The 120169-nt window shown below is 41.3% G+C and overlaps 4 protein-coding genes across 8 annotated transcripts; 3 read left to right on the plus strand and 1 right to left on the minus strand.

Annotated features, from left to right (window-relative positions):
- Positions 1-273: 273 nt before the first annotated feature.
- N4BP2 (NEDD4 binding protein 2) lies at positions 274-37946 on the plus strand. Of its 2 annotated transcripts, XM_066185640.1 has the most exons (20): positions 274-348; positions 4593-4707; positions 5002-5174; positions 5928-6015; positions 7928-8266; positions 10107-11337; positions 12196-12320; positions 13471-13559; positions 16289-16365; positions 18101-18256; positions 19538-21846; positions 23249-23334; positions 24041-24083; positions 25082-25317; positions 26727-26845; positions 28161-28299; positions 28402-28587; positions 30800-30968; positions 32818-32941; positions 33724-37946. In XM_066185640.1, the coding sequence occupies exons 5-20, from the start codon at positions 8050-8052 to the stop codon at positions 33767-33769; spliced, it is 5352 nt and encodes a 1783-aa protein (XP_066041737.1). In that variant the 5' UTR covers positions 274-348; positions 4593-4707; positions 5002-5174; positions 5928-6015; positions 7928-8049; the 3' UTR covers positions 33770-37946. The 2 variants fall into 2 exon arrangements, with proteins under 2 accessions (XP_066041737.1, XP_066041736.1); XM_066185639.1 differs by lacking the exon at positions 5928-6015.
- Positions 37947-46266: 8320 nt separating this feature from the next.
- RHOH (ras homolog family member H) lies at positions 46267-65285 on the plus strand. 3 transcript variants are annotated; one of them, XM_066185642.1, is made up of 4 exons: positions 46267-46549; positions 47604-47708; positions 58886-59165; positions 60452-65285. In XM_066185642.1, exon 4 carries the CDS (start codon positions 60672-60674, stop codon positions 61245-61247), a length of 576 nt encoding a protein of 191 aa, XP_066041739.1. In that variant the 5' UTR covers positions 46267-46549; positions 47604-47708; positions 58886-59165; positions 60452-60671; the 3' UTR covers positions 61248-65285. The 3 variants fall into 3 exon arrangements, with proteins under 3 accessions (XP_066041739.1, XP_066041738.1, XP_066041741.1); XM_066185641.1 differs by lacking the exon at positions 58886-59165; XM_066185644.1 differs by lacking the exons at positions 47604-47708; positions 58886-59165.
- A 13687-nt stretch (positions 65286-78972) lies between these two features.
- On the minus strand, positions 78973-81247 carry LOC136290575 (uncharacterized). The gene is made up of 2 exons (XM_066184947.1): positions 81051-81247; positions 78973-80567 (listed from the first exon to the last, which is right to left on the minus strand). The coding sequence occupies exons 1-2, from the start codon at positions 81232-81234 to the stop codon at positions 79693-79695; spliced, it is 1059 nt and encodes a 352-aa protein (XP_066041044.1). The 5' UTR covers positions 81235-81247; the 3' UTR covers positions 78973-79692.
- A 4209-nt stretch (positions 81248-85456) lies between these two features.
- CHRNA9 (cholinergic receptor nicotinic alpha 9 subunit) lies at positions 85457-102024 on the plus strand. Of its 2 annotated transcripts, none has more exons than XM_066184948.1 (5): positions 85457-85535; positions 97703-97848; positions 98679-98833; positions 99493-100025; positions 101335-102024. In XM_066184948.1, the coding sequence occupies exons 2-5, from the start codon at positions 97735-97737 to the stop codon at positions 101889-101891; spliced, it is 1359 nt and encodes a 452-aa protein (XP_066041045.1). In that variant the 5' UTR covers positions 85457-85535; positions 97703-97734; the 3' UTR covers positions 101892-102024. The 2 variants fall into 2 exon arrangements, with proteins under 2 accessions (XP_066041045.1, XP_066041047.1); XM_066184950.1 differs by lacking the exon at positions 85457-85535 and adding an exon at positions 94367-94444.
- Positions 102025-120169: the final 18145 nt, after the last annotated feature.

Here is a 120169-nt window from a genome sequence, read left to right on the forward strand (position 1 = left end):
GTGCTAGCTGTCGGCGATCCCGCGCCGCTCCTGACCTCACCCCCGTACCGCACCCAGCAGCGCGCGCGGCTCCCGCGGCGCAGCTCCGCCCTCCGTCCCACGCCGCTTTCCCAGCCGCCTTGCGGGGCGGAGCCGTCCTCAGCCGGCCGGGGCGGGACCGCGGGCCCGGGCGGGAGGGGGAAGGGGCGGGGGCGGGGCGGCCCCGCCTCCCGGGCTGCGCTTCCCCGGGCGGCCGGGGAACGGCGCTGTGTCCCCGCGGCGCAGGCCCCGCCCGAGCTTCCCCTTCCCGCGGCCGCGGCCCCGCGCCCGCCGCCGGCGGCAGCGAGCGAGCTGAGCTGGGCCGAGGAGGTAACGGCCGGCGGGGTCTGGCGGCGGGGCCGGGGAGGAGCTTCGCCCTCCCCCCGCTCCCCATAGGGCGCGGAGCTGTTCGCCGCGGTCTCCCGGGGGCGGGAAGCGGGCGGCCCCCGCGACGCGTCCCGTGTGGCGGCGGGCCCGGGGGGCCCGTCCGCGGCGTCACTGCAGAGGAGTTGCCTGCGGGTGGGAGGGGAGGCGGCGGGGCGGGGGCGGCGCAGCTTGACCGCCTGCCCGCCGCCGGGCCGTGGGCGCGGGTCGTTGCTGGCGAGGAGCGGCCGGCGCAGTGTAGTCGCGGGCGGGCCCCTCCGCCGCCGGGCCGGGGCCGCCGCTCGGGCCTGCTCTCCCCGGGCCTCCCTGTGGCCTCGGCGCTCCCCGCCGCTGTGGCGAACGCCGCGGTGCCGGCGGCCGGCCCCCTCCGCCTGCGGCGCCTCCTCGGCCGTCACCGAATTGCCGCCCGGCCTTCTACAGAAATCCTGACTCCCGCCCTGCCCGCGGCTGTGGCCGCTGAAGGAAGGGTCGGGACTAGCGAGTCGGTGGAACGGCTTCGGCCGCCTGCCCCGCAGCAAGCAGTGCGGAGTGCTCTTGAACTTCATCTCGCGAAGAATAGAGCCTGCGAGATAAATTCACCCCGTTCAAAATGAAATCAAAAGATTCTTAAGTACTCTCAGGGCTTGTTCGTTCTTAACAGTCAAGAACCGCTGAAACGTGTTGGTTGGTTGTGATCTCCGTAGCATAGTATCCCTCTGTGCTTTGGACAGGATTTGTTGATCAAGTACCCATAAGGTCACTGAGGCTTTGGAGGAGCCTGGCTTCAAATGCAAGAAAAAAAGTACATATTTACGATTACTTTTCTTAACTCCTGTACTGAAAGACTGAGGACACTGTGACTGTCGATACACTTAAATACTGTTTTATACAGTGCCTTGACAAAGTTTAATCTGCGTCTTAGTCTTGCAGGAGAACCTTACAGTGAAAACTTGAGAATAACTCCTATAGAACGTGAGCAAAAGAACTCCAAAAGGAGTAAAAGTTTTAGATAACCTGTCTCTAGTTGTGATTTGAGAGGCAGAGGCTGAAATACAAACGGAGAAAATTAGAGAAAGGCAGAAAAAGTAAAGTATGGTATACGTTTGTAAGGTTGAAAGTTTTAAGCCTCATTCTTCCCGGCACAGTCACCCTTGACTGAGACGGGGCTTGCTTGTGTCACATAGTTGCAGCACGGGTTTGCAGTTAGGGTTCCTATAGACTGTGTGATAATTCAACAGCATCAAAGCACATCTAAAAGTTCTGTCTTTTATTTTTCAATACACTTTTTCTTCCCTTGCTGTCTCTTTGTTTTTTGTTTTGTTTTAGCCATGGAGTTGCCCCCTGTTTCTTGTTGCCTTGTTTACACTTAAAAAAACCAAACAACTCTTCCTCTGTTGCATTAACATTAATGCATTTCATCTGGGGAACCCACTGATCTAGAGGGATTATAACAATGTTACACTGGGGGCTTTGAGGGGTGGTTTAGGTCTGACGTGTTGTGCAGTCTCTTGTCTTTCACTCCTAAATGTTACTGATCTGTAATCTATGGTAAGTGGCTGACAGTCAAATTATTATTTTAGGAATGTTTATAGAGCTAAATTCACATGCAGAAGAACTCCATTAAAATAATAATCCTTGAATTTTAAGAAGTTGCTGCCTTAGTTTTTCTCACAGAGGCTCTGCTACTATAAAAATGCCAGTAGGGCATTAATTAGCTGTCAGTTTTACTGCCTGTCAGAATTGAGTAAGGCTGAGTTTTGAATAGTCTCTGGAAGCATAGTGTGCGCAAGTTGCAGCTCTAGGACTGCTGGAATTCTCTTTCCTCTGTGATTTGTAGTGGGGAGTTGAAATAAAATCTTAAGCAGTAGTACTAATGTCAGGTGTGGAATTGCAGAAGCACCAACATTACCACGTTTCATCCTTGTTTCAGCCTGCATCATCGCTTCAGAGGCTGGGCATAGGTCACAGTAACACAGCTGGGCTGTGTGGAGTTTGTGCTGGGGACAGTCCAGATAGCCCATGAGCTCTGCATCCTGGAGGGTCTCCCCTCAAAGCCAGATTTGCCATGGGAATCCCTTTCTTCAGCATACTTTAGAGGGCTGTCAGCTCTATGGGAGAAGGACATAGGAGGGAAGCTGTAAAAGGGTCAAGTATCTCTAAACTCCTGTAGAGGTGGAAAGACATTTTGCAGATACTGTTTTCTGAAGAAAACCCCACAAACTCGAAAACAAAACCCCAAGCAACAACCTTCTCCACCTAAACAAGGAGAAATAAACTGGTTGTGTTTTTTTTTTTCTAGTTTGTCATGCTGCATATCTGCAGTCTTCATAACACTAGGGCCACGTGCACTTTTTTGCCAAAATCCAAGCACATAGCAAAAGGAAGGTGACTACAAAAGTAGTTCCTTTCAAGCAGACCTAGTGGTGGAGAACACACTGGTGGCTTTCCTCCTCCCACATTACTGCTTTAATCATGTACATCCAGCAGATTTGCCTGTCCAGTTCTGGGAGCTTTGTGGAAGAGCTCCAGCAGGAGCAGCTTTGTGGCTTGAAAGGAAACTGCATGATTTGGAGCTTCACAGCTTCTGTCACCTGTCAAACACTAGGTGACTGCCACTGCTGGTTGACTTCTCCTCATGACATGGCTTGTGCAGAAGAGCTTTTGAGTCCTTCCTAGCAAACAGGGCTCTGGTCTTCCTGCAGGTTGTGTTTGCTTCATAAGCATCATCTACTTCAGATGAGTTCATGCTAGTTTTGTACTCATGAACTGTGTGTGTAGTTGGATGAAGTTTTTGTTTTGTAATCAGAGAGATACTTATTTTTTGCAGCAGCTTCAAAAGAATCTGTCTGACCTGGGCCAGACTTAAAAATCACAAAAGTGGAAGAAAATCCTAGCAGAACAGATTGCGTAAAGCAAGTCAGTCAGGAATGAGACCTATTTGTCAGTGTCTTGGACTTTGACAGAACTTGATATGATAAAGGAGGACCTCTGTTAAAACTATTGAACAAGACCTTGGAACAACCAGTGGGAATAACACAGAGTGGAAGAAGGAAAGAGTAGAAAAGATCCTTGAGGTGTTTCCAGAAGCACTGTCTTTAGCTGAGTATAGATTTTCACATTCAGTAACGAAGTGGGCTGTTCCCTTGCTGACTGCTGGCAGAAATGGAAGAATGCAAAAGGCTCCCAAACAATCTCCTTTGCTACTCCTACACTTACTGGGAAAAATCTGGTGGAAGGCATTTCCTGGGCTTTCCTTTTCCTTTTCCTTTTCCGTTTCCTTTTCCTTTTCCTTTTCCTTTTCCTTTTCCTTTTCCTTTTCCTTTTCCTTTTCCTTTTCCTTTTCCTCTCCTTCTGGTTTTTAGAAGGAGGACCCAAACATCGTCCAAAAAAGAAAAGCTTCTTGTTTTATAAATGCTAGAAAGTAAAATGAATTGGTGTTGGTTTGATTTCATTGTCTGCTTCTCCTCTTGTGCTTGTATTTAAATACTTAATTGTTTTCCTGCATTCAGGAAACCTTAAAGTGCAGATGAACAAATTTGGAAGTAACCTTTTTTGAAAGGTTGTTTTTTAAAATCTTTGAATGGCTTTTCAACTTTTCCTAGTATAGTTTTTCTGAAGCCACTTTGTTGAGGTGAATAACTTTCTATGTCTGCAGTGTCCTTTGTTTTGTAAATTTGGATTCTCATTATCAAGTTCTTGCTTAAGTGAAGTGCTTTGTGTGTTTTGATAGCAGTTTTTAGTTCTTTGGAGCAGTGGAATGAGGTTGGATGTAAAATATGAGGTGGCTATCTAGATTTCTTGGGAAGAGTATTTAGGCCATCAGCTGGTCATGGTAGAGGAGTGTGACAGAATAATTGTTCCAAATTCTTTACCTGATTTAGGTGTGTATGTTCAGTTTGGTTTTGGTGGTTTTTAATGTGTTTGGGTTGTTGTTGTTGTTTATTCTTTATTTTATTTTGTTTGGTGGTCTTATTGCTGTTTGGGTTGTTTTTTAAGTATGCTTGGAAGCACAAGACTTGTGGGGAGTAAGCTCTAGGCTAATATATACACTGGAATTAAGTCAGACTTTGAGTAGACCTAACATCTTTAGTATGCACACAGTGGATTAGGAGTTGGCAGACACTTTGATGAACTGAAGTGCAGTTCTTTAGCATCAATAGAACTTTACAAGTAAGCTGTGTATGTAACATAATCTTATTTTGATGTGCCAGGTTTTATTTGCCTAAATTCCCACATGATGGAATGAATCTAGTCTTCACCAGCATGGATATGTAGACCTTTTCAAGATGGTTAAGAACTGTGGTGAAGAACCAAGTGGAATGACAAGTGAGGAAACTTACATTTTTTTCTAGCTAATTTTTCTGCTATGTTATTTCTTTACCTGATGTAAGTCACCTTTTTTAGATAAGAAATCATCTAAAAATTGAAATCAGGTAGATGTTCTTATCCTTAGGAAAAGGATAATTGAAGTTGAGCTCAGCTTGACATATTGGGTACTTAGTTAAGATATTAGCTGTGCTTAATCTACTCAAATCTATTAAGTGTATTGCTCAGTGTTAAAACTGCTTAAAGTGAGCAAAATACAAATTTTAATTTGTGCTGTGATTATTCCTTTGTCAGGAGGAAGCAGCCACTTCTGCTGACATCTGATTTGTATGTTAGAAAGTATGGTTTCCTGACAGAAGAGTGCGTTGTATTTTTTAACAGCACTTCTGTATTAAATGTGCCATCAGTGGTGGTTTTGGAAAGATGAGAAGGGACCCACTGTGGGGCAACTCAGTGGAGCTAAAGATGTAAGTTCTGTGCCTTTGCTATTTTATATGTGTTACAAACAGATTTTTTTTCCAATCCCAGCATGTAAGTATATATGTGCATGTGTTTATTTGGTTTCTTCTTTAAAAGCCAGAAGGTTTGCATGGACATTGTATGATAAATATTTGATATAGTTTGAAATTAAGAAATTTTTCAAAAACCCCAAAAGCAAACCAAACTAAAAAGCTGTCAACACCAGCACCCAGCCAAAACCAAACCAACCACTTTTATAAAAATGGAGTTAACTACCTGAAAGTATTCAGTGAAATTTAAAAATATATACAAATTGGGCTGCTTTGTTCATATTGTTTGACTCTTGCATTGTGTCAAGCCTGGAGACTTCCTCTGTCCTTAAAAAATTAAGAGAAGTAATACTGATAAATTATTTGCCATTTGAACTTGGTCACAGTTAAACCAGAAGGGTCTTATGCTGCTTAATGCTTTTAGTAAACATTCAGTAGTGGTTAGCATACTTCTGTGGTCTGTTTGCTTAAAAATAAGGCCATGTCATAACTTTGAAAAACTGTATTTACTGCTCATGGTTTCCTAATGCAATCGCTTGGATATAAAGAGTTTTTTGAATACTTTTGGTATCAACTGTAACTCAATTAAAAAGCAGTTTAGTATTTTCCTTCCTCTGTTCTGTGTGTTCTGCCTGCTCTTGAATACTACCTGTTTACTTCTTTTCTATAACTTGCAATCAGAGCATGTTTTTCAGCAGCATGTCCTTACAGGATTGATAATTTTAAGAGAGCTGGATTCAAACACTGACAACACTTGAATTGTTCTGCCTAAAGACTATTGCTGCACAGTAATGTCAAGGTACATGAATAACTTTCTCCCTTGCAGGATCTTTCCTTTGTCACTGAATCTCTTTTATTGTGGAACAAGCACATTTTTTAGCACTGTCAACGTTATTTAAGTTGGGACAACCTTTTCTACTGGCTAGAGGATGAATCAATTAGATACAGAAGTTTGAAAAACAAGATCTGCTGTAACTGTTTTTTTGATTGTTGAATACTTCTTCATGACAGTAAAGAACGATGTAAGGTTGGCTAATCAAAGAGGTGAACCAAAAAAGTGTGATGAAAAAAACGGCTGTAAATGTCCCAGCTCAGTCTGGCCAACTAGCATTTTTTCATTATGGTTTCTCCTTTATTTTTGGAAGGCTGCTTCTTCCTTTTCCTGTGTATTGTTTTCCTTCTCATGCATTTCAGATTTCCTTGACCTTGTTATTGTTTCAGACATCCATCTGGTTTGTCTGGGTAAAGTCCATGTACACATGATAGAAACACCTGGCATCATAGAGTTGTCTGTTTTGCATTTGTAAATTTCTATGACTTGAGAACATAACAGTCAGCATTCTGCTAAATGTTCAATCTCTTGGTTGTTGGAAGAGATTGATAGAGGATAATGGAGAAGTGATGTTTGAAACTGGCACTAATCTAGCATTGTCATTTGTGTGCTAGTGATCCAGGGAGGGAAGGACTAAGTGAAAATGGAAATGCTGCCATTGATTTATCTGCACACGTTGAATTGAGCACCACTGGCAAAATACCTCTTGTATATAAAAACAGATATTTTATAGTCTACTCAGTAATTGTTATTGGTAAATAGTGACTCTTTGCTGTAATTAACTTCAGATTTCTGAGCCTTACTAAGGTTTGCTAGTCTTCTGAATAATTACTTGTGAAAAAATAAAAATTAGTTTATTATGGTCATCACAAGAACTCAACAGAGCTTTGATACTGATACAAAGAAAAAAAGGGAGACCATGCCAATACTCCATGCTTGTATTTCAGTTAATAAGAGCTTTCCTTTTCTATACAAGATTAATGCAGTAATTGCAGTTATTATAGATGCTGTAATGTTTTAGCTAGATGCGTTCAAAGGCTTCATGGCATAAGTGTCGGGAGGTGGTCAGAAGCCTCTTCCTGCTTTATGGTTTATACAGTTTTAAAATACTTTCAACAATTAAAAAAAACCAAGAAAAACCAAACAAAAAAACAACAAACCAAACCAAAAAAAAGAACTCCACACAGGCTGAGACACTTCTGGATGTCACTTGGTTCAACCCAGCAATCAAATCAAGCTGGAATGCCTGAAGCATGTTACCCAAGACCTGAAACAGCCTGGTTCAAGCAGGGCTGATCTGTCAGGTTTTAAGAATATGTAGGGTTGCAGACTCCACAACCTCTCTGCCAGTGTTTGAACACTGAAGAACTTCAGTTTATTCTTAAAATGACATGGGTGGGGGAAGTCATGAGAGACTTTTGAAAGATTTGGTAACATCTGTTACATCTTCCAGTACTTTTATAAGAGGAGTAGTTTCTGAATGTTAACAGAATGTACATTTTCCATAATGTTAACTGGTCCTCAGTAGCAGAGGAATATTTGTGAACTGGCCGCCTGGCAGTGTAAACTTTATTTTTCTGAGTTTCTCTTTTAAGCTACATTTTATTTGTTCTCTCTTCCAGACGCAGATTCAGTGTCTAGTTAACTGGAAAATAAGGCTGCTCTAACTGTCAGCCATTTGAAAACAAGAAAGGCAGACATACAGAAAATGCTTTCCTGTATGCTTATGTATTTTTTTTGATCTTTTAGCTATTTAAATAGAAGACATGGAAATGTGATCGTGTATATTATATATTATTAAAATTTTTCTGGTTTTTTGTTTTTGTTTTTGTTTTGTTTTGGTTTTGTTTTTTTTTTTTTTTTTTAAATTTTATTCCAGGTCTGCAATTTCTATTTGGTCTACCCAGTTAGGAGAGCGTTTTATGTGATTTTTAAGCTTGGTGCTGTCAGCCCCATGTGAACAAACCAGAAGAAGAAGCACGCTGGGTTTTAGAAAGCAAAATGCCACGGAAGAGGAAAACTGGTGGGAGTCCTTCTCAGAAGAATGGCAATTATGACAGAACTGCTGTTGCTGTATCCCAGGGGGACCCAAGCCACTTAGTGGCACAAGCAATGCATTATGTCAATAAGGAAGAGCTCTTCAACAGCATGTCAGAGATGTTTTCTGACCTAGATCCTAGTGTGGTTTATATGGTTCTGTCTGAATGTGATTTTAAAGGTAAATAATATTCAGCTCACATTACAGTTTTGTTTCACATGCAGATAGCTCTTAACTAGTGCAACTCCAGGAAAGTTGGTGTGGGTGTTGCAATCATATTAATGAGTTTAACTTTTAATAAGTAGGTGAGTAATACTATTTTGAAATTTTACAATCATGTAAGATTCTTCAAGTTTAACAATGTTTCTGTGTGGCTGGTAAATGGAGTAGTGTGCTTCGTAAAAGGAGGTACTGTTTAGAGTGGATTGTTCTGTGACTCAGAGCAGGCACTGGTGGAGTTGTGAGGAGAATCTGGTTTTTCCAATTAGTTTCTGTGCCATATCTGCAAGATGCCTAAGCTGTTTCTGCAGGAGGGATATTTTATGTTCTAGATCACAATTTTTTGATTGTATGCCATATGTGATCCTGGCAGCATTTGCTTTTCCTTAAATACCTGAACTGAGCTTTTATTTATTTTGCATGTCATCTTGTCGTACCCACTGAGGATTAGTTTCTGCAGGATCAATTCTTTTTGCAGTGTTTAGTTCTCTGCAGCCTTGCTGGAACTAAAGTAAGGAGCTAGTTTTTTTCCCTGCCTTCTGCTGACCTACATACCCAACTCTCCTGGCAGGCTACTTTCATATTTATGCCCAGTCCCTCCCATTCTTTTGTGGTTTTGAAATTCCTCTATATGCAAGGTCATTTGGTTATGATAAAAGTACTGCATCAGGTGCTGGATAGCAATGTCTGAGGAGTTACTTGTCAGGGGAATAAGCCATATATGGAGCATTTTAATCAATTTGTATTCACATGATCAGATGTGATTAACTTAGATTATTGTAAGAATGTGTGCAAAGAAAGCAGATTTTGGCATTTTTTTATACGTATAAAAGCTAGGTAACCATTAAAAGGACTGTTTTATTACCTAAATTGTACAGATTTTTTAACTTAAGAACAACTGTGAGAGTGCTGTTACAGTTGTTGTTCATTTTAAAATTGAATTTGGTGGAATTACTGATTCATGCTTCAAACTCTTAATAATATTCACCTTTAAGATAATAACAGTTTTATCTAAAGCTTATTGGAGAATGCAGTAAACATGTAGAGTTCATAGCCTTGTACTGTTAACAGTAGTTTAAAAGTGGAAAGTTTAGCATATTTGCGTGCTAATAAGTTGTTTTCATACAGTAGAGAAGCTGGAAGGATGACAAAGATTTTGTTTAATGAGTGCAGACAGAATTGTACTTAAATAAGCTTGAAGTTTTTGCTACAGTGTCTTTCAGGAAAACAGAAGCTTAGCTTTAGGACTCAGATGATGTTTGTGCCTGCTTTTCATTTTGTTCATGTTGATCACTGGCACCCTCTACTCCATATAGTGGCTTTACAAAGAATTAATGCAGATACTGGATTTTTCAGGCTATATTAGATAGGACATTTTAAAATGGACTATAGTGGACACGCTTTGCATACTTTGATCTCTTTCATATTTTGTAGACTTTTTAGTTCATCTTACACTATTTCAGCTATATGAGATAGATTAGAAATAAGTATCCATTTAAACATCCAGCTCTGGTATTTTTTTCCAATTAAAATTAATAATTTTTAGACAGTATTTCCTTAGTAATTTTAAAGTTTATTAGGTTGTTACTTTTCAATATGTCTGTATTGAGTTCTTCCTTTATTTCTAATGAGAAATGGATCAAGGGAGTTTTAGAAGCCATGTTTAAAGCTGAATTGGTGAACTGTCTTTTGGTTGTTTCTTTAGTTGTAATAAATACTTCTTCAAGTAAAAAAATTGCATGCCTATCAGCTTGGGTTTCTTTAGTTGACCATGCTTTATTCTATTTATCTTACCCTACAGTAGAAAACGCTATGGATCATCTTCTAGAGCTGTCCACCCATGCCAGAGGAGCAGCATCTTCAAAAACCTTGGCTTTTGATTTAGCAGCATCATCATTACCTCTTGTTAATCAGCAAAGAGCTATGATAAATGAAAGAATGGGGGAAGGTACTGCAGCACATAGTTATTCTGGAGCAGCAGTAGAAAAAATCCTGTCGCCTGGAGTGCAGCTGACTGGAGAACTGGATTCCTTACTAGAAACTGCCTTTCAGAGTTACAGCTTGAGTGAGAAATTGCCTGATTCTGCAGATGACCAAATAGCACATGAGCACCCTGTGGAACACAATGGTTTTACCAAATTTCCCAGGTGGGAAGAATCTGATTCGGTTTGCAATGTCTTACTTTTTCCACAGCAGGCAGAGACAAATAATGAGGTTTTGGAAAACTTCTGCGGTTCCCAGCCACCAGTGAGTCAGCTGAACATCCAGACAAGCTCACCATCTGCATCAGACAGTTTTGCACAGATGCTGGAAGATTCTGATTTGTTGGAAATACATTTTCAACGTGATGTGGCTTCAGAGGTATATAAACTATCAAATGGAGAAATACTGTGTGAAAGTTCTGATCAGACACAAGATACTGTTTTGGATCAAAGTAGTGTGACTGCTGCTTCTTGTGAGTTCTTCCAAAGACCTGTGGAACATGGAGTAGCTGTTACTGAAGATCCTAAATCAAGGTGCCTGGAACAACACGAAGATGCAGTGACTGCCTTTAATAGCCAGCAGAACGCTTCTCTTCCAGAGGCGTGTATCTCTAATGAAACATCCGGTTTCAAAATACAAACACCTGCAGATACTCAGCAAATTCAGCAGGGTTATAACTTAAATTTTTCTACACCATCAGGTCAGTCTCAACAACAATGGAATCTCATGGCTCCCGTGTTTTATCCATCCAGTGGAAGTCACAGCTTTGTAATTCCTGTGGCTGCCAGTCCAGGACAATGGAGACACGTTTCTGACTGTAGAACTTCGGAAAAAGGACTTTTTCTTTCCTCCCCAGTGGTTTCAAATGCCTGGGATGGCAACCCTTCTCTGAAGGTATGGGGGAATCAAGATAAAAACTCAAAATTGAACCTCTCGCAAGCACAGCAACCACGTGTTTGTCACATGATGAGAAAAAAGATGCAACTTATAGGTCAAGTACTTGTTCTTCTCAGAGGTGTTCCAGGATCAGGAAAATCATATTTGGCAAGGTAGAACATTTATATTGTGAGCTTCTAAAAAAAATTGCTTAATCGTGTACAGGATTTGGCACAGGCAGAGACAATTTTCTGACACTTGTAAATAGTTGTGCATGAATTAAACCCTAATTGCCAGCTACACAGTACATGCAGTGTCATGGATAATAATAATAAGTGCTGAGAGCAGAGTTGCTTGCAGGTTCTTTCCTAGTGGAAACTGAAATAGGAATGATGAGCTTTAACTTCAATCACTGAACAGAGGAGTTTGTCAGCAGAGCATCATTGCTGTAGTGTTTGTTCTGCTGTGTTCTTTCAGTTCCAGCTTATTTGAAGTGTTTTCTTCCAATAACACTGATGGAAATATGCCAGCTCTTCACAGGCAGAAATTCCCCTTTCACTGTGCAACTTTTTTTTGATAAGTAGTGTATCTGAAGCTTCTTGGGGGGAATTTTTGATTTCTTTTCTTACTCTCTAAAAGCCTAGATTGAACTTAGAGTCGTTTTGGCTGACATCTGAAACATTTGATGCGATTAATACAGGATATTTGTCAGTGTGAAAGTATCTCACTACATGTTGATGGAAAAATACCTCCCTTGTTGTTTTGAAATGAGAGACTTGTAGGGAGACTGTATCAGCTCTCTCCCCTAGATAATCCTCAACCTTTGGAAAAAATAAAGGGGGGAAGTTATTATAGATTGTATTTGCTTGGAGGTTGATTTCTTTCTTTCTCCTCTTACCTACATTTGCTGCTTCCATTCCAAATAATTTTGGTTTTGTGCAAGAGACTAAAAAAAAGTATGTATGGTACTAGACATTGGAGCCTGGGAGAAGAAGGGGGAAAAAGCCTGTTTATTTCTTGATCTTTCACAGGAATTTGCTTGAGGATAACCCAAGTGGAATCATTCTTAGTACTGATGATTACTTTTACAAACATGGACAATACCATTATGATCCTGATTGCTTAGGGGAAGCACATGACTGGAACAGGAAACGAGGTGAGATATAAATAAAGGATTAGCTGTCTCATTTACAGTTCAGTGCTTCTGTGCTGTTTAAAAATCTGCCTGGCTTGTTACATGACAAGCATTTATCCTATCATAGAAGTATTTTTTAATATGTACGGAAAAAGAATATGAGCACAAAATCGGAAGTCATCTGTTCATTGTGTGTTTCACAATTAGAAATGCCAGTGTCTTTGTCAAGAGTATGTTTTGTCCTCAGATTTTATCATGGTATGTATTTTGAGTAGTGTCCCATTTCCAGAGTGGTTACTTACACCATCTCTCAGAAATACTTTGTCTGAGATGATCCATAATATGCTTATGCAGTAAGTAATGAGGATACAAATAATACACATCTTCCTGCTCTTTGTTATCTTTTTTCCTCTTGTACGTGAAATTGTCAAAATTAAACATTATAAGAGTGAGACAGAATAAATTATTTTTTCCCATTTTCATAATTGAGTGGGGGTTTTTTGACAGTGACCTTGTGCTAAACTCACCATAGAACAAATATTTTTAAGCTTTTACTTACTAAATTTGAACCATGATCCCCTTTCTGCTGTCAAATCTCTACCAATGGAGAAACAAATTAATGAATGTGGGATTCAACAAGAACTGTGATTGTTTAGACACACTGTAACATGGCTACAGAAACATGGTGCTGTGTCTCAAATTTAGTCGTTCTATACATTTCATTACTGTGTATTTAAATTACAATAATTCTTTCGGTTTTTCATATTTTATACAGTTTACAGAGTGGACTAATCTTAAGACTGTTATAAAGCCAAGAATTTTGTATGCAACAAAGAAGTCCACTTTAAGGTGATCATGTAGTTTTTTAGTTTAATTTACTGATTTATTAGTCATCTTGGTGCATTTTACATTTGCATTTTCATTTCTTGATTATCATAGATACGTTAATTCAAAAGCTGATGCCATATCTCAGTAGCTTTACACGTGAGGGGTTGGATTTCTGAAATAGAGGGCCTTGAAACAGATCAAGCTATGGCAAGAGTTCTTCACACAGTGGTTAATCATTATGGATTATCTATGTAAAAATATAACAAATTTAGAGAATGAGTATTAATATTATGTTCTCCCTATTGTAATGAAATTAACTGTTTTGTACATGTGTATTTTTCAGCCAAAGAAGCGTTTGAAAGGAGAATCTCTCCTATAATAATTGACAACACAAACATACAAGCATGGGAGATGAAGCCTTATGTTGCTTTGGTTAGTATTACAATTTGACCAATGTGAAAAGAGGTTATTGACTAGCATGGCAACAACATATGTTTTAAAATGGGAGTGTCTTTCTCAGTCTAGCTGCTATTCCACAAGGAAATCTGGAGCACAAAAAAAAAAGTGTTGCATGGATCATATTGCCCAGTGTCGTGTTGTGTTGTGTGACTCAGTGTCTCAGTGTCCTGTGGTATATGAGCATTAACCTGGCCTAGTTACCACAAGCCAAAGCCAAGTGCTTTTTTCGTGGGGCTAAATGCAAATGTTGTTGAAGAAACTGAATTTTGTTCCTCTTTTACGTGATCAGTAAAATTAGAAGCTACTTTAAAAATGTAATCAGCACTAATGAATGAGTGTTGTGTGATGCCCTGTAAAACTTGAAAACTCAGTTTCATCCTAAATATGACGTAGAGGCAGATACCAGTTGGAGGCTAGATTTACCAAAAATTGCTAGCTTGCTTGAAGTTACTTAATTTACTTAATACTTTTTGTTGAAGTGATTCCACCTTTTCACTTAATTGTTTCCAAATGGGCATTAGCACTTTTAGAGTCTAGAGCATATTTTGCTGTTGATCATTGACTGTATTGGTTGGTAGTTAGAACAGCATTATTTTATAAAATTGTTTCTGATTAACTGAAATAATATATTCCAAAAAAGGATTATAATGTAGATCTGGGATTTCTTCTTGCATGTTACAGAAACGCAGCAGAGAGTGTAGTACATATAGTTGACAGCTTTTGAGCAGATACCCTACATATGCTGTATGTGCTAATGGATTAATGAACAGTGAGACTTTAACACAGATAATTTTTGTTAATAAAATGTTTATTATCCTTGCCTTCATTAACAACTGTCAGATTAGCAGTTCTTTTGTAAGTAATGTCTTTCATTTTGCTGTATACTGAAATCAAGATCCAACAAGAGTTCTTCCAGAAGTGCAGTGTTTGGTGCAGTGATAAGAATTTTTTCTGAAAACAGGAGTGGGGAGAAACAGCCCAGTTCTTGCAGTGTTTCTCCTGATTAGAGTTTAGGTTTCTTTGCCATCATGATGAGGCTGAATTATATAGGAACCATTTACTTGCAACTTGGTCAAGTTGCCCATGTGGCAGGAAGGCTGTCCACAATAGCTGGGCTAATGTAACTGAATTGCTTGTTTTGGAGCTGGTTCACATCAGGTCAGCGTCAGCTCTGAAAGTAAGCTGTGCGTTTTCCTCTGTCTTGGAGAGGCTTTGTAGACATGAGCATGCTGTATCTGGAAAGAGGAGATGTTCTCCAGTATTGTCTCAGAGAAGACACATCACGGCATACATTTAGAGATATCACAGAATCACAGAATGTGCAGGTTGGAAGAGACCTTCAAGATCATCGAGTCCAACCCAGCCCTAACACCTCAACTAGATCATAGCATCAAGTGCCACATCCAGTCTTTTTTTAAACACGTCCAGGGATGGTGACTCCACCACCTTCCCAGGCAGACTATTCCAGTATTTAATCACTCTTTCCATGAAAAACTTCTTCTTAATATCCAATCTGTATTTCCCTTGACACAGCCTGAGACTGTGTCCTCTCCTTCTGTCAGTTGCTGCCTGGAGAAAGAGACCAACCCCCAGCTGTCTACAACCACCCTTCGGGAAGTTATAGAGAGTGATAAGGTCACCTCTGAGTCTCCTTTTCTCCAGGCTAAACAACCCCAGCTCCCTCAGTCGTTCTTCATATGGCTTGTTTTCCAAACCCTTCACAAGCCAGGATGCTGTTGGCCTTCTTGGCCACCTGGACACACTGTTGGCTCATGTTCAGCTGGCTGCTGACCAGAACCCCCAGGTCCCTTTCCTCCTGGGCACTGTCCAGCCACACCATCCCCACCCTATAATGCTGCAGGGGGTTATTGCGGCCAAAGTGCAGGACTCGGCACTCAGACTTATTAAAGTTCATCTTATTGGACTCTGCTCATCCATCCAACTGTTCCAGGTCTCTCTGCAGTGCCCTCCTCCCTTCCAACAGATCGACACATGCTCCCAGCTTAGTGTCGTCTGCAAATTTACTGATAAAAGATTCAATACCCTCATCCATGTCATCAGTGAAAATACTGAACAGAACTGACCCCAGCACAGACCCCTGAGGAACACCACAGGTGACTGGCTGCTAGCTGGATGCAGCACCATTGACCACCACTCTCTGAGCCCGGCCATCCACCCAGTAAAAGGTGCTCCTGTCCAAGCCCCGGGCTGCCGGCTTTTCCAGGAGTGTGCTGTGGGAGGTGGTGTCAAAAGCCTTGCTGAAGTCCAAATAAACAACATCCACAGCCCTTCCTGCATCCACCAGGAGGGTCACCTGGTCATAAAAGGCGACCAGGTTGGTCAAACACAACCTACCCTTCCTAAACCCATGCTGGCTGGGCCTGAGACCCTGGCCATCCTGTAGGTGCTGCATGATGGCACTCAGTATAAACTGCTCTATTATCTTGCCAGGTACTGAGGTCAGGCTGACCTCACATATATATATATATATAAAACACATATATATATGTGTGTTTTTAAACATCTCAGTTTATATAAATCGAAGTGCAACACTGAACAAAAGTGTTATTCTAAATGTTTAATAGGTATCAAAACCACAAAAAAACAGCTTTGAAGAAGCAAGCTATGCATATAGTGCGCTTTGTCAGAGAAATAAGAAATGGGTGATGTGGCTTGTTCTCTTTTCTATCTCTTTTATTCAGGCTCAGCAGTTCAAATACAAAGTAATGTTCCGAGAACCAGACACTTGGTGGAAGTTTAAACCAAAAGAACTTGAAAGGTAAGAATTTAAAGGACAATAACATACTAGACAGTATAAGCTATGATTTTGAAAAAGGTATCACTTAGTGCAATGGCTAGTGAAGTAGCAAGGTATCTGTCAAAATTTTTGTGATAAAAGGTAGCTTTTAAATTGTATTTTGTGAACTTTTGTATGTACGTATGTATTACAAGATCTTTCGTCACTTCAGTTACATGCAAAAGGTACTGTTAGCAATAGACACTGTGATGTTTTCATTATTAGAGTTCTTTGCATGTAAGGTATAGTGACTGTTTCTTTGGGTTACTGAGGGTGCAAAAATGATGTCAGGTTGGGGGTGTTTTTGCATCCTGGTCTGTTGCTTTAGTTGAAGTGTTTCTGCTGTCATTGAATTTAGGGCAGTCAGCACCTCGTGGCCTAAGAGGGACAAACCTCTGTGCACTGCCATTGTTGTTTGCCTCTTCTTTAGCAGGACTTAGGGCTGAAATCGACAAGACATAAATCCTATGGAAATAAATAATAAAACATAAGAAAACATAATGAGAAAATTGGCTAGATGCCAGGTTCAAATGTTATGATCACTGTCCAAAGTGAAGGCTTATGTCCCTGGGGAAGGGGGGGGGGGAATTGCAGCTCTTTAATGTCCTTTTTATGACTTGGATGCGGGGCAGAGTGCACTCTTAGCAAATTTGCAGGTGGTACAGAACTGAGCAAGAGTAGTTTATTCAGCCTTAAGCAGAGATCATTGAAGAAGAATCATATTTTTGTTTTCAGCTACCTTTTGGAAGGTTATAGAGAAGACTAAAAAGAATTGTGCAGGGATAGGACAAACCAAATGTCATCAAGTTGGAACTTTTGATTACATGAAAGAAAAAAGCCCAACATTTACTTTAAAGGTGGTTAGGTACTGAAAAGAGTTTGCCCAGAGTGTTTGTAGACTTTCAGTCATTTCAGATATTCAAAATCAGACAAAAAGCTCTCGGCAACCTGATGTAGTTGTACTTCTTCCTTCAGTAGGAGGCTGAAGTATGGGACTTCCAGAGGTCCCTTTTAATAGAAGTTATTTTGTGATTTTATAATATCTGTAGTCATCTGAACTTGCATGTTTAGCTTAAGATTGGTTGTTTTTAAGTGAGCTAAAGTAGATTATTTTCCTTCTTAAAATAAAAGTTAAGCCTTTTCTGCTGTATTTTCAAATTTTCTTTTACTATGCTTGGCAAGATTCACTTGTTCTAGATGGAACAGCAGCAGAACAGAGTGCTAGTCAGTGCTTAACAGAGTTAGTGAAAATTTCTGGCCAAAGGGTGTCTGGAATAATAGGTGAATAGGTTTTCTTCAAGGCTCAACGAGTTCTGAGTTAAGCAAAACCAAAGAAAGACGACTGAATTCAGAAGTCTTCTGCACCCAGTTTGATATCCTGCATTGCTGTCAGGATCTGATATAGTGTGTTTTCTGCAACTTATTGTAAGAAGATGCATTATTAGTACAGTTTTAGATTTTAGTATTATGCAAAACATCCAACTGCAGTACAGGGAGACCAGGTGGGGTGGAGAAGTGGAGCAGCCATTTGTCTGATGTGTCCTGTTTGCAATGCCCAGGTGCACTGATACAGAAAAATTGCTGTTCCGCAGCTTTTCATCTGGCTCCTGAAATTTTTGGTTAGTCTTGATGTAAATTTATTCTCTTTTGTCATTGTAATAACACAAATTTGAAATGTCTTTTTTTTTTTTTTGGTTTGGTTGTTTTCAATTCATAGGAGAAACATTCATGGTGTATCTAAAGAAAAGATCAAAAGAATGTTGGAACGGTATGAACGCTGCCTTACTGTTAGATCTATATTGGATTCTTCAGTTCCAGACAAATCAGAAATTGCTGGTTGGAGTGAAGATCCTTGTCAGGAGGAGAGCCAGAGGTTAGATTCTTCCACTAGCTTTGTAGCATCAAATAAAAGGCTAAAAATGTAGCCTTTTAGCTTCTTAGCAATGAAACCTGGGTAATAGTGTTGAACGGTGAATGCATTAAAAAAGACAGTTAAGTAACAAAAAAAATCCCTACATAGTTTTCTTAATTGTTAAGAATTTCAGGATTTTCAGAAATGAACAGTCAAGGGATCTAGTCAACTTTCCAATGCTTTTGAAAGCCTCCCATTATGGCTGTGTTACTTTTCAAGAAGACTATCTTGACTGACTTTCTCTTACCTTAGAAATATGTTGTTGGATGTATGCTATAGATACAAAGCACTTCAAATCTGTAAATTGTTTTTTAGAAGAATGTAGTCTTAAATAAGAGCCAAATTACAGTTTCCAAGTTTGTATGTTGATATTAGATTGTATCTTTGTGGTAGAAGGTGGATTCTTTGTGCAGTAGTAACAAGTTACCTACTTGCTCTTCAGTATACTCGACTTGGCTAGGTTTCCGTTGGTTGTATCCACAACAGTTGTGCGGTTGGCAGCCTGGATTGTGCTGTGTATTGCAGTGCACAGTGTCGTGGCTCAGGAATGGCATTCCCCAGTTCAGTGCCCCCACTGAGACTCCCAAACCATGCACTGTTCATTCACACCCCCTTCCTCTTCCCATTCCTGCTCCAGCAATGATGTGAGGTGGTATAGAATAACCTCTGTGTTCTGGCCAAAACTAGGACACATAAGAAATCAGATCTTATTTCAGTTATTATTTCACTTGAGTTTTGCATGTGTGATGCATTCAAAATGATAACAAATGTAATATAGTTGATTGTGAAAAATAGTTTGACAAGAAAAGGTGCATTCTCTCCTAGTTAATGTCTAGACTGTCTTTAGCATTAAGCCAACAGGAGAGAGCAACAGTCGTTAGATAAAAGAATATTTTACCAGACTTGCTGATCTGAATGAGGAAATGTCTGGCAGCAAAGTGCTTTGATACAAAACTGAATGCTGGAAATGGGATGGGGGTGAGATTGACTCCTGAGAAAGTGTTCTTGGCCCTGTGCTCTAGTAAGACGGGGGTAGTTACTGAAGAAGAGTTCATCTTTGCTTAGCTCCCTTTTTATTGAGGAGTGTTGGAGTTAGAGTTTAGTCATAAATTTGTTTTCCTCTCACTAGAAGTCTAACTAGGTTAAACTCTCTACTCTAGTTCTAACAGGAGTTAAAAATGTGGACAAACGCTTTAAGAAGATTTGAAATGGGTTTATATTTCATTCCAATTTGTCTTTCAGAAACAGAGAGGCACATTCTGATGTAAAGGAAGAAGAATGTTTTGCTTCTGAGGTGGAGCCTATTGAATTAGCTGAAGTTGATAAAGCTTCTCCTGGTATTTCTCTAACACTAGAAAGTAGTTGTGATCCTGAGCATTTTCAGAAAGAGGAAAAAGAAATGGAAAATAACTCAGTGGAACACAATTCTGAGAACAGCACTGTTCAAGATGACTTGGAAATTAATTTATCAGATTGCATCAAAAAAGAGCTGCCCTTGGAGAAGAAAGAAGAAAAGGGATTAAAAACAGAAAAATCCACTGAAGCAGAAATAGATGAGGTAGATGTGATCCCAGCTGAAGAGACTGTGAACTTACACACAGGTGGAGCTGAGGAACACAGTGATAACAACAGTCTCAAAGTTCAAACTGCAATTGAACAATTGGGCAAAATATGTATGGAACCAAAATCAACACAAACAAGTAACACAGTGGAACCAAGCAGTTTGGCTTTTGACACATCAGGAAAACCAGAACTACTAAACTTTCTAGGTGACTGGCCTGTGGAACAAACAATGGGACAGAGAGTCAAAAGATCTAGAAGACTAGAAAAATCTCCTCTGAAGAGTGATAAGGAAGGTGAAACTCGCAGTCAGCAGCATTCTGAGATAGGTAAAGAGCTAGTGAGCCTGCCTGAGACATATACTGTTGAGAAAGGATGTGAGGATGAACATCTGCCCTGTAGCTGTTACTCTCTTAGTTCAGATTCAGTTACACCAGAATTGCAAATGTTAGGATATTGGCCTGTCTCTGCCTCATTAGAACAGAGACAACAAAGGTCAAGGAGAATGAGAAAGACAAATCAGTGTGATGAAGATACAAATACTGAAGACAACACTAATATGAATGCTCTTGAAACTGTGCATGTGATTGACGGGTCACCTGTGAACACTGAAGAGCAACCAGATACAAGGAGTTTGCCTGTGCACCAAGAGGAAACAGTAGCTAGTGAAACAGTAAGTGGAGAAAAATCGCAGCAAAGTAAGAGAACAAGGAAACATCACAAATTAGCCCTCACTTTTACAAACAGCAGCTTGCCACATCCCAGAGAAGAGGACCACTTGTCTGAACTTAACGTGGCAGAAGAAAAACAGGACACAAACTTATGTAGGCAAAAAAGTAGCCATTCACAGACTGAATCACAGGACTTTGCTCTCCTGTGGAGATTAGAAAAGAAAATGCTTTTTCCTGAGACAATAAAAATATTGCATGGCAGGCTGGATGGCTTCAAACCCAAAGACATAGATAATGCCTCAGATTCTCAGGAAAAAATACCCTATAGAGTTACATATGATAAAAGTACTTTTGTGGAGGAAAGTGAGCTTATCAATATTGATGAGTCTGAAGAACTAGATACACTTTGTAAGCTCTTTGAGTCTGTTTCATTTGAAGCTCTGAAAGATCTGTATGAAAGATGTAACAAAGACATAGACTGGGCCACAGGTCTGCTGTTAGACTCCGATGAAAAGTTACGTAAAGCTGTTGATACTGAAAGCTTTCAGGTAAGTGAAGCTGAGCCAGTGGTCGCAGACCTTGATTTCAAGGCAAATACAAACTATGATGAGAATCTCAAAGACTGCAAACAAACCCCTGAAGTACTTGGGGCTGGTGATGTCATTGAGGCTTTAGAAGGCAAGAACTCACCACTCAGCATTGCAGAAAGTAGGGCTGCCAAGGCAGCTGTAACAAGTGCTGATGTGTCTGACTCATTTGTTGCTACCTCATTGGATAATTCAGTGGAACTGAAAAATTCTGTGCATTCAGCCCCTAGAACTGATACAAGCAACTCAGCAGCAGGTGTCATTGAGCTGTTCTTTTCAGGAAAGCAGGAAGAAGAGAGTGAGAGTCCTCTTGAAGAAACTGTAAATAAGCCATCAGTTGTAGAACTTAATGCAGGTTTGCCTCATGATCCTAACACGACTTCTACCAATTTGAAATCTGAATTAAACAGTGAAAGTGACAGTAACCCGTCAGAAGGCAATCCCGAAAGTTCCGAAGGGACTGGTTTGTTACTGGAAATGGATCATGCACCTCTGGTTCGTCCTAGGAGCAATAAAGAATTGGAGATGGATAAAGAAACTCAGGAGAATTCCAGGGAGATATGTGGTAAAGAAGAAATTGAAACTCCAAGCTGGGCTGCAGCTAAAGCCAAAAGACAAAGCCCTGTACCAGCATCACATGCAGCCTTCAGTATAGATTGCCTAGAGCTAACATTGCCTCCTGAACTGGCACTCCAGCTGAAAGAGATATTTGGACCTGTTGGCATTGATGCAGGTATGATGTAATTATATACATGTTTTTATGAAAAAAATCTATATAAAAGGTTAGGAAACCTTTCTTTGCCTGTGCTTTTTTCCCCTTCATGCTTGATTTTTAGGCAGTAGATTCTCCCACGATACAGGCAGTTGATGCTGTTAATGCAGAAATGAAACTGAACTAAGCATGGCATAAAATGTAAGTGCAGTAGTGCTACCTTCTGCCTTTGTCTTTTTATACATGCACGTACGTCAAAATAAAAAGAAAATGTATTGGCTTATTTGCATTCTGAGCAACAGGCCCTTGAGCTTATATTCAAACTCTGAAGAGATACTTAGATGGTAAGGAATATGCAAATTGTGGCTGATTAGGAAAGAAGAAAGCGGGGGGAAAAAAACTTCTTGGCATCAGTTAAGTTGGGGGACAACAAGACGGTTAAGGGAGATGAAGTGTGGCTTAAAAAGACTGAAAAGATGACAGCAGACCAGTCTGCTGGGAAATTATGGTTAAGGAAGCCATAAGCAGCTTGGACATGCATCTCAAAAGTTAAAGAGTGATAGAAAAAGGAAAAAAGAAAATAGGAATATACAGCTTGATGTTTTTCTCTCATTTTTCCCTACACTTTTCCCCTTTTTTTCCTCATTTCCGTCTTTCATGTTGAAGATTGTTTTATGTGAAACTCTGGATGCCTGATTTATTGGTGGGTTTGAGTGCTGGCTTCTTTGCCTTGCATGCTTACCTCCTTTAGAAAAAAAGAAGACGTTTGCTTTTTGTACTTTTTGTAGCAGAAACATGTTTTCTTGTGTCTGAAGTATGCCCAAAATTTTTATTTGACACATACATACTTCTTGCTTTTTTTATTTTTGGAAAGGTGAGAAACAGCCTTTTTAGGAAAAAGAGCTTTTATTATGATACCATGATAATTTCTGCTGTTTCCTTCAGAGTTTGGGGGGATGCTGGGAGTTTCTCTGAGTTTGTGTGTTGGAAAGGAGGGATGTGACTGCTGTTGGGCTGTGGTGGGTATGTTGTAGAGAAAAGCAGTTGCCATGTGGATTGCAATTGAATAGGGGGAATCGGTTTCATGGATGAAACTGTTGTTTTCAATTAACAGTGGCTTTGTAAAAGAAGGGTTTGCTAGAAAAACAGAAAGCAGGAGGAAAAACAGAAAGCAGGAGGTAGTCATATTTCAATAATATACAGTTAATGTTAACTTATTTCTTTCCTACCCTTTCAGAGTTTTTGAACATCCGAAAACAATTTCTGTGGAATGCTTTTTTGCTGTTTAGAAGTTTTTTTTCAGGCATGACAATTTATGTAGAATCTCCAAAGTTAAAATTAGTAAGTCTAGGATACTGTACTTTAATTGCTTTTAAGTTTTTATAGAATGCTTTTAATGAATATATTCTGTTTGTTCCACAAGGATCGCTAACTGTTGAGGATTGTGTGGTTCATATTGATCTGAATTTGGCAAAAGTGATTCATGAAAAATGGAAAGAATCTATTCTGGTCAGTAGATTTCTTGCTTATGATACAGTGTGGCATGCCTGTATTTTATCAAACCATTTGTCTCTAAATGTCTTGGTCTAAAGGTGTTATCTTTGCAAGAACAATGATAAAATGTACTAGTAGTTTGTAAAATGTGTGGAGTGTATCTGTATGTCATAATCATTGGAGCTATTGAAAGACGTTTTAAGGGATGCCATCAGTGCCTCATCATGAAAACAAGATTCTTAAAAAAGAAGGATCATAGTGCACAGTTTCACTACAAGATTGATTAAAGATGCCACTGGCCAAAAATCTTTATTGTTTTTTTTAACCTGTAAAAATAATTATTTAATGAGTTATTCTCTATACGAAACTCCACGTGCAATAATTGAGATTAGTTCTCTAACTTGTGTTCCTTCACAGTTCTGTGAAACTTGGAATGTCTTGGCAAAATTTTTGTTAGATTTATATAATTAAGGCTGTAAAGTCTTAGCAATGGGGCATGCTTCTCTTGAGATGTTTGATGTGTTTTTAGAAAGATAATTCTAGCTTATAAATCTCACTTTCTAATTATTTTTCCTAAATATATTTCTTTTAAAATACTCAATCTTTGAGAAATATTGTGAGACCTTATTTTGAAACTGTTTTAATTTGAAGCTAACACTTGCAAAGTTTTCGTGCAAAATTCATAACTTATAACATTCATGATTTTACTGTTTTTATTTAGAAGCGTCAGAGGAGAGATGAATCATCTAAGTTGTCTGCAGGAGGTATGTTGTGTATTTCTTTTAATTGTAAAAATACTTAATGTTCATGATAAAAGTATTTAATTATTTGAAACTTAAGGTTGCAAATACTCCATCTGTGGAAAAATGATGACTTTATTTATTAGGCTAAATTTTATTGCCTTTGGATCCATTTGCCAATCTCTTATGATGGCATGGAGGAGGGGGCAGAAGTTAATTATAGGCAGAATCACTAGTTCCAGATAAAGCCTATAATTCTGTGTCATTCAGAAAACTTAGAGAAGCTCTGGTTGAAGCAGACAGCTGTTTGGTAGGAATTCTCTGTGGCAAGAAAAGGAGCAGCCAGAGGATTACCAGTTGAGTAAGATTTCTGCAGGTGAGGAAGGGAGGTCAGGAATACAACATTCATATGCTGTTTGTCAGAGGTGATTTTAGCAGAAGATGGATGCCTTGTTCAAAAAATGTTAGCATCTCTCTCAATCCAGTTTTCATTCAGCTGCCAGAAGAAATGTCCCTCTATTGCAGAACCCCACTGCAGACTTGGATTGCAGCGTGGGTGCAAACTAGTGACCAAACAATGCTGTTGCCATTAACTTAACATTAACTTGTAGAAGCGTAAAATCAGATTGCTAAGCATCTGTCCTTAAGTTATAGAAGAAAGGCAGGTAAACATGTGAGTCAGTGATTCTTTTATAAAAGCAAACAACCCCCCACTTAATGCATGTGCAAGGTGGTTTACAGCTGCTAGATATGTCTTAGCACTTGAAAATATGGTGAGGAAGTCTGATGGTTTCCTTTTGTTTCACAAAATAGATAAAGATTATCAGACAGTCTTTGGAAAATGGAAGAAAAGAAGATGAAAGCAATGTGTTGGTTTCTGTTTTCACATTAATAATTTGTTTTATCAAAACTTGAACTGTATAGGTTGAAAAACTTGTCTTAATTATTCTGGCATTGCATTGTATATATAAGCTAAAAAGTGTTTTGTCACACTACTTTTACTGCTTTTAAATGTCCTGCAGTGATTCAGCGGATAGATACGGATGACTCAGAAGTGCTGTTATCTCAGAATGCAGACAGCAAAATACAGAAGAAAAAATCGAGCTCGGCTGCAGGCACATCTAATGATATACAGACTAAAACCCCAGCAACATCAGATGTTTTTCCATTTATGGATCACTGGAATGCTCAGATTCAGAAAGTTTCTCTCAGGCAAATAATTTCTGAAGAAATAGCGATGCAGGAGAGAGAGGACCTGGTATGGATAGCACCATTTTTATAATGTGGTTTAGATTCATTACTGTTAGCAAAATAGACTATGTGTTATTTGGTGACTCATTCCTGTGCTGCTGATTACAGCTTGAATTTGTGAGACATATGCATGCTAATTAGTATTGTTGATTACTGTGATACGGGAGTTTGCTTGAGGTAGATGGTTCTGTTTGAAAAATACAGTCTCATTTAGAATGTAATATTTTGATTGTTTCACAAATAGATCGTGCTGCATTTCACTATCCAGGTTAGCATTTGTTTGGTTGAATTGTTTTTTGATTGCTCAGCTAAAAACCAAAGATCACTGTGATCTTCCATGCTTTTTATTGTGACAGCAATATCAAAAAAAGTTCTTAGTTGGCTCCATGCCTTGTTAGTTTAGAAGTGTACTGAATTGGTTGTATTTTTTTTTTTTTGTTAGGAAAACTCACAACATTCATAACAGATGAGACATTAAAATAAGTACTTGAGATTAATCTCAAACAAGTTTCTGTAGCCACTTCTCAGAAAACAGTAACTTTTTAATAGATTTTCACTGGTTCTCTTCCACACGGAGTTCCCATACACTGCCTGTTTGGCTTGTGCCTGATAGTGCCCTCTACTGCCCCACCGCTGTTCAGAAAGGAGTTCTTATTTGTAATAGTCCCTGATAAACAGCTGTTCTAAAGTAGAGGAGCACTGAACTGGTGTAGAAAGCTGTATGAATTAGCCTGTACTTTGAAAATGGCTTGTGGATTCTTTCTTTGAACTGCATGTATATGCCCTGCTGATAACAACTACTGTCCACAGCTTTATTTTCAGTTTGGATTCATGGAGCTTGGCTTTGACCACTTTTTTTCCCTTTTTAAAAAAATCTGAATATTGGAAGGATCAGTCCAATTGGTTCTAGGCTATAATTATGTCATCTTCTCTGATGACTTCACAAGTAAGAATATTTATTATAGACACAGCTTCAGGTACATCAAACCAAAATTGTTTATGCTGCTTAATAATAAAGTATTATTTCAACCCAGGCCCTCAGTATAGAGAAAAGAGATGGACTTTGCACAAGCTTAGGACTGGACTAGATGGACTTGCAGGGAATAAATCCCAAAACTTAAATCCCTCCTAAAACCCCTCATTTTACTTTGTCCAAATTATGAGGGGGCTCCAGCTACATTACTTCCAAAGACTGCAGAGTACTGCAGTGGTGTATAATACAACTCAGCTGTCCTTACTTTATGCTGATCAGTGTGGCAGGCTGATATGGCACGTTGTCATTGCTGTGGGTGCATGCCAACCGAGTAGATACTTTTTAAATCATGACAAAGAATGGCAAAGTTGTATTGGCTCCACCTTTACTCTATTTTGTTCTAATCAAGAACTTGTAATATATTTCTTTTGTCTTCTGGGTAGAATCGCGTTCCTTCTACAGCTAGAAAAGACTGTGCTGCTAAACTAAAGGAGAAGCAACTTTTTGAGATGTTTCCAACTATTAATCAAAATTTCTTAATGGATGTCTTCAGGGACAATAAGTAAGATCTTTTTACTTCTTTGTAAAAAATGGTACTCCGTTGCAGTTGTAAATATTGAGAGTTAACATACTGCTGAAGAACGGCTTTTTCCAAAGTAGCGCTTTCTGTTAGTCTAAGTAAAGGCAAAACTAGCTGGTCTTAAAAGCAAAAAGGGTATAAAAACTCTCAGTTTAGACACATTTCTTCTTCGGGAGAAATAGACAGTTTCTTTCACTGGGAGAAGAATGTCTCTGGCTATTGAGTACTGACTGACTTTCAGTGGAACTGCGTATTTTCTCAAGAGCTGAGGTTTAAATCTAGTGGGAGAAATTAGTAGGTATGGTAATAGTAAATTCACAAGAAATGGCATCTGCCCAAGAGGAAAATACTACCATCACCTGGTGTTACCTGTGAGTACTTTCCTGGTTACTTCAGCTGCTCTGAAGGAATGAGTCATCTCTCTGTGTCTTCCTGCTGACATTCTCTCTTCTGCATTATGTTTCTGGGATATGTGTCTAACTTCTTAAATCCATGTTTCTGAGAAATGAACTTTTTTCTTTTTTCAAAAGAGACATCTTTTTTCATCCTTGGCCATTTGAATGTCTGTCTGTACATATGGGTTTGCATACCTTCTTGTCAGTCATGCTGCTTGTCCAGGTTGTTATAAAAATCTTTTCTGTTTAAAATACATCCTTCACCCATTTCTATAATTCAAACATTTCACCATCTCATTTTTCACACTCTAAATTGTTCTCATAGTGTTGCCTTTCCCAAAATCTGTCTTTACTTTTGATCAGTCTGCTCTCGTTAGCTTACTAAAGAGCAAGAATAAAGAAGAAAAAGGGCTTATTAGAAATCTGTTGGCAACTGATGTCTTAATTAAATTTGATAACAGAGTTTGACTAAAAATACAAGGATTTTCCCTCATTAGGGTTTCAGAAAACTGAGCTAGTTTTAAATTAGTTTGAACTATCTAACCCTGACCAGAGAAGATTTAAGGTGAACTATCTTACCCAGCCCAAAGAGCACAATTTATTAATATCTCTTTGATTAAGGTAGGATGCAATTTATTTCACTGTGTCATTTTCCCTTTAATGTTCAAGTGCCCCTCAGTTATATTTCAGTCAACCTAGACTGCATGTGTGTTGATGCCAGTAATGCCCTACAAGGAGTCTGCAAGCCTTTCTTTAGTAAGCTAGAATATTCCATTCCAGTGTTTATTTTCATTCTAATCTAGTTCTGTAACAATATCAAGGTTTGTTAGAGTGAATTTAGATAAATATAGCCGCTATTAATATATATTTGTAAAGTCACAGACTTTATTTATCCTTTACAGCTACTCTTTAGAACAAACTGAACAGTTTCTGAACTGTGTTCTGGAGGCAGATCCTGTAAAAACAGTTATAGCTCAAGAAAGTGTTCAGCAAAATGAAAGTGTTTCTTCCTACAGTGCTGCAAAGAACCGTGAGAAGAAGGTACTTACTTTTTTTTTTTTTTAATCATAGTTATAAACATAGCCGAAACTATGAAAACACCCTGCAATGCATCCGTAACTTCAACAATGCAAATTCTTACAGGCAAAAAAAAGTAAGGAAGAGGATGATCCTTTATGTGAAATGTTTCAAGACTTTGAGTATCCACAGTATGATGATTTAAGAGCAGAAGCGTTTTGTCACCAGCAAAAGAGACAGGAATGTTTGAAAAAGGCTGGGGAGGCCTATCGCATGGGTATGAAGCCTGTGGCAGCATTTTATGCGCATCAGGTAAACAATAATATTGTGCTTTTTCTCTGAACTTAGGGAGGTACTTAAACACCGAATTGGAAGTGATAGGGAAAATATCATGCCTACCAGAGCTGATGAATTTGGTCACTCTTCCCTGTGTGTTATATTGACAATCACAAGTAAATTCACTTCCACAAGTAATGATACTGGCACAGGAAGCTTACATAACCAAATTTGGTGTGAGAGCTGGTAACCTAGTGCTTAGTCACACATGCTCCTTTGTCTTAGATCTCTCTCATATCACATACTTGTAAACACCAAGATTTGTGTCCAAGTGGTCTGGCTAGGTTCACTGGAGTGTGACATGGACTGCAACAAACATAATTTTTTGAATCCTCTGTATATGTTGGTGCTGAACTGTTTTTAGACACATCTTCTGTACTTTATAGGAGTCAGACAGGTGTTAAGATGTCATCTTTTGCCACAGAATCTTGCTTGCTTCATCCTCCATAAATCTTGGGCAAGATTGCTGCCTGCTGTCTTCGCTTCTTCATTCTGACTATCTTTATGGCTACAGTCTGTCTTGGGTTGGGATAAATGAGGTGTGTATGTCATGCTTTTCACGATACATCTGGTTATGGAGTGTAGATCTGCTGCTGATCAGTCTTGCATGCTCTGGCCTTGGAGCACAGGCTCTTTGGTCTTGATTCAGGTACATTTCTTAGTATGTACCAATTTGAGTACTGCTGATCAGTGCTGTTGATCATACTCTTGGTTTTAAGACTCATCTCTTGTAATCAAAGTTCCTCTACATTGGTTTCTTGGTGCCTTCACAGGAGACCCCTCCCTTGACATCACACTTAAAAAATCTGTTACAAATATCTTCAAAGGCTGTAGTTTCCCCCTCATCTAATAGCATATAAAATTTGGTAAGAATTTACATTATAGAAGCATTTAATTCTAAACTTTGAATTGTATTATGACTGAACAAAACTGTAATAATAAATCACTTGAATTTGCTTATTCAAAAAGCTTTCATGTAAGTGGTATAACTCTAAATGTTTAGATTGTTACTGTGCATGTAGGAAATACTGATTATCAATCTTTATAATGAACCTTTTATGTTTTTTTATGAAGTTTTGAGACAAAGGTGTGCAGGATTTTAAATAGCGATGTAATTCCAAGTCCTGTCTTACTTCTGTTCTTATCCATAAGAACAAATGCAATCTATTGTAAATCTATTGAAATTTATTTATTATATACTTTCCTTAGGTAATAAAAAGGCAAACTAGCTACCTTTATTCATAAAAAATACTTTATGCTTAGTGACCTTTGTCTTGGGAATCCTTTGCAAGTGAGTTATAGAGCTGCTGTCTTGGGTCTGACACTAATGCACTTCAGATGATCCATTTTAAGAAAGTGTGAGACAGACTTTCGCTTTTGTTCTCTTGAGCCTTTGTCACTCCAATACCTGGAGTTAAATCTTCCATTCCTTTTCTGACTGTGCCTACAGATCTTCAAGGACATAATTTGTTGCTTTGATCTCTCAGCTGTTACCATTGCAAGGTTCATGGGAAGGAGTTAGTACTTGTACACTTTGTAAGATGACTAACTGTACTGCTCCTTGCCCTCATTCCAGGAGGGCAGCCAGTCGTAAAATATGTCAAAAGTATTAGGAGAGATAATAGGCATTATTATTATTATTATTATTATTATTATTATTATTATTATTATTATTATTATTATTATTATTATTAGTGTTTACCCTTGGCTTGTCTGAAATTTTGGGAATGCGTTTGGAAGAATTAATCTCAAATACAACAGTCAGCAGGCTTTTCCTAATCTGTTGGGCAGTTTCTCTGACACTGTTTCATTATAATTTTAGCAAAATACTTGCAGGAAATAAAAATCTATTGTTACGAAAGTAAATCTGCAACTCAGTATGGAGTGTAACTTTTTTGCTTGTGTAAAGACCTTATGATTTTGTGCCTTTTCTGCCTTTTTTTCCCCCTTGTAGGGCTTTTGTTATAATGTCTTTGTGCCAGCTTTGAGCAGTTTCTCACAGAAAGATTTCATTAAATCTTCTTGTGAGTAGGTCTCACTGAGCATCTTGCCAAAGTCCTGCTAGTATTACAGATTTTACTGGTTCAAACTTCAACTAAAAGCACCCTGCCACTGCTGTCATTTTGAAACCACTGACCAGTTTAAATTATTTCTCAGTGTGTAATAGTCACTGTGCTTATGAATAAAGGGTCGCCTTCATGAGCAGAAGATGAAAGAAGCTAATCATGCTGCTGCTATGCAAATCTTTGAGAGAGTAAATACTTCCTTGCTGCCTATGAATGTGTTGGATTTGCATGGTCTCCATGTGGATGAAGCTGTGAATCAGTTGTCCAGAGTGCTGCAGGAAAAAAGTGAAGGTAAGGTTTAGGTAATAATTCTTGCCCCCTAAAAGTTATTCTAATTTTCTATTAAGAAATCATGATATGTGGCAATATTGCAGGAAATGAATGTGCTTTAATAACACATATGTTAAAAACAACTAGGCTTTGTGTTGTCTTGTTTCAAAGAGTCTTGTTTTCATTTCACCCCAGTGGAATTGTTTTTCTTTCACATGACAATGATTCTTGTTGCTTTCTGTCTTGCCCCCCTCCCCCTGCTTCTTTGTAAATCTTCTTCTTCCTTCTGTTTTACCCTTTTTTTATTACCACATTGAATACTTGGTCTGTCCTTCCTGACATTTTTAACTGAGGTGATGATGATGCAAACATATGTGTCACCATTGCATTGCTTTGTCACAACTATGTTGCTTTTAGAATCGTAGAAGAAAAATCACCATGTTGGAATTCTAACCACAATGGTGATATTGTCTTCAACTTCTGCATGAAAGTGTGAGATTTGAGCTACCTTTCAGAAACTACTGTATCAGTTTGTTGGCAACATTGCTTGAGATCAGAATACTGTTGCTTTCAGAAATGTCATTTTATGCAGTTTTGCTTGAGAGCTCATTTTTTTCTCTTAGTGGAGAGTTCAAGTACTTTATTAGTGTCCATGCTGTAAAAAGATAAATTTTCTGCATTACTAGTTTACCCTCTAAATTTAAGCACACTGGGAATGCTTCTATAACAAACATTTCTTACACAAGGTACTGCTGCACAAACCTGATTTTTTGAATCAGCTACTCCACAGAGTATAAACAAAAGTGTTCAGTGGGGCTTTAGATAAAAATTGTCTTGCGATACGCATCAGAGATAATTAAATTCCATGATCTTGTGCAATTCCTGCAATGGCATTTGTGCAATTTAAACTGTAACCTAATCCTTTTTGGAGCTAAATTTTCAGAACTGTACTTAAATCAGGAATGCTGAAATTGATAGTAGGGCCTTTCTGTTTAGTCTATTTACCTAAATCTGAAAAAAAAAAAAAAAAGTAGTTAATTTCACTGTACATACATGGGAAGAGGATCAATACTGGGAACGTTTTTTGCTGGCAGAATTAACAGTAAATAAATATAAAACCTAAATAAAGTTATGGTGTGGGGGAGAGTAGTTGAAGAAACACATCATGTGAACTGATAATTCCAAACTGGCAAATCTTGACTAGTTGTGAGAAACCAGTTTAGTTTAGTTTATTTTTTTCCTCTTTTTCAAACTCTTCATCAATTTAGGTTGCTGTTATCTCTGTGAAGAGAGCAATTTCTTTGTTATCAGGGCTAAGTGCCCTAATAAAACTCATGGAATATGTTGATCTGTTGATTTCCATGCTCCAACATAGCAGAAGATAGTTTAAATGATGTGACATAAGTGTCAAAAGCTGGATTTATATTTTCTTTCTTCTTAATTTATTTATTCAATAAAACATTACTTCTTTATTAACATTAATTAAGGATTAAACATGAACAATACAGATACACCACTTAAAAATTCAGTGAATGACACCCACCTCTTTTAATTTTGCAGTTTAAATTTATATTACAGAATGTAAATTCCAGTTGAATATCAGATGAAGAAACAGTAAAGTTTCTATGAAATTGGAAGGATTTTGTGATGATCACAATATGCATGTTGCAAACAATCTAGATTTTAAAAGTTTGACTTTTTCAGAATGGGGGAAAAATTGCCATTTGTAGCTGAAATCCACATGTCAGCATGGGGAAAGACAGCTCTAAATGAGTAGTGAGAGTTTTCTGAAGAAGGCCTGGGAGGGTTATACTGAATGCCAAGGCTCTGCAGAGGAGAGCTTTAACCGTTACAATTCCTGCTGTTGCAGAGTACCAGCAGTCTGGTGGTAAACCATATCTCAGTGTTATCACGGGAAGAGGAAGCCATAGTCAGGGAGGAGTAGCTCGCATCAGACCAGCAGCTATCAGATACCTCACAAGCCACAACTTCAGGTGAGTTTAGATTTTTGTTACTGATAATTTTTTTTTCTTAGCCCACATTTAACTAACTGAAAATTGAAGTTTAGTTTTAGAATGCTGTTAAACTACTACACGGATTAGGGCAGGTCTGCTGTTTCAGATTAAATTAAATTGGTTGTTTCACAAATCCAATGTAGTTGTGTAGCACCTATTAAATGTTAGATTCTTTCCTCTGAGAAAGTTTCATTCCATATTTCCATTTAAGATTGCTAGCTTTACTGTGAAAAGTTGTTAATCCTGCTTTTTATTGGTTCCCAATACTTGCATTTGTGCTCATTTTATGAGGGATAGCAATTTAGTAAGTCTGGGCTGGCACTGGTGTGTTTGCTGCTTTTTATATATAGCAGTGTAGGAAGGTAAGCATAAAGGTGAGATTCAAAAACATCAGTAATTTCCCGTTTTCTTCTTGGCTTCTACAAAATAGAAGGACGAAAATCCATTTTTGAAAGAAGAGGGAATGAAAGAGGAACAGGAATGGAGGAATAGAATGAATACAATCAAGAATAATCAGGCAGCTTTTTCTCCTCTCAGATCTTCATCTTAGTTTCTGCTTTTTCCAGGTCTTTATATCTCCAGACACTGAAAAGTCCTCCTTCAGTGTCACATCCGAGGACTTAATGCTGATTCCCTGACTCTCACATGCACATGTACTTGACTGCGAACCTTTTTCATACTTTCTATATGTTTGATGAGAATTGAAAGTGACGGCATTGCAAGTAGTTTACATGTTGAAGCTTCTTTTTCTTGTTTCATAGGTTCACAGAAATAAAACCAGGCTGCCTGAAAGTCATGCTGAATTGAGGAGTTGCGGAAAGTGGAATAAAGAAACTGAGGTGTCAGATGACTGCCGGGTAGCAGAAAAAAACTCCCATGTTTTGAACAACTGCACTGGTATTTTGTAATCTGTTTTAAAGGATGATATTTTATTAGAACTAGTCTCAATTTACAGCAAGTGGATTTGTCAGTATGTTTCCAATAAATTTTTGTGTGGAATAGATCCTTTTTTGAATCTGCAAAAGGAAGATACTTTAAAGGATTTTAAGTCTCAGAAATGCAGATTAATAATTTTGCTGGGAAATATATTACATTTTTAAGGGAAGTTAAAGTGTAATTTTTAATATAACTGTCTTCTTAGCGTACCTAATCTGCCTTTTGACCCTTGCACATTTTGATTGCTGTGGCTTCTGTACCTCTAAAATGTATTATCTTGTACAGTGTTATTTTGTAATTCAGAACTTTGTGGTAAGCCCTTCAGAAGAGCAGAAGAGAGGCTGAAACTGGGCACTACTGGTATTTCAAATCCAGTTATATCTGGGTGCTGAGTATTTCCAGGTTTCTTCAAAAAATCTGGTGTCTTTTTATGGTTATGGTGGGTTTTTGGTGGTTATGTTATGATGGGTTGACCAGTTCTATTATCCTTACTTCATTCTAAACTTCTCCAAATATTGGAGGAAGTTGCATATGAATGGCCTGTGCATTAAGGCCAGCTTTGTGTTTGGTAATTGGGCAGATTTAGTGTTATCTCTTAAAGGGAAAAACACAATGGTGTTATTCAATCTCTTTTGGAGATCCACCTACTGGATTAAAATTGTTTTCTTGTTTTGCGGCTTTTTAAATGCAGCAAATGTGTTACTGTTTCCCTTTACAAGTGTCTAATAGTGATGTCTTCATTCTCTGTGTATTGTTTGGTGATTTCCTTGTAGAAAATATGATCATGAGACATTTTAAATGTATTTTTAACATCAAAGTGAATGCCAATATTGCAATAGTAATTGCCTAACTGGAAAATCTGGGAGTGCCAAAGTTACTCTGATTTTGGTGGTGTTGCATCAGCATCTAGAAATATCTGTGTAAAAAACCAAAACGATATGAAACAAACCCAAATGAAACCCTTCAAAAATTAAATATAAACGTCTGTACTTAGGCAAGTGTTTCCAGCAAACAATCAGAATATTTTTTTAATAGAAATATCTTCTAGAATGCACTGCTATTTTTATTTACATCTTTGCCTCCTGAAAGGCATATGAATTTTTGTTCTAAGGCTTTTTCAGAACAGGTGTGAGTTGTGTATTAGGAATAATACTAATGGATTAAGGATTAATGTGAGGAATTTTTAAGTTTTTAACCACTTTGCAGTAAATTTTATCCAGGAACTACATGCACACAGTATTTGTATATGAATCCATATGTGTGTGCAAGTTCTGCAATTTGTATGCGTGAGTACTAATAAACAAAGAACTTCTGTGAGAAAAGCTGTCCACAGAAATAGGTTTCACTTGAAATGTGTCTGTATAAGTTGCTGACAGGCTGAAAGACATGATATTTCCTGAATATATCTGTATTTACTCTAATACATACACAGTGAATATGATGTATGATAGACGTAAAAATGAGTTTTTCGTGCTTCAAGAGATACAGTAATCTTTTCCTGGTGATTTCAAGTGGAAGAACAGCTCAAGTAATACTTAATCAAAGGGACTCTTTCTATAATAATAGACTGCCATAATAAGTTTCATATTTTTGTGGGTAGTTAGTTCATCTGAATTGTGTCCTTTCTCTGTTTCCTTCTCTCTGCACTGCTCTGGGAATCAGTGGGTGAAATACAAAAGATCAGTGGTCCCCAAACTGCACTAACAGAACTATTTCTGCCACTGTATGATGTCCTGTGTGGTGAAGCCCCCACTCCATCCTCTGTGACAGTGCCTAAAATAGACTGAGATCCATCTAGGCACTTGGCCTCAAGACAGTAGTTCAGACTGTCACCTGTACAGGGTTGCAAATGCTAGAATTGTCTCAGTGGTGCCAAAATCTTTGTTTTGGACCAAGGAACTTCCTTCTGTTCCTGTATAGGTTTTCCTTAGTGCTGCTGTTTATAACAAATGGAGTTGCTGCTCTCTGGGACAGCTCTTTGCAGTATAGTCCCTGTTGGTTTGCCTGAGTGGCTGTTGTGCGTTGAGCTGCTTGGGTTCCCAAGCCTTACAGGGATGTGCTTGTGAACAAGGAAGTGCCAGCACTTCTGGTTGTTTTGGGAGGCAGCCTGCTTCACTCAGCATATTCACACCATTCCCGACATGGACGAAGACAGCTTAGATTTTAGTTCAAAAGACAAGCAGAAAAACTTGTCATCTTGCCCATCTGTTCATCATAATCTAGTTGACAACTTTACCCTGGAGATGAGAAACACAGCTTTTTGCCTTCTTCTGGCTTAGCAAGTGGATGGTGATGATTGCAGTTGACTCTCACTTCCCCAGAAAATGGCTCTGACCAATGTGCTCAGGAATATTTTTGAAGTCGCCACTTCCTGAGGAGCCTCTTTCAAAATTACCACTGCACGCTAAAAGTGCAAGCTTAAGGAGACAAAAGAGATTAAATAATTAAAAGTGCATAAACAGTCTCTGGAAGTGGGCTAGGGCTTTTCAGAAAGGAGCTGTTCCTGGTGAGCTTCAGTGTCCTTTCATATTATTTCTTCATCTCTTAGTTCTATTTGGATAAACACATTAAAAATGTTCAGGGTAAAATCAGCTCTACCCAGTGCTAGGAGAATTTTTCTCCAGTCTGTCAAAGTCAGCAGAGAAATACACAGCTCATGAACAGTTTGGAATTCTTTACTCTTTTCCTCTCTTCATTGGCCTTCATTGGGGTACAGGTTGAGGTTCACTAGCATACTCTGAATGCCTTGCCTGGTGTAGACTGGTCATTCACCTAGCGTCTGGACTATGATAGAGGTGATGGCTTAAAATCGTAACACTGGCAGAACCAATCTTTCCTCTCTTGAAAATAATGGCAAAGCCTCTATCAGCTTCAGCAACTCAAAATGAAGCATTGCAGAGAACTCAAAATGAGTTCTCTGAGACAGAGAAAATATGATGATGCCCTGAAGGATCTCAAGCACAAGCTTAAAAGTTGTGTTGAGCTGGATACAGAATAGGTCAGAAGATCAGTCAGTGCACAGAGTTAAAAATAAGTGGAGTTTTATCAGTAAGGATCTCCATGCTACTTGCCACTATTCCAGAGAAACAACACTGGAGTTCTTGTATTTTTCTGACTGATTTTATAATGTATTCTGGGATGAATTCTTTGAAATATAATAATTTCAAAATGGTATTTTAAAGTAGGTTACATTTCAGAAGTTCCAGCCTTTCTGATGTCTCTTGCAGTTACATCGGTGAGAATCCTGAGGTATTGTGTAAATTATGTATCATCTTATACTTAAAATAGCAGTATTGCCACCAGCACTCAGAAATAATGTGCAATTGTTAAAATACCTATTTTGTGTACCACTTTCTATTCTATTCTTTGACAGCATGTGATTGTGATGAATGGTAGCCTTTAATATGTGACTTTTTCTGTCTTTTACAAAACATTTTAATAGTTATCCCAAGTTTTAATTTAGGAAAATTATAAATTTTTAATATATGAAATTAATGTTCATGCTAACACTGATGAGTGATCTTTAGAGTAAAAAAAAAAAAAAAAGGCCAGAGATGCAATGAAGAAAGTTGTTTGAAGTAATGTGACTGTTGAAAAGTATTTCAGTTGATTGTGAAAGTAGTAGGGCAAAAATTTATTTTTAAAAATATTTCAGGATACCTTGACAATACTTAATGACTTTGGCTTTTGCTTTTAATATCATATGGTACATCCCCCATCAAAACCCAACCAAAGCCCAACTGTTCATACTATTTCAGCTAAATAAACTCTGCAAAGGATTAAATGACTAGATGTGAATATGCATGTGAAAACACCTAGTATTGCAGCTACCAATTGTAAAAGCTGTTAGGACCAGTACACTGGAAGATACAAATTTCTATTTTAAAATTAAAATAAAAATTGATTTTTTTTTATTTGTATAAAGTTGCACTTTTGCTGTTAACTATAATTTTGGTTTTTTACTGAAATAGTTTTGTAATTTGCATTTAGAATTTCTATATGAAAAGGAATTTACAAAATCTAGTTTAATAAAGGATTTTTGTCACAAGTATAGCCTTCTTGTCTTTCCTTGGAAAACTATGTTTCAGCTTGTATCAAATTTTTTCAAATAGTAGTCTTGGAGTTCTGCATGAAAGCCACTTGCTTGGCTTCAGGATACCATCTGTAGGGGGATGAAGCAACCATCTGCAGGGATAAAAAGGAACAGATTTGTGGCCTGAATTTCAGTGTTGCAAGTGTGAGCTGAATGCTCAAATTACTGAAAACGAGGGTCATGGTTTCAGATTTTTTTTCGCCCTGAAGTAGCTGAAGAGATGCTATTCCAGGCTAGTTAACTCGTGGGAGAGTGAGAGCAGTAGTGTATGCCAAGGGGAGGGGCAGTCTGACCACTGCAACAATGGGTTTGGGGGAGGGATGTGTTCTGGAGAGACCTCATTTACCAAGAGGTCAGCAGGGGCAGTGAGAGGCCGGATCCTGAGGGAGCACAATGCTGTACCGTGGTGGATACAGAGCTAGTAAGCCTGGCTTTTCCCAAGTCTGCCCCATTCCGGTCAGGTGCAGGTGTTTTCCTGTGTATTGTCCTGAAAGTGTGGAATGACACTGAGACCAAAGTGCTGGCTGGAGTCTAACCTATTTTATTAGGTAAGTTTGATGACAGCTTGCTGTGACCCAAGATGACTCCTGCAGAATCATTCCTATGGCTTCATTGTCTTGCAGCTTGGGTTGGCTGCAGAAACAAGTCAGACTTGTGCATTTCCACAGCAAAGCCCTAACTCATAAGCTGTTCAACAGAGCAGGGAAAACAGGTTTTGGGAATACATGAAAGCTTGGCAGATGCTGGTTTAAATGTGACGTGGCTGATCCTGAGCCATGGTTATTAGACCACAGCATTGGTAAATATCTTGTTGGTTGTGTGCTCCTTCCTTACAGGACTCCCTGCTCTGGCAGTGTGGCTGAAGATCCTGCTTGAACATTAGTCTCTCAAACTGTGATGTTTTAAAGTGAAGGTACTGCTGCTGGACTTGCCTTCTGTCTTGAGGCAGCTAAACTCCTACTCTTGCTAAAACAGTCCATCCTGACTCAGCTTCTGTTTCAGTTCATTCCCTTTTTTTCCTGAGTGCTGGGATTGTCTTGAGCGCCTCTATGCTTCCAGCTGGGAGTTTGCTCTTCAAAAGCACCCTGGGGATTTCTGAGTCGGTCTCCTTATTTAAATAAGAGTAATAGGATATTGTACTCTGCCCTTACTTAGGAAAATGATTTGAACTTTAGGACTGAAAACTGTAATGTGGTAAAATAAAAATACTGATTGAGACAAACCGTTTTTCAGCTCAAATTATTGAAGCATAATTAAATGTGTCTGCTGGTAGAATGTGTCAGGTAGCTTGACAATAGGTGGTGCCCTTGCCAATGGCATAGAGTGGTGGTGGCAGCAGTTCTTACTGTGCCCCTACCGGAGCAGAGTTGTTTCTCTGTATGACAGGTGCTAAAGGATGTTATTACACATCATGTGCTGTTCATTTTTTCCTCAGAGGGAGAATACTGTATTTGGAGTATTATTTTGGTGAATTTTTTTCTTCTTCACAGATGGGTGGGGTAGAGCTGGTTTTCAAGATATACTTGCTGCTCTGTGCTAGAGATGGGCAAGACAAGATCATTTTTGCATGCAGGTTTGAAGATGGTAGTGTTGAGGTTTCTCTATCAGCTACCCTGGGTTAGTTTTGTAGGTTGGATGCTTGGACAGATCAGTCCGTTTGGAGACTGACATAAAGGCATTGTGCTGTTTGGTGAAGTTTTGTGCCACTGTTGCTGGTGGCAATCTTCTTGAAAACCCTGATGGGGAAGAACCCCGTTTGATGTTGCTTGACTTTCTGCGTAATGAGGCCTGGCTGGGCTAGCAGTGGCTTCTCATTAGTTGCCACTATGTGGTATGCCACTGCATGGATCAGTGTTACTTTTGTATTGTCTTGAGAAGCAACACTCTCCTTCATAGACATCTGTGGCTAGTCATACACACTGACCAAAAGAGCAAACAGAGGAAATCCTCTACCAGTGCCACAGATTTAATCAGTTCAGTCAGTAAATGGAGAAATGGTTGCCCTGTGAAGCTGGTCTGTGGGAGCTCTCCATAAATAGTGTTTGCTCCATGTCACCTAACTCACAAGGCATTGCCTTGGATTCCTGCCTCTAAATCAGGGTAAAAGTAGGCTTCTTCACCTGTGTGCCCCTCTTGCATTTCCAGGTTATCTCTTTTTACTGTCTTGCAGTGCCATATAAACAGGTTTGTGCATTCATCAAGATAGCCATGCAAAGCAGCTACTTTGATAGGCTATAGACAGCAGAACGTCCTTGGAGGGATGATGCACTCTGGCTGGCAGGGGGGCCTCCCTTTGGGAGCAGGTCAGGGCACCTATGTCAGGCTCCTGTTCTGAGTCTTCTTTTGGGGTAACATCTCCATGTTTATGGACTAGAAAGGAGAAACTAGCTGGTGAAGCAAGAGAGCCTGAGACTGAGCAGTATAACTATCTCTATCTCCTTCTTCAAAGCAGGAGCAAGCGGGGAAAAGCACATTCAAAACAAAACCAGCTCCTGCCTTCAGATTTCTGAGTTTCCCAAGGGGAGACCCAATGGCCTCTCCCATAGCTGGGGCAGGAGGCCTGGTTTGTTTTCGTTCCTGACAAGACGAACGCACAGTCAGCAGCACCGGCGGGGCAGGGCAAGGCCGCGGGCGCGGGGCTGGAGCATGCCCTGGGGAGCAGAGAGCAGGGTGTCTGCTCCCTCCCTGGGTGCAAGGGCGGTGAGTGCTTGGAGACTCCCCCGCGCCCGGAGCCAGGAGCTGCCCGGAGCCGCCGGTCCTGCCCGGGGGCTGCGGGGACCGGGAACGGGGAGGAGCCTCAGGGCTGCTGAGGGAACAGGCTCCCTCCGCCACCTCTCTGCTGTGACACAGCGCAGCCCGGCGGCTCCTGGGCGCAGCCGAAGGAGGAGCCGGCGTTTCCCTCGGCGCTGCTTCCCGGCGCCAGCGTCTGCGCGGCCGGGCAGCCGCGCCGGGATCGCCCCGGCGGTTCTGAGCCCTGGGGCAGGCGGGGCAGCCTCAGGTAAGGGCTGGTTTCACAGAGGAAACAACTGGAGCCTCCTCCGCGCTTGCAGCAAAGTCACTGGCGTTAGTTTTGCATTAGATCCAGGTGGGGGAAGGAAGTGTGAATGTCAGAGGAACAGATGTGGGTTTCCACGTTCTGCCTTTGAAAAAAAAAAAAATTAGCCTCTTTAAAAACAAAATAAGCACACTTCTTATGTGTTATTTATATCTCTGGTGCTAGACATAAGCAACAATTAGCTTTATTTTATAATGATCATCTAGGACAGGAGAAGGGCTTGTAGGGCTAAATACTGTGGGTATCAAGAGTGTCATGGTTTACTTCCTGGGCACTGCACACACCATACCCTTTGAGGCAGACCAAAATCAGAGCTGAGCGAATCTGAGAACAAAACAGAAATTAGGCAGCGGAGAGAGGAGCAGCTTCTACCAGTGGGAGAGGTCTGCCCTTAGCCCCAGGTCTGCCTTCCCTGTGATTTGCCTGTGGCAAATGTCTTCCCAGAGTGCCAGCAAAAAAACACAACCAGGCAAAGGCAGAAAGAATCTTGTTCCTTCAATGGGGCAGATGGGTATTTTGGAAATAGTGCCTGATTTAGGGGAAGAAGATTCAATTAGTTCTTAGTCACTGGAACAGATTGCCAGGGAGGCTGTTGGACATCCCAACACTGGCATTGTTCAAAGCCGGGTTGGTTAAGGCCTGTAGCAACCTCCTGGGGGGTTGGAACTGGATGATTTTTAAGGTCCATTCCAACCCTTAAACATTCTATGATTATTATATGATGTGACTGCTTTTATGCTAGGCTGTCTCAGAATGAGAGACGGGGAAGTTAAGTAACCCCTAGTGCAGTTCCTAAGCTAGCTTCACTTTCAAGAAAGGGGATGTAGGTTTTCATGTTGCTCTGGAGGAAATCACTTCCCGTACATTGTCCACCAGTACCGCACTGATGTCACAGGAGGAATTGTGCTAGAAAGTTAGGACACCAGATTCTGTGTCTCAGATTCCACGAAAACATTAAGTATGTAAATGGTAGTTTTGTCACATAGCCCCTGTTGCTGACAACCTGATCTCGAGAGAACTATCCCAGAGAAATAGCTAATTAGTAACCTCTACACAGTAGGGAAACATGAAAGTAATAAAGAATAGGTCTGTAGCTGAGTGAGCAGAAAGCTGTGGTCTCAGAAGGTGAGGAAATCTCTGCCTGTCTTCCCTCAGAAGTGTTTGAGCTTAATGTATGGAGCTGCATCAGTCTTGAAAAGAGGCTGGACGAATGGAGATGACCGCACCCAAATCTTGGCGCCAAACCCAAGTTTGATCATTGTTTGCACAACTCAGGGTTTTCTGTTTTGGGCCTGAGAGGTCTGTGCTGCTCAGGCATGCCCAAGTCTTGAGTTGCCTTGTGCCTTGCACCAGTCTCAGCACTGCACACAGTAACTGGGCAGCTCAGGGCCAAATCCTGCAGAGCAGGAGTAGCTGGAGAGCTGCTCTGTGGCCACCTGAAGCATAGGGCAAGCCTGTCACTGAAGAGGAGTAGGCAGCGGCATGGGAAGGGGTTCTGGAGCTGGGTTGAGTTGAAAGTTGAACTTTGTAGCTCAGGAGGGAGGCAAGAGAGTCCACAGGGAGAGGGTGGCATTTCAAGCAGGTTCCTTCATTTAGGCTTCTCTGTCAGGCATGCTCCAGTCTGAGTATTCTGAAGGGCTTTGACTCACCCTCTGAAGCCTCTAGTCCTGCCCACACAATGTGTCAGGAACCTGCCTCATGCTAGATTTTGGGTTCTATTTCATCAGCACAGGCTTCAGTTTGTGCCACTCCACTACCAAACCTGAGGGGTATCTAACCCACAATGTTAGGTTGGTGAGGAACCAAAGCTTAAACTTGTTAAGGCATAGTAAATAATGTGTGAGAGTTTTACCAAGATCCATATAGGAAGTGCTTGTGAGACTGCGTTTTCATTTCCGCTTTCAGATTGAGTGCTCTCACAATGAGTAATGCAGAAGTTACTGTGCCTAGTCTGCTTTAGAGACTCCCTTATAATGCTCTCTGCCATGCTGTGAGGAAGCCTCCCTTTTGCTGAGGTATCTGTTCCTGGGGAGGCAATGACTTCACCCCCCAGTTGAAATGTGTCTGAGGGACCTATCTGTTTTCCCCTATACAGCCCAGGAACTCAGGGGAAAGCAAATAGGCACATCCCAGTTTTCCCAACACACAGCTGGCGTCTTGACCACATACATTTTTCCTGCCTCCCTTTGAAAATGATACCAAAAAAGAATTAGGCTCTTTTTTTCACAAAATAAGCATATTTCTTCTTGTGTTTTTGTTTATACATGTGGTGCAGTGGCTAGACATAAGCAACAATCACCTTTATTTTGTGTAATTTGATGATCATCTAGGACAGGAGAAAGGCTTGCAGGATTAAATACAGTGGATATCAAAGGTGTCATGGTTTACTTCCTGAGCATTGCACATACCACTCTCCGAGGCAGACCAAAATCAGAGCTGACTGAATCTAGGAACAAAAAGGAACTCAGCCAAGGGGGACAGGAAGAGCTTCCTTCCTTAATCTCAACCCCCTTCCTAACACCAGCAGCTTTCTTTTTTTCTCCAAGAGGGACGGAAAGCAGTGGATTAAGAAGAGATGTGACTTCATGGTAGAATAACCCATGTCAAGACCCTGGGTAATGTTATTTTGCATAATTTCTTGTAAACTGCAGTTACCTGTGGTTCAAGGCTTTATTTTTTGCTGTCAGCCTACTTCTCAATGCAAAAATAAATTGCAAGCCTTTGCTCCACCCCCATAAATATTTTCTGCAACGAGGTGTTTATTTCTGAAAGTCCCAGATAATGACTCATAATGACTTTTTTAAAAAGGAGAAGCAATGTATTTTTTAATGTATTAACTATTCTCACAAAACCAGATGTTCCCCATCACTGCACGGCATGAAGAGGTGAAAAGGAGCAGAAAAACTGCAGTAAGAGAGACAAAAAATCTCGCAAAAGCCAACCCAATAAACAACCAAGGATCAAGAGAAACAGGTCAGGTGTCGATTTTGCCTCTAACTTTGGAATTACCTACCTGTGCAGAGTGCATGGAGCTGAGGGTCTTTTGTTGGAGTTCCAGGTCTCTTGGAAGTGAAATAATGGATCAAATATGTGAAGCATGTATATTACTGAGAAAGGTCTCAAATAAATCAAATTCAGCTATTTTTGGGAAATTATTGGGTCAAGGTCATTCAGGAAAAGTAGCGGAGGGAAATGGGTGGAAATCAAAACATGTTAGAACATGTTTCTTACTCTACAGTTTTGTTTCTTTGCTGAGTTCACTCAGTTCAAAAGTTGTTTATGAAGTGTTTTACAGATGGATGCACTTTTTCCAAAATGCAAACTACTTAGCCAGATGGCTTCACATCTGGATTAATCTCAGCACAAAACAGAGAAGAGTAGTTGCGTTTTTAAGTATCTGCTTTCTGTAGCAGACCTAAAATTGGTGATGATCACCAAAGACATTTCTGTCAGTATTATTTGCAAACAGTATTTATTTCTCTACTTCTGAGAGTTCTGAATGTTTCTGATAAAAACATTTCAAAATGTTCAGGTGTCTGATTTGCTTTATCACAATTGCAATGGAAACTTACTGCCTGATTGCTTAGGCTGGTATTGGGAAACCCAAACCCAGTTAAAAACAGATGAATAGATGTTTAATGTGAAAATGAGGAAACACAAGTTCTCACATAAATCGGTGATGCGCTAAAGCCTCTTATTCAAAATCTTGTCTCAAACTAGAAGGAAGATTGAAGATTTTAAGAAGATAGGATTCCCAAAATGCCTTCTGTGAGCCTTCCTTACCTTCAGCACTGTTGATAATCAACTGAATTAATTTCTTTTTGTAGGGAAAAGAAACAAATTGATTCCCCAGACTAACCGTTCAGCACTGCTCTGTAAGCTTTGCATCAGCAGGTTTACAGCATGTTTTCATAGGCTATATTCTTTTTATATTTTTGGCAGTATGAACTGCCTTTCAATCTACACATAAGTTATCTTTTTGTTTCCTTTTTGGTTTATCTTGTAAATTATTCTGTTGGTTTTTAATGTTTCTTGGAAGAAGTATGACTTTATGTTGGAATGCATTGTACTGTCATAATGTTAATGTGGGCCAATTCATTAGCTGTCTTCAGAAGGTTTCCATCCTGCAAGGAACATAAAATGCATGGCATTGCGTCTGGATCAGGCAGTCCGTTGCTACTGTTTCATGACTAGAGATGGTCTTGAGATAACTTCACTGAGCCCAAAATACTTGCTGAAAAGGACTGAGTTTCCACCTCTGTGCCTCTGGGTTTCAAGGCTGCTTGGGAAGCCAGTGCTCATGCCTCTGCCTGAGACATTCCACTGCACTGGTCATCCGGGCCCCTCGCCTTCAGCTCAGGGGCAGCTCTCCTGCTGTGCCAGTGCACTTGGGCTGCTTCAGGAGAATGGGACGGGTGTGCCCTCCCTGCACTCTGATTGCCTGAATATACAAACTGGACAACCTCTTGTGCTGATGGCTCCTAAAGTATAGACCGTAAACACTTGAAATCCTGAAACTACCATCGCAGGTTTGCTTTCCGTGTTGTGGTAGGAGTTGTGGTGGCTGGAAGTGATGTAGATCTGGCCAGCTCGATTTGTCTATGCTGGGAAGTGTGGGAGTCTCAATGTCTGTGTGTCCACGTGCTCAGCCTTCTTTTGCTGGTAGAAGAGGGGACATACATGCTGATAAAATGATACTGCTGATCAATCCTGGCAAGTGCTTCAAAGGGATCCTCGCTGAATTACAACAAAACCGTGTACACCACTGTTGAATCAGCCCAAAGTGCCTGCCTTGGGTTTTTGCACAAAGTCAGCTAAACATGCATACTCTCCTCTGTAAAGGCAGGGCCGTATTCCAAGTGGCAGAAAAAATCCCAAGTGTCGTTCTGCTACCGGAGAGTGAATCACACGTAAACCATGCCGGGCAGTTGTTGATCTGCTCCTTTTCTCCTCGCACGTGTTGAGTGTTGAGCTGCTGGGCTGTGCCGTGCCATTAGCCCCTGTAGCAGGGAGGAGGCAGCTGTAGGAGCAGCAGAGTGCAAAGAAAAACCTTTCTGCAGCCTGGAGAGTTTGCCTCCCTCCCCCATCTTCAAGGTTTTTACATCTGCTCCCATAGTCACCAAAGAGAGAAAGATATACCTACCCACAACATACCCACAAGAGGCAGAGCTGTGAAGCTCTCACCAGGAAGCTGACTTATGCTAAACCTCTCCACTCCTTCTCATCACACTGCATCTGGGTCTGCTGTGGCTGCAGATGAACTAGACTCAGTTGCCAGAACTACTTCGTCCTGTACATGCAGGCCTCTCTGGTTACCTTTAGAGCTCTTGGATTTTTTGTCCTCTCAATTATATAATTGTTCTAATCTGCTATAAAAGAAGTCTATCTGAAGAAGCCAGGAACACAGAACGTCACTCTTCTTTTTTTCTTCCCTTGTCTCATCTAGGGTAGTTTACTTCCGTAACATTTATTTTCGACAGCCTCTTTCAGCTTCCTGCCTCTGGTGAGTTCATTGCATTTTCTTTTTTTTTTCTAGGAGTCTCAATGTAAATTGATATTCTGAATCAAATTCAATATATTTTGGTTTACTTTTGTTAATTACTTTTATTAATAAGTTTGTGAAATTGCTTCATATAATTGGTTTTACTTTTCTGTTAAATACCATCTGTTTAATGCTCGGTGTTGAGATACATAATTACACACCGGCTTAGATCTTGCATCTTCTGGATTTTCATTTGTTTCAGAGGTTTTTCACCTCAGCATGAAAAGACCTTATGTAAAGTAGAAATAGGGATCTGATGGGCTGTACCATGCCAGTTTCTTCCATGTTAACTGATATAATAAAAGAGAAAAAATGGGAGTTACTCTCAAGATGGTGGGTCTGATTCTGATGTTCTTTTCTGTTGTATGAACTATGAACCCAGGAGTGATAGACATGTATAAATCTGCAGTATTTCAAATGATGGTCTTCCTCCCCATTTGTGAAGTACATCATACTTATGAGAATACTCTTCTGCTTCATCTTAAATATTCCCAAATAAATTTAGGTGAAGATTTTATTGTGAGAATTTGAGAAACACATTCTTAGGACTGGAGCGAGATCCAAAGTATTTTTAATTTGACAACGTATTTGTGGCTGGCTCTGGCTCCAGCGGCTGCCTGGCCATGCTGGGTCTAACAGATGCCTGTGCCACCCTCTGAGATGGAAGATTCCCATCCAAATGGCCTCGTCTGTAACTCTGCATTCAGGTCACTCCCAACGGCTTCTTCCCTGCTTTCTGAGCCAACTGTGGCATGCTTATGATGTGGAGTCCCCTTACAGAGCAGTATGTGTGTATGTGCATGCGTGCACACCCATTTCCAGATTCTTCTCACAAAACCCGCGTCTTATGATACTCTAGTGGTGATGGAATGGCCTTGTCACATTTGCAATGAGATGCAGTTAATCGGAAAGGTGAATGAGGATAGAGCACACTGAGGCTGGAACCATCTCTCTGACACAAGTCCCCACAAAAAATCTGAATGTGGATTTAAGATTTTCTAACTTCTCATTTCAGCTGTGTTTCCACCTTTGGATGGGGCAGGAGTTGAACTGTGGAGTCTGTCAGAGGTCAGCTTTAACGTGGGATTTATCCTGAATAAAATACTTGCAGGAGAAAAAGGTAGGGTAAATGAGATAAATTAGTTGTTAACAGGTACATCCGTCAGCAGATTTTGGTATCTGTTGCTGGTGGAATAAGGTGGGATTATGCTTTATATTGTGCTGCTTCATATTCCACATTTTCAACTCCACCATTTAGATCAGTGTGTGGTGTGTTTGTGATTTTCCAGTAGGAGGGACCATATGTGTATACTTACTTGACTTTAGGGTTTGATGTAGTTTTGCTGAGACCAATATGAAGATCTGTCATACGAATGAAATCAAATCTACCAGAGAAAGTGGGTACAGACTTCATGTGAATACTCTGTTTGAGATTTGGGTAGTAACCATAGAGTCGAAAAGCCACATGTGCACTTGTGTCCTGCTAGTTTAGGGAGTAGGGCTTAGTGAGGCACAATACCAAGTTTAACATTCCCTAGATGAGGTGCTGCAAACCAGAAAAAAATGTAGATTTGTAGCTATAGAGAATTGGTGTTTTTGTAAGTAATCTGTACTTACTAAGTTCCAGAGCAAAGAATTAAATTTAAAAATGGGTTTGATTTTCATGTATAGCAAGATGCAAATTCATAGGCTATCAGCAGGGCAACATGGCTGTAAATTACTGTCATGTAATCCCATTTTAAGGTAATTTTACTGTGCCAAAGCAGTGTGAAATCATCTCATAGCAGAAGAGCATCAAGGCCTTAAAAAGCAGACACTGATGCTAAAGTCACATTGCTGCTAGCAGCTGCTAGTGCCAGTGATGTTAGGGAAGTAATCTCCTGTACAGTGAGGGGCAAGCCACACAAGTCCTCAAAGATGTCAGTGTGTGATATGCAGCACACCCAGAGCACACAGGAAATGGGCAGCCGGTGTGGTGGCGGTCTCGCAGACTGCGCCCGTTCTGTAGAGCAGTGGGTCTGTACCAGCGGAAGCTCCCGAGAAGCTTTTCTCCGTGGTGCTTTCTGATAACTAGCCAGAAGGACACGCAGGCAGGGAGAAGAAATTCTACTGTTTCTACTCTTACTTTGGCTGTGCACTCCTAGATGTATAGCAGCAGATGGGTTAGGCACTTTAATGTGAAAGATTTTCTGTGAAAATTTCCTCTTAACCCCCCATTTTCTTCATGAAATTTTGGTGCTGTGATTCTATAGTTTTCCATAAGAAACAGTAGAATATTACTGACTGCACCATTCAAGTGCATTTGATTGACCATAAAATTAAAAATTGCAGATTTTTCTAATCAAATAGTGCTTTTGATTATTGTTTGAAAAGAGATAAAATAAGTAACTGTAAAACTTGCATTTTTCAAAGTCTTGGTGTGACATTTCATACATCACACCACACAGCTTAACATCATTCCCAAATTAGGTTCTTGTGTTTTTGGCTAGTGGTGTGTGGTTTTATTAAGCAGTTTTCAAATATTTCCATGCTATGACAGAAGTTACAGCTGAAAAATATTTTGAGATAACTCCAGCATAGCAATTAAGAAAGGAAGATGGCTGCAGCTGTCTTAAACCCACTATTAGAGCATTACGGCCTTAAAATACTGGGCAGGATCACACAAACACAACAAAGCAATGTAACAACAAAATTTGTGGGCTGTAGCCTACCATTAGCTCTTCTCCACAAAACCGAGTCTCATATTTGCTTAGCAGGATTTAGTTGTCCTTCAGTTTTTATGTCAGTGAAGAACTGGAAAACCTTTCCAATCCACCAGAAGGATCAGTGTACTGTGGAAGGGGAGACTTTAGGAGCCTGCGAAATGTCTGTAGTGCAGCAGTGAGTGTGAGTACTGGAGGTCTTGGCTACAAACCTTGGTGTATCGGGTCTAATATGAGCAGCTGGCAAAGTGGCAGGGAGCAATAGTCCCAGCAGTCACAGTCTGTCACTGGGTGACAGGGTGGCTGGAGGATGGAGGGAACATGGTCTGAGCACTTACTGCGTGCGTGCATTCCTCACAGAGTGGGTACGGGAGTGGTTTGTGCCCTGCCTTGCTTGTGGCCGTGCCCTGTGTTTCTTGCAGACCCTTTATTGCTCCCCCCCTGCACAGCTGGCTGCTGCTGCGTCTGCACTGTGTTGCTTTTGCACGAACAATTGCATTTGGTCTTTGGTTACAGAAGCCAAGGAGAAGTATAAATTGCTAAGGGATGAGAGTGGGGCTGAACTTGGCATGCTTCTCTTTACCTGACAAAATGTATGAACCTGCTGGAAACCACACGAGGATTCTGCTATCAATTGGGGATTTCCCTATGGGGAGCCATGGTGACCTGTCACATAGGAAAGACCCAGCATGTACTGGAAAAGGAGCAAACCCTTCTCCTGGCAGAAGCTGGCACAGTGGGCTGTGGTTGCATGCTGTGCATGGTGCCGCTTCTCGCACACAAGTGTAAGTGTGGAGTACCAGTAACTGACACTTGCCAGCTTGAGGTTATTGTACCATCTGGTGATATGACTTCTTCTCATGAGTGACAGTGTGTTGCTTTTGAAGGTTAGACTGATTTATGTCAAAATATAGGTATGATTGGCTCTGCTAATTTAAAAGCATGAGACCAAGACCCCTGTGTCGCTAGGGGTGTCTTTTGGTTGTTTCCTGTGCCATGGTCATTGAAAGAATATTAAGCCTCTCAAACTTACAAGAAAACAGTTCTTTCCTTTCATTGATAGGCATGCCAGTGGACACACAGTCTTCAGCATGCCCCTTTTTTTTTTTTTTCCCATCAAATGACTGCACTTAAAAACTGGTAAAGACTTTGGAGTTCAAAGTTACGGAGCTACTGATATTCTCTAATATCTATTAATTAATCTATCTATTAATTATCTATCTAATTATCTGTGAGCTTTTGTTTTTCTCACTATAAAAATATACTATGAAACAGCTGTCATAAAAACCCTTCATGTAATTTCATTATTTTCCACCAATTTCAATGCAAGTTTTTAAATTCCCATCTCTTTCAGTGGAGTTTTAACTCTGGATGAAAAGCTGTCGGGTAAAATATCTTTGAGTTTGAATCAAGTCCGTCAGGATTCAAAAATAAAGCATGGGAAATGTTCTCATAATGTTCAAACATCTCTCTCCTAAAATATCTCTCTTTTCATATGTGTGATCATTTTCATTCAAAATATGTAAAAATCAAGAAAATCAAGGAAAACTTTCTATGCTTCCCACTCAAGAGCTCCGCATTAAGATTTACCGTAGCATGGGAATTTGCATGATCTTTAAACTGACTGAAAGCCAAATAGATGTCAGCTATAAATACATGAAATGGCTTCTCAAAATATTCAGCTGAAGAATGAGTGAGAAGGATTTATGTATTACTTTTGGTTGTAGAGTCTTTTCTCCGCTTAACCTATTCCTTATGACCCGCTGCTGTCTGCAGTATTATATGTTTTATATAAAGGTGGCAAGAGATCAAGGTTGTAATGGAATCAGAGAAAAGTAAAGAAAAACAGGCATTAAAATATATATTCTGCTCTGGCATATGGTTGGTGTAAGATATAAATCAATATAAAATCCGAGCTGCCAGGTATAACTTGTGCTAATTCCAGGAAAAAAAAAAAAAAGAAAAAGAAAGCATGTTCCTTTGAAATTGGGCTTTAATCGTAACTATGCATGGAACGTAGGCAGTTTGATGAAGGCAAGTATGCATGCCCATTTATTTTATCTAATTTTATCTGCTTCATTTGAGGAATTCTAGAGAGGCTACATGGTAGCCTCTACTTGTATTGTAGGTATGTATTATCTCTTATTTTATCCATGTGCTGGATATAGTGCATGAATACAAAGTCATGGAATAGATTGTGGAAGACAAGTCCTTTTTTAAAATTTATAAAACAAATAAAAAAGATAAAAGTCATAAATTGACAAATGCAGGACAAGTTATGATGATTGTATATTATATATCACGCCTGCTACTTGAAAAGTAATTGAAATTATTTCTACGAAAGCTCCTCAAATTTTTAACATTTTTATCTACATGTGTGCACACAAGATTTAAGAATGATATTAAAGATGGCAGTTTTCCGCTGTGTGAAATCTAGACTATGGTTTTAAACACTCTGATATGTACAGAGACAAGAAAAAGGTTTTTGTTGCTGGCAATCCTAAGGGGAAAAAGCTAAAATTATCAGGGAGTTTCTGTGTTATAAAATAAATAATCCAACCAAATTATTGTTGCTTCTTTTGCTAGTTTTGCTCATTAACATCAGGATTTTAATATTCATCACAGCTAAATGAAAGGGGACATGCAGTAAATATGAATTCTTCCTAAATAAAAACAAATCATTATGTTTTAGCAAGAGGTCATTACTGTGGATTGTTTGAACAACTGCAATATCATTATTTCTACTCAGAACACCTGTACATCTGACACTTTATTCTTATCACAAAATATGCAAAAATAGTCTTCCATGGAACACTGGCTAATTCTGTTCTAACTAACATTTTCCTCCTCCGCCTTTACCTCCCACTGAAATCAAACCTGTGCAAATGCACAACTTAATGAACATGGAGAACCTCCTTCTTCTCCTGCTGATATTAGGGGGAGAATATCTAGACTTGAGAATCTCCTTATTTTGTGCTAGACATTATATGAAGTCAGAGCAAAGTTAAACCCGAAGAGACTTCTGAAATTAAAGTTGGAGATCTTGCAAGAGATCCATTGAGGAAAATGGAGAAATGGTAGGGCAATTTTTAAAGACCTTTTAACAGTGAGGAGCATGTTACATCACCTGTATCATTCATATATTAGCTTTTAGCTATACTGTTAATTCGTAGCATTTAAAGGAGCCAGTCGAGAAGATCAAGTAGTGTGCAGACAAGGGAGAGGAGTGCAGTCCCACCGCAGGTTAGAGCTAAAACACACTGAAGCCTTCAAAACACACTGAATCCTTCTTCACTGCAATGAGCTTGGCACAGGCTCTGAAAGAGACCCTTTTGCCTGCAAATGAAAGTGTGTATATGGAGATGCTAGTTTGTTTTAACAATTTATCATGTTACACACCTGTGGGATTTAATGTAAACCCATGCATCTCCTTAACAGCAAGTCATTGTAACATATTGTAAAGATGTGTCTAATAAATGTAATGGCTGCATACACAGCAGAAATACAATAGTTTAGTATGAGTGACTATGTAATTTTACATGTAAAACTCTATCAATTAGATACCTGGGTTGTTGCAAATCTCCATTTAGCACAGCAGTAATCTCTGCTCATATGCATACAAATATGTACATACCTGTATGTAGACCGTGGTCATGTCAGTAATGCACGCGTTTGATGTAAAATATGTATGTAGGTTTTCAAATGATGGTAAGATGTCTTGCCCACAATATGTTGTTTCCTACAGCAATCTGTAGCAATGTCTTTTGCAGTGAATTAATATTAATGTGTCCATATATATATATGTATGTGTATATGGACATACACACACACACACATATACATATGGATGGGATTTTTTTGTACATGGATGTATTGGTTCGTTACTGAAATAGCTAAATTTTAAATATGCACTGATTTATTTACAATATTTTTGTGTATCTATATATGTGCATGTACAGTTCTGTGCATCCAGACTAGCAAATGCATCCATTTCTGAGAAATTACAAATGGTTATTTAAAACTTAACAAATGTTAGTTGTGTACGAAAGAGAAATGGATACTTCATGAGGGTTATGCCTGTGTCTGCAGATGATAAAAAAAAAGAACAAGCAGAAACAGGGGTAGGTTAGGCTCATTGGAAAGAAAACACAATAATTGTTGAAGGCTGTAAATGAAAGAGTACTTCAACACCCAAAGAATATTTCAACAGCCAAAAAAATTTGGGAAGATTTTGAAGAGTTAGCTCTGTAAAAAAAAAATCCTACAAAAACATGATGTAAATGCGTTTTTGATTTGTCTCAAGTTTCAAGAAATTGAAGTTGTTAAAAGAGGATGTGGCATGAAAAATTTAAAGTGGTTTGAGGCCCAAAGCTGCAAACATTTCCACATGTCAATAATTCTACACACCCAGTAGTCTGATTAAAGTAAATTACTTAAATATGATGTATTTTATATTATCAAGGCTTCAGTTTGGCTACAACGCAGTTCGACTTGCTGAAAATTTGCTTTTGACCTGCAAGTCATTCAGGGAGAAAAACTATTCATAGGTACATGTGATGGCACTGGAGTCAGCACGCAGCATTTTATCCATGTTCATCTGCAAGTGTATCTGTATCCCCATGGGGGGCCAGCAGCTGTTCTGTGTTAGTGGTGAATATATATGTACATATATATGTATGTATATGTGTGTGTGCAGAAACAGTGACTATTAGGGAAGGCAGACGGACAGATGGTTGATGAACTTCTGTGCTGGAACGTGCACACGTGTGACATTTGCACAGCAGGTGCTCCATGTACAGCTGTATCTGTAGTGAAACTCAGAAATTTCTGCTCTGTTTAAGCACACAGGAGAAAAACTAGCACAGAGAAGGGTGGGAAAGAGGTGACATACCCAGTATCCTGCAGAAGGAGAACGCTATGCTCACCTAACTTCAGGCATGACATGCTGCCTTATTTCTGGTGACTTTGAGGGTACTGGGTCCGACTGAGAATGGTTTATAAACTGGCCCTCTCTGAAGGGATTACTTTCCTACACTTGATTTATCCCGATTTTAATTTGGAGAGAACGTCTGCACTGAAAATGGATCCCTTTTGAAAATGACCCATAATACCATGAATGCCGTAATAGTTCATATTTTACCATGTCATGCCATAAACATGGAGAAAAAATACTTCAGACTAATGGCTTGACTCTTTAAGTGGGTGCTGAGCATTGCCAGATCTCATTGAGTTCTATTTAGAGATTTAGGATCTCGGATCATTACATGAGAGTCTTCCACGCCTTTTGTTAATTTTTGGAGTGGTTCTAATAATCTGTGCTTGTGTGTAATTTGTAAATTGCTGATTCAAGGTGTGATTAGCCTCAGAAAGAGGGTTCTTGAAGATAAACATTTCTTTTGCCTAATTCTATAATTAGAATGAGAGTTAAATAGTTTTTCTCAGCAACTATTGTAAATTGAATAGAGTTTTAGATGTGTCATGATCCGTTGCTTACATATATATTATCATAGGTACTATTACTAAAGAAACCAAATTGATTTTTTTTAATTTGAGATAGCTCGTTAAGCAGTTTTATATGTCCAAGCATGTGTGTAAATATGTATATTTTGTAATACAAAAAGCTTTCATCCCTTTACTGGCACTTCATATCTCATTTAATCTTGTAAATAACATTGGTCTGTGTTGGTTGTTGTTTTATATCAAGATTTCATGTTCTCAATATGAGAGAATTTCCTTTAAATCTGATAATTTGAGTTCCCCTTGCTAATAATAAAGTTAGCAAGATTACTGAATATTTGATCATAAATCTTTCTCTTCATTTGCAGTGGTTAAAACTGCCAGAGAAAGAAACTGAGGTATTTTCAGGTGTCTTGATCCAGAAGGGATTTTTTGCAAAGGCTTTGAAGAAAATGGTTCTCTACTTTCTCAAAATTTCATAAATTAGAAATTAAACCCAAAGATTAGTTTTGTATTTTTTTTTCAAAACAAAACACTAAACTTTGAAAACAGGAACAAGATTTCAGTTTTGTGAATAAGGGAGTGAAAGAAAAATTTCCAAGTTTTTATGTCTGCAATTTTTTTATTTTTCTTTTTTTTAAATTCTGGAAGGAGATTGTTTTTGAGATGACAAGACATCCTGGCCTTGAAAATAGGGGTTCATTGCATGTTGCTTGCTTTTCTAACTTTAGAAAGGCATTGAAGAAATTATTGTACTTAAGGATAAAATATCTGTATAAAAGCTGGCATCCAAGCTTCTAAGCATCCTTTCAATTCTTCAAAATATAAAAGCACCTTGAAAGATAATCTGGCAATTAATCCATCAGTATTATAAATATATCAGACAGCTGAATTATTCTGCCAATGAGTAACTTGCCATCTTGCTCTTGGGCCAAAGAATAGCGACAGCCCCTGTAGTAGCCAGCTTAGGAAGCGAATGAGTTGTGTGGAGATTTTTTGGTGCAGTAGTTTGGGGAAAAGATGCAGCACCTTGCAAAAGTACAGGCTGTGAGCCAGTTCTCCTTCATGGCAGTGGTAACACTGCTGAATGCCACTATGGAGCGCTGAGACACTCTGAGGTGGAGGGAGGCTGATTGGCAAGACAGGGCTGTAAATGAAAATTGTCTTAGAAGAGTTAAAAAACCTGGAGGCAGCTAATGCAGATGTCAGAGAATGAGGTTAATGAATGCGTGACAGGTGCAGCAAGGGGCCATTTGCCTGCAGACCAGCAGCAATCTCCAGACAGACTGCAGCTGATGAATTAGTTTTCAGGAGACCTGTGCTGTGGAAGCAGTCTAGAGTTTTGTATCTGAATGGAGCAACTACACCTCATCCACAGAGCTGAAAACCAGGTAGTGTGACCTTGACAACCTGGTGATCTAGCAGGGCATCCAGACTGGAGTCACAACAGCGCAGGGGCTACATCTTCTGGGTGCTGTCACAAACCAGGGAGCAGCATCTCTCGCTGGCCTGTCTTGATGTCTGCCAGCCTTCCTTCCCCTCCTCCCTCTCCTTCTGTTGCAGGAGTTGTTCCCAGGCCCTGTCCATGCCCTGCAGTGCCCACTGTGCCCATGGAGGTGAAGGTGTAAAGCTGCACACCGTTCTGGTCAGTGAGGGTAGTCTTTGTGCCTCCTTCCTCTCCTTGAGGGCACCTAACTAAGGGATGTGAGGAGGGTTCTTACATATCTGTGGTGCAACTGGAGGGAGAAGTGGTTACAACCAGCACACTGGAGAAGAACTGTAGGCACTGTTTTGCAGAACCCACCTCTGTGTGAGGTGGGACTTACAAGACTAGAGTAGATAGGCAAAGACAGCATGTACATTCAAGCGTTGCACAGCTAGTGGAAGTTTCTCCTGTGGTTTTAAACATTTTCTATTAGTATAAATATTTTAATTTCCTTGCCATGTCAAGTCTCTTCAAGAACTAGCATACACAGTGCTCAAACTAAAAAGTTAATCTGCTGTTATCCTGACATAAACAGGAACTCTGCTGAGATATAATTGAGGTAGAGAGTAGATAAAGGCAATAATAATAATCATGTTGACTGCTTTAGCTCTCTGAAGCATTTTGTGACTGTCTGATCTAAAAAGCTTGTTGTTTGCCTGAATGGTTTGTTTATGTATGAGCTATTTCCACTGAAATTCCAGCCTACCTGAGTGTGCACTATCAGTATCTAAGATAGGTTTTGAAATTAGAAGATCCTGACTGTTTTTATTTTCCCCTGTCATAAGATGCTGTCCATCCCCTGGTGATGTTTAGCCATACCAGGTCATGTTCACAATGATCTTAATAGATGCCAGAGATATTCTTGGCAAAAATGAAAATCCCATCTGGTTCAGTTGATAAACTTAGCTCTTTTGATACAGTAGTCCTGCTTTCCTTTCAGCAAATACCAGATTAGTTTTTCATGGGACGTATATTCATTTGAATCCTCTACCTGCAGAGAGCTTGGTGCTGCTGTGCTCTGCTTTTTGTCCTGTCCCATTGCGAGTTGGCAACCTCACTCACCTCTGTATCGTATTCAGCCATGATCAAGTGTGAGGCATTTTACCTGCATGAGATTGCTGAGGTGCAGGTCAGACACTGCCAAAGAGCAACTGCTGTAGGGCTTCTTGTGCTCATATCATCAGTGAAGTCCGAGGTCTCCGTAAGCACGCACGAGTGCCTGCATTCCAAACACAGAAGGAACAAAACCTGAAGTTTGCTAACGATCACTACGCAGCATGACCACACAAGAACACGACATGCATTCTTATACCTAATGATTTTATAAAAGGTCTTACCTTATTATTCAAATAAAATCTTCTGTTGTTGTGAATGATGAAAGCAGAAACCAAAAAAAGGGTAAAAGAGGATACAGGTTTATATATTGAATTCCATGTACAAAATGATCGTAATAAAGTCAGTAAATTTTTGAAAATCAAATTGTTGGAGGAATAAAAAAGCCTCAGCATCTTAGACTCCATCTCTGATCTATGATCAGAAGGTTTTCTGCAGTCTTGTAATGATTGTAGCACACTGTGCTGTCAGACGAAGACAGAATATGAGAGAAAGAGACCAAAACTTTTACAAATATTTAAAAAATCGTTTGTATACTGAGGTACAGAAGTTCCCAGTACTGTTCTTTAAAAGACACTGCTTTTTTTGATGTTTAATCAAACATTTTCTATCCAGTGAGATGAACTTGTGTAATTATTTTAATACAGTAATGCTGCTCTTACCCTGAGGCTGCAACAAGGACCAGCTAAGTGCCTAATCAAAGATAATACTTCAATATGCCCATATGCAGTCCTGGTTATATATGGAGGCACATGAATTGTTGTGAACAAATGCAAGATCAGGGCCACTGAGGGCAATTTGTCCACAGGATCACAATATGGGCCTTGTCGTATACCAGGGGTTTTTTATTATTCATAGATGGAATGTAGAACAATATCATTTGCTTTGAAAACAATTCTGCACTGTCACAGTGGAATATTTCAGCTTCTGTTATTGTCTATCAACTAGCCATATTCACTGGTCCTTAATATCCCTTTCAGTCTTTAACAGTTTTTATACTTTCTTTCAAAATAGCCAGTATAATTTGACCTGGTAATAAACAAGATGAGTGCCAGAACAATCCTTTTATCTGTCTTTCTGTTTTGGCATTTATGAAATTGCAAAAGTCATGCTTTGGACATCCTTATTTTACCCCACATTCCAATGTGCACAAAATAATGATCCTGAAGGCACTGAGGGCTACGCGCACCAAAGCAATGTTTGTTCTAAAAAGGATACTTGGTACATGAAAACTTTCTTCTGAGAATATGCAGCTTTGTCTGAATAGGACACTACTGTCTTGTGGTGAAATTGAGGTGTTTTCAAACTATATTGCTGACCCAATTTTTAAGTAGAATACTCTGAGAGATTATGATTCATATAAGCAATTTGAATGTTTATCCTACATATGCTTTTTGAAATTTTCATAGATGTATTTTGTAAAGGTCTTGTTTAATTCCCTTGAGAGCTTGTTTGGAGAACAGAGAAGGCGAGAGAGTGGAGTTAATGAATCTTTAAAAGCAAATTTTCATCTGCTGCCACTTAAACTTAAATTCACAGAGCAGCCTGTTTCCCGGCAGCCAGGAATGTCGTGAAGCTGCCTCAGCCTCCATCCCACTTCCTAGAAGCGAGGGGCGATGGTGAGAGCACGGTCTCGCTGGCAGGCCAGGAAGCACCGTCTGTTGCAACGACTCCTGTAGATACCGTAACTCCAGCACGCACAGGGACGGCCCCCAGGCTTGGTGCCACCTCTATAAAGCAGCATGCCCCTGCCACACATCTGCCTTCAGCCGGGGCATCTGGTGGGAGAGATGCAGGTGTGCCAGCAGCACAAGAGGAGGTAGGGCATGACCTCAATACAAAATGAAAGCAGGGCCAATAGCAATTGTCGGTGCCTATAAAGTGTTCTCTCTAAGCTCATCTAGCACTTTTCCTTTGTTTTTCCCCCTTTGTGGAGTAAGCCAAAGCTTGGAGTGTACTAGAAGTAAAGGGGGAGGGCAGTGGTGTGTTAGGCTACTGAAAGTGGAGAGTGTTACAGTAAAATACAGTATATGCCCTTTGTGGCCATCATTCATTTCTGTGCAAATAGCCTGTGATGTTTCTGTACATATATGAAGGAAACAAAAATATATTATTTATGTGACAAACATATGACATTTTGAAATTATGCAGTGATACTTTCTTTTTAATTGCTCTTGTTCATCAGAACTAATTTGTCTTCGGTTTTGCCGTTAGTGATTTTTGGAGCATCTTGTGTGTCACCCTGTGTGAGCAGTGAATCTTGCACACAGCTAGTGGGGAAGAAACAAATGCTTTCAAAATAGGAAAATTTGACTGAATGCTGGCAGGAGCTCAAAAGCAATTATATACTCTGAAGAGTACTCTTAGTTCAGTTTTACAAGAGAGTAAATGCCAGGACAGTTACATCCCCTTCAAATGAAATTTTGACTGGGGCAAGCATCGGTAGTGGGTCTTTCTTTGGCTTGTGCTTCTTGATTGTTGAAAGCAATTTGTAAAAAAAAATGAACCCTTTTTGGGTATTTTTTGCTGGGAATCCTCCACTGCTTTTGAAGATTGTTCATCTGACTTGAGATTCACACCTGAAGTCTTTGCTTCCTCATTGTCACAAGTAGTTCTGTGTTACTGTTCTATATAGGATTGTTTAAATAGTCAAATGGGTTAGCAAAGAGCCTTTTTTTTCTCCTGACTACCTCTAGAGAGCATGGGTACATTTTCAGGGGAATCTGATCATTTAAAGATTCAGGATTCTGCTAGAAAGTCAGAAAGATTCAGAAAGTCAGAGGTAGGAAATGTCTCACAGCGTATTAGTAGCAGTTATACCAAAGTTCAATTAATTTTATTAGTCTTTAGACAACTGGAGGGAAAAAATAGCTTGCGTCAGTGGAAAATGCAACAGTGACAAGACTGTTAGCCCCTGTGGAGCAGCAAGAAGGTTATTTACGCCAATGGCTGTTGCACACACAGCTGGCTGGGAGGAAATAGAGAAGTTCATCATCCTCAGTAAGGGATACTTGTCATGCCTGTCCAAAGATGTGTCCAGGCATCTTTATCTTGATGAAGAATGGTTTGTTCTCTGTGGCTTACATTTTATTTTTACTCTTTCAGAAACATCATTTGACTCACTGAAGATTTAAAACCAACAGAGTAATGTGGAAGAAAACAAAATTTTAGTCTCAAGTGACGGAATCAAGTCAATAAAAAGTAAAGAGATTTGGACGGTTTTTCACTAAATGGAAGTTTTATAGAAGGCCTCTAAGACCACTGCATCTCTCCATCCCACGCCTGCTGCACAGAGACCACACTCTTGGCCTTGGATGTTATTAAAATGCTGGATTCAGTCAAGTGTGTTCTGGTGGGAGACTCTGCAGTTGGGAAAACATCTCTCTTGGTACGTTTCACCTCTGAGACTTTTCCAGATGACTACAGACCCACCGTATATGAAAATACTGGAGTGGATGTCTTCATGGATGGTATACAGATTAGTTTAGGTCTCTGGGACACATCTGGCAGTGATGCCTTTAAAGGCATTCGCCCTCTCTCCTACCAACAGGCAGATGTGGTATTAATGTGCTACTCGGTAGCAAACCACAATTCTTTTCTGAACCTGAGGAACAAATGGATCAGCGAGATACGCAGCCATTTGCCCCGCATCCCTGTTTTGGTGGTGGCCACTCAGACTGACCAGCGTGACATGGGTCCCTACAGCTCCTCCTGTATTAGCCCGATGGATGGCAAGCGGCTTGCCCAGGATGTGCGAGCCAAGGGCTATTTGGAGTGCTCTGCCCTCAGCAACAGGGGCGTGCAGCAGGTGTTTGAGTATGCCGTGCGGACTGCAGTCAACCAAGCCAAACGGCAGAACAGGCGGAAGCTCTTCTCCATTAATGAGTGCAAGATCTTTTGAGGACTGGCAGCAGTAGTTTTGCTCATGGTTGTTCTTTCTGTTTTCTCACAAAGATACTGCAGCAGAGAGAATGGAAGGTGAATCAAAGGAGGGCTCCTGGCAGGACCACAGTGCAGGTGTCTCTTGTGAGACAGATGTGCTCTTTATCTGATCCTCTCCCCTCCAAAACACATGGACGCTATCTTGAAACATGAAAGGTGTATACCCTTGTTCACAAGACTGTGTTCGGACTTTGCTAGCCGAACAGGAGCAGGCCTAGCCTGCAGATCTGAAGATAACAACGGTACTGATTTTGGTTTAGTTTCTGTCAATGTTCTATAGTTGTTGGTTTGTCTGCATCTGCATTTATTTAATGACAAACTTCTGCCTGGATCAGCCCCCACCTCTGTCCTTGTGGATATATTTTTTATTTGAGAACATAGTACACAAAACCTGACCAATGTGTATTTTATTTAGAGGACTCTTGTATATATTGTAAAATCCTAAAAGTTTGTTTTTATATTTTGGAGGTTCTCCCTTTAGCTAACCACAGAAACGAATTGTTCTATCCATGTAACAAATGGCCTGCAGGCAAGCCTAGCACTTCTTAGACATGCCTGAGTCATTGCAGAACAGTCATCAGTATGTCCAGCATAGGAGTAATCAAAACTTAGTGACATTTGACAGCTGTCCTGCAGTTTTATGAGATTGGTTACCTTAATATTGTTCCTCAGAAATGTGGTTAAAGGTGGGCAACTAATCTGATTCTTCCTAAACTTCACTGGGTTACAACCTCAGCAGAGCTTGCAGACAGGGTTAGTTTAGACATGTGGTTGGGCTGGCAGGGATAAATCTGTGCTACCTCTGTTGTCCCTGCTGTAATTCTGGAGGCAAAATATTTCAGTCTCCAGAGATGGAAGATATTTTTTCATGAGTACTTAAATCCTCACATAGTTTTAATACACTTCTTTTCAAAGCAGTGTTTTTAGTGAAACCAGTCACCTTACATTAGTAAAAGATTGAGTACATAACAAAGTTGAATGGGTGTCTTTAGAATGGCTAAATGACTTTTTTTTTTGAGTTTGCATGCTAAGTATAACTGCTTAGGTTGTATCCAAGTAAGACTGTAACAGGCTTTACATCCTGGGGAGCCTGTCAAGTCTAGGAGCCAAATCCTGGTGTATGTACTGGGGCCAAGTTACCCTTCTGCACAGAAAGGCGGGCTAAGGAAATGGAAACTTCAGGTGTGTAAGAGAACTCTGCTAGAAGATGAAGTGGGCTGAAGACACAATGTTGTACATTCCTTGTGAATTGTGGTGGTCCCCTCCTCATATTATCTGTCCCCTCTGTCCTGCACCCTCTCTCAGGTCTTGCAGATCTGTCTCATCCCAAGGGAATTTCTTAGTGCAGCAAGATTTTCTTTGTCCTTTTCCCTGTCTTTCAGCTGGCTCAGAACTAACCTTTGAGGGGCTTACATAGCACGGTGCCAAAAGAGATGGCACATAGCACAGTAGGATTATCTCACCTGTGATGTAGGTGAGCAAGTATTTACACTGTGGGCACCTTGATTACCAGTAAGGCAGGGAACACCTGGCGTGGTGATTGCCCCACTGGCTTCTAGACTGTTGAGTATTTACAGCTCAACAACCTGATTGTAAGGGAGGCTTCTGATCATAAAAATATCCTGGTCTCATTTTTGTATCAGCCTTAAATCTTTACAAACTTCTGCACCTGAGCACACAAGACAGGGACTTCTGTCACCACCCATCTTCCATGAATTCTTCTCTTTCCTACTTCTCTTTCTTTTCAAGTGTTGATTTGTTCCTGAAACACTAAAATCGACATATTTCTAAAAGAATCTGAATGGCATTGTACTTGTGTAGAGTTACACAAGTGGCCAGGTATTTGCGGTCCTCGGTTAAAAATGTTTTGGCTTTTGGGAGAAATATGCTTCTACATGTCAACTCTTGGAACGCCTCTCCAGTGGAAGTCTTAGGTTTTGTAACTCTAATTTAAAAGTAGCTGTTACTGTTTGAACATTAAAGATTGCATGAAAAATGTCATGTTATGAATTTTCGAATCTGTTACAATTGGGGACATTTTTGTTGTGTTCTCTGCTCCACTAATGGATTTAATACCTGGTTTCAACTATTTTTAAGACATTTTTTTTTCCTGAATACTCTAGTCAATTTTCTTTTTTCTTTTCCCCTCAGTGGTTTAAGGTTTGTTCACAACAGTTTATGCTGGTGTTTTTATGTGCTGAAGAGCAATAATCACCAGGTGAGAATGCTGTGTTGTGGTATCTGCCACAAAGTGCCACATTCAGGCACCAAAAGGCTCCACAGGATTGTTATCAGAGACAAAGCCAGATAAAGATGCGCTCCAGAATCACACTGTAACTGAAAATTTTATCTCATCTCATCTCATCTGTATTAGCTTCACAAAACTCGTAATGGTGTGTTACAAAATTAAGAAATCGATGTCTGTTGCAATTCAGTGAAGCCAAGTGGATAGGCTTCTTTGAGATGCCTGAACTGACGATACGGGATACACACGAAATTTAGGGATGGCTTGATGTACTCTTGATTGTGCATTCTAGAGACAGTGCAAGGCGTGAGGCTGCTGAAAGCCAGCTGATTTTTAAAATCAATTTGGAAAGAGTATAAAGTAATGGGGATTTTGGTTTCGTGCTCTGTGAAAAAAAAAAAAAGGTTCAAATTTTCACAGCCTGGTTATTTTCAGACTCTCAGGCTAAAAGGCACTTTTCACTGGGAACAAACTGTGAAGCACATATATTTTAGTGCCTGTAATTATGTATTTTCCCTGAGCTGTAGAACTGATGTGATCAAAAAGTGTGGCAACCTCAAAACAGAGGTTGAAATCTAGACACACCAGAATTCAGATGAAGATTTGGCCGAGTGGTATATTGGGGTTTTTGGCTTGCACAACTGCAGCCCTGTTATCTGTGGTGGGAACAACAAGGGACTGCTGAGGTCTCCTGTGAAACCCTTCCAGGGTGGTTTTGCTTGTGTTTGCCTGGGTAACAGGGTCCCTGGGTACTCTTTGGAGGCTAAAATCTGGCTCCGACATTTAAAATACATTAAAATGACACATGTGAAATTTCAACTTCTTTTGCTCTGAAAAATAGCAAACGAGACAATATATGCAGCCCTGCCTTGGTTGGGTCAAGCTTTCAGCTGAGGGATGAGACCTTGCTCAAATTTTCTCCTTCTATCTTCTCAAACAGATCCCTTTCAGTTTGTTATTCTGTTGCTAATCTTATTTTTGCTTGCTGCTAAAATAGGTTAAAAGTTTTTTTTTAAAAAAGGATTATTTTAAATACAGATTTCCCAGGCTTTTAAACTTACTTGATGTGCAGCATAAGGCATAAATATTTTCTACAAGTAAATATAAAAATATGTTTCAAATCATCACTCCTGCCCGCTGATTTTTCATACGGAAAATTATTCAAGTGTGCTAGATATAATTGATACTGTTTTGCCTCGTATTTGCAATTAACAGTTTGCAAATTTTTGTGCAATTTTTGTGGGTACTCTGCATTTACTGAAGTCTGTGAACACAAAGTAGCTGATGCTTGTGTTAATAAAGAAAATGTGTTTAAGGGACTCTATATATAGCGCCATTATGAAAGAAGTCACCAGAGGAATCAGACATGAGGGAAAAAGAAGTGTCAGCATTCTTGATATCTCAACCTTTCCTGTATTACTATGGCATTTGAGTGAATACAGCCATTAGAATAATTTCTAATAAATGGGGCAATCCATGCCTTTTTAGAACTTTCTCCTAGTGCTTTGGTTGCACACAGCTCAGGTTAATATAAAAGGAATAAAAAGCTTCATTTCAGAACATCAGAACGCTTGTCTGCTCTTGCCTTTGTGAGCAAGTTAACTACCTTAACTTAATTAAAAGTCAGTTCAGTTTCTTAAACAAGCCAGATATGACCACAACTGGGTTAGCCAAACTCCCTTGCTCTGAAATGACAGTAATGAATCTCTGTCTCTGGATATGAGGATAACAAAATAAAGTCTCTGTATGTGAGGAAACATATTTTATGTCTCAGAGATTTCCTTCACAATGGTAGGAGCAAAACATCCTGACTAGTTGTCAGTGTCTACCTGTTGTAGCTGACCTGTGTGCCCTTCACGTTGGGCTCTGAGCAGCCACTTACTGAAAACAAAACTCCGGGGAAAAACAACTTTTGTGTGTATCTGGGTGTTTATATTATATAGTGCCTAACTACAGCTGTGGTGGCCTTTCCAGTGGCCTGGACCTGTCGCTGCATTGTGATGTGACACGGCAGCTGCTGTGTGTCAGTGCGGTCCGTGTCACTCGTGAGGCAGAAGAGAATCACCACTAAGCTGCCTGGTGTTTTCAGCAGGACAGCAGAGATACTCCTTGGGACTCCTCTTACCTGCATCACAGGCACTTGGCTTGCTCTGCAAACAGAGCTGGCCCTGCCCCAGTCATACTTCTGTCACTTGCAGGTGGCCTTGCAATAACACATTTGTTTTGTGTGCCATTTCTGAAATCAGTGTCAGTGTCCAAGTCATTGCCGAGGCCTAGTTTCTGCAGCCACTTTTGTACTGGTAGCTGGGCTCCAGCTGCTGCGTTTTGGAGGGGGGAGGAGGGGAGGTGTCTCAAAGCACTGAGCTAAACACTGTGGCACATTGCTTCCTGAGCGTGGGGAGCTGGCCTCCAGCCTTGCATGAGCTGTGAGCTATTAGCAAACAAAATAATAGCTCTTGCTGCCTTTCTGGTTATGTAGTGAATGAGTGACATGTCTGCTCGGGTCTTTCACAACCTTACCCAAGGCTGCCAGGGGCATTTCTGTCGTTGCTCCTCTCACCCTGGCTATGATTCATACAGGGGCGGAGCAGAAGGGCATGGGCCGCTGTGTGGTGGTGGTTGTTCCTGTCTCTGGAAAAGAGGAAGGAAATGATGATTGGTGTCTTCCCCTGGTGTGAGGTGCTCACTCCACACAGTGTTTCTGAGAAGTCTTCAGTGGGCACTGGTTCCCACAGCAGCTCCAGGCTGTGCCTCAGAGGATACAGGCTGATCTGGGACAACTCTCACACCAAGACCTGGGTGTCTCCCTTCACTCTCTTGGCTGCCTCCCAAAATGCTCCATTGCTGTTCAGGTACCACAAAAGGGTGAGACTTTCAAAAGAGATGGCTTTGCTTTTAAAAGCAAGATCCCTTGCAAATGTCAGCTGCCCAGGATGAGGCTGTGTCTGCTAGCCACAGCCAGGGCAGTAGTGGCCAAAGCTGCACAGCCAGTCTCAGGGCATAAGGGGAGAGACCCAAAGCTAATACTTCTCAACTTGGCAGATGAATTGAGTAGAAGCAGCTGGAGGGAGACATGTCTTATATGCTAAGCCTCTTTTAACACATAAGCACTGCTGAATTTTCTCTTTCTTTGGAAATTCAGTTTTTTAAATATATAAAGTGCTAAGTGTCTTTCTGGCTATTATCTTATCGCTTCCATTTATCTGTCACTGTGGCACCTGTACTGGTTTGAAAGCAAAACCAGTGAGAGGCTTCAAGTCAGAAATACAATTTAATAGAAAGAAGGTAAAATTAAATAAATAAAATGCAATAGTACAAAAGACCCTGACAGAGTCAGAACGCAACCTGACACCGTTAGTTAGGGTGGTGGTAGCACTCCAGATGAAGTGGTCTTGTTGAAGCAGTGATCCCATAGAAAGGTCTGGTAGCTCTTGTCCTCCAGAAATCCACTGAGTAAGAGCTCTCTGTCCTGTCCCAAGTCCCAGATTATGTCCAGGTGTGGATGCCTGGCTTCTCCCACTGGGCGGAGTATCTCACAATGGGATGATATGTTTCTGTGAGTCACGCAGTGGGTCCTTGATGGCCCATTAAACAGAGATAGCTCCTGGAGGAGTTACCTGTGAGTGCTGGGCAAGGCATTGATGGGCCATTAACAGAAAATAGTCCAGAGGGAGGGGGCAAGGGAAACACTGCCCCGCCTGGTTTCAACAGATCATGAAGATGATGATAGAATACATACTTTGGCACATCCCACACTGCAACCCAGCACACACCAGATCTGGCCTAAAGGCCAGTGATGCAGTGTTCAACTCAGCATGCATCTGAGGAAGCATTAAAAGTCACAGGATTCCACAAGAGACTAATTTAGAACTTCTTATGATTCTTGGGCATTAGAATGTATACAGGTATTTTTAATGATTCTCTTGTATGTGGAATTAGTGCTTGTGTCTGATCCATCATAGAATTATTGATCAACTAAACCAGAGCTGCAGCCTTGGCTCATAATTAGGGCACTGGCTTAAACAATGAACTTTGGTGTTCATTCTCTATCCCATTGTGCAGAGCTAGGCCAAAGCTCAATTAGGTTAGGTGGGGAGCTTTTGAGTTTAACCAGGCTCTGGGCCAGGCCTGTGTAAGCCTGCACAATTAACTTTTAGATACACAACTCCAAACTTGACTGGTGGTGTGACCGACCAGTTTAGAATCAGCTTGACCTGAATGAGTTCACTTTGCCTGAGCCTACTCCCTGTGGCTGTCTGGTGGATGGCAGCAGGACAAACTGCAAGCATGACATGCTACTACACAGACACACTGGGTTGTCCTTGGCCCCATCATTTCTGTAGCTGGGTGACACTGGGAAAAGCACAGCTCTATTGGCCCCCCACATGAGATGGACACGTGGCAGTGACCTTTTTTTAAAGTACTTCCAGTTGGTCATGAAAGATCTTGGTGCTGGTGGGTACTTTTGCATCTGTCAGGCCTGTCAGATGTTCCTTCTGTCAGGTTTGACCTGCAGTTTGCTCTGAATGGATCTGTAACACACATTATGGGACTAGGGCTTTCCAGAATTTCAGTTCACTGAAGCCACAGGGAGCAGGTAAGCATAAGGGACAAAAAGAGAAGGGACAAGATACAACAAAAAAATCAGTTGCTTTACTACTTTAACAGTTTGTAAATAACATAATGCCCTTTTTCATTTTACAGAACATTAGTATGGAATACTAACATTCTCATACATCAGTATGGAATGAGCTAACGTCTCATTCATCAGTGATATGTTTAGAAATCAAATTCTTCCTGAGAGAGTTGTGCTGAATGCTGGGAAGGTAAAGTAGAGAGAATGTCCCTCCACGGTTATTTCTATCCCTCTTTTTGGAGCATGCTCTTACATTCCCTGTAATGACTGGACTCTGGGCTGGATTGATCTCAGTGTGTGCAACAGGAACATTTTTACAGCCCTTTGTGATGGTAAAGATTTTTTTCTGCAGAGGGAGCAGTCAAGGGTACTCATTTAGAGTCTCAGGCTCACAATGCAGTACAAGATACAATTTAAGGAGATTAATTCAAGGAGAGGAGCATCTGACTGCTCCAGGTCTTCCACAGTTTTCCACCTACCTGTCAAGAAAACCAAAGCAGTGTCCTTGATTTGGAGCATTCTCAAGTTTTTGTCTCTCTATTGCGCAGGGATATATCTTTGTTATATTTCCCTGAATTTTTCCCAGAGACATTTAAAGAAAATGATGCATCCTTACTGGAGATATTTCCCTCTTTCGTAGCTGACACGTGCTTCTGGCTCCCACTACCAATATGTCACAATTTAACTTTTAGTTTCCAGATGAAAGAAATCCCATCAGTCTTGCCTGGCAAAAAATTGCAACTTTCCAATCACACCCCATGAAGAATAGCTACTTCTGGTGCAGTTGACGTTTGCAATAGGTAACAGCCAATGCTGGTGGAGTTAAGTCTTTTTGAAACTGCACAGAAGAGACTGGAGGAGTATCACTGCATTGCTTATTAAATACACGAGTGATACGGCTTTCAGCTGAGACCACAAACAGCATATGTATAGCATTTGCTATATAAATAGAAAATATACAAATAGCAAATACAAAAATGAGTTTAGGAAAGATCCAAGCCAGCAGGAATTGGTTAACTGATTTAAAAGACTAAGTCCTGATTGGGATCTGGGGCAAATCACTCAGGGGTGCTCTTGAACAATCCAAAATTAACAGGGCATTCACCAAGCATAGAATCTTAGATGTGTGCAGGGTAGTGCTCTGGTATGGTGCCTATGAAGGAAGAATCAAAACATTAGGAAAACTGAAAACTAAGACAGGGTGGCATGAAAAAAACCTGCCTTTAACTTCACAAAATCAGTCTGCTGAGCTGCATGTACCATGACAAACAGGAGAATCTATGGGAGAACCAGGCACAATGAGTGAAATATAGAAGCAGCAGTGAACCACATTATGTAATTGGAGTCTACAAGCACCAAGAGAAGACACTTAGCATGGGAAGAGGAGAAGGCAAAAGCCTGGGAGCTCAGATGTGCTCTTTGCAAGAGCAGTGAACAAAGCTGCAGCAGGAGATGGCCCAAGTCAGCAAGCATGTGAATGGAAATTACATTCATTTCTGTACAGTGCAGAGGTACGTAAGCAACTGTTGTGCTAAAGTGACACCTGAAAAAATCCCTGGGCTGTGGAAAAAAAGTTATAACAGGGCCTCTGAGGACTTGCAGGTGCATAAGAAAGTAGGGAAATAACAGTCTTTGAATGGACCATGGGGTTTCAGAGCTGTTAGTGCTCTGTGAAGGTGATGCTGTGATTTCCTGGAGGGAAATATGGACAGTGCTGGTGCTGCCTTGGCAGACACAGGTTACAGAGAAATGAGCCACACTTTCTCTGAAGCCCAAAGGGAAGGGGGTGATGAATCAGCCATTTTGCTGGAAAAGCCTCCCAAGTGCAGCAGCCTGAGAAAGCCAAGCTACAACCAAAACAAAACTCTGTCAATATCCAGGGTGGCAGCAATGGATCCACAAGGCTCTGTGGACATCCACGGGGCTGTGGCAGGATCATGTCTGACAGCAAGGCTAACACCATTCCCTGGCTTGGCTGAGGATGAGGGGTGTAGAATACAGGCCATGGAGGGACATCTCTAGCCCACATGGACAGAGATGCCTGATCTAAAGCCACTAGTCCCTGAAGAAGGAATCTCGTGCCTCTGTTGATATGGCACTAAGAGATAGGTTCACCTCAGTAATAGGTCTCACTTTGACCTGTTTTTAACAGGGTGCAATGGGCTTCAGGTCTAGGCTGCAAGACACTGCATGTGACTGGAGCACCAAAATTTTCACAAAGAAGCTTGCCAGAATAATACAGCAATCACAATCAGAAGTGCAAAAAAGGAATTGAAGCAAAATAATGACAAGTTCATTGTGTGCCTCCAGTGTGTGCAGAGCTTTACACAACAGCAAGCAGCTGTGAGGAACTTTGCATCCCTGCAAGTATCTTCTGATTTGGTGCTCCCATTGTGATGTGAGTGAAGGAGCCACAGCTGGATCAGGCAGTGACTGTGGTGGACTGAAGTCTGCTCATCCTCGACCTCATAGATATAGTGCAGGACAGAAGGAAAACAGGCAACAGAATCAGAGACCAGCAGGGTCAGACTCAAGTCTGCAAAAATAGGTTTTCTGTCACTACTTCTAATTCACTGGCCATGTAACTCAAGGAATCTGGTAACAGCTTCAAAACTACAGCTAGGTAGATAGGATTGTCACGGATGGAGGGTAGTGCAGAGACTCAATTTTTCTCCATGGATTGAGGTTCAGGGCACGAAGCTGGTGCCAGATGTATTTGTACACAATTTAGAGGCAGGAGATGTGTAAAGTGCAGTTGTCATGTGCCTCGTCACACCAACTGAAGGTGTAAAGGATCCATTGTGCTGGACAACGCAGTCAGTCATATTTTCTGCTTCTCCGTGAGGAGCAGAGCTTGGCCTAGGGAGCCAGCCTGTAGTACCACGCTTCCCACTCCCCATGCTAAATGCTTGGAGAGCAAAAGTCCCTTGTGAGTTCCTCTGCATTCAACTACTGAAGGTTGTTTGGGACAAGGTGTACAGGATTGAACCACATTCTGCTGACATGGTGACCACATTCTCGGGCTTGAACACATTAGCAACATGATGTCGAAAGAGCAATATGCCTTTCTTCTTGCTCCCTGTCTGGCCAGTTCAGCACAGCAGATTCCCATCAATTTCAGTCCAGAGGCCTCCACTGTTCTTCTCCCAACATGTGCAGTACAACCCTTGAAAAAACATTTTCCCTTCACAGGCTGAATGCATGTGTGAAACAGATCACTAAGAAGCAGGCCTGCATCTTGTGCCTCCAGTGTGCTCCAGGTCAATGAGAAAGCTCCCTCTTGATGTAGCAAATATTGATCAAATTGCAAAATCAATTAATTCTGTCAGAGGTGTTGCTTGGACACAGCAAGGCAACTCCCTTAAGACAAATACAAACTCAGACATTTCTACAGTACAAAGAGGGTCAGGGTCACAGAATGAAAATGTCATCAAGCCAAAGGATAGAGATGATGCAGTCTGCAAAAACTGACGCAAGCTGAATTTTGTGATCACTTCTCCATGCTCTTTGTAGGAAAGAGCAAATGCTTCTGGCAGTGTAGTGAGAATGCAGTCGTGTACCTGTGCTTTAGGAAGCTCAAGTCTGAGTAGTCCCTGAATGATCCAACAATGCAGAGATTTTGCATCAATGGCCACAAAATTAATCCCAGAGTAAATGGAACAAACAGGAATAGTCTTTTTTTCTTTTGCTGAAGTGTCCAGCAGTTTGTTTAGCAAACTGTTTTTACTGGGCCACAAACCTGCACTGAGTTTCAAATTCATGGACAGCTTGCACTTATCGCAAGGAATCATTTACAGTTTTCAGGTGTATATGGTGTAGTTAAGGGGAACTTAGTTCAAACATCAGTAAAATAAGCTTACTAGGATAGTCTGCACACCTGCAGATGGGAACATCTGAAGAGCACTTGGGTTCATAGCTGTGCTAAGACCACTTTATCGAAAAGTAATGAAGAACCATAACAGCAGTGGTAGAGTCTCTAACAATGAGAGGAATGTAAGGATGTGGTTTGCTCTCAAGAAGGTTTTCAAAGAAAGTAGGAGGGGGGAGGAGAGGAGAGAGGTGGGCTGCTATAAGCAGAACGGTAGGAGCTAAAGTGTAGCAAAAGGAAATAGCTGAGGCTGTAAGAAGTGAAAAAAATTGCTGAGAACTGAAGAAAGCAGAGAAGAGACCATTTGGCTGAAGGGATCCTTTTGTCACCCTGCACTCTTGTTTTCAAAACCTGTTCATGGTGTGGTTTGCAGCACAAGAATGTGTTTGAACAATTTATTCTGATGTTCCTAGTAGAGGAAGACCAATGTGGTATCCCAGCTAGGAATTCCTTGAAAAAAAAAAGGCAACATGAGGAATACCCTGCATTTGCTGGTCAATTTGAAGGATTCTCCAGTGAGGTCAGTCTGCCATGCAGGAGAATACAGAAGGACATCTGAGGCCACCCCCAACCCAGCACTCTCAGGCAGAGTTAAAGGCAAAGTTTAATATGCACCCTTAAAAAAGCAAACTTGCCCTGTACCTGCACTGCAGCAGGTTGAGACACTCATGCACGGCCCTGTGCTCACCTCCCCACCTGCTCCTCTCCCAGGCCTTGTCTAGGGCTCAGGGCATGTGTCCTTGGCGCCAGGGACTGTGACATGGGGGATGGGGAAGCTACTCCTTGGCCTGTGCAGCTCTGCCCAGGGTCAGGAGCTTGGACCTGTGCCCACAAGAAGTCTGAGCTCAGGAGCAGGCAGGGTAGCTGTTTCAGTGGTGCTGGGCCGGGAGGGCTGTGGAGAGAGGACAGGAGAACATCTGTGAATGCCCTGGGCTGTGGGGTGGCACAAGAACTATGACAGCCGGTGACACCAAGTGGTAGCAGACAGGGTGCGGTTGTGTTTGTGGCAGTGAAATTGTTGATATTTTCCTTGGTGCTTTAGAGCCTGCATATTTAATACAAACATTACAGAACTGGTAGGGAAACCCAAGGCTTAGTTGCCTTGTGTTGCTAAAGATAAGGTTTCCAGGATACAATCTCACCCAAAGCAAGTTTTGCATCTTACATAGAAAGTTTTCACTCTGCTGGGGCTGGAGCTGTGGGTTTGCTGCCTGGGTTTGCCGAGGAACAGCCTGACAAGCATGCAATGGTCTCATTTGCCAGTTGAGTGATCGGAGTAAAAATCACCTTGTGCCTAAAATAAAGGGACACAGAAAGCAAGCCTTCAGAGCATGTGCTGAGGGACTGGCATTCTCCTATGGAGTCCTGCAGATGTTAGAGCAACCAACTGGCTTCTGGTGGCACAGGGTCCCCTTGGAATATGAGCTCTGCATACTAGTGGGGTTTTGCAGGGTTTGCTTTTGGCACATCACCCTGAGCAGAACTTAGAGCAGAGCTGCTGGCCCAACAGAGGTGGTATTTCAACGTGTTTCAGATCCACGCATCCACCTGTGTAACACTGCAGAAGTATTGTCAGGAAAGAAGCATTTGCAAAATTGAAGAAATGTAAGGTTAGCAATCAACAGCTGTCTGCAGTATGGTCATGGGCTGTGTTCTACCCTCTGCTTGCAGAAGTGTTCTCATGGGCTCCATCAGCGCCAGCCGTTTGCAGATGTGCAGCAGTGTGGGCAGGAGGCTGCTTCTGCCTCCCACCCACTCTCCCAAAAAGCAAACCCAGAAGCGTAGCAGAGATAAATAGGTACTTCTGACATGAGATTTCTTTGGTCTATTCCAGACATTGGTAAGGTGAACCATGCCCCAGAAAAATGTGTTACTCAGTCTCAGCTGTTAAAAGGAGTCTAAACAACTTGCTCAGCCACAGGTGTCCATACTGTGGCATTGAAGGTGAGGAGATTCATTCCACCCTTGTCTCAGACACTGTCACAGACCACAGCACAGCTTCTGAGACCCTCCCTGCCTCTTCTGACGTGGGTCTGGTGAGTCCTGACACAGCTACTGCTGCTGTGGTGCCTCTATGTCACAGCAGAATGGGTAAAGCTGTTACCCAGGGATCATTTCTCAAAGGTGGATGAGTCCAACTCAAACAACAGTTTTCTCACATTTCCATGACATTTTTAATACCTGAGTATCTCTGAGGATTTTGCTCCTCCATTGAATTTAATTGAAATTTGCCAAGGCATGAACAGGTTATTGCAGCAAAAACAAGCAGAAAGCAACCACATCAGCCTTGTTTTCCTAGGAATTGAGGGGAGTAGAGTGATCACCTTATTTTTGTGCTTAGTCTGATCCCTAGGGAAAAATCTTTCCAAACAACATAGTACACAATTGAGACACTGCTATTGAAACTGTGAGCACACATAAAACAGATTTCTTGTTGCATTTACACCTTATTACAATATCACATTATATTACAATACCATCAAGAGGGATGGAGGCGCTTGTCACAGTATTGTTTGTCTTTCTGAAGTTAATTGCACTTTAAAGGTTCCTTTTTCCCCACCAGAAGCAGAGCTATAAACTGCCAGGAGCAACTGTGCAAGAAAGCAGCATAAAGGCATGATCATGTATATTTGATACAGGATCAAACAAAACTCAGAGGAATTAGAGACAAAGGTAAGTATAGGGGCTAAATCTTTGGAGTTCAACTTCTACATCAATACAGGAATATTTTGCCCTATAAGATTTGAGGCATTTAATCTCACAGCCACTTCAGAGCTTTCCTGTTGCATGGGGCATAAAGACAGTTGTGATGACTTGATGTCAGATTTAGGATTTACTGAGACAGGGACAGACATAGATGGGGTGTGAGGGATGTGCAGTGTGAAGGCACAGCCTGATGCTAATGCAATGGGTAGAGCCCTCCCTCTTTAGCTGTCTTCCTTCCTAAAAGAGCCCCTGATAACTTTGCAGGTGGAATTACATCCAGAGAGAAATCCAGAGTTCATTTTAACACTGAATTAACAGTGAAATTTGTCGGCTCTTGGATTTTTAGCAGTTATGTTTTTCTGCCAAAGCAGATGTTTTGTAAATCTAACCATTTAAATGAAGAATTGTTCATCAATTGCTCATTAAGGTTAAGACTTTAAAATCTTTCACAACATAATGCAGAGTGTTTGGGCAATCACCCAGCTTGAGTATATCCTTCTGTCCTGAAGGGAATGGAAATTATTAAACTCAGCACATGTTTGGTGAGCTGCTGCATGGAAAGAGAGAGGCTCTGATTCATCTATTCTGCAAACAACCGCATGAGACTGCAGTTTCACTTTTTGATGTGGTCTCATTACAGAAGAGTATGCCAGCTGAATTATCTAAATGAAATACTATTCCTTTTACCTGGCTAAGCACTTGGTAATTTTACTTGAGGTTCTGGGGGAGGAGAGCTGAAACTGCTGCAGTGGGCGTCATACCCACAGTTTAAGCAATAATTTAGTTCATAGTACCTTCATGGAGGAGCTGGGGTCTCACCTGTGGTGTCCTTATCCCCTCCATGGAGGAGAAAAGGAGAACAAGACACAGATCTAGAAAGGACTAGATCTTGTCCTCTGATGTCCACACACATAAGGAAATACAGTGAAATAGGGATGCCTCTGCTGTCTGTGTGCCAGACACTCTTTGCCATATAAAATCTTTGGTGAGATTGGCGTGTGCTCCTGTGCTTTTATCAGAAGGCTGTAATGAGAGAAGAAGGGGCAGGTCTCAGATGCAGAGTCCCTCACTTGATAGCAGATGAACTTCCCTCTCCCTTACTGTGTGCATCTGTAGATCACTCTGCTGAGCTGCTGCTAGGATGTGGGAATAGCTTTTCCCACAAGTATGCACTTATAAATTATATTGATTTTGGCAACTTTCATATCTATACCAAAAGTTACTAACCACAGTCACAGGGCTCTGGCTACTGAACACCTTCCCCGTTTCTGTGGTCTCCAGCATATCCTCCTACTGCAAATAGTATTGTCCCACTTTAACATTCACTAGTCCTTACATTAAACTTCTCCTGGAGTATTTCCTGGATGATGATTTCAAACCAAAAAGTATTTCACTGAAAAGTTTGTCACTGGCACTCTCAGCATTTGTCACCCCTCCTTCAGAGAAAGGTGCTGTTGGGAAGGTGGAGAGATGCCTCTGAGTTCAAAGTGATGAAAAATCATCTGTTCGACATAAATTAAAGTGACCTGGAAGTTTCTGACTTAGCCTGGTCAATTACAAAGGTACATCTCCAAGGCTGAAGATAAGACTCTTGGCTCAAGATAAGAGCTCTTGACTGTGTAATCTTACTCCTCTTTTGAATTTTAAGTGCTGGTTCTTACCTAGGATGAGAAGACACATGATCATATAAATGAAACCACTGGACGGCTCTGTGAAAGTCTGAGTTCTGCACTAACAAATATTTGGCTAACGGGCCCTTTTATCTTCCACTTAACACGAGATAATAGATCCTATTCAGTGGGAGCCTGGCCATTTAAAAAAGGAGTTAAGCTCTTTTTTATCCTATACTAGAGAACAAAAATATGACACCCCAAAATAGAGACAGATAATTCGATTAGAGGATGTGTGAAGGCTTCAGCTTTGCCAGGGAGCTAATTGCCTCAAAGGACACAATCTGGACTGGATTAGAGGCAAAGCTTACTATGGAGTAAACTGCTTGCTTACAAACCTCTAGGTGAATGCTCTTGCTCTTTGATGAAGTGTGAAGTCATTTACACCTTTATGCCATATGTTTTTCTGCGTAGGAGTGTGTATGCATGGGTAGTTACCATGGAATAAATGACATGCTGTAAAGTCACACCGTCAATTAGATTTATTTATGTGCCCAAGCTTTTAGGCAGAGGAACACCCTGTTTCTGGATGGTGGGTGAGGAGCGGTGTGAGGAAGATGCAATGTCAAAACAAAGCTGCCTCTGTGCACATGCAGTAGGAAAATCAAGTGTTTTTGAAACATTATGGTCACAAATCATGTGCCTACAGGCTTCCCCGTGGTCTTGGCTGTCTCAGTCAGACTCAAAAGTAGCGGGGTCAGCCCTGGAGAGCTGCAAAGGAAAGAGACTGCTGGCAGAAATGGGAGATCGAGTGTTCGAGGTCTCTTCAATTCAGTGCCAACACCCCAATTAAAATCAATGCGCACACAGATCCCTTCTTCAGGGTTTGTAGACACAAAAATAACAATAAAAATATTATTACTGGCTTCTTCGTGACAATTTAATGAAATTTTGTGAAAAAAGAAAAGAATCTAGACTTGCATCAGTGCTTACTGTATGGTAAGAGGTGTAGTGGCAGGCATGCTCCGGAATCTTTGGCCCAGGAAGCGTTCCTTTGTTTTTGGCACTCACACTGGGCTTGGCTGCACTCTGCCTGTGGGAGTATTACCATGTGTTGCATCACTAGATTTTTAAGCTTAATTTTGCTGCTTAGTTTTCCTCCAGAAATCTTCAGAGGTCTTTATTTTTCCTGTCTCCCTGATGGAAAGGAGATAGGAAGTGACAGTTCCACTCAGGTTACGATGAGCAAGTTCAGCAATGGGGATGTGCTCAGGGGGCCAGGGAAGGCTGGGAAGCTTTTCCTGGTTCATGAGAGCTGCTGGCAGCACCTGATGTACCACTGCCCTAGCCCAGCTTTTGCAGCCACTGTCGCAGAAAACTAAGTAAATGAATTATGGGTTTGGGTTTTTTAAACTACCTTTTTGGGTGACATTAAGTACAGAGGTTAGTGGTGGGTGTTAAACTACTCTCCTGGCTCTGGAGCTTTTTCACAGGGGCTCAGATAAGGTGGGGGAGTTTCTTGTGTTCGGTGCCGATTGGTGAATAAACGCAAGTATACTATGTGGCTTAACCACAGGGACCTGTTTTCTTTCTCTGCCGGAAACACCTGCCAAAAAGGCTGAGTTCACTTGGGCTGTATACAGAAAAGCCCCAAATGAAACTTCCAGCCATATAGCAACAGGTCATACCAGGTGAGGTGATACTCAGTACACTTGTTTAAGTTCAAAGCTGTGCCAATGGCATGTGAAAAAGTTGTGGCTCCTATTTAAAACAAAATATCAACATACAGGAACTGATTATGCTTTGCCTTGCATAATTACCAAAGAAATACCTTTTACTCTTACTGAATTGGCTAAATTACAAAGAAGAATATGGTTGCAGTTGGAAAGAGTCTGAAACAAAATATGTGTGGAGTGCCTCCCTTACATGGGGAGAGTGATTTATGCTAACAGAAGGAGAAGCTGAGGGCAACTGAGGATCTGGAGTTTTCTTAACCACAGGAAGTAAGAGCTCCCTGGTCCCTCACCCAAAGAGCCATCTATTGGGCTGTGGGGTTGAGTTCCCCTGAGACAGGTGATCCAATTGTCATAGTAACTTCTGTGGATCAATTGACTGAAAGTGTCCAAAAGGCTGCCGGTCCCCAAGTAACGCATCAACGCATACTGGAACCTGACCGAGGCTCCCTGATTACTGTGCTAGTGGATCCAGATTCGCATTCATGAATAGGAAGATGACTGGGACTCGGCATCAGCATCACAGCATGCTAATTCTGCAACAGCTTGTAGTAAAGCTGTAGAAAGGGAGCTACCAAATGTATGCCAGGGAATTAACAGATTGTTGTCTACTATCACAGCTGTTTCTGCAGTGAGTTTCCTCTAACGAAAGATCCTCTTGGAAACTAGCTGGAGGACTGAGGAGTGCAGTATGATGCTGGCTGTCTTCTGAATGCCTACTTGTCACTTTGTTCAGTTGTGTCCTGAGCACACTGATGCAAAGCACTGCACAGCATGCCATTTCTTCAAACATCCTAATATATGAAAGGTGACACTCAACCTTGTTATGATCATGCTTCTCAGACACTAGTCATTTAATCTGTTAAAAGTCTAACAAGTGCAGCAATTTGAGTGTTATTTATGGTAGCCATCTCTTTATGTTCTCTGCCACTTTTGAACTGAGCAGGGCTAACTTTGATGTGTTCAGGCTTCAATTAAAGGCTACTTTTGATCAGTATCCAGGTTTGATACACCCTTTCCAGAAGGATCAGGGAAGGATACTAAGAATTGTAAAGGGAAGGCTTCTGAAGTAAGGAGACTGAGACTGCAACAGGTGAGGTTGGATGCAGCTGTGATGGAACTGCAATTTGGACAAAACAGTAACTTCACTGCCGGTGACACATTATCACCGGCTGTCAGTCAGCTTTACCTCTCATCACGCTAGACACTAAAAAAAAAATGCAGGCTTGTATCAAGTTACAGTGCCACCACTGCACCAGGGTGTAAAAAAAAAAACCAACCAACGTAGAGAAGCTCTTGAAAGAAAGCACCATTTAATGTAAGATTACACAAAGTCAAAATGCAATCAGAACAAACGTGCTGAACACCAAGTGCACTGCCCCATAAGTCCCAGTTTTAAAACCATGACAATTAATTCTCAAAACCACCACAGGTGTGAAGTCACCTACTTGTCCGTCCCCTTCTCTAACTTTACAGAATACTGAAAAATTAGTCTGTATAAAGTATAAAACTTGTGCATTGCAGAAGACACCCTCTACTATACAAGTGCAACAGATAGACAGAAGTATGTCTTTTTCAGAATCTTCACCACCACCCTCCCATTCTATTAATCACTTTGTGGAAATACCCCTGAGATATTCCTGTTAGGGTTCCCCAGCCAGAAGGAATGCACCCCATACCGGTTTGCAGGAAGTCCAGCAAACCTAAGACCATAGCAGAAAACAGTGCAGAAGTCACTCTTTGTCACAGCCATACTGTTTGAGTGCACAAAGAGAGGGCCCTCTCTTCGTGGCCGTGCTGCCACATAGGTACGGAGAGCTTCAACAGGACACACCCAGAGCTCTTCACATAATCTCAGCTGGATCAAACGCCTCTGTTGGCCCATATGAGATGTATGCAGAAAAAGGATTGCACTTCCTTCTGTCAGCTGGAGGTCACTCAAGTGCAGGAGGTCTGGCTGAGCTCTATTTTGGCGATTTGCCACCATCTCTTCTATATGGAGCACACCAAAAAAAGCTACAGTAAAAATGGCACGGAACAAGATACACTCATAAGGAGAGCTACACACAGACTCCAGAGTTCCCAGGAGAGATCTTAACACTTCAATTGTTACAGGAGAGTTTTCATTTGAACGGCGAGTCCTGCTTTTCAGCCTTGACATCATGAAACAGATAAGAGGATCTGGAAGAGGATCAGGATGATCTACCATTCTGGAGATGAAGGACAGCCCTTCCAAATACATTATTATTTTTGTGGGAGGCAGATCCTGGGACTCCATGGCGACCATAAAGTCTCTAATTTGTTCAGTTGGAATTGGCCAGACTGTAGACAGAGCCATGTCTTCTCTAAAGGAAAGAAAGTTTTTCAGGCCTTCATGGTAGACTTGCCATAAGTGGCTCTCTCTTGAGTCCTCCAGTAACAGCAGAGCCTTCAGGGGCCAAGGGCCCAAGGAATGCTTCCCAGGAACCTGGCTGAGCTTACCTGTTGAAAGAAACCCATGTTAGTAATGGCAAGCAAAAGCAGATAGAAGTTCCCTCCCTTCCAACACGCTTTAGCCTTTACTTGAACTTTTCTGAAAAAAAAAAAAAAAAAAAAAAAAAAAAGCCTTTCCTATGCATTCTTATAACTCTCTTTTGCAGAGTTTCCAACAGCCAGAACACAGGGGAAGAACTACATTCTCAAAACCCATAACTTCCCACCTAATTGTCTCTTTAAAGCAAAATCTCAAGCCTGGTGGCAGATCTGCCACGCTGTTGCAAGGTTTCTGTTACCATAGACTTCCATTAGTAGGCACGAGTGTCTGGAAGTGACAAAGGCACCACAAAGTAACAATATATTCAGGAGTGCAGAGAGGTCTCAGAAAACTTCCAACAGAGTGGTCAGACCACATGGCAGGCTGCTACCTACCTCCCCCACCACTCAGCCGCCCCCCGCCCCTCCCTGCCCCCCCAGGGGCACACTCACCAGCTCCTTCTCCATTGCCATCCTCCAGCCCACAGGTACCACATGATCCGGTGCAGCCACCAGGACCACACGGCAGCCACCCCATGCCGGGCTCCAGCCGCAGCAGTGCCACCAGCGCCCAAAAGGGTGAAGGGGCAGCAGGCAGCTCAGCCCTTCTCTGCAACACCGACGGAACAGCAGCCATGGAGGGAGAAGCACGAACAACCACCGCCTCGACTGTGCCACCGTGCTGCCCTTTTATACCCCGGCCATCCTATCCAAATTGGAACGCCTCCTTCTGCGACCCTATCCGAGCCTGTGCCTGAGGGTCCATGCGGGAGTCCGCCCACCCTGCCTCCTCTGCTCTCTGCCCACGGGTCTGCGGCGGAGTTCCCTGAAAGGTGAGACTTCCAAGTACCTGGAAACTGCCCAAGCATCCCGTTATCGCCTCCATTGTGCTGCAGCTGAGGGCTGAGGAAGGAGCAGAGTGTGTGTCCGGGGGTGACTTAAACTGTTTGTCCCTGGCCCTTTTCTCCTCCCCTGCTACAAACCTGTGCCGTTTTGTTTGTTACTAGGAGAGAGGCGGTAGCAGGGCAGAGGTACAAACGCGGTACAGGTCTCTGTGACGGCCAGGGGTAATAGTCAAGTCTTGAGGGAGCGGAAACTCCCGGGGAAGGATGCGGCCGGGGTCCCTGCACAGCTTTCTTCAAAGGGAGACCAAAAGCTCAAATTGTGGGCTGAGGAGCTTTGCTTTTTCTTAGGATTTTTGCTGGGATAGCTACTGTGGAAAGGCAGCTGTCTCGTTAAACTGTGCAAAAGCATCTCTGTACTTTGCCTGTATTTAACAGCGAAGGAGGGCTGATGAGTAACTCAGAACGGAGCTCGCCGCTCTGAGCTATTCTCTACCAAACCTGGAAACCACGTCTTGCAGAGCCCAGGAGAATAACTGGGAGATAACACAAGTACTTTTCTCTCCTTTTTAACCTTATCACAAAAACCGGTCACATTCCAGGCTCTGGCAGAAGATGTTTAACACCTTCCAGTTCTCAGGCCGCGCCCAGCTTCCCATCCTCCTCCCGCATCGCCCAGCACAGCTCTCCTGACCACTGGGGCTGTTCGGGGAAGGGCGCTGCGGGTGGCCCCCCGGGATAAAAGGATCCCCCAGGGCTCAGCTCCGGGAGTCTCCGTTCGGCGCGGCCGCTGCTCGTCCTCCTGCCATGGCCTGCGCTGCCAGGGCTCCGGCCGCGCCTGGTGCCACGCTCTTCTGGGACATGCTGGCGCTGCTGGCCCGGGAGCCGGGGATGGAGTGGCTGGAGCTGAGCCTTGCCGAGCAGGCAGTCGCCTCCGTGCCCCGCAGCCGAGGGGCACCGCGGAGCGGTACGTGCGGGCCGGGGCCGGCCGCCGCCGTGAGGCACCGCTTCGCTGGCGGCCCTGCCTCCTGCCGGGCCGCTCCTTGGTTTTGCTCGGGTTCTGGTGTGAACCTGGAGGGTTTGGTGGGATGTGTAGAGAGAATTCTCCCTCCTGGACTGGGAGGGAGTTGCCTCTGTTACCTACTGGAGGGAGTGTGCTGTGTGATCTTTGTTATAACTTCTGTAAGCCGTCCCTTGGTTTAAAAACTGCTTTATATTTGTCTTCTCCGTTACCTTTCTCCGCAACCTTGTAAATTCAGGGAGCACTACCACATCCAGTGCCTGAAATGGGCCTGATACGTTGCTTATTTCTCATTTGAAAAATATCTCTGGTGCAGCTGTGTGTGAGTTGTCTGTCAGATAAATTCACAGCATTATCTGAAGGTGTAATGCACTCAGGAGTACTGTCTTTATTGCCGCTGAAGTAGTGTGCTTATGCCTCTTGTGACCATGTGCTAATGTGGATCTTCTCTTGCAGGAAGCGAGATCAGTTATCATCAAAAGCATTCCTTGGGACCTCGACCTCTGAAGACTTTGTCGTTGCTGGAGCGCTCAGGGGATAATAAGCTTTGGCAAGCCTACCTCGAAGGACTGAAGAAGTTCCTTGTCTTCAGAGAAGGCATGGGAATGCCTGCAGCCTGGCCAATTCCAGTGGAGCAGATTAGAGGGTTTTTGGCTGTGGAATCTAATTATTCCCCCTGGAAGACACTCAAATACATGGCAGCACTTTCTTACTTATCAAAATTGACTGGTAACTCTGATCCTCTGGAAGATCCTATAACCTGTTGCATGGTCACAGGGTTGAAACGTCGAGCCGGTATCCTGAGGGATAAATACTTGCCTGTAACAATTGAGATGTTGCGATCTCTCTTAGGAGTTCTGGAGTCTGTGTGCAGAACTCATTATGAATGCTTATTGTTTCGTGCAGTATTTACTGTAGCGTTTTTTGGGGCACTTCGAATAGGAGAGCTGGTGGCAAAGCACCGTAATGTACTACAGCCTGAACTGCTGCACCTGAGTGATCTCCAGCTGATGGAGAGGAAAGTGCTGCTTTTCCTGCCTTATTCTCCTGTGGATCTGGAGAGACACGTCATCAGCCTAGCGCTGTCTGGAGAGCCATGGGTGTGCCCTGTTCTGGCCCTCCGGAGCTATTTGACTGCGCGTTCGCAGCTGGAAGGACCACTCTTCGTGCACTCGAACTCGACGTCTGTAACGAAGAGGGAGTTCCTGGCCGTTCTGCGGTGTGCCCTGCGCCGGCTGGGGCTGTGTCCGGAGCACTACGGCGCGCACTCCTTCTGGCTGGGGACTGCTGTCACTGCTGCGCGCTGCGGGTATCCTGAGGAAAAGGTCACTCGCCTGGCAAGATGGCCCTGTGGGATCGCAAGAAGATTCTAACCGTGGAGACCAACAGGAAAATAGAAGCTAACGGATCATCTTCTTTATGTAGAGTCAGCTTTAGCTGTAAATAGTTTAGAAGCTAACCAATCTTCTTTATGTAGAGTCAGCTTTAGCCTTTGACATGAATTTTGTATTTAACACCTGAAATGAATTTTCTACCTCACGGTGGGGTGATCCTAAGTTCATCTAGAGCTTGTTTGTTCTGTCTGTATTTGAAGTTAGGGGGATTGTCAAACCTTTGTGCATAGAAAGGTGCATTTTTATCTTGTATAATATCTTTATTATCTTGAGATAATAAATATTGCCTTTTAAAAAATAGTTTCTGCCTACTTGTACTATTCTTGCTCTTTACTCAGGAAACTTAATCTTGGCTTTTAGAGCAAAGAATGACAAACTGAGAAAAGCCAGTTTGTCATTCTTTGCTCTCAAAGAAAAACTGAGCTTTTAAGGTAATTGTTGTGAAGAGGAAGTAGTTAAATTGTATTATCTTTTGGCATAGCTGTACACGTTTTAACACTAACATTTCACTAAGGTCAAAAGGAAACTACAGGCTATATTATTAGCCAAATAACAGACACCAAAGGATGATCTTCTTAAAATGTTGATCATCATAAGATGTTCAAAATGACACCTTTTACTGTTTTAATGGATGATAGCAACTTTTCATCAAACTCTGCCTCTGCAAAGATTTCATTTAATCCTCTAGACTCAATTCCCTGTGAGCATAATTAGCTTAATCAGTATTTTAAATAACAAAAATAGCACATGGTTCACCTAACAGTTAATGATTTCCTTAGGATGTGATAGTGCTGGCCTTAATTTGACCTGCTTTTTCCTGAATTTTAAGTTACCTTTTAAAATTAAATTTTCAACCATAACCATAAAGTACAATGGCTTGAGTATTTCTAATTTTGATGTTAATAGCATTTGTAGAACTTTGATGGCCTCTGGTGGAAAATATTTTTCATCCTATGGCTGGACTGGGACAGGAGTTGGTGAGTCAGACAGTCCTCTGAGAACTGTGGTGAGCAAGCCATTTAGATCACCTTTATTACTATCACTGCTTCAATCCTGGACTATGATTATAGCTCAGCAGTCTGCACTATTCCCTTCTCTAACAAAATTATGGGGAACAGAAAGATGGTGGATAGCTGAAATTTAATGCTGGCTTGATCTCCATCTGCATAATCAGCTGAGATTTCTGAGACTTTTTGCTTTTAGTTCAGATAAACCCTGTCCATGCAGGGCAGCACTATCCACTACTCTCTACTGTGCATGATGTTGAGTTCACTGTGGGAGTTAACTACAGTGCAGCAGCACTTCTGTGGTTATGCTGGTATCAGAGATATCAGCTAAAAGCTCAGCTAAAAGCTGTCTTTTTCATTACTTTCCTTTGTTCACCTGAATTGCTTGTTTGCACAGTAATTTCTATTTCTGTGCACAAAATCTTACATGTAAATAGAGCTAATGTAATACAAATGGAGTATCTCTCCAGGAATTATTCTGAGGTGCCCCCCAGCTGCTGCTGCTTGTTAGGCCGAGCAGATGCTTAGAACATACTTGCATAAGGAAATGCTTTGTGCTCTGTGGAAGCTTTGGGTTTTTGCTGTCTCCTGTGCATGTGATGTGTCTGCTCACTGGCTTGTGCTGCATCTAGGCAGGCCGGTTTCTAGTACTGTCTGTTGCCCTGCTGTGAAAGGTCTGTGTATTGGCTGTATGTGGCATGGTTTTAGTAGTGGTGGGATTGCAGGGGTGGCCTCTGTAGAAAGAGGTGAAAGTGGCTGCCCGTTCATATTTTTGTTTCCCAGTACCCAAATATTTTAACTGTGAATGTGCCTGACCATTTGACTACCTACTGGGACTCTCCCATTTAATTGATTTCAGCAATAAATTGTGCTTTTCAAATGGAGATACAGGAATTTTTTTGCCAGTATTTTAGGAGAGTGAATAGTTGTCCTAGCAGACAGGAATCGTTGTATTAATGCTTGCACCATTAATATAGATGCTGTTTTGAAAGCTTTTAGGTAAGTCTGTTTTCTGGGGAACCTGGTATTTGGCAAACAAATGCCATGATGATTGCTCAGGAATACTGGGAAAATGGATGCCTGTCTTACCTGTAATTTCTATGTTTCTGATACATGAAGCAGAAAAGAATATTACTTTTGTTCTTATTTCTGCCTACATTCCATATTTATAGCCAGAGTTTTGATCTTGTTCCCCTCCTAAGTGGAAGTAAAACCTTAGAAGTAGCACCTCCTGCCCCTCCTTTTCCACTGACCTGGGTGTCTGCAGAGCTGTTTCTCTCACATGTTCTCACCCCACACTTCTCTGGCTGCGATTACATCTGCACAATAACTTTCTTCCTTCTTAGATATGTTATCACAGAGTCGTTACCACCATTTCTAATTGGCCCAGCCTTGGTCAGCAGCACAGCTGTCCTGGAGCCATTTGGCATTGGCTCTGCTGGACAGGGGGGAAGCTTCCGGCAGCTTCTCATAGAAGCCACTCCTTTAGCCTGCTACCAAAACCTGGCCATGCAAACCCAATACACTAGTTTTTTGGGTTTTTTTTTTTTTTTTTTTTTTTTTTTTTTTTTTTTTTTGTGTGTTTTTTTCTTGGTTTAGCTGTTTTAAAGAATAAAAAAGAATAGGTGATAAGAAGGGTATTTACTTCAAGGTGTAAAATGGGGTATTATTTCAACTCACTTTTTTTTCCTACCATATTATTGATTTCATGCATTTTTATCATGTTAAGGATGAAAGGCTAAGCATACTGACTCTAGAAAAAGCTGAAAAACTCTTGTGTTACTAATGGGTCTCTGCTGTGGGAATTCACTGTGTTATGTGCAGATACTGGTGAATCATTCATGTGGTAGCTCAGACTCTTTAAATTTCTAGAATTTATAATTGTTAATTTAAGCAGTTAGACTCTTCAAGAGTAAGGGGGAAGTAATAGAAGTAAGGGGGAAGAATAATAGAATCACAGAACAGTTTGTGTTGAGACCTTAAAGACCATCCAGTTCCAACCTCCCTGCCATGGGCAGGGACACCTTTAGTGCCTTGACCAGGTTATTCAGAGCTCCATCCAGCCTGGCCCTGAATACCTTCAGGAATGGGGCATTCACAGCTTCTCTGTGGAAACTCTGGAAGTACCTTACCACTCTCAAAGTAAATTTTTTTTTCCTAATATCTAATCTAAACCTACTGTCTTTTAGTGGATCCATTTTCCCTTGCCCTGCCACCACATGTTCCTGTAAAAAATGCCTCTCAATCTCTCTTTTAGGCTCCATCCAGGTATTGGAAGGACACAATTAGGTCACCCCTAAGCTTTTTCTTTCTAGGCTGAACAACCCAATTCTTTAGCCTTTCCTCATAGGAGAGGTGCTCCATCCCTCTAATCAACTTGGTGGCCTCCTTTAGACCAGTTCCAACAGGTCCATGTCCTTCCTGTGCTGGGAGCCCAGAGCTGGATGCAGCACTGCAGGTGGGGTCTCACCAGAGCAGAGCAGAGGGGCAGAATCCCCTCCCTGGCCCTGCTGCACTTGACTGCCATGACTTTTCAAATATCATAGAATGTGACTTAGCAATTCTATCAGCCAATTCTCTCAAGTCTCTGGAATGCATCTCATCAGGTCCCATAGACTTACGTGTGTTCAGGTTCTTCAGGTGGTCATAAACTTGACCTTCTCTTACAAGAACTCTGCTTCCCCAGACCCTGTCCTGCTGTCCACCTGCTCGAGAGGTGTGGGAAGAAAGGCTGACATTAGAGACTGAAGCAAAAAAAAAAATTGTTGAGTACCTGAGCCTTTTCCTCATCCATCATTATCAATTTTCTAACATTGTTTTTCAGGGAGGCTATACCTTCTTTGAGGTTTCTTTCCTGGTTTACATATTCATGCTTAGGGTTGGTTTTTTATTAAAAAAAGATTTAAAATTTTTCTTCTACACCTGGTTGCTATGCATTTGATTCCATTCTAATTGTGATGCTTTTATCAAATACATATTCCTTAGAAAGACAGAAGTAATGTCGCCTGCTCATTACTTCAGTACCAATCAAACAACTGTAAATCTTATGTCCTTACACAGCAAAAATTTTAATCTTTTAAATTGTATCTTAGAATTCATTATCCTGAAAGCGATGAAATTTGAAAGTATTTACTTGTTTTCATATCTACTGAAAATGAAGTAGATAAGAAAATCAGGTATCTGCCAAGTTTCACAGTAAGATCCATGAGTACTTCTTGCTTGCAGAATGAAAGCCTCCTCTGCTAGTCTGGCTAAGCAGCATTCTGTGTCTTTGGTAGCCAAGATACAAGTCCAGAAAATGGAGAATAAATAGCTAAATGCCTCTAAACCTCTTACAGCTTTCTTAACAGTGCTTATATGGAAAATTCTTTGTGCTATAAAAAGTGCTGAGAAGACTTTTTGAGACAAACTGCTAAGGCAAGCAATTGCATCTCCCATATTTGCTTCTTGTCTGCAACCAACACCTGGATGAAATGTAGCTAGGAAAAGAGAACCCTTGTAGACTGAGGGGTTGCATTGATTTACTACTTGAAACATCCCCAGAGTGACTTTTACATATCTACCTAGAAGTCTTTGTCACCTTGACTTCTTCCTTCTACTTGCTTTCATGTATGTGTATCCATCAGTTGTGATGTTACCTGTGCATTGAAGAGTCTTGATAATTCCTCCCCGTAGGAAGGAGGACACTGATACTCTGCAGTAGCTGTAGTAGCAGCATGCTGGGCACAACATACCAGCGCTCTGCTTACCCTGCTTATGCTTTCTGTTGAATATGTTTCATTTCATATTCTTAAGTCATTCCTCCTCAGGAGGTTTGTAATTACTAGTGTTGCAGACTTGGAAACTGGATAGATTTTGAAACTACATGTATTTTTAAAATATCTAAAGGAAAAGCAGTGTTCTTCAGTCAAGGCAGGTGAAAAAGGCTGTTTCACAGGTTGTGATGCAAGCTTGGCTAGGAGCATTAGCAAGTGCCAAGTGCACCAATTGCTCACTGAACCTGAATCTCTTCCAGTGAGATGTCATAATGTGTTGCTGTCTTGCTCTCTGAGGTTGGCAGTATATTCACTGCAGTGTACTGCTTAACCATACTAGCTACCTATGTTGCCTTAAAATACTGGCAGAAGAGAATGATAGAACAATGTGTACCACAAAAACCCCTCATGTATATTTCCCTACCAATAACAAATCAATTATCCATCAGAATCCAGTGTAGACTGTATCTCAGTCATTAAAATCATTGGATAAGAAGCAGCTGTCTCATATGGCTATGTAATATTGTTAGAGCCCAGGAGTAAAGCCAATATGGAATTTGTTGTTAAAATTGTTCCATGGTCTAGGAATGTTCTTATACTAACTCTTTGCCACTAATTTGAGGAACTGCTTCTTGTATTTTTATATCCATTTCCCAACAGCTACAATAACTGCAGGATGATTGTAGGATGGATAGTCTAATTTCTCATAGCTCTGTTATAGTTATAAACTGCACTAATCCCTGTTGCATTTTGTCCAGCATTTTGGTTTTGTTTCAGAATAAAATGCACTTCCTTAAGCTAAAGGCAGCTGAGCAATTGGCAAAGATACTTCACAGCCCCCTGCCAATTATTGGCAAGCAAGGAGCAAATGTTTTCCAAAGCACACAAACCAATCAGATATGTGGTTATAGTAGTAATTTAATGTTAAACCACTTTTTTTTCCCCCTTAACAGCTTTTATACCTCATATCACCTTCCACAGTACTTGAAAAATAGCAGCTGCTTAATCCTGTAAGATTCAGGTCAGTGTTGTAGGCTAACACTTTTAGATGGCAAATCCCATGTCTTTATTGGCAAAATAAGCTTTTTCAGCCCACTCAGCCAAAGAAAAGATGTTCCTTGGTTCTGACTCCCTGTATTAACACTTTAACTTTTTTTTTTTCCTTTGGAAGTACTTCATTTCAGTACATTTGTTATGGGTTGAAAAGAAGAAAACAATATCATGTCTTTGGACAATTGCTTGGAATTTTGCAGATGAAAACTGACAGTATGAATACAGCCTCTCTAAACTGAGCCACTGTGCTTACAGATACTTAAGGGATGCTGTCTTCAGCTGAAATGGTGGTGCTTTGTTCCCAGGATATAAAGGACTCTCTTGTGCCAGAATGAGTGTAGCTGCAGAGTTTGAATAAATCAGCAGATTTACTACAATGTTTTGCTCAAGAGGAAACATTTTTGCTTAAACTACAGCATTAGTGTGGGTGTGTTCATGCTAGGACATTTTAAAGAATGTCAGTACCCATGTACCTTAAGATGTTTCAGTAGCTAAACCCATGATTTATCAAAAGTTCTTTTCCCTCAGAGATGACTAGTTGCTGCTTGCTTTATTCGCACAGGGAGGTTTGTTTGGGCCTAAATGCCTTGTGGTAATTTAGAGTTATGTCCTCCTCCATGTAGTAGTGTATTTTGTGTTGCAAGATGGATGTGAGCTTACCAGGAAAGCATATGTTTTCAGGAAATGCTAAACCCTCTGTGCAGGTACTCCTGTGGTTGTGAGAAGTTTTGGTAATGCTTTTAAGGGATGTTCCTATCCACCTCTAAATTTTGGAGAGTGAAACTTTAGTTTTGAGTGAGTGTCTAAATTGTTGCCTTTCAGTCTCACCTCTTCAGACATTGGTTTAATGTCTGGGGGTGGGGTGGGGGGTGTTTGTTTGTTTTTGCTGGTGTGGGTTTTTTGGTGGGTTGGTTTTTTTTTTTTTTGGTGATATGCCTATGAGCTGGGGCACCTAGAGCTGTCTTCAGCCTGCAATCGTAGCTAGGAGACTTCCCTCTACTCCAAAAGTGGAGGTGGTGTGCTGCCTTCCATGGCTCAAGAGAGACCATCAAGATGAAGTTGTTTGAGTCTCTCAGCACACTTGTAACAGAGTAGGAATTTTTATCTAATTCAGCTTGGTTTGGAGCATCAGACTGCCTATCAGAGCAAACTTGTGATTTGTGTCTAGGCCCAGAGGTTGCCTTTGTGCAGAGCACAGATTCTGCAACTGGTCATTCAAAGGCATGTTACAATAACACCAATGAGAAAGAGCTGTGTATAAAATAGCTTTCTATATATATAATAGCTTTCTATATTATTCTAAAATTATTAACGGGCTTTGTCCTTAACCCTGCCAGATAAGCATTGTGGTGGAAAATGAAATAACCTGCTGCATATTAGCCCATATTAAGTAATTCCAGACTTCTAGGTTCAGAAAGTTTCTCTTCAGGGGCTGGGAGATGGCTGGTAGAGATGCCTCTGTAAGTGCACCCAAAGAATTTATATTCAAAAAACCCCACAGCTGTGACATGCAAATGAGGATTTCCCACCTCTGGAAAATGTGGCTAATATCCTATATTAGCTCATGACCTAGAATTGTGAATACTTCCTAAAGTATTTCCTATCTTCCATGTGTATGGCAGAGTGGAAGAAAATATGAATGAGTATGTTGGTTTCGGGCAGTAGGGGATTTTTACAGAGAAGGAAGGAGGAGGCAGTAGGTGGGTGAGAAAAAATGAGGTGGAGAGAAACATGTTGCATGTAAATGAAGTGCAGTGTTCTCTAGAGCAGGCTCAGTGAGGCTGTTCTGCTGGCAGCAAGAGCTGTTGTTACCCATGCTATTAAGACCAGTTAGTCCAAGAAGAGAAGTCCGACTCTGAACAGTTAGTGTGCTGCTTGACCCTATCACAAGATAATATTCAGTAGCAAATGCTGTGAAGAAAGTGCATACAACAGCTTCTGTGAGGAAAAATTGGCAGGAAGGCAAGTAGAAGCAGACTGTGAGACATTTCTCACAAACTGTGCTTAGAAACCAATCTGTTCTTTTTTGTTCTCTGATGAAGGGGTGGATTATAAATGGTACAGACGGCCTTGAGGCCTGTGATAGTACAGTATCTGCAGTTTTCCAGTTGAAAGCTTGAAAACTCTTAATGGTTTTTATGCAAAAAAGGGTAAGAATCCATTAAAAAAATCTGAAAATGTTCATGTAAAAACCTTAGGCTCAAGAGCAAATTTTTATTTCATGTAGGAGAAGAAGGATTGAAAGAACAAAATTCTAAATATGTTTTTACACTTCTTACCTACATTGCTTATAGTTTGGCTAAGATAAATATCTAACTTTGGAAGTTTTAATATGAAAGAGATCTCTCCTATGCCATCTCCACTCCAGTCTGTCCTTAGAGCACATGCAAAGTCAAACTTCCCTCACATGGCAGTACACCGAATTTAGATTTTTTTGATGATGTCTACATAAGAGTATATGTGTGTCTAGAAGCACAAAAAGCTACCTGTGTTATGTGAGTGGTGTACAAAGTCGGTGCACCAATGAATGGTCTGCTCCTGCCCCACTGAGTGTGTGCGTGAAAACAGTGCTCTGCTCTGTTAACAGCCCGTACTCATTCCCACAAAGTCAAACTTTTGAACAAAATAGGTGGGAGCAAGGTTGGGTATTGTGCCATGGGCCTTAGTCACTCTCCGCATCAGCAGAAGCAGCCTGTGCTCCTCCAGACGTGGTTTTGTGTGGACTCACAGCTGATGCCAATGGCTGGTGCTCGCTCCCTTGAAACCCTCCCGTGACCGGTCTCGGGTCCGCCAGATCCCGCCGAGAAGGGACTCCGGGAAGACCCCGGATCCAACCACGAAACGGTTTTGCTCCTCCTGCTTATCTTTCTCGTTAAAAGAACATCTTGTCTCACCGTGTCTTACATCAAATGTAAGGCAAACAATCTGTGAAACCGATGGAAGTAGACTACAATGGGATGTGATTTTTGCGATAAGCCGCCTCGTCTCGCCGGGTGGATCAGTAGGCTGGGTGACAGGGCCATCTGCTGGCAGAGGAACTCCTCCAGCATCCCTGTGAATTCTGCTGGGAACGACTCTCGTTCTGCGAGTGGTTAATGGCTTCATTCTAACTTCCAAGTTCTCGTGACTCTACTTAAATTGTCTTTGTAAGCGGCTTCGTATCTTATATTAATGTCTGACTTGGTAGCAGAACTTTTAACTGTAAAGAAAGATAACTCTTTAACTATAAATTTAAGCTCCGTTCAAAAGTCAAATGGGATGTTTTATCTAGGGCTAGTAATTGCCTTAGATTGTGTCAAACCTTAGAACTGTGTTCTGAGGAAATGTGGGTTTGTAGATGAAATTCTCAGATCGACGAGAAATTAATGCTCGGCATTCATACAAAATGAACACTTTAGGAATATTTTGATTAAAAAATACAAATCAGATATCTTGTGAACAAACATAAAGAAGCCAAATGGTCTGTCATTTCAACATTGTTGAAGTTCTTGTGTTTTCAATATTGAAAAGGCTTTTGGATGTATTTTAGTTTACTTTTGCAAGCACTGTGCAATCAACACAGCATCTCAAACATAACAAACATCTCTGATATATGTGTGCTCATATTTCCCTGTCTGCATGTCCAGTGTGGTGACTGAAAATACTATAGGTTATAAATCACACCTTATGGTCTACCTGTTTGCAAGTTTATAATTACTATTGAGGAATTGTATGAGAGTATCAGAATAAATTGGGTAAACATGTAACCATGCTTTATGACATTTTTGGGAACCTGCTGTTTCTCTTCAAGAAGACTTTGTTACAGTAAATGTACAGGGTTCTTTAATATACGTTATCTTAAGCAAATGAAAGTACATCAGTCCACACTGCTTGACATGTGTGTATTGCTGACGAAACAGGTCACACGGTTGTCTCAAGCCTGTGGCAGAGCAAGGCTACTCCAGGTTCCAGTGGTGTTTATGGCAACCCTCTTAAAGCAGTACTCCTGATCACTCCTGTGATTACAGTAAGAGATGCTATGCAGTAGCTCCTTGCTGACAGAATGGCAATTTATTGTAGACTAAAATTATTTCCTGAGAATGCACTTATCTGGCTGTATCCAAAAATCTATTGTCTTCTGTCCACAATTTTTGTTGTCTCTAGCATCAGACACCTTCATCCCACAGAGAATGCAGGTTATTACATACTGCCTAGGGGCTGTTCTGACCTTTTTGACTTCTAAACAGTTTTCCACTTTTTTACTCCTTTGACAATTCAGCAAATAAAATGATGGAGATGGACTTCTTCATTACAGGAGCTTTGACTGAAATTATTTATTGCTTACCTAGTAAACTTGGCCATAAATGCAAATTATTTAAAAATCCCACAAAGGCACAAACATTAGCCAGTGACTGCTTGTAGGGCTGGTGTATAGAAATTATGTGTATGGAGGGATAACTTTTCTTCTAGCCAAAAGACTACGCAAGAGTAAAGCAACAGTATTTTAAATTTTCTGTGGATCAGGATTATTCTGGACCAATTTTTTTTCTGTTAGCTCATACTATATTTTCACTTTCAGTTTTAGTGAATGTTATCTGTTATCTCTTCTAAAAGGATGGCAAAATGGACTGCAGTATATCAGGAAGGATGGATTGGACTGTGGAGAAGAAGTAATCTTCTCTTGTCTGAGAATCTTGAAAGAAAATGTCTGTTGTACTAGGAAGCCAACTTGACAGCATGAGTGATATAGACAGAGCTGTTGATGTTCTTACCATCAGGGTGAGATGGAAGGCCAGGTGAGGTATTGTTTCATGTTCCCATTTTTCTCCTGAAACTCTTTTGGCTAAATTTAAATGTTGTCCAGTGACTATAATTTTTTTGGTCAAGTTCACCTGTGAAAAATTGTACTGTATAAGGGAAATGGCATTTTGCCTGCAAAGTCAGGTTTTGCTCCAGATTTACTGTGCTGGGTACTGGTCTCCAAGTTGTCTGAGTACTGGTCTCCAAGTTGTCTACACCTTCTGAAGTTCTTCTTTGCACAGTGATATTGGACTACTGCAAATATTAGGTGTGTTTTCTGACTTGGGTGCAACGGCACCTCTTCCATGCGGCAATGCTTTGGTAATTAAAGCCTTGTTTTATCTGCACGGAAGTAAGTAGGCTGTGGCCATGAATATTGTTGTTGTTGTTGTTGTTGTTGTTGTTTTAGGTTGTTTTTTTCCCCCCTGTGTGATAATGGATGTGTGATCTACAGGATTACTGCTCCTATTAAAGTACTGAGTCAGATCACTTTTTTGTGAAGGTCCACAAGTTCCACAGAACTGGTTCTGAGCAGGCTATTGCAGAATATAAGCACTGTGAAACAAAACCCTCCAAAGAACTGTAAAAGGATTTATCATAAATTAGACGAAATCTTACATTTGTAGTTAAAATGCAATGGAATACAATTTTGGCACTGATACCCAGTCTGTTGGTTTTCTGTCTCAGCATTAGCTTGAGAGCAGGCAGCGCTCATGTTTCCAAGAGAGGGAGGGTTCGGCAGAGCCCCAGGCGGTGGCAGGGACAAAGCCCATGATCACTGCAGGACTCTGACAGCTGCTGAGAGGGGACCGAATTGCTTCTAGAAGCGCACTGGTGTGTCAGCACCTTGTTTTACTTTTTTGGATAGTTTTGGATGGTGGTAAACACTTTTGTACCCTTGGGTGAACAGTTTTATTTAAGGTCCAGAAATGAAGATAAGGAGCCTCTCCTTTTACGTCTCTCTGTGGTTCCTGTTTACAGCAGTGATACTCAAAGGTGAGAATACTGCTTGCTAGCTAAGTGTTGCACTGAGGTTTATTTTATTCGGACAGGATCTTGCGACCTGAGGTGCCCTATATGGCTGAGTCCCAGAAGTGTTTAATTGGTTTAGTTTTACTTTGTCTCACTGATGCATAGACAAAATGATCATGAATTGCAGTGCTCTTCAGGAAGCTTTGGTTTGTTGGGATACCTTTTTAGTCAGGAAGATTTGCTTTGAACTGTTAATTAGTCCAGAAGCCGGTGTGAATCACCAGAGAGAAATGTACTCCAAAGCACTTGTTCCCTACATATTGCCACCTGGCATTTGCGCCAAGTCTTGCGAGTGTGTGAGAGACTGAAATGCTGTAGTGATAACGACTCACAAATCGGCCATTTGCAAAAGCAGCGGGTGAGATCATGATGATCATGATGTTGTTAAGGCTGGATTTGCACCCCAAAACCGAAGGTGGGGAGGATAGGTTTTGAACGTGTATAAGAACACGCCAGGTGCAAAGGGGGTGAGCACTCATCACCAGAGATCACCACGACAAATTAACCTTTGTTTAGCAACAAGCTGGGTTGTTTTGAACCAGATAAGGGAGAAGACAGATAAGCAGATCCTGTGAGATGGGATAATACTTTTTATCATAGTATGGTGATATCGGTCCTCTCCTTTAACTACTCTTATCTTCTCTTTCTTTTTCTTTCTTTTCCGTCTGTATTTTCTGAAGTGTAATCTTATGCTTTTATATTGTTTCGTTTCTAGAGAGAATAACCGATACCACTAAGTACCTCTTTCCCATTGTTGGCATTGATGCAACTTTTAAAATATTTTTTGTAACTTTAGTCAGAGGTTTGTTCGCCTTTGCCCAGGGAGAGGGGAATTAAAGTTTCTCTTCAAAAGACTGTTCACCGGGTGAGATCTGATGAGTTTAACATCTCCAGATGGGGAGTAACCAGAAGGTACACAGGAAATAAACGAACATTTACGGGCATTACTCCCACGGAGACACCTGGTCTGGGAAAAGATTGATAAGAGGATCAAGTGAGGTTCTCTTGGTTCAAGGAGTGTGGGAGTGAGGAGTGAGGGCCGAATTAGTATCGAAGGGGAAGGGATCAATAATTAATAGAAGACTGAACAGTAAGAATTGTGTAATTTAAGAGGAGTGAATGTGAATTTCTTCGGGGGTTTTATGTATAAATAGAAGAAGAGTCTGGTAAAGGACCGTGTATGATGGAATGATTTTCACTGCACAACCCGGGCATGTGTGGATGAAAGAAATTTTTATTGCACGTCCTGCTCAGGATAACATCCTACCCAGAATAAAGTAATGCCTAATTCTCTAACACTGAGAAACTGTTGGAGAGTTTCTGTTTTTCCTGTAGTTTCAGTGACACCTGTGCAACCAAATCGCTCTAAAATAATCTTGCCATACATTAATATATGTATTTATACATAACCAGTCATTCAGTGTTGTTTCACTCTTATCCATCCCAAGGGATCCATTAAGAAGGACCTCAGTTACCCCACCTTCAAGGGTGGGTTGTAACAGAATGGTTCTGTTGTCTTCGACCTTTACTTGCAGAAATTTGTGAATCTATGTAAAGATGATGCAGAGGCTGCCTAGAGAAACTGTGATGTACAAAACAGTATGAAACAGCAAAAGTGTCATTTAAAACCTCAAGTTTCAGTCATTTATCATTAGTATCTCAGTCTGAATAGCAAGAAGCATCTCCAAATACATCGTTTGGAAAAGATGTTGGTGCACAGATGTATTCACACATTATGCAATTGCCATCTTTTGAAGAAAAACAGCTCAGACATTTTACAGGTGGTAGTTTAAAAAGAAAAAGACTAAATTCTGGAAGTAGCAAGAATCTTACCAGTGCTGCATTTGGGGACATACCAAAAACCCTTAGCCTGTGAGTAAGTGTGATTTCACACCTCGCTGACTGGAAGTCACTAATATCTGCCTGTGAAAGACACTGGTAAAATGAAAGTAATTACATTTACTTTCAAAAGATATAGGAATTGCTGTATATAAAGTGCTTTTCAGTGTGAAAAGCTTAAGTCAGCTATTCATTTGCTTCAGGTGAACTGCCTTTAGTTGAATAACTTCATCAGGTACACTTCTGTATCTGAACTGATATTCTGCCATATATGAATGATAAATATGGTTATAGCAAGTACTGTTTGAAGCAGTTGAAAGAGGGTGTTTTCTGATGCTGCTCATTGCTTAATCTAATGTACTGAACAAGTCCATGTTATCTAGCTGTAGAATCAGCCAAAGGAAAATATGCTCACATGCTGTTTAATGAACTGTTTGAAGACTACTCCAACGCTCTAAGACCAGTGGAAGACACAGATAAAGTACTGAATGTCACCCTTCAGATCACATTGTCCCAAATTAAAGACATGGTGAGTAAAAATATAGTTCTGTTTTTCTAAAAATATGCAGGACTATATTAGACGTAAGCATTTTGTTTGGATGTAAGCCTTTTGTTTGGAGTAGGAAAGGCAGCCTTCATTTTGTTGTGACAGCTTCAGAAATGCTTCCTCATGGGCTGGGGAGAGGGGGTGGCCTGAGGCGGTGGGGGTGTGTCCTGCTCTCCAGGTTTTTGCACATTCTTCCCTGGTAGCAACATTTAAGGCTTCCATTATAAGTCTTGAAACAGAGCTGCTGAATTTTTAAGACTTCTTTTGTAGTTAGGTGTTGGTATCACACCCTCCAGGCAATTTCTGCAAATGCTTTTTCTAAGATGCAATTAATTTCTACATAAAATCCCTAAAATTAGCCTTCAGTAATTTTTATAAATATGTTTTTTTATATACACTTTTAAGGCAAAAGAAAATGTTTCTGGAAGGAGAAGGGAAGATTATCTTTGTGTCTTCTGAATTATAATTTCAAAGCCTCTCCAAGCTCTCAAAGAATTTCTTAGCCTGAATCTGTGAGCTATTTGCTATTCTGAAGCTTGTGAAAGGAAATTAGGAAGAACTGGGAGCATTGGACACTGTGATTAAAACTAGGGAGGGTGCTGAGAGAAGAAGGTTTGCACAAGTAAAAGTCCAAACCAATGATTTCCCTGTACAGTGTATGGGGCTAGATGCCTGTCTGAGAATTATTTTGTGGCCTGGTAATATTCTGGCCTGTTTTGAGCACTACATCAAAGCCATTTCACAAACTCTGTCTCCATCTAGGATGTGATTTTGTCACCTTCAGCTAGAAATATTTCTACATTTTTATGCAGGATGAAAGGAACCAAATTTTGTCAGCTTACTTATGGATTCGACAAAGCTGGTATGATGCATACCTCAGATGGGACAAAGATAAATATGATGGGTTGGATTCTATCAGGATTCCAAGCAATTTGGTTTGGAGACCAGATATTGTCCTATATAACAAGTGAGTGTGGCTGGAGAAAATCAGCTTGCATATTTGAGGGAGGGAGGGGGTTAAAGGAGTAACTGGCCTACAGAATCTGTACTTTCATCTCTACCTCACCTTAGCAAGGGATATGTTTGTTGTCTTAACATTTGTTATTGATAATCTAAATATTTGACAATAAAGCTACAGACAAGACCTGAAAATTAAGCTAGACTAGAAAGCTTTTCTGAATTCTTCTGCACTGGGAATTGAATACCCTGGCTGCCTGAAGAGCTTTCTGCTGACACTCCTAGAGAACTCTGGAAGATCGTCTACCAAAAGATGATACATAAAGGCTGCACTCCTTGTCTGGTCTCCCAGGCCAGTAATGACCTGCAGATTGTTTTCATCTTTTAATAGACTCTTATCCTACTGTGTCCTGTTTGAGGCCAAATTTGAAGAAACCATGGCCAACAAATACAACGTAATTTTGCAGCACTGACGTTTGGCATTCATGGGCACTCACACCTGTAAATAATGGTTAATAGTAAGTTCCTACTAAAATTCAGTGTAAATATGATTTCAGAAGCATGTTTTTAATGGTGTGAAAGGAGGCTCTTCCCCATCGCCCACCTTCTCTGGCCCACACCCTTAGGTTTTTGTTTGTCAATTCTGATTGCCATTTTTCTGTCTTTTAGGGCTGATGATGACTTTTCAGAACCAGTAAATACTAATGTCGTGCTGAGATATGATGGAAAAATCACTTGGGATGCACCTGCTATCACAAAGAGCTCTTGTGTAGTGGATGTGTCTTATTTTCCTTTTGACAGCCAGCAGTGCAACCTTACCTTTGGGTCCTGGACCTATAATGGTAATCAGGTAGACATCATCAATTCTCTTGATAGTGGTGACCTCTCTGACTTCATAGAAGATGTGGAATGGGAGATTCATGGTATGCCAGCAGTTAAGAATGTTATCACTTATGGCTGCTGCTCTGAGCCTTATCCAGATGTGACCTTCACGCTGATTTTGAAAAGGAAGTCCTCTTTCTACATATTTAATCTGTTGCTTCCTTGCATTTTGATCTCTTTTCTGGCCCCACTGGGATTCTATCTCCCTGCAGACTCTGGTGAGAAAGTGTCTCTGGGTGTTACAGTTCTTCTTGCTCTGACTGTGTTCCAGCTGATGGTTGCAGAGATCATGCCCCCATCTGAAAATGTACCTTTGATAGGTGAGCTTTACACACTTTGTCTTTAAGCTTAACTTATTAACAGCAGGGCTGTGTGTCAGGAAATCTTTATGTAATTTGTGATTTCTGGGAAGAGAAATTAGCTACATTTTTGAAACATAGTGAAATATTTGAAGTACGTGTGGAATTGGTGTATGTATGCTGCAGTTTTTAGAAGTTATTTTGTGTTTATTTTAATTTTTACATTATCTAGCTATTTTATGTTTATTAAATATAGTTAGATATTTAGAATTATGGTATCACATCTTGAAATAAAGCTAGTAATGGAAAGCAATTTTAGAACTAACACATGAAGTATAATCAAGAGCTATAAGTACAAGGTCAGATGGTTTCAAGATACGTTTCTGTCAGATCCAGATGCTTGTATGGCTTGGCTGGCATACTCAGACTTGACTTAATTTCTGACAATTGCTACGCTGGATTATGGTTCCTGGGAATCCATTATCCTGAAATTTAATTGATGTCTGGGAGTTCAGAAAAGTTCACGTGCAATGAAAGGAACCTAGCTTAGTCTGTTTTCTCTGTTCCCACACTTTCCCTTGTCATCCTTTCCAGTCCCTTTGAAACTGGGCTCATGTCGCACTTGTCTGCGGCACGTCCTGTGTCATTGCTGTCAGCCCTTGCTTTTCCTGCAGTGGCTGAAGAGCAGGGCTGGGAGCTGCCTTCTGCACAGGTTGGTTGGGTGGTCAGCTGTTTACTTCAGTTGCCAAAAGCAAGGGCAGAGGAGCACAGCTTGTGTTCTCTTCAGCTCTGTGCTCTGACCTCTGAGCTGGCAGCACACTGGTTGTGGATACCAGCAAAGTCTGCATGTTCACTGACATGTTTGAGTGTGAAAGCGTGGATCTGCTGGTGTGGGGGGCACCAGTAGCTCAAACAAAGTGTTATCATCACTGTTGTTAATACGTGAGGAAGTGGGATTTCCAAGGTGCCATTGGCATGGGGATTTTGCAGACACTACAAAAAGAGCAAGGCTCTTGAGAAACATTCTTGAGCTGCTTTCTGAATGGATGTGTTTCAAGTAATCAGAGGTTTTAGCTTTCAAATATTTACCAGACTAATACAGTAGTCATGCACTCATCTGATTAAGACATTCCAGTAATGAGTATGTTATTTTCTTTTAATGGTTTGTATCTTTGTTTTTAAATGGTGAATCATGATCTAAGAGAATTACGGTGATTAAAACTTTGTTTCACTTGCGTTTATGCTCAACACTATGTTGTCATACAGTTACTTCTCATTGCATTTTTTTATTAGAGTCACATCTTTAATATGATTTTATTTTGTGTTCTAGGAAAGTACTACATAGCAACTATGACCATGATCACAGCTTCCACTGCATTGACAATCATTATCATGAATCTCCATCATTGTGGCTCAGAAGCAAAGCCTGTTCCACAGTGGGCCAAGGTGGTTATTTTGGACTATATGTCAAAAATCTTTTTTGTTTATGATGTGGGTGAAAATTGCACAAGTCCAAAAAGAGAGAAGGAAGAAGAACGTAGGTTAGAGGGGGATGATGGGTGTCAGAGGAGGCACAAAGAGGTAAGGAGTCCTCTTTCCACTAGGAATGATGACTGCAATCTCAAGGAGAATCTCAACGGAAAGTGGAATAAAAGCTATGGAGTTCATGGTGAAAATGTTAGGGAGACTGTTAATTGCTGTTCTTGTTACAAAATGCTGATTAAAAATATTGAGTATATTGCTAATTGTGTTAGAGACCATAAAGCAAACAGAGCAAAAGGAATTGAGTGGAAAAAAGTTGCAAAAGTGATGGATAGGTTTTTCATGTGGATTTTTTTTATCATGGTGTTTTTTATGAGTGTGCTGATCATTGGGAAAGCTGCTTAACTGAAAATGAATTATGTTCCTTTTGTAAATCTAAATATTCTATGTTAGTTTGTTTAGGAGTTCTGTGATAGGGGTACTTTTGAGACCTTTGTCCTGCATTCTGTAACAATAAACAAATTGATTCTGTAGGCTGTGACAGTGAGTTGAGACATTGCATAACTGAGGACTTTGCTGGTGACTGTCCTTGCCTTTTAGTATGGATGTGCTGATGAGGCTGCAGATGAGGATGAGCAGTCAGTGTTACACCGTGGTGAGTGCTGGCCATGAATTCAGGCTGTTTGGGCCAGAGCATTGCAGCAGTGGAGCAGACAGCCTAGCAGGGAATTGTGTATTCACAGGGCTGCATCTCTGCACCTTGTAATTTGATCAGCCCTTTCTCTCTTCCAGTGGGAGAAAAAGGTGTATTTGTGACACGGTGACATTTTATGGAGATCATCCCTTCACAGCACTCCCCTTTCCCCTTTTATTTTAGCTTGACTTGAAAACTTACATTTTTTTGTTACAGCTCACTGATCACTGTTCCTATAATTTCATAGGCTCTACATGTCTTCTATCTGTTGTGCCTTTAGCTTCTAATATGTTTGAGCTTACTGAATATGATCTTCCTCTTTATCCTTTTCTGGTGCTGAATGTTACTGTATTCTCACCATGGCTCCAGTGAGCCAGATTCCCAGGATTTCTTCCTCACTGAGTCAGAGGACCTCTTTTCAATTCTTTCTCTTGGCCTAATAGTAGGAAGAACTTCTCCTGTCCTTCCCACATGTCTCACTGCCCTGGGCACTCGTGCAAAGCGTGCCTTTAAGTGCTACTTGAGACCGCTAAAATAGAAGGGTTCGACTTCAGTCTTCTCTCACTGTATTTACCTACCAGCGTTCACCCTTTGGGTCCCTTGCTCACTCTTACAAACTCTTTAATACTTAAATTTTAAACAGTTCACAGGAATGCCAAGGTTGCTCTGTGCATTAGTTAGCACAGAATCATGATCTTACAGACTCATTAAAGTAGTGCCATAATGAACACTCCTTGCTCAGCACCTTAGTACTTACATGTATGGAAAAATGTTTGTTGCTGGCAACACCAAAACCCCCTCTTCTGTCTCTTAGTTTCTGTTAACCCTTCAGACTGATAGAGCTCTGGAGGATGTCTCTTGTGGTAAAGTAAGGAACCAGTACCCCGGGCATGCCCATAGCAAATAAATTGACTTTGCAAAGCACTCTGAACTTTGAAACCATGACATTCTAGATGCACTGGGAGAGGCAGAATGGCATTGTAATGGATCCCAGTCAAAAGTTCATGTGATAAAACTAATTTTCATAATTGTCACAGTTAATAGAAGCATACCTGTGAATCAGTAACTTAAGAGCAAGGAGCTAAACTGGTAAAGTGATGCAGTTGTTATGCCCAAATTTATTAGAAGAAAGGGAATTGTTCTTTTTATTCTGATGATGTAAATGATGCATTGAATTGCTAATGGCAGGTTTTCTTTTGTGTGGAATAATTAACACTGTAAACTTATCTGGATTCTCATACATAATGCAAACCTTAAAGTCCAGGTTTTAATGTAAAGCTAAACTGGGTGTCTAGCCAAGAATAAACTCAGTATGTGGAAAAAGTCTCAGGTGTGTTCCCTGTGTATTATCAGTTCCCTCTCAACCAGGGTAACTTTGAGTAGCTCCTTTAGAAGACAAGCTGTTCATTTTCACTCACTGTGCAGAAAAATGATTGCATCAATTTGCCACGTAGTTCAGGGTTTGGCACTTAACTCTGCCTGCTTGAGGAAACAGGTCTGCTCTTTGTTGTGGAAAAAATTATTGTCTGTAGAGCTGAGGGAGTAAGGTATTTAAAGATAAGGGTAAAATATTCAGAACATGAGTCTTCAGCATGGAAAACCGATGGCCAAGGGTTTACTTAAGGCTTATGGGTGGCATAAAGAGCTGCTGTTCACAGACTCTTACAATATAGGAATGGGATACATGAAATGTACACAGCATGTGGCAGTGGAGGAGTCTGTACAACATGTGATAAGGCTGAGGAACTCTTTGCAACATGATTGGTGAATGCCAAAAGATTATATGGATTTCAAGACTTAAGGGAAAAAATAAAAGAAAAATCTATTGGTATACTTCTAAATACAGTCACCAAGCATTTAAAGGAGGAGCAATATTTTAGGGATTCATGACTACATGTTCCTCAGTGCTCTTCATCCCACTAATGGCACCCACTGGAGGCAGCTTCAAGATTTAGACAGCCCTTTTGCCTGACTCAGAATATCTTCCTCAGAAATTCAGATTTTGTCCACATCACTCTGTTCAAAACGAACTGCTGCAGTTGTAGGCTTTCCATGTGTAAAGGAAAGTTTGCAATCATAAGTGGATTGTGGGCCTCTATAATGCTGGTAATTTTTCAGTACTCTGCATGCTTGGATGATGATGATGATGATGTTGAAATCATGCTTTGCAATTCACTAGTGAATTTTTTTGTAAAGATGTCAATGTGTGAGAAACACCTTCCTTGCAGTAGTATGGTTTGCAAAATGCTTCTAACGATTTGAACCTGTTAGCTATTAAATTTGCTTTAAAATTGTTATCCTTTTCTTTGGATGACCAGACATTCTCAAGTGTTTTTTTCACCTTTTATTTACAAATGGTGATTTTTCTTGATCTTGAAAGACAGACTTTTCCATTTTTAGTTCATAAGAGCCCTGGACTTGATAAAGACTGCGAGCAGCAGATGATGAATGTCAGTAGAAGCTGGTCCCTGAATTTCTGTGATGCCAGGACCCTTGAGTCACATCTTTGGACTTGATCATCATTCAGGGTAAAAACCATGATGTGACACTGCATGGCCATGGTTCTGGTGACAAGGCTGACCCAAGGCCCATGCAACTGTCATGCAAGGGCGATCTGGTTTAATGCTAGCTCACGAGTTTCTGACTAAACTGTAGGGACAGCATCTTAGGTCTTAATGTTTGCAGAACCACAGAGTCATTTATGTTGGAAAAACCTTCGAGATCATCGAGTTCAACCTTTGACTCATCACCAACCTTGTCAACTAGACCATGGCACCAAGTGTAATGTCCAGTCATTTCTTGAACACCTCCAGAGATTGTGATGGCACCACCTCCCTGGGCAGTTCATTCCAATGTTTGATAACCTCCTCCATGAGGAAATTTCATCAAGAAGAAACTCTAAATCAGCCTTGTGTGTTAGCAGGCAGAACTGTACATGACAGCTGTAGTGCTGAGTGAGACAGGACTGTTTCATCTAATTCTATCTGTCTTGGTCTCTTCCTCTTTCCTTTGTGTGCCTCGTGCTTAGATCCAGTAATCTTTAAGGAAGGTGAAATCCAGAAATTATTAATAACTATGATTACAGTAATGGAAAATTAGCTACTTATGCACTGAGTAACTCTGTTTACCATAAAGGCAGCAATGTGACTTTATATTTACTGAGGAAGGCAATGATGCTGTAAAAATACTGTCTTAGATCTGTGTGCTGCAGAGGCCTTTGAGGGATGAGCTGACAGATTCTTTTGTTGTACCATCTCTTGGCAGAGAGATCAACTCTCCTTTCTTGTACTGAGTCACTGCAGTGTTGAAATGAGGAAAAATATAAACTGTCTCTTGTGATGCCTTCACTGCTCTTTTCACAAGCAGAACTACAGAGATGAAGTATAATGGGATGTTGGGGTGTTGGATTTTCAGTGGTACAGAAAGGTAGAAGATGGCCTTTCCTAACTTAGGAAATCTGTTTGTGTTCATGGAAATTGAAGCAAGAGGGTCCAAACTAAACCAAAAAGGATCATCCTGAAAAATACATGACATTCTGAGAGAGAAGAAGTTTTTTCCCATGTTTCAGGAATTCAGATGTCACATTCTAAACATCTACATCTTTTGTCCACTGGTTAGCAAAGCTTGGTTCTCTGACACTGCCAGGATTATGGTAAGTGTCTCATAGTCATTTCTCAAGAAATGCAGGAGTGTGGCAAGAATTCCTGGTTGTGCACCAGTCCCAACTTGAGAAGCTGAAGACCTGAGTATAATTGTTTTGGAGACAGGAAAAGGAGACTATGGGGTGAAAGGCAACTCTCATTCTGTTTATAAAAGTGTGAAGAATCCATCTTTTCTTACAAACTTCTGTTATCCATTGAAGAAAAGAACATATTGACTCTTGTTTTCTTTCTTAAAGTCTTTTCATCAGTGACAGTATATAGGACCAAAGGTGACCTCTGCAGTTTGTGTCCAGCCACCTCCTCTACTTGCAGGCAGAGCTCAATTAAAGGAGGGGAGCAAGCTGAGCATCTCTTTTCTCACTCTTCTTTGAAGTCTACTAAAAAGGAGAAATCTTTCTTCTTTGCTAGAGACAAGTCCAACTCTGTGGAAGGGACCAGAGGTAGTGGAGGTGTTTGTATCTAGTTTGTGCTGTGCAAATTAGGGCTTCATTGTCTCCAGACACTTTTTAAGAGCTCTGTTTTACCTTTGCAATAAGGAATAACAGAGACAGCAAGTACCTAGCTCGGTTTTGTTCTTTTGTCTGTCTTTCTAAATACTTTTGTACATTTGATTCCTAGCCTGCAGGCCACAGACCACTGAAGATTGGCAAGGCCACCAGGAATACACTGCACCACAAAGGTGAATGTCTCAGGTGGTGCCTTCTGGTTAGCAGGGGTGCAGGGACAGACCTTGGTAGTGAACTAAGTCATGCCTAAGTCACATGAGTTGCTTTGTCTGGCCATGACGTGTTATGTCATGTCAGGTGTAGTTCTAGCCATTGTGGTTGAGAAGGCAATCCAGAGGTACCTTAGCATCAGGAGGAAATACAAATCTAACTGCAGAGAGTAGGATGTAAGCTTATGGGGAGCAGAGTAGGGTGGAAAATCTGCTCTGTGAAAAAGCTGGCATCCGGAACTGCCATGCTCTCTTCTTGGGTAGTCCTGCTTCAGAGCAGAAGTCCATCTAGTGAATACCCAGAAAATGCAAATTGAGATTAAAAAAGGGCATCTGCAATTTCAAGCAGGGTGTTTATTCTACTTTCTGAAGACATTTATTTAAAAAGTAGTCCAGTACTACCTTTTAAGTAACCCATTTAGGATTATGGATTTTTCTGGGGAGCAGGTATTGTTTTTTTCCTCTGCCATTACCATGGTCTGTGTCTTGAATTCACACAGCTACTCATAATAAATCTTTTTCTCTATTTTAAGAGAACTTGAAACAGATTTTCATACATCATCATTTTTATTCGTATCACTCTTCACTGAACAAGATTTTATCTATGGTGTTGGGAGTGCTGGAGAAACTGCACACCACAGTCTTTCCTACATTTCACTTTGGTTTGAAGAATGCACTAGTTTTGATTAATTTAAACTCAATGACAGAGATGGCAAAAGAAGAGTGGAGCAAAAAAATCACATGCTTTAAAAAATTACTTAAACCTAACTCAGCTTATTGTAGGCAGAATGTTTCAGTGAATAAAATTATTAAACTTAATTCACTGGGTATTTGCTTGCTATGTGTCTGTCTCCACTAACAGACAACTTGATTAATTGCAGTCTTAAATATTGTATAATCACATCATATTCTCGTTTTGTTTGCTTTTGAATTCTCCATTTGCATGCTTAACAACAAGTTAGCAGGAAATTTTTTGAGACAATATAATTTGAACAAACAAAGAATGATACTATCATTAATGCACACATTTGCATGCTTCTGTTGTTAGTGTGCTATAGAGAAGTAATAGATCTGTCTCTTTTATTCATTCTGTTTTTTCAGTTCTAGCTGAGCACTACCAAGCTGCTTATGACATTTCAGTGAAAAGAGAGCCTTTTTTTAATGTTTCACTGTAGCAAAAGTGTACCCTAACAATAAAGTTAAATAGATGGTAAAGTCATCTGGACTAGTTTCCTTAAGTTAGGAAAGACCTTTGCAGAGAAAGCATTTGGCTAGAATGTGGAGTCCATGCTCAGTGGGGATGAAAGTTTTGGTTTGACTTGCACAGGACCACAATCGGTTAGAGGATGATGGTAGCAGACACAGTTGTGTTGCAAAATAATGCTACATAATATTAGCAAAATGAAGAAAAGGAAAGAGATGGGAAAAGCTAACTAAACAGGAAGTGAAAAATATAATATTACTGAGACTATTGTTCAGCACCTGTGAGTTCACTAGAGCACATTCAGGCTGTGGGATAGCTACTTTCATTTTACATGTCCCATTCACTGGCCAGCCTGTGTCCAGGGCCGGACAGTTAGCAACCCTGGGGCTGCATCACAGCAGTGGGTCAATTGTGGGGTAAGGAGTTACTGCCTCAGTCAAGGACAATGGCGACAGCTCACCCTGAATCATGATGATGTGTCCAAGCCTTCACTAGCCTGATGGATCGGTGGCACCCTGAGGACCCACTGTCATCACCTACTGCTAAAGCAATTCCACTTCATCTCTTTGCTCAGTCACCAAAAGTAAGTGTCTGGTGGCCTTCAGTATGAAGATTGTCACTGATATGGAAACAGACAACAGAAAGTTGGTAGCTTCCCCCACAGGAGGCCTGACATGGTTCATAGCTGTTGTAGGTGTATTTTTCTGTCCTGCAGGTTGTGCCTACTTTTGATTAGCATTTTAATATTCTAGGTGAACGCCAGCAAGATATCTGTGGTGAATGAAACTTCTGTTGCTTTTATCTAGTGTTTTTAACATAGCTGAAAACAGAATGGTGGTCACAGGATAATCTCTTTCCTCATGGTTAAAGGATAAGAGTTTATGGAAAACTTTATGAAAAAGGCTTAACACTAACATCCCAAACCCAAGGGTGAGCTGGCATCTTGCTCCCTTGCTCTGAAACGGTAGTGGAGTACAAATGACCTCAGGGGTATGCTGCTCAGGTATGGGCAAAACTTAGTCACCTTCAGGTACAGGGCCTCAGTTCTGCTTTGGAATGCCATGTTCACTACCCTGCAGAGGTTGTTTGACCTGCAACAAAAAGCGTTCTCAACACCATGGTTCAAAGTAGACTGGATAAATGTGTTATTTGGGACAGCACCCTTGAGCTGCGTGAATTCTCAGCAGTGCTTCAAGCCAACAAGTTTTCTGTCTCTAGGAGCATTATACTGGGACCTTAGATTGCTGAGGCACAAGCAGCAAACCGGTCTGGGTTCCCTTAGGGGAATGGTAGAGAGGTGAAGGGTGTTGGAAGGAATAAGTCCAGGGCCCAAGTGTCTCTGCCGTGAAACCACCTTGCAAAACTCCCTTCTGAGGACTTAGTTCTTCACCTAAATCCCGAGACCTCTAGGGGTCACACAAGTGCTGTTCTAGTTGCTGGGGTTCTTCATGCTTGTAGGCAATTTTTTAAAGAAAAAAAAAAGCCACTCTTAAGCCTAAATGTACTGTTTTCTCCAAGACACAACAAGTGATGTAGCCTCGTTAGCACAGCTGTTTCTGTTAATCCTTTATTACAGACTAAGTAAATGAACAATTCTATCCTGTGGGTAAGTGCAAAGATTACTGTACTGAAAGGCTGCTTCATTGCTTCCTCAGAAGCCATGCTCTAATTTATAGTGTGATTCAGGGGCTAACAGTCTTGGGAATAGATCTGATTTGAAGTAGGCTGTCAGACCTCCAAGTACTGCAGGCTGACGGTTTCATGGGCAGTGAAAGTTGGTCCCTACACTTGGTCAGGATAGTCTGGTATATTGCTGGGACTACCAGAAAATGCCAGCTGGAGGCACTGGGAGCCATGACAGGAGGAAGCTGAGCCCTTGGCCAGGTTGTAGAGGTAATTTTCTCCATAAGAGCCCTCACAAAGCTGTGGTTTGCACTGGTAGCTAGTGCGGCTAACACCCCAGAGCTTTGGCTGCTGTTAAGCAGTGCCTCACTGCATCAAGTCTGTCTCTCCAACATTCCACTTGCCAAGGAGGCTGGAGCTGGGCTTGATTTTGGAAAAGGACACAGCCAGGACAGCTGACCTACTGATCAAAGGGTATTCCATAACATAAGCCACAAACAGAAAAATATAGCTGGAACAAGAAGGTAAATGTTAATCAGACCTGTATCAATGTCACCTTAAATCCATTAAATACACAAAGCCCTGCCTATAGAGAAGGAACATGGCACAATTACTGACTTCAGAAATCCCTGTCCATACCGGACATCAGAAAAGTTACAAGCAATGAACTCAAAATCCCCTTGTGGGGAGGCACTGGGACCTAAAATTGCAGGTTTTGCACATTAGATGATGGGGATTTATCAAAGACTGGAGAGAGCAAATGCAGTGGTGTGGCATCTAGTTTTAATGAGATGCTTATTTAAAGATGAGGCAGCAAAGTATTACTATAACTCTGGGCCATGGTCCTGCTGCTGCTTGTCCTGCTGTGACTGAGGCCTGCTCCTGTGGCTTGTATATCAGCAAGCAAACTAGGTTTTTTTTCTTTAGCAGGATGTATGAATAAATTGCTCTAGATGGGGGTGAATACAAGACAGAACAGAATGATCCTTTCTTTTTTTCATTGCCTGCTTCACTGTGTTTAGTGGGGGTGCTCAGCTAGGACACTGTGTATTGGTAGTGTATTGTGTATTGGTAGGATTCCAAATTCCTTTTATTTAATGACTGTAGCCTTTTTTCTTTCAAAATGAAGCATCTCTTGACAAATTTAGAGATGGCATTTGTAGAAGTAGAGCATTGTGCTAGAATAGCTGCTTTGGTTAAGCTCTGGGTCCTGCTGAGGTGCTTCATGCCCTGGTAGCAGGACCATCACTTTGGAATTATCCCACAAGTGTGGCAGGATTTCCTACAGCTCTGCCATTCTCAGTGTTGACCCTTCAGGTGCACCCAGGCATTACTGCTGAATAAACAAACACAGGCAATTTCAATTACAGAGATAAAGATTTCCCTTAATATGGATTAAATCTGTAGGGAAAGGGAATTGAGACTTCATTTAGTCCAGAAAGAGCTGTGGTGGGGAGCATGTGCTGAACAAAGTACAGCTTTGTTATAATTTTCTGACTTTTTACTTGGTACGTGAGCCTTCCCTCATTTTATTGCTCCTATGGATCGTGCTGTCTCACTGTAAGTAAGATCTCTCCAAAGAGCAGCTTTATCTATACCAGGTAATTCACCTAATTGCATGCTATTGAAAGAAAAGGGTTTTACTCTGGTAGGGAGCTAGAAGTTCCAAGGTTCACGGCTAAGAGAAAAACTAAGAGAAAAAGTATCTTATCAAAGATCTATACAATCACTCATAGTTTGCTTTTGTTCTCTTAAATACTGTCCAACAAATCTGGACCCAATGTGAAATGAGTGGGTTTACTTTTATGACCTCAGTATATAGCAACTGATGTTTTGCATACCTTTTCTGAGATCAATGCTAATTCCTTTTGCTGCTGTTGCTGGATGTTGCACAGCCTAGCTTCTGTCTTGGCTTTTTTGCTTTCAACCTTGCTGAGTTAAATGCCAGAGGTTTATTACATGCTCTCTGTCTGGGTTAATTTTTTTGGCCTCTGAATCTACTAATTGCCATTTGTAAATTTTCCTGGTGGTAAAGGTCACAAAGATAACTTGGCCCCCATAGCTTAACCTCTTGGCACATCTCAGGTTATGAAAGGCGGTGTTGAAGTCTGCTGATTAAATTAATTACTCTTCTGAGGTTTCATCATAAAGAAAAGCTCTTTTGCCTCTATAGTTCACTTCCATCCAGTTTTTTGCATCATATCTCAGAGCTGGGTTAGGAACCTCTAGTTTTACTGGAGCAAATTCAGATGGTAGAAAGAGTTTATGTTTGTCAGACATAAACGTCATCCTGAACTGTATGTTGCATAAATGCCTTCCTCTACTTCATATGACTATAAGGCATGCTGCTGCTTTTGCTTTCCCTCTAAACTTTCTGCCTTTGCTAGGAACACCTCTGGGCTGATGAAACTGGAAAAAAGCCTGAGAATAAACCAGCACTCCAAGTTCACTCTAGCCCCTGCAGAAAACTCACTCATGACAGTGCTTCTGAGCACAGGATACACTTTCCAAAGCTATGCCTGAGTGCAAATAGGGGATCCAGTGCCCTAAACTAACCTATTCCTGTTAGAGGGAACCAGGAGCAACTTAGTACCAGGATGTTGTTACAGAAAGCTGGTCTCTCGCTGTTCCTTACATCCAGCACTCCTGGTTAGCCTTTGCTCTCTTGCACTGAAATGCACAGGGCCATCTCAGCTGCTGTTCCTCACAGTCACACTGCCAGAGTCCAGCAGGCTGGGGACAACTGGGTTAATACCAGATCATGCAGAATAGCCTTGTTGTACGTGAGCTGTTGGGGAGGATGTATAAAAGCAAATGCCCTTGTCACTTCTGCGTGTCGTCCCCTCTTCCGTGTCTTTGCTAAGGTGGTCCTTACTGTGTTTTATCACTGGGTACAGCATTGCAAAGATGGCACTGCAGGTCTTCTGAAGTTGTTGGAGCAGATTGTGGCGATGTGCTGACACTTACTGGAGCTTAGAAAGCTCCCCAGAGCCACTGCAGCAGAGAAGGCCACTACCTGCAGAGGCAATCAACCCAGGGACACCTCAAATATCTCCTTGTTGTGGTCTGTCCCTATGGACTAGCATTGACACCTTGCCTTTCCTACCAAGATCAACTCCAAGGCAGTTGCAGCAAAGCCACTGTGGTGCCTCTAAAATGTAGATTATAAGTTTCAAAATAGGCAATAAAGTATACATATGGCTATAAAAGTCACAAGGCAAGATATAATCATTGCATTAACAGAATTATAGAATGGTTTGGGTTGGAAAAGACATCTACTTCCAAGCTGGGTTGGAAAGCAACATCTACTTCCAAGCCCCTGCCACTGGTAGAGGTACCTTCCACTAGACCAAGTTGCTCAAGTTCCTATCCAACATGGCCTTGAACATTTCCAGGGAGGGGTCATTCACAATTTCTCTGGGCAGCCTGTTTCTGTGCCTCAGCACCCTCATAGGGAAGAATTTCTTCCTAATACCTAATTTAAATTCACCCTCTCTCAGTTCAAAGCCATTCCCCCTTTTTCCTGTCACTACATGCCCTTGTGAAAAGTCCCTCTCCAGTTCTCTAGTTCATCCAATTCCCAGTGCTGAACCCCAGCTCAGGCTGAGGGTCTGGGGCCAGGGTGCTGCAGCTACCTGACCACCCCTGGCTGCTCTTCTCCATGGAAGTGCCTTTGGGGGTTTTGCAGAGCATTTGGAGAAGAAATGTACACTATAACATCTGTGTCCTGTTGTACTGGGGAAAAACTGATTTCAGCTGTTTCCAGTGCCTTTGCTGGATTATGTTTTAACACAGAATTTATGAAGGCAATAATTAAATGTACTTTTGAAGCAGCTTTGCTGGCACTTCACCATAGTGAAAGTAAGGGCAGCTTTAGAAAAAAAGCCCCTCCAAGCAAGATCTAATGGCAACATTCAAAATTATTCTTAAGATGCATTTGCCTTCTCTTTCAAGAACATCCAGTCCTCATGTCACCTCCTTTTTTACTTAGTCACTGCATTTTTCTAAAGCCCAACTTCATTGTGCCTCTGGTCTATCACTTCCCAACTTGGAAATCATTTGCAGCATGTCCTTGTATTTGATCTTGGATACATGAGATTCCCAGCTGGAGCCAGACTTTGTTGCCCCTTCTGCACAGGACATACTTGATACATTAGCAGTACTATGCCCATTACATCTGCTGCATTTCTGCCAGATGTCAGGCTATATTCCCAACCAGTACAGTGTTTGGGCATGATCTGAATAGCCTGAACACCTATGGCAACCCCTGGCACTGAAGTTGCCACATACCTGCCAACACAAATTGCTTTCTGCAACATTGGGGCTGTTGTAAGCTTTATTTGTTCCTGTGGACAGAGTGTATCTGCTATTTCTCAATGTGCTTATCTTGAATTGCCTTGTGGAAAGTAGGTCTTTCATCCATAACTCCTTCCTTAAAATCACTGACAGCACATACCAACATTTTCAGAAATGCTCAAGATGAGATTTTCAAGGACACATTGCTCTAAACTGAATTTAGTGTCTCAAAAACCAAGACAGAATGAGGGTTAAATCTTCAGAACTGCAGAGGAAATGCTGCTAGATGGGTAAGCATGTCAGAGTAACTACTACAGTCTCCAAAGGTGACAATGTTCCTTCCCACCTTCCCCACAATAAGACATTATTCTCCTTCTGTATTTCAGGCCCAGGAAAGTCATGTATAGTTTAAATGGAAGTAATGACAGGAAGGTAAAAGGAGTGTACAAAGGACCATGAAAAATAAAAAGGAACAATATCTCGGTTGAGCTTCTGTCTGTTTTATTTGAGAGGGAGAGTACTTGTGTGTTAACAGTTACTAAATAAACAGAAAACATGTTCATCTGCAGAAATCTCCCAAGCTGGAACTGCCTGGAGGCTGAAGGGATGCTGGGGAACAGTAGATAAACTTGTCCTGTTCTTTCTCTTCTCTGGTTATTGACTTGTGAACAGTGGTGGACACTAAATCTTGGGCTAAATGGATCCTGCATCAGACTCAGCACAGATACCCATAAATTCTAACTGTGCAGCTGCTAAAGAGATGGAAAGATCTTCCTGGGGAGTTAATGTATTTCCTCCTAGGTTGTAAAAGGTGTGAAAGCAAATCCATCACTCTGCTTCTTCTCCACCATTCATCTTGGGCTACTCTGAAATACCATCTTCTCTCTTAGCATACTTTTTAGTAGCAAACAAGTTGAGTAAATTCAAACTGCTTTGCAGTTTGGGCTGAGCAAATGTAGAAGTAGGAGTTTACAGTGGCCACAGTTGTCTCTGTTCTGGCAGAGAGCCTCCACAGCGCACTGGACCAGAACAGCCATTGCATAAGGCTCCTCATAGCGGGAATGTCCAACCAAAAATCAAAATTTCACACGAGCAGTCACTTTGGCAAAGCCTGCTAGCAAGCTGTCATCTAGCAAGCTGCCAGGGTAACTCTTTACCATGTGGGGAGGTGTTGGCAGCTTAAACCCATGGGAGCAGAAGTGATGGCTCAGGGCTGCAGTACGGGGGCTGACGCTACAGCTGCCCAAGGCAGCAGTGTTCACTCAACGTGTCTGTCCTGTTTGGGATGCAGCTCAAGCGGATGCCTCTGAACAGCTTTTTGGCAGAAATTGTACAATTATTTGCCCAGCTTTATCATTTGTATCATAGTTCCTGTATCAGCTCATCCTTGTTATTGAGCCTTTTATGTCAATTTAAATGTATCTATTTCTAGCTTTCATCATCTAAGTTTGAGCCTCTTATGCCATCTGCTAGATGTCCAAAAGTTGCTTTCTTACTAGAAAATTGTGTATATATATATATATCCTATATTTACCCTTCAATCAGAGATGTTAGCTTATTTGGACCTGGTTTTTATCTTTCATCAATAGATCCTGTAAGAGTCATCAAAAGCTTTTGTTCCTTCAGATCAAAGTGGAAAAGTAAAATATAGAGAATCACCTCCATTTTCCTTTGCATTCCTCTGCTTTTTGAGAAGAAGAGCTTTATTCTTTGTCTTTTTTCTCTCTTCTCCACCCTCTTAAGCTTCATCTACTATTAAATCTTATATTTTGGGTTGCCATTATCTTCTTAGAAGGAGCAAAGCCCTAATTACATTGAATTTCTATATTAAAAACAACTGGGTAGCAGCTCCTTAGCCTGCCCTGCCACTTCTGGAGTGAAATAGCTGCTTGCATAAAGCTGCCCTTTGTTTTCCTTGTTGACCTCTTGCAGGTTTTTCCACTCTGCCTTCACTTTTTTTCTTCCCCCTTCTGATTTCATTAGAAGAGTAGCTTTCATCTTTTGTTTTGGGAAGCGTGTGTTTCCATGCACACTCATGTGCTGGCCCTTCTGTGTTGCTTTCACATCAAACTCAACAAAAGAGGAAAACTTACAGGGAACAAGACCCGAGACCTCTAAGCCCTGTCCAACCCCATGGCATTGTCCTGCTCATGACACTGAGGTTGTAATGCCAGACTGCAAGGAGAAGCATTCTGGAAGAGCATATAGAGAGGATTTTGTCAGATGATGACTATACTTCCACCCCTTCTACTCATTTTGGGGCTTATTGATTGGCCAATTAATAAATGGCCAGGAAAAAACTAATTAAAAATTAAAAAAGAGAAAAATTACTGTACTGGTAAGACTGGAATCAACAATGGGAAAACATGGAGAGACTCTCAGAAAGCCTGCCAAGCTTAATTTATAATAATGTCTCTATGTTTATAATTGAAATATCAGAAAGCTGTTCTGAGACATCTTTTTAGCAGGCATATTCTCTTTTTTCTCCAGCATAACAGGTGGTGCTAGGATGTCTTAGTAATCTCTTCTTAAAGGCTTGACATGAAATATATAGACATTGAGTTGTGTGTATAGAAGACTATTACATGTGATCCCTTATCTTATACAGTCTGTTTCAGGGTGTCCCTAAGTTCTGTCAAAGTCAAATCCTGAAATGCTTCTTGGTAGGAATTTTCCATGGTTGTGGTAAGATGAGAAGAGTATGCCTCTGCGCAGGTGCAGTCTGATATACCAGTCAAATCAGAACCACAGATGAGCGATGCCAAGGAAGCCTGTTCATCCTTTGCTTTTCATTAATATTTTTGTCTGCTCCCTATTACAGGCAGTGTAGCCTCTGTGGATCGCAACAGCCAGGTCAGGTCTCCTCACGGCTTTCCCTGTTTGCAGACATGAAAATCCGCTTCTCAAGTGAACTGGAGGTGAACCTCTTAAAGGCGAGCGGAGTGTGCGGTGTGTGTGAGCACTGCCATCGTTAGGATGCTGAGCCCACGGCAGGAGCCAGCTGCGGGGAGCAGCCGCCGGGCCAGCGCTCGTGTGGAGCAGCTATTGGTGCTCGGTGCTCCTCTCACTGATGGCTCTTGCTGCTGGCCCCTCCTAAGCCCTGAGGAGATGCGCGATGCCATTGTGCAAGCAGCGGGAGAGTCAGGAGAAGACATGAGAGGAGCCTGGTGGAATAAGTTGTCAGGGAACGGGGGACCGTGTTGGATCCAAGAATTATCTTAGCAACAAACCTACCGACAAGAATAAATGGGAGCAGGAGAGCTGCCAGTTAATAAAAAAAGGCTCACAGCAGAAAATATTGGGGCTGAGCATCAGAAGTAGCCTGACAGGCAGAGTCACAGTGCATTGTGGCATTGCCCAATTTCACGTACAAGATGTTTTCTGTGCCAAAGGTGGGGCTTTCACATTGCTCTGCCGTGCCATGCTTACCTGCCAGGGCATTGCTAGGTGTGCTTCTGCTGCTGTGCCCTCACCATCGCCCTGTGGATGCAGGCAGGCTGAGACGGGAGCAGATGCTGGGCTGATCCTGCAGAACTGCCTTGGGCTGCACAGCTCACTCCACTGCCTCCTGCCTGTGCCAGTGCAATGGTTCCTGTGGGGACGTGGCAGACCGCAACAGGGAGCTGAGCCTGGTTAAACACAAGCCCTCGCTCCTCCCCTTTGGTCCGTCCTGGCCGGAGGGGGCTGGTGAAGCCGGACTGGGGCTGGCAGCAGCGGTTCTCCGGGGTTGGTTACAGGTATTTGGGGTGTGTGGCTCGCCTGCCGCTGCTCTGGGCTGGTCAAAGCTGAGCCAGGTCCAGTCTGGAAACCTGGATGTCATTCTCTCATAACACCTGAGATGAAAAGCCCTGCTTAGCTTGTACAGATGTCCAGCTAGAAGGCTCCAGGAGATTGCAGCAGTGCCTTTACAAAGGTATTTTCATCTTTAGCTGTTATCACACTTAGGCAAACATTTCCAGGGATTGAGCGGACTGCAACAAAAAACTGTTTAAATAATATAATGAGACTAATGTTGCCCTAAGGAAGATATTGGTATGTGTTAGCATGTGGGAGTGAAGCCAAACAAACAACCAAAAAAAAAAAAAAAAGCCACAGTTCCCAGACATCAGCAGGCACGCAACCCCCTTGGTGCTGAGGAAGACAATCTCCAGTGCCTGGCACTCTGACAACTGCACCCCTCAGTTATTTGAGGTCAGTTCTCTGTGCTAACAGGAAAATCCGAGTGTACCCTCCTGACTGCGCCAGAGCAAGTCATGGGCACAGTCTGCAGTCTTGAACATCTTCTGTCCCCATTTAGATTTTCCCAGCCTGTGTCCTCATCTCAGCTAACAATGCTGACTGAACATTGTCTTGCCAAGGATGGGCCCCTACTCATAACCTCACCTACTGTGTCTCAGGGACCAAGACTGCCCTTGTCACTTCAGGGATGCATGCTGGTCCCTGGGGATGCTCCAACAGGAGGGACTTGCTGAGTGTACCCTGGCATTTCCACACATACTTGGACCATGTTCCTGATCCAGGGTGGTGGCAGACCTGTGCCCCTGGCTAGTCTGAGCTGGCTTTCCCTATCATAGTATAACAGAGTGTGCAGTTTACCAAACACTCAGCTGGCATTTCACCAGTTTATGATATTCTGGAGATGAGCAGAAATTATAGTAATTGCTGCTGCTTTATCTCAAAATGCAACTGGCTTTTGGGAAGTTGTTATTCATACTCTGCTTGCAAAAGCAAATGGTGGGCAATCCTCACCTGTGATGAGCTGACATGTCCCTAAATGCTACAGCCAGGGAGAAATAGTAAAGCTCACTGAAATTTCCAAGGTAGGAAAAAGTATTTGGTCACAAACAGCTGCCCAGTCGCAGCCTTACCAATGTTAAACAACTTTGTAATGTTTTTTTCTCTCTTGTGGGCAAATCATTTACTGTAACGTGATGATCACAACCACATGAAATTCACTTCCTTATGTCGAAAAAAAAAAAGACAAGAAAAATAGGATTAAATATCTCAGTTTATCTTTCCACATAGGTCACATGGCCAAAGCTGATTGTAAAATGTTGAAATACTAGTTTGAGGTGTAGCCAGTGCCAAGTGTTGTACACTTCCGTGTTCTCCCTCCCGTCCTATTGGTCACAAAGATGTCACAGAAAGACAAGGAAGTTCATGTTCTCAGCAGGCAGATTTTTTTGTTTAGTGTCAATTTAAAGTACCATTTATTATGCTTAAATCTAACCCTTTTAGACCTCAGTGCTCTCCTAGTCCCAAATCCAAAAGGAACAGCCTGAAAAAAACTTGTACAAAAGCCAAAGTGTGTAACCAAGTCACTTATTCTGAGAGTGTCTCAAAACCCCACACGAGCTGCAAGCAGTGGGTCCAGAAATGCAAGGTGAGACTTTCATGCACCATGTAGCCTTTTATGAAAAGAGCAGTGCAGGTCCCTGTGTTTTTGGGGTGTCTACCCCCAGGCAGGGGGCTCAGGCAAAGGCGAGGTGGCTGAACCTGGTGAACAACTGCCTGGCAGGATGCTGAGGAGAGTGGTGGTTTGAATCAGCATTTGGGAAATTGGCTCCTAAGGGTGATGGAGTTTGGAACTCAGAGACAGTACAGTGCCATACAAGACTTGATATTTCTTCCCAGCTACAAATTATAGCAGACTTCCATGATTTCTTTTTCCATGAGCAGCAGCTTATGTTCGCTGTGGTGGAAGCAGCTTCAGTGCCTCACTGCTCTGCTAAGCTCTCGTTAGCTGCCCCATTGCAGCCTGGATGCCAGCACTGCGGCTGCTGACTAGGAGTGTGTCCCTCTGTGTCCTGCACAAAGGCTGGTGAGCCAAGGGATTAATCTTCTGGAGTGAAGCCAAGCTTTAAGGGGATACTTAGCTGATTCATGTGGCCGTAAAATCTCCTGCAAGGGACAGCATCTGAAAAGTCAAAGACTCGAGAAACTAAGGATGCCCTGTGTACGGCCAGTGCATGCATGAAAAGTTTAATAAGTAATCCCTTGTCATTGCATGCCCTTTGGAGTGACTGTAAGATACGTTGGTGCTTAACTTATGGATTTGTTACAGGAGTGAGAATTGCTTATTGTAGTTATTGCTTCAAAGTTTTGGAACAAAGGACCTGCTCTAAGGGTAGGCTCTTTTGCCTCTGACTGACATAAGTGCATTTTTCTCTCTGCTGGTTAGCTTGAGGGTTGTGTGGGCTGTTTGCAGGGGTTTATTTCAAGCTTCATGAAAATCTTCCAGCTTACCTGTGGCTTCCTGCTTCCCACCAGTGCACAGATTGCAGGCATTGGCTGACCTAATGATGAGCTTCTGTGACATTGCAAAAACATGCAAGGACGGGCTCAAAGTGCAACCTGGCTGGCAAAAATTATATATGTGTTTGGAAAGAGATGGAAAAAAGAAAGAACAAAGGCATATTTTTCTTCACAGTACAAGTACGATGGTGTCAGCCAAAACATGAAAACAGCTTCCTCCAGGGCAGCCACCAC

Source organism: Chamaea fasciata, unplaced genomic scaffold (assembly GCF_029207755.1).
Source record: "Chamaea fasciata isolate MVZ Bird 193981 ecotype frontalis unplaced genomic scaffold, bChaFas1.0.hap1 SCAF_6, whole genome shotgun sequence".
Taxonomy (NCBI): domain Eukaryota; kingdom Metazoa; phylum Chordata; class Aves; order Passeriformes; family Sylviidae; genus Chamaea; species Chamaea fasciata.

Excerpts from the sequence above, each read along its gene's own strand:
- N4BP2 (XM_066185640.1), top strand. The coding sequence starts at position 8,050 with ATGCCACGGAAGAGGAAAACTGGTGGGAGTCCTTCTCAGAAGAATGGC. Across the intron at positions 28,588-30,799 it reads CAGCATTTTATGCGCATCAG|GGTCGCCTTCATGAGCAGAA; the intron begins GTAAACAATAAT and ends TTATGAATAAAG. Across the intron at positions 30,969-32,817 it reads GCTGCAGGAAAAAAGTGAAG|AGTACCAGCAGTCTGGTGGT; the intron begins GTAAGGTTTAGG and ends CTGCTGTTGCAG.
- RHOH (XM_066185642.1), top strand. The coding sequence starts at position 60,672 with ATGCTGGATTCAGTCAAGTGTGTTCTGGTGGGAGACTCTGCAGTTGGG.
- LOC136290575 (XM_066184947.1), bottom strand. The coding sequence starts at position 81,234 with ATGGCTGCTGTTCCGTCGGTGTTGCAGAGAAGGGCTGAGCTGCCTGCT. Across the intron at positions 80,568-81,050 it reads TGGCAATGGAGAAGGAGCTG|GTAAGCTCAGCCAGGTTCCT; the intron begins GTGAGTGTGCCC and ends TTCTTTCAACAG.
- CHRNA9 (XM_066184948.1), top strand. The coding sequence starts at position 97,735 with ATGCTGTTTAATGAACTGTTTGAAGACTACTCCAACGCTCTAAGACCA. Across the intron at positions 97,849-98,678 it reads TGTCCCAAATTAAAGACATG|GATGAAAGGAACCAAATTTT; the intron begins GTGAGTAAAAAT and ends ATTTTTATGCAG. Across the intron at positions 98,834-99,492 it reads GATATTGTCCTATATAACAA|GGCTGATGATGACTTTTCAG; the intron begins GTGAGTGTGGCT and ends TCTGTCTTTTAG.